Raw genomic sequence first — 143102 nt, forward strand, 5'->3', positions numbered from 1 at the left:
GCTTAGGGTGGGTGACTTCATCCTAAACCAGCCCCAGCTCCTGCCTCAACAGGATTAGGTCAGAATTTTGTCTGCACGTTGCAGGCACAACTAGCCAGGGAGAGGCTCTGCCGAGGCACACCTGTCCTTCCACTCAGTAGGTTGTAAGTACATCTTCCTGGAGGAGGAAGTGTTGCTTAAAGTGTCAGCTGCTGGCTGCTGGAATCAGAACCATCCGGGGTGCTTCTGGAAAATGGAGAGTCTCAGGCTGACCCCAAACCTGCTGGAGCAGAGGTCTGTGGGCAGAATCCCTGAATCTCTACCTTAAACACCCCCCAAGGAATTCTAAGGTAGACAGCTAGGAAACACCCCAAAATACATGGATCTAAGAACTCCATACCTTCTGCTTTTTTATTTTGTGACTTTTTGATGTGAAATAACTTCAAACTTTAGAGAAGTAATTCAGGAACAGTACAAAGAGCTACCTTATATCCTTTATTCAGCAACTACTCACATTCTGCTACATTTCCACTCTCTCTCTCTCTGTGTATGTATACATATGTGTCTATATATAATTATTTTCTGAACAACGTGAAAGGAAGGTGCAGAGACAATATTCCCTTTTATCCCTACGTATTTCAGCATTTTTATCCTAAGAACAAAGATATTATCTTACATAACAACAGTATAATTTTCAAATTCTGGACATTTAAATTATCTATTCTACAGTTTATGTACCAACTTCTTCAATTGTCCGACGATGTCCTTTACAGCCATTCTCCCTGACCCAGGTTCCAGCCTAGCTACACGTGGCGTTGAGACCCCTCGTCCCTGTACCCTGGAACTTTCCCCAGACTCTCTCCACTCTCCTCACGGGGACCCCCGCCTTTGGGTCTGTCTGCTGTCTGTCCTCTCGCGTGCAGGGCCCCTGCACCTCTGCGGGCAGATGGACGCACAGAAGAGGACAGCCGGGGGACGACGAGGCCCTGCCCCTCGGGACATCCGGCAGTGGCGGTCACGGCTGCGCTCCCCGGTCGCTTAGCCGGGCTCCAGGTGGCCGAGGGTGGGGACTCGCGGAGCACGCGGACCCGAGCGCCCGGGAGACAGCGGGGGCAGCCGCGCGGCTCAGCTCACTTACACCACGTACCTCCACGGGAGTGGGGCTCCCCCAAGGGAGCCGGCCAATTTCCTTCTCATGAATAATTCAGCCTCCCAGCCTCCAGCTCACGATTTGGAGGAAAGGCCAATTTCAGCGCAGCTTGAAACAGCTGACGTTGCTCACCGCGCCTCCCCCACCCCCTCCCGCCCCGCACCCCTGCTCTGCATCCCGGCCCAGCCTGCGACGCTCTCCCTCTTTTCACTTTGCCCTCCCACCCCTGCCATTACTGTTTTTCTCATCTTCCTACATCAAGACCAAAGCATTTGGATTCGCTTCTTAAAAATGCTTTCCCTGAACTTTGAGTGGGGCTTACAGATGGGGAGGGTCCGCGGACTTGGAGCCAGGATCAAGTTCCAGCTGCTAGTTACCGTGCCTGACGTTTCCTCCACACTGGAGTGCAAGCACGACCTGGCAAAGTATCAGATAATGCAGCACCCCTCAGGAAGCCTCTAAAGGGGGGGGGGGGGCACCTCGCAGGGGATCACATATGCCTGTAGGCAGAGTTCTAGGAAGCCAAGGAAACTCAGGCTTCAGCCACAACCTGGGAAGGGTTAGCACAGTTGTGTTTCTGGAAAGTTCTGCAAAGTAAGATTATTTGTATTTTTTTCTTGAAAAAGGCCACTGGAATTTTATAAGCTACCACCCTATGAAACTGTGTGTATGCAATAGATAGATATAGATAGGTACGGGGATGCATAGATATGGTATATAAGGAGTATACTCCAATGAGTTATTTTAAGGAGAATCAAAATTTAAATTAAAACTATTTACATTTAGGTTTATTTTTAAACTGAGGGGTAAGGAACTATTGAGCTGATGGAAACATGACTATTAAAAAATTGCCTTGGGGGGCACCTGGGTGGCTCAGTCTTTAACCGTCTGCCTTAGGCTCGGGTCGTGATCCCGGGGTCCTGGGATCGAGCCCCATATCTGGCACCTCTTTGGGAGCCGGCTTCTTCCTCTCCCACTTCCCCTGCTTGTGTTCCCTCTCTCGCTGGCTGTCTCTCTCTCTCTCTGTGTCAAATAAATAAATAAAATCTTAAAAAAAAAATAAAAATAAAAACTTGCCTTGGAAAAGAAAAAAACAAAAAAACAAAAAAAAATTAAAAAAACCTCACCCTGAATTTTTTGAGCGAAACTGCAGACCAAAAAAAAAAATTCCTAGACTTTTCTTTTTGTTTTGTTTTGTTTTGTTGCAACATTACTGGATTCTTCCTGGTTTTCTAATCCAAAAATCACTTCTCTGGCTTTCTCTTTACCAGAGAGTATAAACCCATACAGTCAATGTGGTACAGAAATCTGCAGCCTTTTGCTGAAGGAGAAGACAGAGCCTGGTGTCTGGCTGAAAAATAGTGTATACACAGAGAATGCCTCTTATCCTCTTTTGGAATGTTCCAATCATGGAATAAATGCTTTGAAGTCAACTGTTTTCCTACCTAAAATCATGTTCATTTTGTCCTTTTTTTCCGATATGGAGCCTCATTCTAGAAAATAAAGGCCATTTTTCATCTTGCTAGTTATTCCATTTCAAATATTCTCTTACTAAATAAATAATCAAGTGTTAATAAAGGTGTTTTCCAACATTTCTGTAAGAATTCAAAGAAAAACTTTGTTAATCACCATATCTTTTCTCAGAAGAGTCCATGGGATGTAACAAGATATTCTCATTGCTCCCTTGTCTACACAGAGCTTGTGTCTGCTAGGCCAGGTAGTGAAACCAACGAGGTGGTAGGAACCCAGGCAAGAAAAGACTCTAAGAGGTTACACAGAAAGGACTCCCCATCCTGGGGAACACTTAGAGCCATGCTGTGTGTCTCCAGAATCTCAAAGCTTGACATAACCCCAAGCCATATAGGGCCTTTCCAGACTAGAACTGAATCGGTTATTCCTGTACAAACACACACTCTTGGCGTTCCAGGGCCAATGATCTGTGAGGTGACAAGAAGACATTCGGGTGACTTCTGAGAAAGTTATCACTTACTCTGCTTCTACAGAAAGGGCTAAAACCTGAGGTACCAAAGGCAGCTATCATTGAGCCAAGCACAATGCTAAGTGCTCCTTATACATTCTGCCACTTCACCCCCAAAAATAAAATCCTGGAGGATTATTATTTAAAAAAAGCATTTTTAACAGAACAGAACAAGTGTTGGTGAGGACATGGAGAGACTGGAACACTTATGCACTTCTGATAGGAATGTAAAATGGTGCGGTCGCTGTGGAAAACAGTATCAAGATTTCTCAAAAAATTAAAAATAGAATTACCATATGACCTAAGAATTCCACTCCTGGGTGCACACCCAAATGAACTGAAAGCAGGGCTTAAACAGATATTTGTACCCTCGTGTTCACTGCAGCATGATTCACTCTAACCAAAAGGTGGAAACAACCTAAGTGTCCACTGATGGCAGAATGGACAAGCAAAACACGTACGGACATGGCATATTGTTAGGCCTTGAACGGAAGGAAATTCTGACACAGGCTACAAACATGGATGAACCTTGAGGGCACTATACTAAGCGAAACAAGTCAGTCACAAAAACACAAATACTGTACAATTCCACTCGTAGGAGGTACCCAGAGCGGTCAAATCCACAGAGACAGAAAGTAGAACAGTAGTTTCCAGGGCCTGGGAGGGGAGGAGGAATGGCGAGTCGTTGTTTAATGGGGAGAAGGTGTCAGTTTTGCAAGATGAAAAGAGTTCTGGAGATGGATGGTGGTGATATGAATGGATTTGTCAGCACTCTTGAAAATAATTAGTATGGTAAATTTTATGTATATTTCCCACAATAACAATGAAATCCCACAGGTGAAGTGCTCTAATCTTGCTGATATAACAACTGAAGCACAGAGACCAACTGCAAGGAAGAGGCAGAACCAGGGTGCTCTGTGGGCAGATAGACTGCAAGGTCTGGGACTTAGACACCAGCATCCACCACTGGCCATTGCCTGCTGACCATTGACCACCGGCCATCTACTCCCTGCCATCTACCAGAGACCATCTACTGGTGGGGGGAAAAAAGCCAGAAAACCAGAAGTAAAAATAGTAAAAACATCCACCCTTGCTCTGGGCATCCAGGGATCCCAAGTGGCTAAAAGAGTTGGCATGGCTTTCCCCCTGTAGCTAATTACAATCAGAGACTAACCCTCCATCCCAAACCAGTTGTAAAGTGGCCACAAATTAGTAGCTGTCTTGCTCTATAACATGAAATGGAATTTGAACCCAGAACTTACAAGACCAGAGGAAATTCTAAGGATTCCCTGATTTCCCAGACTTCAGTGCCATCCCTGTGCCAACAGACAGCTGCCATCCCCGTCACTGCCAACGTGGCCCTTCCACCCAGCGCATCTGTGCCAGGCCCCTCGAGAGTCACGAAAGGTGTCACGGGAGCAAACAACCAAAGGAGACAGAATGGTCCCAAAGCAACAGAAACATGATCTTTTCATCCCGGGTGAAACAGAGTCAACCCCAGGCTATCTGCAACTTGGTCATTTTCATAAGGTCACTGGGCACTTGATGACTTCTATTTACCTGGACTGAGCGACAGTCCACACACACCTTGGCGGTGTCAGGGGCTGAGATCCCTGAGCCACCCGCACCCTCACAACAGCCGTGCTTCTGTCTCTCCACGTTCTGGATACGAGCTCCACCGCTCTCGCTTCTGAAGGAGGAAGGGGCTGGGGAGCCACATGTCTGTCAAGATGACCCCCTACTCAGGGTCACAGCACAAAGACAGCTAGTTTAAACCGTGGTCTTTAAAATCAAATGAAAGAGAGAAGCAGTCAAGCAGTGAACGCCGAAAAGTAAACATTACGAAACCTTCAAAACCAGAAGCCCAGAGGCGCGTTTTCTTTGGGGATAGGCCCGCTATTTGTTCTTCTTTTCAAGGGTGTAATGTTTATTTAACTGGAAAAGACAGCTTGACTTAATTGAGTGTGTGTGTGTGTGTGTGTGTGTGTGTGTGCGCGCGCACACATGGGAGGGAGGAAGAAAGAGGAGCTTCCATAGCTAGGCAGATTTCTCTGCTCTCTGTGGCAGAAACAGGCCACACTCGAAGGTCAATGACTGAACATGGGCCTGATCTGGGTTTCAAGAAAAAAGAAGGAAGGGTAGATATAACCATTGTTAAGTGCCTACTCTGACTGGGCAGATCTCGACCAAACATTTAGGCTTTAAACACTTCATGCAACAACCCACAGTAAGTAGCACATTTTATTGTAGCCCAGTGCACACACACACGCACACACACACATTTACACACATATATTTCATAAGAACAATGCTTGCCCTCACTACATGGGAGGAACTCTGATGTTCTCTATCCCATCTTTTATGTTGAATTTTTAATGGCGGTCGAACATACCATAACAAAGCGCACAATCTCAAACATAGAGCTTGACGGATTTTGGGGGGCTCCTAATTTTTTTTTTTTACAAATAGGTTTATAGAGATACAACTTACATACCACAAAATTCACCCAATTCAGGTGTATGGCTTGACAGTTCTTAGTCTATCTCCAGAGTTGTACAGACATAGCCATCATCTAGTTTTGGCACTTTTAGCATTTTCATCAGCCCAGAGAAAAATCAATATCTATTCTATTTTGTTTATTTATTTTTTTAACGCTAGTCACAGCCCATCAAATTTATTTCACCGGAGGGTCACAACGGCAGATGAAAAAACACGGGTCAGAGGTTTTACTAAAATCTCTCACTTACTCGTCACAAGAGTCCTGAAAGACAGGCTCGGCTCTGCCCACGCAGCTGGAGGAGCAAGAGGCAAAGTGTCACAGTGACCCCAAGCTTATAGCCCTCAGAAGCGATCGAGGCTGGTCAGGAGAGCAAGCCAGCCCCACACAGAACCCCCCATTGTGGGGAGATGCCGAGCTTGGTGACTCATTGCACAAAACACATCACAATCAGAACTGTTGCCAGACAAACTGAATTCGAACCTCATTAATGCAGAACTCAGCATTGACATTCATAACCTGGGTGGAGCCGGGGTGACATGTACCCTAGCGGGATTGAGCAGATGAGTTTGAGAAGCAAGCTAATAATGTAAGAAAACCTTCAGGGATATTGCTGCCTCAGACTCTTTCGACATGGAGTGTGTTTCAGAGGCTGCAAACCATAAAAACTGTGTATCTTTTTTTATAGCATTAAACTGTTATCAGTAAAACTGAGAGCAATTTCCATCAGACATACATCAAAAAAATTCTACAGAATAATTGTTATACAGAATGTTGCGATTAAAAGCAGATGAAAGTTTCCGTCTTCTCTCTTAGCCCAACTCCTCAACCAGGGGGAGGAGGTGGGGGGGGTATGTAGATGTCTGTGTGTTTGTATGCATGCGTGTGTATGCACATTTGCGTGTATGTGGAGTGTTTGTGAATATGTGTGTGCTTGTGTGTGTGAATATGTGTGTGTTGGGGGAAGGGAGGGCTCAGTTCTCACCTCCACCCTAAATGATCTAGAGGCCGTGGATGGGAAGCAACAGGCAGACATTCCAGCCCAACGTGCCACGAATTATGTGGCTCCAGATGCCACATATGCGCTTGATGGCTGCAGGACGGGCTCAGTCAAACACTGAAGGAAAAGAAAACCCAGGGGGCCCGGGTTCTGGGTCTCGGACAAACTGAGTCATCCTGAGGTGACTGGATCCTTGAGGGATTGAGGCTGAGGGCTGGGGGGGCAAAAGCAGGATTCAGGGACTGGAGAAGGTGCTGGCAAGCCTTCCGCTGTACACACCAGTGCAGTCGAATAAGCATAGCTTATTTACCGACCGGCTGGTGTGATGGGTAGTGAGAGAGTGAAGGTCACTGGGGAAGGAAAGCATATAAAAATTTCACCTTCCTGTCTAGCCCCAGCCTCTTTCTAGACACCTGTAAGTGACTAAACCAGGCTCCCCCCTTCAAGATCCCAGTTTCCTGTTCCATGAGTACAGTTTATTCATCCATTCAACAAGCATTTCTTGAGCACCTTGTAAGTGCCACCAATTGGGATAGAGAGCACGGAGCTGTTTCATTTTTCCCTAGAAATTCTGCTGGTCTGAAGTCGAGGACGGTGTCTAAGATATTCAAGTATAAACATCACCAATGTGGATACTGGGGAAGAACCTTGTTCAGTCAATGCCAAAAAGCTATGCATGGAGCCTGCAAACCCTACCCCAACCTGAACACATCGGCACCTTGAGCTTGGATAAGCTCGCCTGTGCTCCACCTCCCCACAGAACGCAGGGTCCCCAGAGAACACAGGGCCCCCACAGAATGCAGGGTCCCCACAGCACGCAGCATCCCCAGAGAACGCAGGGCCCCCACAGAACGCAGGGTCCCCACAGCACGCAGGGTCCCCACAGCACACAGGGTCCCCACAGAACGCAGGGTCCCCAGAGAAGACCAGAAGCGTGATGAGAGCAAAGCCGTGGCGGCAGCCTCTGACCGGAGCGGGGCTGAGCGACTCACCAGCGTTCAGTTTGGCTTTATCACACACTTGTGCTAGGATGGGCTTGACATCTGTTTCATGACCTGCTCCGTAGCAAGAGAGTTCCTGCTGCAAAATGCAGGGCAGGGTTAAAGAGCACAGCCTGATCCCATAAAACAGAACAGAGCTGGCCTTGGTAGGTTTGGGCCTCCCCTCCCCTGGAACACGGGACACTGACACTGACAAGCAGTACAGGGCAGGGGCGGGGGGACCCCGAGTCCTCAGTCCCCTCAGATCCAGGTGCCTGCGCTGCCAGATCTCCCTGGGATATGGGTTCCTTTGAACTTTTCAAAGGTATGGAAGAAAGCCTGGCTTTTTATGAGCTCTGCCGCAGGCGGAGGAAATGGCTGTGCGCAGAGATGGAAGCCAATTAGAGGCGAAGGTCCGCAAGCTGCTCTCCGGCAGAACTTGCTGCAGCCCGTCTCCGGGCCCCGCGGCCAGGGCTCCAGTGTCCTGCTCCTGAGGGCTGAGGGGTACATGGGGGGGCTCCTGGACGTAGGCAGGGGGCCATTCCAAACTGCCTTCCTCTGGACTGAGTCCACCTTTGACCCCTCGCACGCTGAATTCTGGAAGACAGTGGCTTGGCCCGGATCCTCCATTCATTAGGTGTTGTGAGAAATGCCTGAGTAAGGCCAATGTCAATTCTGCCGGTGGGAGGAAATGGCAGTTCTTTTTTTCTCATCTTCCCTGGTGCCCCTAGGGCCACAGAGCTCTCCCGCAGAGATATTCTGCCTCAGATGAATGCCTTACGGGCCACATCCCACAAAGTGGCTGACCCCACCTGGGACTAAGGGGTTTGCAGGGACACAGGACTTTCAGGGTTAAGTCATTCTCCCCACAGGGCTTTTACCCCTCCACTAGGAGACCCAGAGTTTCAAATGCAAACAAAGGGGAGACGCATGGAGACCAGCCTTCTAGTTGCAGAACACGCCCCAGCCTCATCTGAGATTCAGAAGACAGGATGCATGGAGACTTCCACATGGGCCCCAAATCAAACCACCTGGGTCAACCCAGATCTGAAGGGCTCCCCAAGCCAAGCTGAGCCTGGACGCTTAGAAGCCTGACCTCCTCTGACCCAGCTGGGGCTGTGCCCCTCACTGCTACCACCACCACCACCAGGCCCCCAGTCCCTAGAGCAGCCCTGCTCACACCTACCCAGGCACCCAAGTGTGGGGAGGATGGATGCCCCCCACGGTGATGTTCACAGGGCACTGCCAGTTCTGTGCATTGGGCCATAAAGAAAGATCTTCTGGGGCTTTATTTTTGCTGACATCCCATCTCCTTGGCAGGGTGGATGGAGTAAGGGTGGGTATGCTGAGAGGCTTGTTGTTCATTTTGCTTTCCAAGTGACTGAGACCCAACGAGGTTTGTAGAATGCACCTAAAAAGTGAAGGGAAGTAGGACAGGGTGTATTTACACTGGCCTCCTTCAGAACCCTCTGCTCGTTCATCCCCTCCCCCCTCGACTCTGGCCCTGGGGGGTCGAGCAGGAGGCTCCGGCACCATGGCCCCAGGCACAGGGAGTGAAGAGCTACGGCAGAAGGTGGAGCTGAAGGCAGAGATCGAGGAGGCGGTGGGGCAAGGAGGAAGAAAAGATCCTGCGAATGGGCGGGGGAGGGCTTCAGAATTGCCTCAGCGTTCACCAAGTGACGATACCTAACATCCCCCTAAATGCCTCCATGGCTAAGATCTCTGTTAGCCACACGGTGACTCTTCCAGCAGCCCCACAAGGTCAGGTTGGGTTCTCCATGTCTACACGGCAAGAAACCGTGACTAAGGGAGGTTAAGCCGCTTGCACAAGGTAACATAGCTAAGAAACCTCATCACCGGTGTGCCCGACTGCAAAGCTCTAAGCAGCTATAATATACAGCTTTCTATCGCGCACGTTCCTATTTGCAGAAGTGCACAGCGCACCTCCACGCCAAGGACGGTTTCTATCTTCCCAACGCCAAGATCCACGGGTCCTGTTCTTAGGACTCAGGAGAAGCCCTTGCGGGCCACAAAGCCCCGCCTGGGGCTCGGAAACGGCCGCGGAGCTCCCCCTGCTGGCCCCTCCGAGAGCACACACGGGACGTTGGGATGGCAACGGGAGCCCAGCAAGGACGCTTCACAAAGAAACGAGACCGCGGCGGCCATGCTGGAGGCCGCTTGGAGTCTGTCCTTCCGGAGCCCAGGGGGGAGGGGGGGGAGCAATGCACAACGGCCGTCCCCGAGGAGGAAGGAGAGAGTTGTCCCTAAAATGCAAATGATCTTTCAGCTCGAGAAATCTCGAAGGCGGGTAGCTTGTAGTCACATGGCCTGAATTCAAAATACAAAGAAAACACAAAAAAAGGAAGCTGATGCTTGACTAAAAGTAAAAACAATACGAAAAGCCATACAGAGACATACAGCAAATGTTAACGTGCTTGAGCCCTTCCTGCATGCCGAGCACTGTTCTAAGAGCTTCACGGGTATGATCTCATTTACTCTTAACAGCCGTATTGAGATAATATTATTTTCATTAATTAATTTGTTAACCAATTTTTATTATTTTGTTCATTTTTATTAATTAATTATTTTTATCAGCTGTGGAAAATGGGGCACAGAGATGTAAAGTCATTTGTACGAGGTCACACAGCCAGAAAGCAGCAGAGCCAGGGTAGATACATAAAGCAAAAGACAGAGCACATGCTTAAGGAACAAAGAACTCTGCCCTCCTGTGTGTGTGCAATAATAGTATTTCCAGGTACTCCTCTGTCTAGTGCTCCTTCTTCTTATATCCCTGGTAACTAGCAAACAAACAAACAACAAAGCATTTGTGAGTCCCAACGTTAAGGTGGTTCACGTCTGGCCACAGGAAAGAGGGAGCCCCACACTCTTCCCTCCTGGAGGCGGACATTCTGCCCCTGCACCGTGAAAACATTCCCGTACTCCCTGAGCTGAGCAGCCGGCAGAGACAAAGAGGGCAAGCTGGGGAAGCCGAGGCTCGGCCAACTGCCTTACAGTAAATTACTTCTCGTGGTTTGTTAGAGGAATTTGGCATTCCAGGGGAGAGAAGCAAGCAAACTGGCCGAGGTGCAGAGAGACATGAGTCTTAGTCCTCAGTTCTTAGGAGACGCTTACAGGTCATACTTCCCACTCTGCTTTCCGCTACTAGATGACGGAGATGATGAGATGACATTGTGCCTACTCGCTTAACAGGAGAAGGGAGCGAGTTGGGGGTGGGGGGGTGACGTTGATTACAGCTCACCTTGTGCGACTCTTGGTTCTCTCATTACATATAAAGCCTGCTGGAGCACAGAACTGAAGAGACTAAAGAGAAATAACGGGGCACCTGGTGTCAATGGCTGGGTGTTCTTGCTTTACAAAGGGGCGCTAGAGACACCCGGAGCGGCAGAGCTCCACCCGAGCTAGAGGGAGGAGTTGATGGACTGGTGTGGAAGGGGGAGGATGGCCACGGGGAATAAGTTCAGACCTTAAAACTGAAAACATCCTGGGGATCTTGGCAGGGTTTTAGCAACTCCATCTGCCTTTAGATGAAGGACTTACAGCTGACCTTCCGACAGTGTCCCCCAGCCTTGTGCAAGGACAGAGCTAAGCTTTTGGCAGCACGCTGGAGCACAGATGTGCCAGGGACGTTCTGTTAACAAAGCACAAAGGGTAGGAGGAAGGAACAAACCATTCTTGTTCAGAGAGAGCTCCATTGTGTTTATCCAACAGGACAGAAGACTCCCTCCTCACCACTACTGTCAAAGGCAGATCCCTCCCAAGACCAGAATCGGAGTTCCACCCCTGGAGCAGGGATCCTGAGGTTTCACGTCAGGGAGCAAAGCCGGCGGCAGCTCCAGCAAAAACCCAAGTGCTCCGATCTCGCAGCTAGGCGGAGGGCAGGCCAATATCCCACCCACTCAAGAATCACTTCTTTCCACTTGTCTGAGCAGAGTGGGAAGGAGGGCCTCTGGAAACCAGCTGGAAGGGAGTTGGCTGGGGCTCCACTGTCACTGATTTATGAAGGCCTTTCAGGGCCAGAATGACACCATCCACCCTCAACCTACCTCCTGCTAATTTGTATTCTCAGAGCTTTAAATCACGGTGACAGCCCTGCAGGCACTTTGACCAGTCGAGGGCTTCCGGGGCCCTGCGGGCTGGCACGCTGTTCCCTGCCCCCATAGCGGGCCTTGCACTGCTCGCTACACCCCAACCTGCTCCAAACCACACTCCCAGCTCCTGCTGCTCTCCAGCTCTCTGCTCACTCGGATAATCAGCAGAGCAGTGACTTTCTTTTCACTGAGAAGCTCCTTCAACTGAAAAAAATTACCAAAGTTAAAAAAAAAAAAAGTATTGACATTATGACTCATCCTGACCTGGTATTATCGCTAAGCTTCAAAGCAAACACCTGCTACCATCAACAAAATAAATGCTGAGTTACTAAGGTACCTAAGTTCGTTTTCTAAACAGATTTCACCACACCACTGAAATCTTGCTAGGTTAAAGGAGTTTTCCAATTGCCCAAAGCATCTGAGTGCTCATAATTTCCACCCCACTTTTAGAGGCTAGACCAAACCTTTGAAGTCTACTGCCTCTTGAAAAAAAAATTAATAATAATAATAATAATAAAAACCACAGCACGCTACAAAGCCTTATTATTGTTGAGGGCACCACACTAGCTTGCTCTACCATATGGTAGCCAAGGTCAAAGGCACAAGAAACAAAGCAGGTAGAAGCAGAAAGTAGGCAGGAAATGAAAACCAGGCTAGCTAGAAACTGGAGAAAGGCTTTGGGAGGCAATATGACAAGGAAAAGAGAAGGTCGAGGATGATTTTGTCTCTGAGATCGGCGCTGCATTCTACCGCTGAAGGTAAGGTAAGCCATTCATTCAGTGGTCAGACAGCCAGTAAGCATTTATTATGCTCCCACTCCATGCCTGTCATTGTGTTGGAATTGGAAGTCATCTCTGAGTTTATCCAGGCTCTTCCAGAGAAAGAAATCCACCCTTATAAAGCTGAATCACGCAGATTGCCTCTGTGCCCTTTCCTGGACAGCTTCTTAGGGACAGACGGACTCTGTTTCTGGCACGTGGCAGCCCGGGATAGACTGCCATCTGCTGAGTCACCTCAAGGGCAAAACTCAGGAGCCTGTGATCTTGGCTGGCTCACCCTCCTACTTGCTCTTCGTCCCGTGGGCTTTCACATCACTGTTCTCCCCCATACTCCAAACAGGAAGTGAGGGTTGTGATTTACTTCAAAGGATGGGGGTGGGGGAGGGTGCCTAAGACTGCCAGAAAGTGAAGGTGTAAAACACATTGTGCGAGGAGCAGTGTTATAAATATTGCGGCGCTTGGTTGCCCCCAGCGGAGTTCGACTTTGAGTTTTGTTCTAATATGATCAAAGCAGTAGTAGGGGGAGGGCACATGGCAAAAAAAAAAAAAAAAAAAGGAGGGGTCTGATTAGGAGTATTTGAATGTGTATTCTAGCTGGGGTAAAACACATGGGAATCATTGACAAGCCCAAAGTTCTAGCAAGTCTGTGAACTAGTGGAATTAGTGAGACACATCATACCAAGAATAATGAAATGACCAGCTGCAGGTGACATGGGAACTTCCGACAAAGCAGAGGTCTGAGTGAGCAGGAGCAGGCTTGGCCTTCTCACTGCGGGGACTGTGCCAACTTTGGGGAGGAAAAGCAATGGGAAAAATCACCACAGTCCGTAGACCCTGTGAGCCAAGACATGAAGGAGCAGGACTAACAGGTTTCTGAGGACAATAGGACTAACCCCGTAGACAGGAAAGTTCACTTAAGAGAGAGATGGCAGATCAGGTCAGATAAAGTTATCAATAATATAGGTATATTAGAGATCCATGAGGCGAAATCAAGATACTGGAATAACTATTTTACAAAGATTAATCTGATATCAAAATATAGAAAGGATAGGAGCATAGAAAGAAGAAAGGCAGAGAAAGGTTCTAGGAAGCCCCTAATGTCACCCGGACCCAAAGTTCTGAGGATCTGGAGACAGGAAGGAGCTGGTAATGCAAGAGACACTTGACATCAGAGGAGGCAAGATTCAGTGTCTGGGTGACTGTAGAAGACAGGAGGAGAAGTAAACATGATGTGGAGATTTGGAGCCTCTGTATTTCCAACTGACATCATAGGAGTTTCCATCAAAGCTCCCCTAGCTGCCACTATTGTTGGCACCCAAATTCTGCCTTCAAATCAGAGCCCGATCTTACAAGTGGACTGAACTCTGAGGCAGAGTTTGGGGGCCACTGGGTGTCTCTGGTGGCTGTTCTCATTGGAATAATTGTCAAGTGTTCTAACGGATCCAAAAAATAAATAGGACTTAAAGTAGACATTGATTTCTCTCTCCTGTTAGAGTTCGCACGTGTGAGAGCCCAAAACTTATATGGCAGCCTCATGTGTCTAAGACAAGGAAGGTTCTTCCCTTCCAGTCACTCTATTATCCTTATAGTGTTGTCCTTGCTGGTGTTCTCCCAGCTGGCTTGCTCCACTTCCTCCATGGTCTACGCAACAGGTTGGACGAAGGGGTAGAAGGAAATCATACTCCTTTCCCTTTAAGGATATGACCTAGAAGTTGCACAGCCCTTTAGCCAGAACTTAGAGTGTCCACACCCAGGCACAAATGAAATCTAAATGAAAATGAAATGAAAATCTAAAAGAAATGGAGTCTTGATCCTGGAGAACTCAGGTGAAAATCCTATTAATGTAAAAGAAAAAATGAATGGATATTGGGAAATTTGCCCGCAGTTACTCTTATGGAAGTATTTCACCTAAAGCAATAAATCACACCTTGTTTGAGCAGTGTGGAAAGAATGGCCCAAGAAAACGATGGTACCATTAACAGAAACAAGAGGAATGAGGAGAAAAACCAGCAAGGGAAGTAAGATGATTAATTCATTTTGGGAAGTTTAATGAACACCCCAAGAAGCATTGGCTTGGGGCCACCGAGAGACCTGGCACTGTAGCTCGGGGAGAGGACAGGGTTAGAAACCTAGGTGACAGCCAGGAATGCCTTCCAAAGAGACTGAGAGGATGTGCCTTATTCGGGACTATTCAGTGGGCTTCAGTCACAGTACTGGATGTTCCTAGACAGCCTTCAAAAAGAAACTCTAGTCCTACTCTCCACTCAGATTCCTTGTTCCAAATGGCACTGCGCTTAACCTTGGGAAGAAAAAGTGTTCCTTTTTTTCTATTGAGTCTGTATTTGAACGCTTGATGGACGACTCCTCCTTATTAAACAAGCCAGGACCTTCTTGATGCCAGTGCCTCTTAGCCTGTGTGTGCACATTGGTGGGAGAGAGGGAGCAAAGACAAGAAGGGAAGTGTTGAGAATTTCCAAGACACCTACTGTAAACACAACCCGCCTTTTTTTCTAGTCGTCATTAGCATTTTTAAGCATCCTGAATTTTTCATCCTCTGTTGTTTAGCCATCCATTTTTAAAGTGTTTGCATCAATAAGCAGGATCAGGGGTCAAGTGGACTGGGTGCCAGCACCTTCCTGGTGGCAGAGAAGGATCTCTGGTCAGCGGGCATGAAGGTGGCTCTGGAATATAAAGTGGGTCCCCTCTTCCAAGCTACTTGGCAAAATTCTAACTAAACTGGGGAGCCAGCAGTCCAACCATCTAGAAGATAGATGTAAATGTCAAGGGCTGAAGGAATGTGCACAACACGTGGCAAAAGAGAGAGAAAGAGTGAGAGAGACAATTCCAACCGACAAATCTGTGGTCTCTCAAAATCACAACTGCAAGATCACCATTTTGTCTGATGACATTCTGAGCATCAAAAGCTCAAGTTTTACATTGATTTATATTATATTTCTGTCCTGGAGCAAGATCAAGCATGTCATATAGGGTGTTTAGATTCATCTGGGGTGCAGGGCAAGCCAATAGTAAAATGAAGTCAAGGCAGTGCTTAAATGGTTTGGGTTTCTTGCCAGCCAGCTAGGGATAGGCAGCAGATAAGCAAGGCAATGCCCATTTTTAATAGCTTTGTGAACTAATGAGGCAAAAAGACTAAAGAGGCACCTGATGTCTTTGCCTCCAGCACAGAAGGAAACTAATATTTACTGAGTGCGTATTACATGTTAGACACTTTACATATGCTGTCTCATTTATCATCCCAACAATCCGAAGAGGTGGATTTTGTTATTCCTACCCCACAGGCCGGACACCCAAAGCTCTGAGAGGTTAAGTAACTTGCCCAAGGGCACACAGCTAATAAGTTGTATGGCCAGGATATGAGCCCAAGTCAGTCTTTATTTATAGATAGTACATAAAAGGGAGCAAATTAATCATAAAGGGAATACACCAGATTTCTTTTATTAGAAAGTGTTGCGTAAAATCTTAAAAGTAAGGTGCTTCTACAAAATGCAATGTCAATAGATTAGAGAGATTAAAAGATCAATATTTAAACTAAATGCAAATGGACTACGTAAGAATACAAATTGTATGTGGTACCACATTCGCTTATTAAAAGAAACATGAAGGCTTCCAGAATAACTTAAGATTAGAAGTCTGAAAATATCAAAGGTCAGTGAAATTTTAAAGCACCTGGAACCCTCATCCACTGCTTGGTTGGAGTATAATTGGGGATTTTTTTGGAAACCGTTTAATATCATCTACTAAAGCGAAGCGTACGCCTGTGCTCAGACCCACAACTTCGCTCCTAGGTAAATACCCACGACAGAATACGTGCGTGTGCCCTCCAAATACCCGAGCATTTCTAGCACGTGTATTTGCTATAGCCAACAACTGGAAATAACCCAAATGTCTGTTCATAACAGATGGATATTTCCTGGTTTTAAGGCCTTCCATGGGTCCCTGTTGTCTTACTGATCCAATCTCATTCGCCATTCCTATTAATTTAAAAGCTCACAGTTCCAAACAGGCAAGGAAACCTCACTGCACTGGGTCCCCACCGGGTGAGATAGGAAACCGTATGAACATGTTGGTGTTTCCGGACCCAAGGGCGGCCTGGGTCAGAGAATGAGGGAATGAGGACAAGACTTGGGAGACAGAATTAATTACCCTGGGAAGGTTTGTGTGTGTTTACGTTTCAAAGGGTAATAAAAGCTGGATCCATTCATTCTGTTCCAAACGGCTCTAACAATCCAGACCGCCACTGCTGCGATTTAAAGAAGAAAGAAGTCAATTCACAAAAGGGCTCGTAAACATGTAAGAATGTACAAGCTCGCCAACACTCAAAAAAAGAAAGAAAAATGCAACCAAACCCACTACCATGTTTTATCAATTTAGCAAAGAGCCTTTAAATTTTTTAATATCAAGTGTTGGAAAGGTAGAGGTAAGTTTTCTCACAAGCTGGGGACAGAAGGTACTTTGAGAATAAGTTATTAAATGTCTTAACTCACACACACCCTTTGTCCCCTTTTAGAATTATCTAAAGGAAGAAACAGTGGGTGTGTGATAATCACAACCCTAAGGGCCTCATCACAGGGTGATTTTTGATAGAAATGCCTAATAGTCCAATAGTAGAAAGTTGGTTAAATACATTATGGTATATCCACCCATTTTGAAAGGCTGTAGGAAAATATTTAATGACACGAAAACTGTTCACATTATTAAATGAAGAACAAACTATAAATGTTATAAGTATAACATTTAGCAAATGTTATACAACTTATAGCAAAGTATAAGAGTATATATGTATATACACATTTATAGAAAAACACTTGAAGTCTGTCTACCAAATCGATGATAATATGAAATATTTAAATTTCCTTTCTTCTGCTTATCTTTATATTCTAAGTTTTCTAAAATGAATTCTCATTACTGCTAGATTAAGAAAAACAATAAACATTATTATATTTAGTCATCTAAAGGAGTCAGCTGGGAACTAAATGCAGCCTAGCGGTTCCCGGGCAGGACCACTGTCTCACCTACAGCTGCCCCCACCCACTGCCCCAGGGCCAAGAGCCAACCCTTCCTCCTCCTGCCCACTGGGCTTCTCAAGTCCTGAAACCCAAGGGTGGAAGGCGGCAAGAAGGGAAAGAGCTTCCAATTCTCCTGGGGGCTGGGGGGCGTGATCCCACCAATATCTGCTGATCCCCCAATGCTCTCTATACATACTGGTCGGGTTTCACAGTATTAGCAGGTCAGTTCACTATGGGTTTCACAGTTGTAAGTAAGCTGGCATCCACCTTACCACAATACATGACATTGTTTCTACAAGAGTACATTCCAGGTTCCAAACAACTGACTTATTAGCAACTTTAGGCTCCTAACATACCTGAAAATAATTTACTGCTTTCAGTGACCCGGCATTGTTCAATCACAGCCAGAAATGAGGATGCCTCCAAGAACAGCTGCTCTGAAAGATCTTGTGGCCAATGGCTGCTTCTTGCTATGGCCCTCAGCAGGACCCTGTGATAGAAACCCAGAGCCTATAAAGAAGATCCATGGCTGCATTACAACCGAGTCAATGAGTGTTCACTGACCCTTCAGCCCTCTGAGACTAGCAGACATACCGGCCCACTTACTCTGCCCTAACTACCTCCTTGTCAGAGACACTCATGCAACAATGAAACCACGTGACCCCATTGGGGCTGTTGTCTCAGGAGGCTCTGTGCATCGACTAGCAAAGCCATCCTAAAGTCAGCGCCATAACTAGGAGCAGAGGGAACCTAGTTTGAGCTAAACTATGATATCGACTGCCACTTATTCTTGCAGAGTTGCAGTATTTACCTCCAATTACTGCATCTCTGAAACCACACTTCCACCTCTCGCAAGTGGCTCTTGCACGACCACTCACCCACATAAAAACAAAGAAGTTTTTCTTTTCTCCCCAAAGGAGGTAAATATGGAAATGAGGTGGACAGTAGTGTGAAAGTGAAAAGGATAGGCGACAAGAGGTCTGTGCAATGGTCTCTGCCCACTGCAAGTGTTTGGCATGACCTTGTAAAGCGGTCACTTAGATTTTATTTTTCCCAGGAACTGTCAGTTGACTGGTCAGTTCTTAGGATCTTAATTTCCTTAATTGCCTGATCATGAATAAGCCTATACTCACCTATTATCATACTAAGAAAACTCCATTTTCTCAATAGAGGGAATGGAAGGGAGTTATTATTTAGCGCCTGAAGAAGGAATTCCTGAAGCCTCCTTTAAGTGTTAACATGTCTCCTACACCTGGTTTAGAATGGCTTTTTGAGATGACAGCCCAGGTTAAATCAGGGCCCTCAAACAGTCCTCTAGACTAGGGGACCAGCAAACTATGATCCAAGGGCCTTTTTATAAATAAAGTTTTATTGAAACACAAACACCCTCACTTGTTATCTATTGTCTATGGTTGTTTTTGTGCTACAAAGACAGAGTTGAGTAGTTGCAATAGAGGCCATGTGGCCTGCAAAGTCTAAAATAGTTACTATCTGGCCCTTTGCAGAAAAAGTTTGCCCACCCCTGGTCTAGATAGTAGAGAGCAGATGGAGCCCATCCCGTTGCCCAGACATAGCCCCCAGTAGATACATGAATACCCACATCATGAAAGCAGTCCATTGCTTTTCAAAGAGAGGGGCAGAAAGATTGGGGGGTAGGGAGTTTAGGGGAGAAACTAGGGAGAGAGAGGTAAAGACAATTTAAGACCTACAAAAAAGAGAAGACATCTCAAAAATATATAAATTCATAAGAATATACAATTAAATGTACAAAATTTTGATCCCGATGTAAAGCTTTAGCCAGTGTCTAAGTCAGAGTACATCTGTTATAGCCAGCAGGCAAAATAAAAATTATAATAAGAATATAAACCACCTTGGATTTCTAGAGTGACTTTCTTCTAGCAAGTTCAAAGCACTTCCTTTTCATCTTTCATCTGGCTTCATAACATTTGTGAGAATTGCTGTTAGCCTCACTTAACAGATGAGGAAATAGATTAAGCTGGAACAAAACTGGATTTAAGGTCTCTTAACTTCAGATGACCATGTAACTTCTTGTCCAATAAGCCTTTTTGTGAGTGAGTGGGGGTGTGATTAATAATTACATTCAGACAACAGGTGTGAACCAAAACTGTCCTAGACACGCATTAATTCTCACTTTATTTATTTTTTAATTTTTATTTATTTATTTTTGTGAGAGAGAGGGAGAGTGTGCACAGGTACACAAGCAGGGGGTAGGGGCAGAGGGAGAAGCTGACTCCCTGCTGAGCAGGGAGGCCTATATGGGGCTCAGTCCCAGGACCCTGGGATCATGACCCAAGCTGAAGGCAAATCCTTAACCAACTGAGCCACCCAGCCACCCTACTTCTCACTTTAAGAACTGTATTCTAGAGAGAAACTGGTTTCTCTTGGTCAGTCACATTACTGAAAACAAAGATAAAGAGAGAAATGTTTCTCTTGGTTTCAGCTCAGGCTGTGATCTCAGGGTTATGAGATCGAGTCCCGCGTCAAGCTCCACACTCAGCACAGAATCTACTTGAGATCCTCCCTCCTGCTCCCTCCACCCCCCACCCCACTTGTGCTCTCTCGCTATAAGATAAATAAATAAATCTTTAAAAATAATAATAATAAAACAAAGAGGTATAGCTAATAAGCCAAGAGCAGAGATAAAGAGAACTCTAAGAAGTACTGAATTAATTCAAAAGAAGGCAAAAAAAAAAAAAAAGGAAAGAAGAAATAAAGGATAGATGGAACAAATAGGTAAAAATTCAAGACAATAAGTTGAATACGACTGCATCAGGAATTACATTAAAGAAGTGGTCTAAACACTCCAATTAAAAGGCAAAGACTGTCAGGTAGATTTTTTTAACAAAGCAAGTCATAATCTATACTGTCTACCAAAAAAAAAACCACTTTAAATATAAAGGTATAAATAGGTTAAATATAAAAGTAAAATCCTGGGGAAATACATGGTATATAGACAGCACAAATTTTAAAAGCTCGAGAGGTCCTGTCTAGAGCAGATGGAATAGACTTCAGGACAAAGAATATTATCAGGAATAAATATGAATGTTAGAGGGGAGGGGGAGGAAGAATTGGAAAAAGATGGTCAAAAGAAACAAAATTCCAGTTATAAGACACATAAGCCTTAGGGATATAATGTACACCATGGTAACCATAGTTAACCCTGCTCTATGATATAAAGGAAAGTTGTTAAGAGAGTATATCCTGAAAGTACTGGTACCTGAAAGTATCACAAGGAGACAGTTTTTTCCTTTCTTGTTATTGTATCTATATGAGATGATGAATGTTAACTAAACCTGTCATAGTAATCATTTTATAATATATGTACATTAAACAATCATGCTGTATGCCTTAAATGTATACAGTGATGTATGTCAATTATTTCTCAGTAAAACTGGAAAAAAAAAAGAAGATAAATGTTACATTATTTTAAGTAGGTCAGTTCTTCAAGAAGATATAACAAGGCCAAATATGTGTGCCTCTAATAACAGAGCTTCAAAACACAGAAAGCAAAAGCTGATAGAAAGGAAAAATAAACAAATGCAAAATTATAGTGGGAGATTCCAACATTTTTCTCTTAGTAATTGATAGAACAAGGCGATAGAAAATCAGCAAAGATATAGATTTCAACACTGTCAAACAGCTTGCCCTAATTGACACAGAACGCTCTACCTAAAAATAGCAGAACACACATTCTTTTCAAGGGCACATGGGACACTGACCAAGATAGACAACATTCTGGCCTATAAAACAAATCTCAATAAATTTAAAAGGATTGAATTCATACAAAGCATATTTTTCTGACCGCAATAGAATCAAACTAAAAATCAACAGAGAAAAAAAATTGATAATAGTCAATGTTGTCTAGAGTGTAGAAAAATAGCATTCTCATACATTGCTAACAGGAGTAGAAATTAGCATAACCCTTCTGAACATTAATTTGGCTCCATGTTCCAAGAACCCACAGTGTGCATCCTTTTAATCCACCTGTTCTATTTTTAGGAATTATGCTAAGGAAATAACCATAGATGTGGATAAAGACCTAACTACTAGAAGGTCCAACACAGTAGTACTGTTAACAGCAAAAAAATGTGTGTAGAGGAGGGACGAGATATCTTAAATGTCCAAGAATAGTAGATTAAATAAATTTTGATTTTGATGTAGGCATATCGTAGACTATGCAGTAATTTAAAATATTTTTATAGAAAAATACTAGCATGGGAAAATGTCCACCATAAAATATTAAAAAGAGAAAAAAGTAAGTAGAGGGGCACCTGAGTGGCTCAGTCAGTTAAGCATCTACCTTGGCTCGGGTCCTGATCTCAGGGTACTGGGACTGAGCCCCAGGGCTCCCCGCTCAGCAGGGAGTCTGCCTTCCCTCTCCCACTCGTGCATGTGCATGCTTGCATGCATTCTGTCTCTCTCTTCTCTCAAATAAATAAAAATCTTAAAATTTTTTTCAAATAAAAAAAGAAAAATGTAAGTAATTATGAAACAATACATAATATCCCAATTGTGTGTGTGTGTGTGTGTGTGTGTGTTTCTGTATGTAAAAAACTAAAGGACGTGCATCATAATGTTAACCTCGGTTATCTCTGATCACAGAATAATTGACAATTATAACTTTCTTCTTTGTGCTTTTTTTTTTTTAAGATTTTATTTATTTATTTGACAGAGAGAAAGACAGCCAGCGAGAGAGGGAACACAAGCAGGGGGAGTGGGAGAGGAAGAAGCAGGCTCTCAGCGTAGGAGCCTGATGTGGGGCTCGATCCTGGAACGCCGGGATCACGCCCTGAGCTGAAGGCAGACGCTTAACGACTGCACCACCCAGGCGCCCCCTGCGCTTCTTTCTAAAATCCAAATTCTCTGGAACTAATATGTATTGCTTTCAGAATCAGGAAAATGAGTTTTATATAAGAAACATTTTCTATTACACCAGTTTGCAATACACAACTTGTTTAAACTGAAGTCTACTGCTACATTACGCGGAAATGCAGAGGTTTTGTTTCTTTTTTGTTTGACTTAAACAAGTAATTGTCCCAAAATCTGCTAATAATAATATCTGGGGTAGAAGTGGGTAGGACGTTAGAGAGGGGAAAAAGAGAAGAGAGGTGCCAACAGTGCAAAGTGGGGGGGTGGGAGAGGTGTTTGAATGCCAGTTAAAGCCACTGAGCAAAGACACACACACACACACACACACACACACACACACGCATGGGGGGGATGGGGGATGGGGGAGGCAGGAGACAGAGAGATGGAGACAAAGAGACAGAGAGAGAAGCAGAGAGAACAAAAAGAGCACTTTGGTGAGCAGGTCTGAGTAAGCCCTTCCTCTTATGTGTTCATACCTCCCTCCAGCAGAATTACCTTGTGGCATTGTGGGACTAGCCGGGCCCTGCCTCAGACATTCACCACACTTAACACCATCAGCAAAGTCTCTCCTTTCAGTTAAAGAAGTACGTTCTAGGGGCGCCTGGGTGGCACAGCGGTTAATCGTCTGCCTTCGGCTCAGGGCGTGATCCTGGCATTACGGGATCAAGTCCCACATCAGGCTCTTCCGCTATGAGCCTGCTTCTTCTTCTCCCACTCCCCCTGCTTGTGTTCCCTCTCTCGCTGGCTGTCTCTCTCTGTCGAATAAATAAATAAAATCTTTAAAAAAAAAAAAAGTACTTTCTAGATGGAGGATTCTCTTTGTCCCTTTTAAAAATGGGAAGCACGCTTGGACCAGTGAGTTGATGAGCCCTCTGTACTTCAATGCAAATTAATTACATCAACATATTTGGGTGTTCTGTAGAAAAGCACTAAATTATGAAAAAAAAGGGGGGATATCAGGATTCCTGGGCCTGAGAGAATCTATAGGAAGCTTACAATTCCCCTAGAAGTAGTTAACTTATGAGAAAGCTAGCTTAGAGGTATGAGGATTAGCCGATTTATGAGAAAAGGGGCAAACGGGAGAGACATGGCCAGGAGGATGGAGACTCTGACAGGGCTGTGGTAGCTTGCAAATATTTCCACAAAATCTTTGAGACTCCTCCTTTCAAAAGGTGGGGCTTAATCACCCACCTCTTGGGTGTGGGCAGGATGTAGTTACTTGTTTCCAAAGAATAGAATCAGGCAAAAGTGGCGGTGCAGGATTTCAGAGAGCAGGTGTCCTTCCTGCCCCCTCCCCTCTGTCTTTCTCTTTCCCTCTTCCTCATACTGCACCTGCTCACTCACTCTGTCCGCTTGCTCTGACAACACCAGCTGCCATGTCCTAAGGACGCTCAAGCAGTCCTCCGAGAGGCCCATGTGGCGAGTCAACAGCCATGTGGATGAGACTTTTTGGAAGCAGTTCTCCCACCCAGTCGAGCCTTCAGATGACTGCAGCCCTGGCCAACAAGCAGACCTTGTGGGAGAACGTGAGCCAGAACCACCCCATAGGCCAGATTCCCAACCCTTGGAAACTATGTGAGATCATATTTGTTGTTTCAAACTGCTACATTCTGGGGTAAATTTTTGCACAGCTGGATAACTAAATACGAGTGAAGGAAGAGAAAAAACATGAAGACTGCGTAGGGACAGATCTATATGCTTTTAGCTTAATTTCAGACTCACTTCCTCCCGCAATCTCCCACACACACACACCCTGCAACATCTTTGCCTGTGCTTAGGGCAGAGGCTGAAGGGAAAAAGAAATACAGTGATCTGATACGGGGAGGCTTGGGGAATGTGTCTCATAATACAACCGCTAGCCCCACCTGTTGGAAATATGAGCCAGGGTCCTAACAGTTAAAGCTGGGGGAGGGGTCTTTTATTTATTCAACAAATGTGTCCTGAGCACATGGTACCTGGCATTGTGCTATCTACTGGAGACACAGGAAGGAGGAATATAGACACAGGGCCTGCCTTCGTGGTATTTACAGAATAGCATGTGAAAATTCCAGTCTCCTCCCGTGTCTAGTCCCAAATGTACAATGACCCAAAGATGAGATAATGTTACAGATTTCAGGACAGAAGTCTCAACTGCCAGTGCTGCTTAGTTCAAATAGCAGTAGAAAGGCAAGCATGTTTTATTTTCTAGGTCAGAAGTCAATCACAGTGTCTTTTTGGAGACAGAGACACTTCTAAGGACTTAGTAGGAGAAAACTCACAGAAAAACCCAGCATCCAGCCTGCTGGTTACCTCTCTTCCCACCACAGCATCCAAAGCACACACAGCCCCACCCATTCATCTCCTGGATCTGAGACATTCTCCCCAGCCCTGCTCAGGTCTACACACCTATCATTGTGTATTTCAGTTCAAGGTGCTAGTAAGGAGTAAAGATGAAGCTGAACCTGAATGCTGGTGGGGAATCCAGCCAGCACATGACTGCCCACCCCAGCACAGGAAGCCAAGGCTGTTCCTTCTGCTGTCAGTCCCAGATGCAGCGTCAAGACAAGGCTTCAGTCTTAGCCAACAAATCCTGAGCAGCCCCTCAAAATGACCACTTGGGTTCTCACTTTCTCTTACTGGATCTGACCTCCCTGGTTCCAAATTCTGGCTCCATCACCCTGTTTCCTTCACTCCCTCTCTCCAACTTCTTCCCTGTTTCTTCTTCACAATTCGCCCCTCCCTACCGGCCCCCCCTCTTTTGCACCTTGGCTTCCCAGCACTGCATGTGTGAACTGTGCTGGTGCCTGGGTTTGCAGCGTCTCTAGTTATGGTGGTTGGTAATTCCCCACCAGGGAGCCACATGCCCCAGAGGAAGAAGGGCCACCAGGATTCCAGAGAAAATCTCAAGATATCCTGAGAGCCCAGGAGTTGAGCACACTGGAATGGAAGGTAGACTTACCTGTGAACACTGAACTCATCACCCGTGCCAGGACTTTTCACATCAGTGTCTGGTTTGAGCCCAGTTAGCATTGTTGTCAAGTTTACATACCGCAAACAACTGCCTCACTGATGCTTTGTAGGATAACAACAGAGGAGGAGAACATTCATTGTTGCTCCAATAGGAGAATTTCTCTTTATTTCTTAGTAGTGGCAGCCACTGAGAGATACAGGGAGGGAATTCTCTGATACATCTGTTACTTCCCCAAAATCTTCAGCATTCTGGAGACAGTCATCCCACTTATGCGCAACCAGAGGATATCATCTAACGTGCTAGAAGTAACTGCAGTAGTCATGTAGGGACTTCTGCTATTACCCCTTATGCTACCACAGAGCTTCCCAAGGACAAGCTCCCTTGTTCTAACAGCCACGTCACCTTCACAAATACTACAGTCTGTATCCCTCTACCCTTGTTCTTCAAGCTTCAAAAACTGCGTTAGGACCAGCTTCTATAGCCAGTGCATTTAGCTCATCAAAATGATTCGTGAAGCCCATTGATTCCTGATAGTTCAGATTTTATGAAGGGGAGTCAGCAGATAATTGTGCTAGGGTAGTGCAGGGTAAGAGCCAAACTCCTAAGTAAATTGGAAATTGGTGAGAATGTAGGGCTCCCTAAGCCCCATTTGTGAATAGGCAGAAACCAAGACCCAGCGCTTTGGGACAATGCTGTCCTCCTGTCCAAGCCCTGGGGCTTCCTTACAAGCAAGAGACTTCTCCACGGTGAAAATCCTGCCTGATCAACCTTACTCAGACAAGTCAAGAAGCAAGACCCAGGAAATGGGAGCAGAAACTAAATGCTTTTCTACACTAAAGAGCATTGTTAAAGTTTTAGTATATCCATTCCAAAACCAGAAAAAAATGTAGTGATTATTGATGCGGTAATGTTGATGTGGGCTTCGAGCTGATGGCCAAAAATTCTTGAGATGTCATTGGTGCAAAAAGGTGGTTTTATTAAAGTGCAGGGACGGGACCCATGGGCAGAAAAGGCTGCCCTGGGATTGTGAGGAGCAACTGATTATACGCTACGAAGTTGGGGGAGGTAAAGACCAGGGAAGTTTCCAAAAGGACTTTCATATGCTAAAGAAGACTCCCAGGATCCTGGAGGCCTAGCTATTGTCAAGCTAAAATTGTTTTCCCCTCTAGCGAAGCATTAACAGTAAGACAGTTGGGAGTTTTCCTGGAGGAATGTTACACTCTCCCTGCCTCAAGTATCTGTCAATGGGCTGCAAGTTGCAAGGAAATTTAATTTTATCTATGTTTCCTTCTGCCTTTGTTCCCCCACATAAATTATCAGTTCTGTGCCCAGCATTACTGGGTGCTGGGTCTGCCAAAACAGCACCTGGGGGTTCTGCCCTTAAGAAACTGGCTGTCTGCTCTTGATAAACAATCCAGGACTACAAAAACCTACAGGAGCCCTCAGAAGGGTGATGGCGACCACCTGCTCTGTACACCCGATGACTCTGAAGGATGAGTAGGAGTTTGCCAGGAACCAGAAAGGGGGAAAACCATGGAGAGGTCAACAGGTGTAGCGTGTTTAGGGGATTTTGGAGTGGGATGACCAGAATATAATGGAATATAATAAGGTTGGAAAGGAAAGGGCCAGATTATGAAAGCTTTTATGTGCCCTACTCAGAAGTTTATGGTTTACCCTTTTTCAATAGTCTGGCATTTATTCTGACCATGAAATAAAAATCTTAACTGGAGCCTTGGTTCTAAGCTTCATCAGATCTCTTGAGGATGAAAAGTGTCTTTCTTGTTTCTTTTCTTTCCCCTTCCTTTTTTTTAACCTTTAGTGAATGCTTGAACCACCATAATTTCTTGTTCTCTTTTATCCTGACATGAAGTTGCTTAACAATGGAATAATTCAGATCTTTATTTCTCAATATTGCCCTTTCGAAGGTTTTTAGGTTTCTAAAAATCTGAATACTTTGGTTATTGTTATTCAGAGAAAGCCTGAGGGCACTCCAAGCACAGCCGAGAGGTCAGCTTCCGGAGGACAAAAGAGGCTTGTTAGATCTAATCATGGGCTCCCCACCAAGAGCCCTGGGAGCAAGATAAAAATGCAGAGTCAGAAACGGAGCTGAATTCTATGTTCACAAGAGGAGTGAGCTCTCACAGGATATACACAAAGTTTCCACAAACTATCTCCCACAATGCTGAGTATAGACCCACTCAATAAATAATGCAATGCTTAATCATCTCCCTCTCCCTCTTTCTACTTGTTCTAGATGGCTTTAAATACCAGCAATACCAGAAGACTCCAAATTTTATTTCCCTGACTCTGAGCGCTCTGGACTCATACATCTACTTGCCTACTCAACATCTCCACTCTCACTTAACAAATCTTGATCCCTCAGGAGGCAGACTGTATTTTCTGGAGATGGGAACCACAATATCCCCCATCCCATATGCACTTTTACAACGTGATGCTGACACATCCCATTGAAGGCTGAGGCCCATATCCCCTCCCCTTGAAACTAGACTGATCTTTGTGACTCCCTCAAGCAACAGAGAACAGCAGAAATGAGGGTATGAGACTTCCTAGGCTAGGGCATAAAACTGTCACGCACTTCACCTTGCTTTTGGAAGACTCACTCTTAGAGCCCAGCCACCATGCTGTGAGGAAGCCCCCAGCCACATGGAGCAGTGAAGTGTGGGAGTTCTGGGCAACAGTCCCAGCCGAGGGCCCGGCCAATAGGTAGCATCAACAGCTGCATGGGATTGACGAACCTCAGATAGTTCCAACCAGCAGCTGGGTGCCCCAACTGATACCACCTGCACCTACCAAGCCCCCACTGAGCTCTGTCCATGTTGCAGATTTGTAAGAATTAATGATGGTTGAGGTTTCAAGCCCTAGGCTTGGGGTGGTTTGTTACTAGGCAATAGATACAGTTATTGCAACACCCCCAAACCTACTTCTCCTGCCATCTTCCCTTTCTTAGATAGTAGAACCACTATCTACCCCATTGCTCAGGCCAAAAACCCAGATTTATTTCTCATTTATTTCTCACATTTTCTCATCAGTAGACCCAGGTGATTCTGCTTTCAAAATATATCCAGAACCCATCCACTTCCCATTACTTCACTGTCCCCCATCCAAGTCTCCATCATCTCTCGGGGTTGTTGCAACAACTCCCCAGCTAGTCCCCCTGCTTCCAGGCCTTGCCCCTCCATGGCCTAGTCTCCACACAGCCTTTAGCAGGCTCAGAGCCTCCTGTGACTAATTCACTCAGAATAAAAGCCAATCTCCTCTCGATGGCCTACCCTTACCCTTTGCTGACTCATTAAAGCATGGTTCCCCCAGTCCCTCCTGCTGCTGTCCCCAAATGTCCAGCACACTCCCACCTCAGGTCTTTACCCTTGCTTATATCTCCTCCTGGAGGGCTCTCCCCCCATATCCGTAGGTTTGCACCTTCCCTCCCTCTTCAGATCTCTGCTCAAACACCTCCTTATCAAAGAAACCCATGATCACTCTACAAGAAAATGGCACTGCCACCTCCCCTGCCCCTCCCCAGCACACTGGACCACCATCTATTCTTCCATGGTACATACCACTCCTGACATATGACATATTTATTTGTTCACGTTCTGTCTCCTCCCACAAGCAAGTCTGCTTCCTGAGGGCAGGAACTTTGTTTTGTTTACTGCTGCATTCCCAGGAACCGCAGCAGAACCTGGATGAATCAGATGAAAGAGTGAAATCAGATGAATGAATGAATCAGATGAATGAAGTTGGGGACTATACGTGAGGTTCAGTGGGGTCGGGTCCGGAGCCGACGACTAAGAAAGAATTCTTGAGACATCTTTGGTGCAAAATGGTGGTTTATTAAAGCACGGGGACAGGACCCGTGGGCAGAAAGAGCTGCTGCTGCGGGGTTGTGAGGAATGGCCTATTTTATACCCTCAAATGGGGAGGGGGCTAGGGATAGCGTAAGTCTCTAAGGAATTTTGGAAGCAAGGTCTCCAGGACCTTGAGGGGGCTAGCTGCTGTTGGGAAAGGGTCCTTTATTACTGTCTAATAAAACCTGAGTCATGAGACCCTTCAGATGTATATTGGTGGGCCATATGCTTGGGGGATGATTGCCAATACGTATCTTGGGGGGTAGAGATAAAGGAAATTTCCAAAGGAATTTTTATACGTTAAAGTAGACTTACAGGATCTTGGTGGAGGGGAGGGGGTCAGGCCAGGACTGCCTTTTGCCCTTAGCAAAGTATTAACATCGAGGCAGCTGAGTTCCTAGAGGAATGTCACCATGCCTGTTTCAAGGACTCGTCAATGGGCTGAAGGTAGTAAGGACTGTTTCTTTGTCCTTTAGGGCCGCCAGGAGTGCCTGAGGAATGTCACACACATCCCATTGGGGGGGGGGGGGCACACAAAACTTCTGCTTTGTCCTCAGCTTGCCTTCCGTTCCCTCATCAGGATGAATGAATGAATGATTTTGAAACTAGCACCAAAAGACACTATCAACACAGAGGCGAATGAATCAGAAGAGCCCCACCTTTGTTTCTGCTATTTGTTTCCCTTCGCATAGATTAAAAAAAAAAAAAAGCACAACAACACAACACAATTTGACTTCGTTAAAGGAAAATCGAACAAGCTAACAACAAGGCAAATACCAAGGGATCTTTCTCACTGCTGGACACACTCCGCTATTTAGAAAATACCCTGCATCTTCTGCCTCTAGGCTTCCTGACATTCTCTGAAGTGTCGGATCTAAACAGTAAACATCGAAATGAACTATTTCACTGAACTTTTATAAATACAGCCTTTGTCGAAGTTGCCTTCATATTAAAGTCACCTTGGCTTTCTGCTGCTCTAGAAACCACTTCCTTTGTTATGTGCAGACAATGTGTGATTTTATCTGTGTTAAGAAAGAAAAGCCACAGCTTGCAATGAGACCTTATTGCAGGTCATTACTATTTTGGCGAATAGAAAACTTCTTAAATTACATGAGCAAATCACACACCTTATATAAAAATTAGAAAACATAAATAAAAAAGAAAAGAAAAATAATTCAAAATCCTACCACCCAGCGATCCTAATTATTACCATTTTGATAACCTCCTTTTACCATATACATATTTTTATACATATACCTACTTATACTTTTCTTATTAAAATGGAACCATATCAAAACTGCTGGAAGTCTGCTTGACATCTACTTTTTTCCTTAACATACAAGGAGATTTCACAGACAAGTAGAGCCTTCACAAGTTCTTAAAGGGGGCTTTCACTTTTCCCGTACGAAACTTAGTATGTTTCAGGAAAACACACCAAGACAGGGGATTAGGGCATCTGTTTCCTGGTCCCCAGTCAGCAGAACATTAGATGATAGGACATCTGGTAAGACACTATAATTGCCAGAACCTCAGTTCCCTTTTTTGTTCAAAGGGGACAAATGGCTACTACAGGTAGGCACAAATTATCTCTGTGGCTTCTCCCTTTGGGTGCTAAAATGTTAAGAAAGAAGTGGCAGAGTATTTCAAGGTGTGACATCTCCCTGCCACCCCTGGCTTACTAGAGACATTCTAGAAACTGCTGAAGCCTTGGGAACTGCTGAGATTCCTGCTACATTTGTTAAAAAGCTGGGTGATTTACATGCTGATTGGGCGTTCTTGCAGAAAATGCATTCATTCGCTCACTCATTCATTCATTCTCTCACTCAGCAAATACACATCAAATAGCCATCCTGTGCCAAGTGCTGGGGAGAACACGGTTAGAGAGATGCCTGATACCCACCCTCAAGGAACTCAGTATAGTGGTAGCAGATAGGCAAAAAATGAGAAATTATAACACAGCCTGGTGATGGCTGTAGAATATGTGATGGGCCTCTGGCAAGTCATGGCGGGGCTGCCAGCTTTGACTGGGGAGTCCCCAGAAAGCTCCATGAAAGAAGTGACACTCTGAATCTTAAAGAAAGAACAGGCCATCAGAGCACACTGATGAGGGAGGAAGGTGGGAGAAGAGGAAAGAACTTTGAGGAAGAGAAAACCACGCATGCAGAAACCCACAGCATGTCTAGAAATTACCAGTCATTCTGAAGCCCCAGAGGAAGGAGTGTGGAGTGTGTCCAGCGGCAGATGCGACACACAGTGGGACAGTGAGCCTGAGAGAGGGACACCGGCTTTAAAGTCACGAAAACTCACTGGGGCCTTAGACCCACAACATCTCATCTCTGAGATATTCCTTAACTCCAAAACACCAAGAATAAAACTCACTCCTTATGGGGTTCTTCTAAAGATTGGAAAGAATATGAAAAGCGCCTGCCACACAAAAGACCCTCAATATGTTGATGTTCTTGTCATTGTTACTAACAGTAAGTTGGGGTCAGATTATGACATGCTAATGAGTTTTTGATCCCACAGGCAATAGGGGTCATGGGAAGATTTTTAAACAGGAAGTTACATAATTAGATTTGCGTTTGACAGAGATCTCTGCAGACCAGTGGTACTTGACCTGGGAACCCCTGAAACTCTATTTAGGATAGTCTGTGTAATTGTATATGTGGGCTTCCCTGGAGGGAGGGTCCTGGGTCCTTTTTAGAGCTTTAGGGTCTGTGGCCCCGTAAAGGTCAAGAACCATTGCCAAATGGAAGAACGTTGGTGAGGTAAGCAGGCAGGGGAATGAAAATACTCAAGGTGACCAATGGAGAAGACCACATGGTAAGTAAAGACTGAGGCCTCCCGCCAACATTGGTGTGAGTGCACCATCTTGGAAGTGGGTCTCTCGGCCCCAGCCAAGTTCTTGACTCTATCCTCAAGTCAAACCTGGGGTGCCTGGCTGGCTCAGTGGGTTAAGTGTCTGCCTTTAGCTCAGTTCATGATCCCAGGGTCCTGGGATCAAGCCCCGCATCAGGCTCCCTGCTCAGTGGGGAGTCTGCTTCTCTCTCCCTCTGCCCCTCCCCCTGCTTGTGTTCTCTCTCCCTCTCTCTCTCGCAAATAAATAAATAAAATTTAAAAAAAAAAAGAAAGAAAGAAACCCCAAACCAGAAGCACCCAGTTAAATTGCTGCAGATTCTTGGCCCACAGAAACCGTGTATAATAAATGTTCATTGTTTTAAGACACTGAGTTTTAGGGTAATTTGTAACAGAGCAAGAATTTACCGATCCCTCTAATGTATTCCAACTCTGTTCCTGGGTATCACTGCCTTTGGCTCATTTGAAAATCAAGTTTTCATGACATTTCCACACACGGGCCCAGGCAAATGATCTTCAGGGCCTGGCTCTTAGCCACCACCCCACACCAGCACTTTGCTACATCGTAATATAACATTCGCACAGTGCGCTACAATTAACCAAATGCGCTTACCCACCTGATCACACTTCATCCTCACAGGAACCTTGGGGTAGGGGGACTCTTACTTTTGCATGTATCCATTGTGTAGTTAAAGAAACTGAGGCTCAGAGGCACTGAAGTGATTTGTCTAATGTCACACAAGTTGTAAGTGGTAGCTGGGACCCTTCGCGCATTTGATCGCTGAGCCCATCATAACAAAGCAGTGCAACCTGAATGCCTTCCAACCGTAGGCAGTTGCTCTCCCGCGGCCCTGGAGGCTGTAAGTGCAAAAGCGAGGCGTCGGCACAACTGGTTCCTTCCGGAGGCTCTGAGAGAGTATCTGAGCCATGCGCCGTGCCCAAGCTTCCGCTGAGGCTGGCAATCTTGCACGTTCCTGGGCTGAGAGCTGCATCGCTGCCACCACTGCCTCCATCCTCACATGGCCTTCTCTGCCCCCAGGTCCCTCTCCTCTTCGTATAAGGACACCAGTCATATTGGATGAAGAGCCCACTCTACTGGCCTGATCTTAACGCCCCCTTAATTACATCTACAAAGACCATCTTTTCAAATAAGGTCACCTTCACAGGTACCAACATATCTTCTGGGGGGGGGGGTACAATTAGCCCACACCACTGTCATAAGTTACATTCTTGCCTAGTAGACAATCCAGAGAGAACCATCGGACTGGGCCTAAGAACTAGCAATTTGGGGGATTGTCCTTGCCTCTGCAATCTGGCTTTGCTAGAGCCCAGCATCCTGGAGAGTACATCAAAGTACCCACAAGGGGGCACCACTTGACCAGGAAAGTAACAAAAACACCTGCGGTCTTAAATTCCTTACTGAATTTGTTTCTTCACTTTATTTCTTCAATTGATATCTTCAAACTGGATAGCCCAGAGAGATTCAAGGATTTCCTGATTTTCCAACAATGATTTCTGAGCAACTTTAAAATTCATTGTTCCCATTGTGGAGCCCTGGAGCCAGAGCTGCTGGGACTGGTAGATTCTTGGGGAAGAGAGAATTCATTCCTTGGAGTCCTTACCACAAGGAGCTAAATTATGGGGAGGAAAAGAAAGCAAGCAAACAGATTGTGCTTTAAGAAGGAAATCAACCATCTCAACAGAGGACTGAGGGCAAGTCCTTGAGTCAAGATCCTCCTTAAGAAAGGTAAGAGAAGGCAGGAGAGATGGTGAGACCCAGGGAAGAGGAGGGGGCATTGCAAAGCCACCCTTCCCCACCAGCTTTTGGAGGCCGCTCTTGCTTGCTGAATGTTGACTTCCCCGAGACAGAAAGCTCTGGCTGACTGGAGGAATGACGGATGACCCCTGCATGGGAAGGAAGGGGCTCACAAAAAATATAGAGAGCTGAAAATGTAGCCCATAGTATATCTCTTACCCATCCCTGTTTCTGAGGGGGTTGGGTGTCAGAGAAAGATCTGTGAGCACATGTCTTCACTACTCAGATGTAAAAGATCCTGCCATTCCCCACGTCTAATGTTCCACTCAGGCTCTGCTTCTCTCATTGCATTTTCCACAAGTAGCTGGAGCCTGGGTCCTTCAGCAATACAACCCCCTGCAGTCCACAGCAGGCCTTCTCCGAAGGTGGGGACCTGCTGCATTAGAAACACCTGTGGTGCTTGTTAAACAACATGGATTCCTGGACTTCAGCCCAGACTCATGAATCAGACCCTCTAGAGATGGGATCCAGAAATCTGTGTTTCTCACAGGTCCCCAGGTGTTTGCACGTGCTCTGCAGTGTAAGAATCTGCAGGAGACATCTGAAACTAATGATGGGCTATATGTGGGCTAATTGAATTAGAAAAATAAAAAATAAAAGAATCTGCAAGAGTCTGCTCTTCGTTTCTGAGAAGACACCAGGCTCTATACCAACGCGAGGCATAATCGTTATACGTTTATGATTTTTGGGGGGCATTTGGATGATGAAAAGTGTTAAGGGTTGAATTGTGTTTCCCTCTCAAAATTCATACATTGAACTCCTAAACCCCCAGGATCTCAGAAAATGACTTCATTTGGAAACAGGGTTGTTGCAGGTGTCATTAGTTAAGAAGTCATTAACCAATATGACTGGGGTCCTTACGAAAAGGGGACATTTGAACACAGGCTTACACACGGGGAGAACGCCCTCTTGAGATGAAGGCAGAGGTCACGATGATGCTTGTAGGAAGGGCAGAGATGGCCAGCAAGCCAGCAAACTGGCAACCCGGCTTCCAGCAGAAGCCAGGAGGAGGCTTGGCACAGATGATCCTTCACAGCCCTCGGAAAGGAACCACGCCTGCTGATCCCTCCGTGGTGGGCTTCTAGCCTGCGGGACCGGGAGGCCACGCACTGTCGTTGTCTAAGCCCCGCAGCCTGGTATTTGTTTCAGCAGCCCTGGCAAACGAACCAAGGTGGCTTCACTGCACACCTGCTGGCCGAGTCTACACCACTTCAGGGGAAGGGTGGGATGTTCTGAAACCACTCAGACCTAAAAGTCTGGCTGCTGTAGAGTCACAGCGAGCACTCAGGAAGCCCAGGAAGCCTCCTCTTAGGTCTCATCAGTCTTCCAGTAAGAGGCACAGTCCACATGGCTGATGGACGGAAATGGTATTGACTACTCTTCGGGCCCAGAGAAAGAGCTGGTGGCTAACACAAACCTAGGACATTCAAATGCGGAGAAGGATGGGCTGTCAGATGTCTGCAGACGGAGGAAAGGGTGGCTGTTCTTTGCAGTGGGAACATCCCCACCCAATCTCATAGGACATAGTATATTTTCTCACGTGACGCCAGTAATCCTCTACAAAGGTTCTTAAAAGTCAGCCCAGAGGAGGGTGCCGGGGTGGCTCAGTCGGTTAAGGTCTGACTCTTGGTTTCCACTCAGGTCATGATCTCAGGGTCCTGGGGTCAGGCCTGTGTCGGGCTCCACAGTTAGCTCGGAGTGTGCTTGAGGATTCTCTCTCTGCTCCTCCTGCTGCTGGTGCTGTCTCGAAGAAAGAAAAAGAGAGAAAGAGAGAAAGAGAGAAAGAAAGAAAGAAAGGGAGAAAGGAAGAAAGGAAGGAGAAAGGAAGGAAGAAAAAAGAAAAGAAAAGAAAAGAAAAGAAAAGAAAAGAAAAAGAAAGAAAAAAAAGAAAGAAAAGAAAGAAAAGTCAGCCCAGAGGGAATTTCAAAGACCTTGAAAAAAGTTTTGGGGTGATATAAAGTTTCTATATCATGATTGTGTTGTTACATGACTATGTAAAGTTTGTCAAAAATAATTTGTATGGAATTACACACTTAAAATTGTTGAAATTTATTGTATATAAATTATACCTCAATAAAGTTGATTACAGTAAAAAAATCAGCCCATAACAGAAAATTCTGACTAAATGTATTTGGTGATTGGGAGGAAAATCCAAAAACAAAAACCAAAACCCACTCATTTTGCAAACAATCTTTTTAACAAGAAACCAGACTGAAAATAGGCCATTTGATTTAAAACACGGTTTAGAAAAATAGAAAAATTTAAAAAAGATAATTCTATGGTACTTTTACCAGAAAGTGGCAAGAAAACACATGTATTCTCGTATGTTCAGTCCGATGGTTAAGCTGATCTCCAAAATATGATTAAAAGAAAAGAGGAACCAGAAAATCCTCTTTACTAAAATGCAGAACAAAAATTCAAAGGACTCATAAAAAATCCCTGAGTATAAATGTTGTTAAATGCAGAAATAAGCAGAGAAGCATTCCCATTAGAACTAAGAAGATGTGTTGGTAACTTTCAAATTAAAAGATGAAGGTGAGGAATTACCATGTCACTGAACTAAGAAACGTATCTACCACTCTTGCCTCCGCACTGCATGCTGTTCCGTGGAACATTTCCAGCATATTCTTGTTGGACAAACAGAAGTCTGCTTGCCTTTAGAAATAGATTCAAAGAGTTAAGTTCAGGATTGGAGAATTGGATGTGACCTTCAGGGTTTTGCTGTAGCTTAGTATGCTTAATTTATAGAGGCATGCAGGGAATTTTCGCTCCCAGAAACAGCTGCCCACTCCAGTCTCCAGACTTCCTTAGCGTCATAGTGCAGTAAAGAACCCTGGCTTGGAGCCATCCTTGACTGTGAAAGGAGGCTGAGGAAGGCCACCTTGTCAGGTGAGAGTCAAGGGAAGTTACAGAAAGCACCCAGAACAGGGCATGACCCCAAGGGCACTATTGTCCTTAGGTTCCCTTACATTGAACGGTATGATGCGTTGTGAAGTCACACTTCCGTCTCAGAGGTTTTCATACTGCATTTTTTTTTCCTGTTACACATTATAGATGAAAAGGAAAGGTGTCTCGTTCAGTGTGGTTTTAGAGAAAAATCCCAGCATGGATACACACTTGCACTGAGAACTGGGGCAAACTATGTAATACACCTAGACCTTTGTTTCCTCATCTATAAGATGGGATAATACCTACCTCATGAGTCTGGGGTAAGGAATAGCTTGTACATATTACATGTAAAGCACTTAGCACTATACCTAGAATTTATTAAGTACTCAATAAATTATACTAGTATTAGATAATACTTTTAAATGGTTTTATTACAGCCTTTGACAATTACATGGTGGAATTCAGAAATCAGCTTTTAGGGGCGCCTGGGTGGCACAGCTGCCTTCGGCTCAGGGCATGATCCCGGCGTTATGGGATCGAGCCCCACATCAGGCTCCTCTGCTATGAGCCTGCTTCTTCCTCTCCCACTCCCCCTGCTTGTGTTCCCTCTCTCGCTGGCTGTCTCTCTCTGTGTTAAATAAATAAATAAAATCTTTAAAAAAAAAAAAAAAGAAATTAGCTTTTAAATTTCAAAAATCAACGAGTATAAAATTAAGTTCATTACACTAAATTAAATCCATATTAAATAGAGAGCTGCTGAGTTTTATTTCCATCACTTGCTCGTTCAACAACTATTTAATTATTGAGGGTGGATATGCCAAATACTATGTTAGACATGAGGATAGAGCAGAGAGTAAGACAGATAGAACCCCTTCTCTTACAGAACTTACCATCTAGTAGGGGAGCAGATACCATACTAATAAATCATGTATGTGTTAGGTGTTGGTAAATGCTCTGAGGGGGCACCCAAGGTAGGGAGTGTACAAAATGCTGGGGAGGGAGGGGAGGAGAGGGATCACTATTTTGTATCTGAAAGGTATGAAACATAAGCAGAGAACATAAAGACCGTGAGGGCACAGACCATGTAGACATCTGGGACAAGAGCAATCCGGCAGAGGAAAGAGCACACACAAAGGTCCTGAGGCCAACATTGTCTTGATGTGTTCAAAACATGAGAAGGCCTATGTGATCAGAGCCAAGAGAATGGGGGGCGGGGGGGGTGTGGAATGAGGGAAGTCAGAGGGGAGGCAGACCACAGAAGATCTTTCAAGCCAGGGTGAGTAAATGAGATGCAGGGTTTGGAGCAGAGGGGCACGATGGAACTTATATTCCCCTCCCCTCCTCTGTCCACCCACATACCTGCCCTCAACACTGGTTGCTTTATAGGGGTATTGTTCTTTTGGGGTTTGTTTTTGTGTACTTACATTTAATAGGGTCACTCTGGCAGCTGTGTTGAGAAGAGACTGCCAGGAGACAAGGACAGAAGCAGGAAGGCCTGTTAGGGGCATAATACAGAGAGAGGTAAGACAGGCTTAGACCAAAAGGGAGCAGCACAGGGGTGAAGTGGCTATGTTCTGGATGTTTCAAAGGTGGAGGACTTACTGATGGACCAAATGTCAGCCTGAGTGGCAGCGAGGAGTCGAGGAGGACTCCAAGATTTTCTCCTGCACAAACCACCACTCACTGAGATAGGGAGTGCAGAAGGCACAGGTTTAGTTGAGGAATTTGGATGTTTGCTTTTTATTCTTAGTATGAAGAAGCCTAATAGGTGTTCAAATGAAGATATGAAATAAACAACTGTATGTAGAAGTGGAGGCAAGAGAGAGCTGTAGGAAGCATTATCTTTAGGGGGTATTTAAAGCCTCACGACTGGATGAAATCCACTGAGGAGGAAGTGAATGTGGATAAAGAGATCCACAGACTGAGCTCTGGGGCTGGTGACAGGAGGAGGAGGAGGAAGGACTCCCTGAGCTGGGGAGATGGAAGGGGGAGGCTGAAAGGTAGCTAGAGTCCTCTGGGCACAGTAAGGAGAGGAGGGAGCTGAGCACAGAGAGAGCACCGGAGATTCCCAAAAGTTTCCCTTCAAGTCCTCACCTGCTGGTCAGTGCAGGAATGTGCGGAAAGTACCCAAGGCTGGGTAAAGAATCCCCTTTAATTTTTACATCAACCCCCAGCACACACACAAGATCCAGAAGAATCCCTAATCCTTATACATTATATATACAATTAAACAAAGAAAACTTCTCAATGTCTGGCATCCAATCAAAAATTACCTTGCATGTAAAATAGGAAAATACCACTCACAACAGGAGAAAAGCCTATCTATGGAAACTGCCTCAGAAATTCCTCAGATGGGGGCGCCTGGGTGGCTCAGTCCTTAAGTGTCTGCCTCAGGCTCAGGGCGTGATCCCGGAGTCCTGGGATCGAGCCCCACATCAGGCTCCTCCTCTTCTTCTTCCTCTTCCACTCCCGCTGCTTGTGTTCCCTCTCTCACTGGCTGTCTCTCTCTGTGTCAAATAAATAAAATCTTAAAAATAAATAAATAATAAATAATAAATAAATAAATAAATAAATAAATAAAAGAAATTTCTCAGATGATAAAATTAGTAGAAAATAACATTAAAACCCTTATTACCATATATTCTAAATGTTCAGGAAGCTAAAGGAGAGAATGAGAATAAGTACCAAACATGATATATGTATATGCAAATTGAACTTCTAGAAATGAAATTAAATGTCTGAAAGGGAAAATATAATGGATGGGATTAAGAGATTAAATATTGCAAAAAAGATTAGTGAATTTAAAGATATGACAATAGAAATTATCTAAAATGACACACGGGAAGAAAAAAAGATTGGCAAAAATGAACAGAGCATCAGTTAGGCAAATTCAAGTGGCCTGATATTTCTGTGATGTAGTCACCAGAGGAAAGGAGAGGGAGGGGCAGAAAATATATTTGAAGAAATAATGGCTAAAAAACAATCCAAATCTGATAAAAGCAATAAATTCACAGACCAAAGAAGTTTAATGGAACATGAGGACAAGAACCATGAAGAAAACCATACCAAGGCACATCACAATACATCATAACTGAAATCCGTAGAGCAGTAATAAAGATAAAATATTTTTATTTTTATTTTTTTTAAAGATTTTATTTATTTATTTGACAGAGAGATCCATGAGGAGGATCTATGACAGAGGAGATCGCTCTCTCCCCAGCGAGAGAGGGAACACAGCAGGGGGAGTGGGAGAGGAAGAAGCAGGCTCATAGCGGAGGAGCCTGATGTGGGACTTGATCCCAGAACGCCGGGATCACGCCCTGAGCCAAAGACAGACGCTTAACGACTGAGCCACCCAGGCGCCCCAGATAAAATATTTTTAAAAGGGAGATGTTAAAAGAAAAAAACACTGTACAAAGGAATGAAGAATGGCCATAGACTTCTCATCAGGAACAATATAAACCAGAAAACATTGTATTAGAAGAAAAAAAAACTGCTCAGTTAGAAATCTAAACAAGAAAAATACCATTCAAAAACAGAAATGAAATAAGGACTTTTTTTAGATATATGAAAGCAGAAAGAACTCATCCCCAGCAGACCTGCTCTTCAAGATCTGCTAAGGGAATTACTTCCGGCAAAAAGGAAATGATAGCACATGGAATTTGAATCTACATAAGGGACAGAGGCATCCTAGACATGGTAAGTATGTGGGTAAATATAAAACACTTGTTTAAATCTATTTAAAAGAGAATTTTCTGGAAAATATGGTGTATATATATATGTATATATATGTATGTATATGTATGTATATATACAGGGGAATATTATTCATCCTAGAAAAGGAAGGAAATCCTGACATAGGCTACAACACAGATGAACCCTAAGAACATTATGCTAAGGGAAATCAGCCAGTCACAAAAGAACAGATACTGTATGAGTCCATTCATATTGAGGTGCCTAGAGTATCAAAATCATAGGGAGAGAAAATAGGATGGTGGTTGCAAGAGCTGGGAGGAGGGGGGAACAGGGATTTGGTGTTTAATGGAGACAGTTTCAGGGTGCGAGATGAGTTCTGGACATGGATGGTCAGAAAACAAAGCGAATGTGCTTAATGCCACTGAACGCACACATAAGATGGTTGAGATGGTAAATTTCATGTTATGCATATTTTACCACAATTTTATAAAGAGAAGTGGCTGCTTAAAACAAAAATAACAAGGGTGTGGGGTGAACAACAAATGTAGAAGTAGGACTTCCACAGCACAGTTAATGGGGAGGATGCAGGTAAAGCGTTGTGAGGTTCTTACACTCTACATAAAATGGCACAGCACATACCGGTGGACCACGTGAGAAGTAAAAACCTATACCATAAACCCTAAAACCACCACTAAAATAACCTTACAGGATGTTATTCCTAATTAGCAACAAAGAAGATAGAATGAAATTACAGAAAATGTCTCTATGCACTGAAAAGGCCCAAGCAGAGACATCCCAGTAGCAGTAAGCAGAGGTATACACCTACACCAAAAACTATCATGTGTAAACTTCAGATATGCACAACTATGTCAATTACACCCCAAGGAAGCTGTTTGAAATCGAAGCAGAATAAGCTTCCTGGACAGGTATAAGTTCTGTGGTAGTCATCACATCTTTCCAAATACATCCTCTTCTCTTTTCCTCCTGGGACATCACAGTATTGCACTCCCTGTTCTCTTTGAAATCAGGTGTGGGCACATCACTTGCTTTGGCCCACAAAATACAAACGGAAGTGATTCTACCCACTCCTGATGGGATCATCCTGAGCTAATGCACCATTGATGCTGGCTTCCTCTCCTGCCCAAGTGATGGTGGGAGTGTGTGTTTCCATGGGACTTGGGTCAGCCTGGTCTACGAGTGCTCACATGGAGCCAGCAGGAGCAGGGCAGGTGGTCTGAGTGAGAAATGAACTTCACTGTGTCAGTCACAGACATGTTGGGAGATCTTTGTCACTGCAGCTAATTTAGCCCATCCTGACCAAATATTCCCTAACAACAGATGTGTCCGACTACAGAGGTGGTAGTTTTGGATGGCCCCGGAAAGCAAATGGGTCTAGTGGCCTCTGAAGTCTCTTCCCACCTGAAGAGTTATATGTCACAGGGGTCACAGGTCTGGGTGTTTAACTTTCAAGCCTTTACCTACCTGGGCAGAACTTGGTTCCTTCTCAAGGTAACGCCCAGATATTTCTGAGTCCTCAAGGACCCAGACACAAGTTGGCTCATGTTCTTCAACTTTAGCCACCAAGTAAAGTCACCATGCCTCACAGACTGTGACCAGTGCTCTCCACCAAGTCTAGCTCTGCCAAGGATGCCATAGCTTTCATTCCCAATGCCACTGCTTTCTGGAACACCAAGGTCGTGCTGGATTCTCATTCCTAGGCCTTTTTAAGGCTCCCCACCCCAAGGGGACTGGATCACTCTGTTCTGGGTCCAACCCTATGCCTAGGAGTCTAAAAGGCCCCTCAGTCATTGTCCAACTGTGCCCATTGGTCCCTACAGTGTTCCACTGTCCCACCCCATGTGGTTCTCTGCCAGTCCTGGGGAACAGGAATCCTTGTGAGGCTGGCAGCCCCCTGAGGTTCCTAATTGGTCATTAAATGTGAAACACTGCCAGAGAGCAAGAAGGAAAGTACCAGGTACCATGGGGCGCCTGGGTGGCTCAGTCGTTAAGCGTCTGCCTTCGGCTCAGGTCATAATCCCAGCGTTCTGGGATCTCTAGGATTGAGTCCCGCATCAAGCCCCGCATCAGGCTCCCTGCTCAGTGCTTCTCCCTCTCCCACTCCCCTTGTTTGTGTTCCCTCTCTTGCTTCCTGTCAAATAAATAAATAAATCTTAAAAAAAAAAAAAAAAAAAAAAAAAAAAAAAGGAAAGTACCAGCTACTTGCAGGACCCATCAACCTAAGGAGGAGTGGGTTGGAAGAAATCCTTCTCCCCTCATTTCCTGTAGACAAATCTCCAATGCGCGTAGGCTTTTGGAAACCTACTTTTACTCTATCACAAACCTCCCCTAAAGAGAAAGGAGAAAATAACTGGAGAAAACACTAATTTTGCAATAAGCTTTCCTTTCACACCATCAACAGCACCTCAGAATCAAAGCGGTCTCTGAGAGTTTCCAGGATAAATTAATTTTCTCTCAAAGATCCAGTGACTAGGATGTGAGGACTATTTCACACTATTATTAAAAAAAACTTAGCTCCTTCAAATCTCAGCTCAAGTATTTCCTTTTCCAGTTGTGATATCTGGCTTTTTATTTGCAAACTAAATGGTTTCTTTGGGTAGTTTTTCCAAAACAAAGAGTTTTCCCCAAAGGTATATGTAAGTCTTCATGGTCTACAGAATAGAAAACTGTTCTCAGCTTTGAAATAGCAGCTTAATTTTTATTTCTATCACTCTGTCCAGGTTTCAGAGATCTTGAGGTCCAGTTTCAGTCAATAACCCAGCAATCACTGTAATTCCTTTCTTATCCACAGAAGTTTCTGGCAGGAAGAAAACAGAGCTAAAGAATGGGATCCCTGTCTTTCTTCTGAGATAATTTCAATCAGATTAGCCTGCTATACTCAGTAGTGTAAATTAAAACATGCAGAAAACCAAATAAGAAAGCAACAAAGTATCTCAGCTATTGAACAAGAAACATACACAAAATCATCCTAGGAAATTACAGTTATCACAATATTTCAGCATGGGGCCTTCTCTCTCTTCCTAATTTGCTATTAGGATCAGAAAGAATAAAATATAGAGCCAAATGGCTATTGGGGAAGAGGGGCAGGCCTCAGTCAAGTCTGATGCCAATTTATGTGGAGGATGGAGCCAAATGGACTAGGAAAAAATGTATTTACTAGCATTTCCCCACAGTCCAAGTTACTTAGGAACTTAGCCAAGGCATATTTTTAGTATCCTACTGTATCTTTTGAATAAAGTTGGGTCTTACGAGTCAGGATGTGGCCCTGATCATGCTCAGATGGAGCAAACTCCTAACCAAAATTCTCTTCCTAATAAATGTTTCTCTCTGCATTTCCAGCAGAAGGGGATTCTGAATTCAGTTTTGCGCCTTAAATCAAAATACCCAGTCAACCACTCCTAACCTTAGTTGAGGACCAAGAGATGCTTCCTGCCTGTAAGCTAGATTCCCCCACAGTGGGATGCAGAGGGGCCAATGTCTATGGTCTTCTGGGGACTCTCCCCCACCGGCGCACCTTAAGCTTCTGATAGTTTCCTCCAGACACCAGCTGAGCCCTACAGGCAGTGGCCTGGCAGGTTTGAGCGAAAGCTCAGTTTCACCGCGGGTAAGCCAGCTCCCTTGCCCACAGGGCTGATCTCAAGCTGGACACCTGGGTCTACTGCCACCTAGTTACACATTAACCACGTTCCCAGATTGATCATGAAGGTAGTCTCTGTGGAAGGAAGGCTTTTCCTGCCTGAGAGCTGCTAATGACGACAAAGTCTTTCCTGAGGAGCGCCGATCAGGCAGGACTGTCTTCCCACTGCAGGCACTTGGCCACCTCTATCCAAGAGCTAGACCCCGCCGTCCCCAACGCTCGGTCACCCCCAAGCCTACGGATCGCAGGCCCCTCCCCACCCCTGCGACCCGACCTTGGCCAGCCGCACCCCTCCGTCCGCGCCCCGCCCTCCCCGAGCCGCGAGTCCAGCCCCCGCCCCCTGCCCGGCGCCACCAGCCCCCCGGCCTGGCCTCCCCGCGCCTAGCGCCCGCCGCGGGCTGCGTGCGCACGCGCGACCACGACGGGGGCCGGGCCTCGCGCCCCCTTTCCTCCTCCTCCTCCTCCTGGTCCTTGTCCGGGCCCGGCGCGGGGCGGGTGGGGGGCGGGAGGCGGAGGCCGTGCGCCTGCGCGGAGCCGGGAGTCCGGCAGGGCCGCAGCCGCGGTGTGGCCGGCGGTTGCCGTGGGGATCGCGGGCCCCTCCTTCCTCCGGTCCCCTGCCCCACGCCGTTCCCACCGAGACGCGGAGGACGACCCCACCCTCCGTCCCGCCGGCCCGGCCCGAGCTGCAGCCGGTGACCGGGCGAGAGGCGGTGCCGCTCCCAAGATGTCGCAGACGGCCATGTCCGAAACCTACGGTACGAGGCCGGCCGGGCGAGGCGGGCGGGGGCGCGCGGGGCGGCGGCGGGGGCCGGATGGCGGGGGCGCGGGGGCGCGGGCCCGCCTGTGTGTAGCATTTACGTGACCTGCTTTTTCAAGTTTCCTCTTGCTTTTTCTCCGCGCTCGCATCCGTAGGCTTTTCCCTTTCTTAGTCCAGTTTCAGTAGCTCAGGGTTTGGGAAGCCAGTTCAAGACTTTGCTCTCCGATGTCGTCCCCAGCGAGGGATGTGAAGGACTTAGGGCGACGCCTGCATTTCAGTGTGTTCCTCGAACATTCCAGCTTGACCTTTCCTGGTTTGGAATTCCTTTCTTTGCCCTGGCGTTACAATGAGAAGTAATCGATAGACTAATCCATATCTTCCTTCGGAGACCTCTCGCCTTATTTATTTCTCTGTTTCTCAGTCTCTCGGGCTTTTAGTCCTTTCTGGGTTGCATTACGGCTATTTATAAATGTGCCTTTTAAAACCACAAACACCCTGGAAACAGAGCCCTATCTGTTTAATCCTTGCTTCCCCTAAAACAGCTACCCCTGGAGGGGCCTCCACAAATAATTTTTGAGTAATGGAAAGCCTTCCCATATACTGTGTTTTTGTTTTGTTTTGTTTTAGCCCTGCTTGGTAAAAATAAATAATATCCTACACGTCTCCTTTGCATCAGGCTTGAGGAGATGTTTACCAGTCTCTGATCACTTGTTCAGATGTGTGCATTCTCAGATTAAGACTTTGGGAGTTTTACAATCCCAGGGAGAGGTTCAAGTTCAAAAGTATGTACCTGAACTCAGATCACTTGTGCTGGCATGCTTGCTGCTTGTTCAACAAATAATTATGGAATGGATGATGGAGCCAGCAACGTGCTAGGAGGCGCTGTCCACACTGCAGGCAACACAACAGGCGTGGTTCTGGTCTCATGGAGCATGCAGTCAGTGGGGGATACAGAGTTAATGCCATCATGACACTAACGAACGAGTAGTTAAAACTCCAGGCAGGAGTTCTAAAGGATTGTGCTCTAGGAAAGGATGTTAGAAGGAAACCTGACCCAGACTGGGGAGCCCAGGAGGTAGTAACCAGTCAGCATGGCAGAACAGCAGATGTCCAGGTCCAGACAGCCACAGAGAGAAATGGAGCTTCGATAAGGGGAGGCTAAACAGTGGGCCAAAGGTGAGGGTGAGGTGCAGAGGGCCTTCGGAAGGTTTCCACCTTTCTCCTAAGAGGGGTGAGGTCACAGTGCCTTTGCTTCACTTTCAGCCCCTCCTGTGACTTGTGCTTGCCTTGTTCTTGGTGCCACATGGGGCATTATATCTATTCCTAGAAGGCTTAGGAAATCCTCCAGAAGTCGATGGCATTTTACGTGTTGTCAGAGCTGCAAATGGTCCAGTGCATCCATGTGGTCTGGTTCTCCCTATAGAGAACCACAGTCAGAGATTTTGTAAAGAAAATACATTTCTCTAGCAATTTTTGGCTGTGCTTTTGCTTTTCTTTATTTTCAAGTGCTCCTTACCCGACACTTTTTTTCTTTAACCCAGATAAGGAGCTTTAGGGAGGGGTGGAAAGTCTAAATAAGAAAACCAAATGGGGATTATGAATTAGTAAGAAAGGACTGGAAGAGTGTGGGAGGTAAAGCTTTTTCATTTGTCTTATATGAAATAACTTCACCTTAAACACAGTTAATTGAACTTTTGAGCATCACAGATTAACTGATTAAATGATGATCAAAAGACTTTAACCAACAGGATTCTTATGTCATGATACCTCCCAAATACATTTTTACTTTTTTACTTGCAATTTCATCTTTTCCTCTAATAGAGGTAATTAGAGGAAACTAATGGAGTAGAAAATTAGTTTTAGAAACAGCAAATGTGGCAGTTGAGATTGTGAACCTAAAATAAGAATCAGCCAAAAGTCCTAAGCTGTCACCTTCATTTATCATTGACATATTTGCACAGCATTGTTCCCCCGAAAGTAAACCAATCATTTGCCTCTTAGGTAGATAGCTGGCAAAGAAATGTGTGCCTAACCTTTAAACTCCTTTGTGCTCTACGGTCATTTTCTCTTCCAGAAAAGAAGGCTCTGTTTAGCTCGACAGGGATAGGATGAAAAATAAAGAACCAGTGTTTACAAAGTACCATTAATGAACTGTATCTACCTGTTTTTTAGCATATTAAGACAATATTTCACCTTCCATAGACTGAGTAGTATTCAACTTTTTGCTGCCCTGAAACTATATAACCACATACTCTATATAATATTGAATACTGTATATAATATTGTAATACAAAATTGAAATCTTAGGTTTCAGATTGAAACCCTGGATCTGAATAGTTCTAAACTGAAACAGTGTTTCCCAAATTATTGTTAGATTCACAGCATTCTTAAAGCCTTGGCCAGTTAGTATGGCTTAGAACTTCCTGAGGAACTCCAGCCATCTAAGACTTGGGAAGTCAGAAATTGGCCCTAAGTAATTCCTGACACCAAGACTTGTGAGCTAGAACGAACAAGTTGGATAGGTAGTACCAAGCAATGATGGTCAGAAAGGAACTACAAAATGTAAGTGGTGCCAAAAATGCTAGGGGAAAAAAAGTAAGGACTAAAGCAGTCTACCACTGAGGAAAAATCTAAGATAAATCTCTGCACTTTGGAGTTTATACTTTCTACAGTGAACACAATTTGTGAAACAGGAACACAAATGGTGAGTCTTGTGCTGATTTTTATTACAATATAGTCTTAATATTTTTATTTTGAAAACAGTATTATAGTATTTACCACATAATTTGGAGAATTATCAAGAGATTTTCTTTTAAAAATATATCATTATTGACTGTTGTGGGTTGAATTGTATCCCCCAAAAGATATGTTCAGGTCCTAACCCCAGGTACTTGTGAATATGACCTTATTTGGAAATAGGTGTAATGTAATCAGGTTAAGATGAGGGCCTGTTGGGTTAGGGTAGGCCCTAATCCAATGACTGGTATTCTTGTAAGATGAGAGAAATTTGGGCATAGACACATGCAGAGAGAATGTGATACAAAGACGCAGGCTGTGATTGGAGGAATACATCTACAAGCCAAGGATAACCAAGGATGGCTGGCTACCACCGGAAGCTAGAAGAGGCAAGGAAGTTTCCTTTCCTAGAGCCTTCTGGGAAAGCATGGCCCTCCTGACACCTGGTTTCGGACTTCCAGCCTCTAGAACTGTTAGACAATAAATTTCTCTAGATTTAAGCCATCCAGTCTGTGGTATTTGTTATGGCAGCCCTAGGAAACTAATACATAGGCTTTCGTAGTTAGAATAGAACTCATGGAGAAATTGGGGCTTAATAGTTGAGGAGGATATTTTAGGCAAAGGAAATAATATCTCTAAAGTTATGTGGTACCAATAAAGTATAAAATAACTTACTGTTAGAGAAATCACCAAGATAGCCATTACATTAATTTCATAAACGACAGGGCGTGTAAACAAGGTCAACAAAGGAAGCATATAGGGGCGCCTGGGTGGCACAGCGGTTAAGCGTCTGCCTTCGGCTCAGGGCGTGATCCCGGCGTTCTGGGATCGAGCCCCACATCAGGCTCCTCCGCTATGAGCCTGCTTCTTCCTCTCCCACTCCCCCTGCTTGTGCTCCCTCTCTCGCTGGCTGCCTCTCTCTCTGTCAAATAAATAAATAAATAAAATCTTGAAAACAAAAAACAAAGGAAGCATATAACATCAGGATACAGGACATTTCTCTAAATTGAATGCACTTATTATGTTTAATGTTCGTATTTTTCTTTTTCTCATTTGCTGCAAATGGGTGAGTTTGGGGAACACTACACCAGTGGGTTTCTAACTGGTGTGCCCCTGAGTCCTCTGGTGTGTGGAGACGTAGGTTCTGATGGAGTAGATGTGAGGCGGATGGAGGTTCCACACCTGATCAGCTCCCAGGCAGGTGCTGTTGGTCCAGGGCCCGATTACCAAGACCCTATGCTATATGATGGCTCCAATATCATAGACCTTTGAAAATACTGTTCTTTAGAAAAGCAAAACTTAATGGTAATTTTCACAGTCACTTGAACTATATAGCATATCAGTTCTTGCCTGTGAATGTCTTGCTCCTAAATCTTTATTTCCAGTCATATCATTCACTCAGGCTTAAAAGCTTAGATTCAGCTCCCTACCTAACCATTCCATTTGGATGGTCTGTGCAATCCGAACACAATGTGTCCCAAACCCAACTAATTACCCACACCTGCTCCCCAACCTTCTGTTTGTCCCACGTACCCATTTACCCAAGAGAAAGTGAAAACCCATTTTTAATTCTTCATCATCCTATCTCCTGAGTCCAGTCAGTTTCTGTCTTTTAAACTGATCCCTTAACATAGTTCAGGTTACCGTTTACCCTAGAAGAGGCAAGGGAAGGTGAAGTTGGGGCCAGGTGAGTGGATTATAAGGCAAGAAGCCCCATCGTCCCGAGGTTCTTCGCTACAGGGACTTGAGCAGCCGAGCTGGTTGTTGGCCCCTTGCGGCCTGGCAGCCGTGGAGCTGCCGTGAAGCAGCGTCTGTGGCTCGCGTGCAGGAACAGACGCGAGCTCCTCGGGCAGGGATGAGCTCGGTGGTTTCTGGCAGTGGTATGTCGGAAGGGCTCTACGCAAAATTTATTTGGGGACCCAGACTACTGGTAACATGCCACAGCTTCGTAGGGATACCATAGTGACGTAAGTAAATGGTATTTCCAAAGCTGTTTGTGCTCCTTGAGAAATGACTCTGTGTAAGCATAAATGTGAACTTTATTTCTGACAATAATCGTGGTAATATCTCTTCTGTTAAGGACCGTGTCACCCACATTTTTTGAAAAGTATCTTGCACTTTGGGCCCTTTGTATGGAATTAGCCATGGTAGGATTCTTTTGCAAGGTTCAGTACTATAGTCGTCACTTTATCATATGTAACCAGGCCACTGGTTGATGTTCTTTGCTCTGAATATTTCTTTGGAATGAGAAGAAAGCTGATGTTTCTTGAATTTCTTCTCAAGACTGTTGGAATGGATTTTTTCCCCATTCCTGAGAATACCGTTAGGATACATGCCAGTCGAAATAGTTTGAGGGAAAACCTATGAATCCTGTGTTCCGAAGTGCTTGTCTCTGCCACTGCTTCCTCTATCAGTATGATCTTGATAATGGACTAAGTTCTGTAAGTTTGAAGAATACTTTTTTGCTTCTTTGTAGCTGTGAATATAATTTAAAAGCTAAAATGACATGCAAGATATTGCTACTTAAAGGATGGACAAAGCAGGGTAAATGTAAAGAATGGCGTACTATAGCACCGTAATACATAAATCAAACACTGTATAACTGCAAGTGCTCTTCCTCTGTAACCCTCCTGTAAGCTTTCCAAACCAAAATAAGTTTATGGTGAGAGATTTGACCAATAGCAATACATCCCTAGCATAATGATGGCTGTGATGCCTGGAGAAAGAATGCTTTGTGGCTCTGCCATAGCCAAGGGCACCCCTACACTACTCAAAAGGGCAAACTCTTGTATGACAATACTTAGTGATGTCAGTTTTTTGATTCTTTCTATTTCTCTTATGTGCTGTGTCTTTGGCATTTAAGTCTTAAAAGCAGCTAACAATATTTAGATATGGGGGCAGGATACACTATTCATAACGTGCTAATAAATTATGAATGATGTATTTTGGAGGGAGGTTTGTAATTTTTCAAATATGAATTTTTAATCATGTGGGAAAAATTGGGAACTTTAAAGCAAAGCATCTCTTTCTCCTGTGTTATAATTTAAAATATTGTTATATGTAGTGTGCTCCCTTAGTTACAGTACTGTTTCTCTTGTTCATTTGCATACACCTGTTATTACAGGAGCCCTCATCGAATAAACACTACGTCTTTGCACTGCCTTTGGGGACTTTGCATATCTTTTTTTTTTTTTTTAAGATTTATTTTTAACTAATCTCTACACTCAGTGTTGGGCCTTGAACCCACAATCCCAAGATCAAGAGTCGCATGCTCTACTGACTGAGCCAGTCAGGCACCCCAGGGACTTTGCGTATCTGTTTTATAATTTGATCAAATCTCAGTTGTGACAAAGAAAAGTTTTCTTTCAAGATGAGACCATAAGTTCTTTGAAAGCAGGGGGCTGCTGAGGTGACTTTCTGTCCCTGGTGCTGTGAACGGCTCCTAGACACAGCCGTCAGGGACTGCTGAAAGCACCTTTGATGTGATTCCATTTGAGAGGTAGCGTTTTTCCTCTCAGGTACAGAATATGAAACAAAAGCCAGGTTAACAGAAAAACTGACTTTAAGACATAGTTTTCTTTTATGGTAGAAGTCAAACAAATTTTACATTGTGTGTAATATAAATGCAACTCTTAATTAAAACCTCTTTCACAGGGGCGCCTGGGTGGCTCAGTCGGTTGAGCATCTGCCTTCAGTTCAGGTCATGGTCTCAGGGTCCTGGGATCAAGCTCCACATCGGGCTCCCTGCCCAGCAGGGAGTCTGCTTCTTCCTCTCCCTCTGCCCCTCCCCCGGCTCATTCTCCCTCTCTCTCTCTCTCTCTCTCTCTCTCTCAAATAAATAAAATCTTAAAAAAAGAACAGCCCTCTTCCACCTACCACATTTGCTTGAACTAAAGAGGTCACACAGTGCATCCTTTAAGAAATAGATGCCCTTCTGAGACTTGGAATCTGGAAGCAGTTCCAGTGCACGGGAGCAGAGAGCTATGGCGGTACTTCCCCGGCTTTCTGGAGCGGCAGGGCTGGAAAGCTGCCGTCCTGTTGAATGAACCTAAGGAGAGAACATGTTGATCAGGTGGAAGCTGGTCAACGGTGGAGGTGGATGTGGACGAGCTCTGGAGGCTTTGGTGTATCCATCAAGCACCTTGGGGGGAGACTGGCCCTCTGCTCAGGAGCCAGGGGGCTCTTAGGGGCACAGAACCCTACTGTGGTGGCAGATGTAGCAGATGATCTGAATCTGTGGTCACTAAACATTCAAATGCCTGGCATTTGGTGGTTACCAAGTAAATAGTGGTTGAATGAACTCCCCTCGTCTAAATCCCTGCTTACTTAAAACCTTCTGATTATAAATTGATTCTATATGAGCAAAAAATGAAAGACTTTAAAATTATGCTTAACAAAATTTCTGTTTAATAAATAATCAGTGATTAGCTCTTTGGTCATTTTATTGGGCAGAATGCTTCCTACTGCAAGTGATGGAAAACCCAACTCAAAATGCTGTCGGTAATATGAAAAACGTTTTGTTTTGTTTTCAAGTAACTATAGATGAGGAGGTTTCAGGATTGGCTGATTCCAGAGCCTGGCTGTGTTGGCAAGGACCTAAGTGCTTCCCATGTCTCCCCCCTGGCCAGCCCTGTGAGCCTCATCCCCCTCGGTTGTAAAATGACGACTCTTTGTAATCTGGTGTGCTTTCTTGTTACATCCATGGACAAAAGGAGTTCCTTCCTGCACTTACGGAGTAAAAGTCCTTCCTCTCCATCTGGTGGGGCCACGTTGGGTCAAGTCCCTGCCCCCAGACCAATTATGTGGCCAGGGTAGCACTTCGCACTGTGTAGCTTCAGCTGGTATTTATTTCTACTCTAGTCCCTGGCTCCGAATGACCATAATTGGCTTAAAATAACCAAAGCCTGTCTCCAGTTTTGGGGTCACGTTCACCTGTTACTTTGGGTCCTTGGGGGAGTAGCTGTTAGGCAGATAACATCTACTACAACAGCCTCTACCACAGTCTCCAAAAAATGTAAGCTACAGTTTACTTTGAGCTGTTTGTTCCAGGTAATGATCTTCCTGAAAATGGCGGACTCAAATGTTCCTTCCCGCCCGTCCTCCGCCAGTGAGGAAGTAGTCAGAGAAAGCAGCCCAGTGGTAGAGAGAGCATGGGCCTCCGTCCACACTGGCTATACGCACACACGTTAGAGTCCCTTGTCTTCTTAGAAAAATTGACGTTTCTCTTGTCATTTTGCAAATACGGTACACTTGCACTTGTTCTTAGTTCTCATTGTCTTTGTGAATGCACTAAAAATACTTGGTGTTTTGAACACTAACGTTCCTCTGCAGAGTCACTGTGACCATGATAATACTTTGGGGGCAAACAGAAGTTGGCTATTTGGTGCCCATAGCTGTTTTTCCACTTTTCATATATTAGCACCTTGAGTAATTTTGTCATAAATATGTAGATAATGTAGGATACTATACCTTTATAAGAATGAAGTCCATATTTTGGATTATGTTTTTATATTCAGTTCTGTAGAGACATTTGTTAAGTCGAGACATTGGTAAAACTTTTGGTAAAATCGATATTAAAGTGTTTTTTGTTATTATGTAAACAAGTTCCTTTAAATGTTTACAACTATAAAAGCATTGTGAGTTAGAGTATTTTCTCTGGTATGTATTATATAATAATAAAGTTAATTTTCCCTATTACTTTTTCCCAAGAACAGTGTTATTTCTAGCTATTGCGTGACTAAACAAGCCTTCTGAGTATATACTGGTTGAAGATTCTTCTGGTATTAACCTGTTGTTCTGTTTCCATGGTTAACTGAGGGGTAGGAAGTAGCAGGGACCAAAGCTTGTACCTCCCAAACTAATGTGGAAGACCTTTAACATTTGTAAGCGATGCTTTCACAGATCTGCATAATCTCTCTATGTAATTTCTCAATCTATATAATTGCAATCTATGTAATTGTGAATCTATGTAATTCTCTGTGTAATTTCTCAGTCTATGTAATTGCAAGTACTGTTGTAGTATTTAAGGCTTTCTTCAAAGTAACTATTCAGAAAGACAGTATTTTGTGTATGTATCCTCAAATAAAAAATTAACTGTTCAACTTTTCTCTTCTGATTACACTAGTTGGAGTGTTCTCTGAAACATTTCACAAACCACCTATCCTTCTTAATATAATTTTATCCTCATGTATCAAAAGCCAATGGAACTTCTACTCTTTTTTTTAAAGATTTTATTTATTTATTTGACAGAGACAGCCAGCGAGAGAGGGAACACAGCAGGGGGAGTGGGAGAGGAAGAAGCAGGCTCACAACGGAGGAGCCTGATGTGGGACTCGATCCCGGTACGCCGGGATCACGCCCTGAGCCGAAGGCAGACGCTTTAACGACTGCGCTACCCAGGCGCCCCGGAACGTCTACTCTTTAAAGTATCCAAACTTGTTTCCTGCTTAAGGGTAATTGTTCTTATTAGGTTTCTTTGTTTCTGTGTACTGCTCTGGCCACTGACTTCCTTTTCTGGACAGTTTTCTACTTTGGAAGAATTGCTTCTTTTTTTTATATGTCATTATATCCTGTAGACAACAACTAGGAACTTGCAGTTTCGATGCTGGGTGGCTGAGCGAGCTCACTCACCTGCGGACTTGCGTCCACACACCCGGCCCGCAGCAGGTTTGATCCTGATGAGCTCCTCAGCAGAAGCACAGATTCTGCCACAGACCTAGAGCAGCCCTCGGAGTCTGTGCTGCACGTGTGAGATCTGTGAAGTCACAGTTCCTCTCTGCTGGCGTTTAAGTCAGGCTCAGACCCGCAGAGTGCCAGAGTTAGGCTTTGTCATCTTTCCCAGCTCCCTTTCCTGATTTTACGTGCCCTCCACAGGTCTGCGTGTTCTGCGGCTGCCCAAGCTTCCTCCCTCTCCTAAACAACACTTCACCAGGCTTTTGCAGCTGAACTCCTCTGACCAGTGCACCAGAACATTTTTTTCTTTGAAGTGCATGCCATCTTCTGTTCTGTGCTCTGCTAGCTCCTTCTCTTTGCTGTTACTTGATGACCTTGGGGTTATTGCGTATTCTACAAGGTCACCTGGCGTCTCCCGCTCCTCGCTGCTCCTGGGGGCCTGCCGTATCCCTGCAGAAGGGTCGGTCAGCTGCTTAGTGTCCGGTTCCTAACTTCGTCTCTAGGCACCTTCTCTTCTGCCCCCACTCGAGTTACTCACTTCCCTGGCTGCTCACATGTCCCATTCTGCTCACTCCCACCCAGTCTTCACTGGAGCTCCAGCCTCATGGACACCCCCACCCCTTCTGTCAGGTGAGGAGCTGTTCCCTCCCCAGAGAGGACACCATCGACCTCTCCTTCGCCTCTTCCTTCTTCGTCCTTCAGCTGTACGTGCTTTGCAGATCCCCAGCCCTGGCTTCCCAACCTGCCTTGCCTGCTGCTGTAGAGACAGAGCTCTCTTTAGGTCAGGTTCACTATGGATTTGTGGTCTGCTTCCAAGGGCACTCAGTAGTACTGAGCGATCCTCTCTCTTATCCTGGCCATCTTGCCCTTTCTTTCCACCTGCTATTTTAAACGTTCACTAATCTGTTCAAGCCCGTTTTCTCTTGTCTGGTAGGTGACAGGGAAGGAGAACAGTCTTGCTGAGGAAACCACATCTCCAACCTGTGAAGTCACTTTCCTCCATGCTCATCCTCGAGCCTTCTCTTGTACTCTCAGAGGCAAGGAGGTCTCTCTTCGTGCCTGAGGCTAATCCCTGCCTTCCACTTTGGCTCTCATCCCTTGAGTTTTCAGACTTGCACCACCAGCCATCCTTTGTTTGGCTCCTGGTAACTTCCAGTTTGTGTGTCTTGCACTCTGCAGTGCCCCTGAACACCCCATCTCTTCTTCCCATCACAGCCAAGTTTCTCGTAAGGGTTGTCAGTACTTTTCATCTGCAACACCCTGCTGCTTAAATCTTAGCCGACTGATTTTGCCACGACCTTCGGCGAGGCTGAATTCATGTGCGGTCCTGGGGCTCAGACCCAGTGGACACTTGGCACCTCTGTCTTATTCAGCCTCTCCCTTAGGAGGACTGCTTCCCAAATCTCCACCATGTTGGCTCACAGGTATTTTAAGTTTCATCTCTCTGGATCTGTATGCGTTACTTTGCCATAAATGGATTCCTCCTCAGAACCTTCAGTATTATCTCCCTTGTTGGTGTCACACACCAGCTGGTTCCCTAAGCCAGAAACCACAGAATCCTCTCAGAGGACTCCACCGTCCCAGCATGACAAATTTCTTCTGCCAGGAAGTGAAACGTGGACCGAATCCTGTGGTCAAGGCCACCCACCTTTGCCTCCTTTCTGACCTTCGGAAATCTTAAAAGCCAAACCATTGTTCATGGGAGAAACTAGGAAGGCAGAGGCCATCTTGTCTACTCACTATGACTTAATTTTCTGGAAGATTCAAGGTCATGATTGGCAATCAATTGCTGAACAAGTGTGCTGTGCTGTTAGAGTCACTTTTCTGGCGCGTTTCCTGGTCAGTGGTTGCCTTTGCTGTCAGCACTTGACTGCCATCGTGCCTGTAGCTCACAGTCCTGCGGGGTATATGCTTCTGATCGCCTGTGGTCTGTGAAGTTAGTTTCCTTGAAATGAATGTAAAGACAAGTCGGTAAGTTCCAAATGAACGAGCTTTCTCCCGTAGCCTTGGTCCTTTGGCTCTGTGTTAGCTGTTTCAGCCGGCTCGGAGGTCGTTTGTTCCTGATCTGTATTTTGTCTGAGTTCCTGAATGGCTGACTTTTTTTTTTTCCTCTTTGCTTTCATTTATTGTACCTTGTTTAAGAAATCTTTCCTTTCCCCTTCAGATGATGAATGAATTTCCCTGTCTTTCAAAATTGTGCCTTTTACATTTGCATTAATTTACCTGAAAACAATATTTGTGGATGTTTTCAGGTAGGGGTCCGATTTCACATTTATTCCCCACATGGATACCCAGATGTCCAGGTATCATTTATCAAATTGTCTATTTTCTTCTCCCAGGCATTTGTGATACCTGCTCAGTCATAAATACAGAGGCTTATTTCTGGATTTCTACTCCATGGTCAGTATATCCATCTTTGTCTGAATGGTTGACTTTTAAATGGACACCCATTTCTATTTATTTTATACCTTTTCTATTATCTCATTTAAATTTCTCTTGGAAAATTAAAAGCCCATTAGTAGCACATATTCATTTTAGATTTTCTATTTTGGGATATGGTCTTTCCCCCACCTTCAGGTATCATTTATGCTGAGGAAACCCTCATCAGGTAAATATCATTATCACAGATTGGATTCAAAAAACCTCCTTGTGATTTTGAGCCTTAAAATTAACACCCATTGTAATAAAACCACATCAAATCTGAGTTAAGTAGACATAATTATTTAACTAGTTCATATTAGGTTATCTTCTTATATAACCTAACTGGGCAGTTTTCCTTCCTTAATTATTCTGTAATATGGCTATTTACCTGCTCCTGTTAAATCCTTTTGTAGCTGTGAAGCACCGTACATTTGACGTATAGAACATATACTCTGTATTTGATGTGTATGTCATTCAACTTCAAGCAAGGAAAGAGAAAAAGAAAGTAAAGCCCCACAGATTATAAAAACAAAATAAATCAGTAAAATCAATGCAAATTCTACTGTACCCACAGAGACGGGGGCATGAGGCCAGCAAACCTCAGCTACTCCCTCCCTGAGGAGAGAACATCGGGCTATACTCCTGACCCCTGGGTTGAAGGTGAGGGCATGGGGCCCCCTGTCTCCTGGTGCTCAGCTACAGGGAGGTGTGTGAATTCCGGATCCCCTCGGAAACAGGAGGGCCATCAACGGAAACTCCTCATACAGTTGGAGTCTTCTCACCTACACGGAATAATTCATTACCCCTTGCGGTGCTTGGTTCTATCTGTGTTAGCCAAACACAGATCTCTCCACACCAAAAATAGCACACTGGACAGCTTGGCTCCTTACCTGCCCCCTTCCTTCTGCCCATTTCCTGCCTGAAGCACATCCTTTGGTAATTCTTCCAGTTCAGGATTGTGCATAGTAAACTTACATTGTTTGATACTATCACCTAGTCTTCTATTTTTTATAAAGCTCTTTATTTTGAGATAGTTATAGATTCACTTACAGTTTTAAGAAGAAATACAGAGCTCTCATCTACCCTCTCCCTGTTTTCCCCAGTGATAACATCATGCAAAACTCCCCTAAGACACCACCACCAGGATATCGCCGTTGCCACAGCTGCAGAGACGTCATTTCTGTCACCACCACGATCTCCTATTGCCCTTTTATAGGCACACACTTCCTTCCTGCCCCCACCCCCTCTGTAGGCCCTGGCAACTAGTAATCCGTTCTTTATTTCTATAATCTTGTCGTTTCAACAGTGTTTTTAAGTGGGATCCTGCATCGCATAATCTTTCGGGGCTGTTTCTCTGGAGAGTCGTCCAGGTTACTGCATATACCAACAGTTCATTGCTTCTTCCTGCTCAGGAGGGTCCCTTGGTGTGAGTGTACCAGAGTTCGTTCACCTGTTGAAGAGCATCTGGGTTGTTTCCAGTTTGGGGCTATTGTGAATAAAGCTACTATAAACGTTGGTGGTACAGGGTTTGTGTGAACATAAATCTTAATTTTTCTGGGATAAATGCCTAGGAGTGCAATTGCTGAGTCAGATGGTAGTTGCATGTTTAGTGTTTTAAGAAACTGAACGAATTTCCAAAAGCGTAGTTCCACCAGCAGTGTGTGGGTGATAGGATTTCTGAGCGTCCTTGCCATCCTTTGGTGTCGTCACTGGTCTTTATTTGAGCCATTCTGGTAGTTGTATAGTGATACCTCATTATGGTTTAATTTGCATTTCCCTGATTAATTGGGTAATAATGTTCAACATATTTTCACACGCTTACTTGCCATTTGCCTATCTTTTTCAGCCAATGTCTCTCCACGTGATGACCATTTTCCAGTTGGATTGTTTGAGTTTATACTGTGGAGTTTTGAGGGTTTTTTTGAATGTGTAAAATCTAGATACTAGTCCTTTGTTGGATATGTATTTTTTCAGTCTTCCACTCTGTAGCTTATCTTTTCATTCTCCTAACAAAATTTTCCTTTTTTTTCAAGATTTATTTATTTATTTGAGAGAGAGGGTATGTGCGTGAGTGCACAAGCAGGAGGTGCAGAGGGAGAGGGAGAGAGAATCTCAAACAGACAGCACCAGGCGCAGAGCCTGATGTGGGGCTTGATCTCATGACCCCAAGATCACGACCTGAGCCAAAATCAGGAGTCAGATGCCCAACCAACTGTGCCACCCAGGTGCCCCCAAAATTTTCTACAAAGCAGAAGTTTTCAATTTTGATGAAGTCCAATTTATCAGTTTTTCTTTCTCTGGCTTATTTTTTGGAGTCAAGCCTAAGAACTCTGCTTTTCCATAGATCCTCAAGAGTTTCCCCTAATTTTCCCCAGAATTTTATAGTATGATGTTTTACCTTTAAGTCTGTGATCTAAATTGAGTTAATTTTGCGTAAGGTATGAGACTTAAGTGTCATTTTTTCCCTTTATGGATGTCCAGTTGCTTTAGCACCATTTGTTGAGAAGGCTAATAACTTTCTGGCATTGAATTGTTTTTGCAGTTTTATTCTTTTAAAAGATTGTATTTATTTATTTGAGAGAGTGAGGGAGAGAGGTCACAAACAGAGGGGAAGGATAGAGGTAGAGGAAGAAGCGGACTCCCTGCTGAACAGGGCGCCCAACACGGGGATCAATCCCAGGACGCTGAGATCGTGATCTGAGCCGAAGGCAGACGCTTCACCGACTGAGCCACCCAGGTGCCTGTTTTTGCAGTTTTAAAATCTGTTGGATGACTAGTGTAGGTCTACTCCTGGATTCTCTGTTCTCTTCCATTGATCTGTGTCTCCAAGTGTCGGTATCATATAGACATGATTACCGTAGCTATGAAGTCTTCAAATCAGGTAAAGTGATTCCTTAGCTGTTCTAGTTCTTTTGTCTTTCCGTATAAACTTTAGAATAAGCTTGTCTATACTCAAAAAGCTTTGCCAGAATTATAATAGAAACTTTATAAACATGTGTCAACTTGGGGAGAATTGACATCTTTACTGTGTCCAGTCTTCTAATCCAGGAACACAGTATATCTCTCCCTTTATTGAGATCCCCCCCCATCAGCATTGTGTACTTATTAGCGTAGAAGTCCTTTGTATGTTTTGTTAGACTGACACCTAAGTAAATTGTTTTAAGGATTTTATTTATTTATTTGAGAGAGAGAGAGTGTGTGCACCAGCAGGGGAAGGGACAAAGGGAGAGGGAGAAGTAGGCTCCCAGCTGAGCAGTCAGCCCCACACAGGACTCGATCCCAGGATCCCAGGACTGTGACCCAAGCCGAAGGCAGAGGCTTCACTGACTGAACCACCTAGGTGCCCCCCAAGTATATTTTTTGAGTGATTGTGAGTGGCATTATATTTTTAATTTTGATGCCCACATGTTTATTGTTAGTATTAGGAATACAGTTGATTTTTATATTTTGTAATCTTGACCTTGATGAATTGATTATGGGTTGTAGATTTTTTGGTTTGTTTTGTTTTTTGAGATTCCTTGAATTTTATTTGTACACAATCATATCACCCACCGGTATGAGCAGTTTTATTTCTTCCTTTTCAATCTGTGTGCCTTTGTTTCCCTTTCATGTCTCATTGCACTGGCTGGAACTTCCTGTGTGGTATTGAAAAATAGTGGTGAGAGCCCACATCCTTACTGTGTCCCTGATCTTAGAGGGAAAGTAGTCTTTCATCGTTAAGTATAAGGTTAGCTGTAGATTTTTTAAATGCTCTATATCAAGTTGAAGTTCCTCTCTGTTTTTTTTTTTTTTGAGAGTTTTATCACAAGCACGTTGACTCTTGTGAAATGCTTTTTCTGCAGCAATTGATGTGATCATCTGACTTTTCTTTTTTAGCCTATTAATACTGACATTGATTTTGCAATATTGAACTAGCCTTTCATCCCTGAAATAAAGCCAACTTGGTCATAGTGTATAATTGTATTTATAAATATAAACATTTAGTGAATTGTATTTGCTAGTATTTTATTAAGTACTCAGGAGAGATATTGTTCTGTAGTTGTTTGTTTCAATACTGTCTTCTGGTTTTTGGTGTCTGTGTAATAGTAAATATATGTAAATAAAATTTTAAATATTTTTATGTTATGTAACATGCAATTATGTAACAATATGTATTAATATATACTTATATTAATATATTACTTTTATGTAGTATATGAAACAACATATCTTTAATATGTTAAATATATAACATTAAAATATTTAAATTAAAAAGTCAGGTAATAATAAATATCAGTTTCCTAAAATGACTTGGGAAGGGTTCCCTCTTCTATTTTCTCAAAGAGGTTGTATAGAATTGTGTTCTTTTTAAAATATTTGATATAATTCTCTAGTGATACCATCTTGGCCTGTATATTTCTTTTTTGTGAGTTTTAAAATTATAAATTCAATTTCATTAATCACTATAGGGTTATTTAAATTTTGTCTATTTTGTGTTGGGTGAATTGTGGTACTTTGTGTTTTCAGAGAATTGGTCCATCTCATCTAAGTTGTTGAAATAATGTGTGTGGAGTTTTTCATGTTATTCCTTTTTTATCTTTTTGATGTCTGCAGGGTCTGTAGTGATATGTGCTGTTTACTTCCTGAAATCAACTCTTTGTGTCTTCTCTGCTTTTCTTTGTCAGTCTTAGTTACATAAATGGATTGAAGGTGGCCCTGTATATTGGCCCCTGTGTTGTTTTCTTCTTCACAGCAAGCTGAGACATTAGTTCAAAGTCTGCCAGCACTAAACTAAAATTCTTACACACTCCATTGCTTAAAATACAGCCCAAATAAGCATATTTTTAGCCATTTAGAGACTTCCTGCTTTGCGTACCCTGTGAAATGACACTCACCATCTGCTAACCTTTGATAAACAAACTCAGGGGCTATAAAAAACATCAGGCTGCTGGCTGCCCACCAGGCTGGTGAGTGACATCATGTGGGCACATAAATCCCCTCTGCAGACCCTTCTCCCCCGGAAGTGCCCGTGCTCTGTCCCCCTTCTGGGTACCGTGTCTGGAAGCTCTCCTGCCCTGAAGGATGTCCCCTCCAGTGCAGCCTGTCAAAGTGCTGCCCAAAGAAAGGGGCTTGTGCCATCTCACGGTCACGTCTTTTTCCTGGATTGGCCCCTAATTCCTTGAACTCATCACAGTTTTGCTAGAAGTTTATCAACGTTATTGATCTCTTCAAGGAGCCAGCTTTTGTTTCATGGATTTTCTCTTTTGTTCTTCTATTTTCAGTTTCATTGATTTCTGCTCTTTATTATTTCCATCTTTCTGCTTGCTTTAAGTTTATTGTACTCTTCTTTTTCTAGGTTCTTGAGGTAGGAATGTAGATAATTGATTGAGACGTTCTTTTTTCCTAATGTATGCATTTAGTGCTCAGAATTTTCCTCTCAGCCATGCTTTAGTTGTATCCCACAAATTTTGATAGGTTGTATTTTCTTTTCCATTCAGCCCAATATATTTGTTTGATTTCCCATGAGACTTCTTTAAATCATAGATTATTTAGGGGGGCCTGGGTGGCTCAGTCAGTTCAGCATCTGCCTTTGGCTCAGGTCAAGATTCTAGAGTGCTGGGATCGAGCCCCACATCATTGGGCTCCAGGCCCACATCATTGGGCTCCCTGCTCAGCGGGGAGTCTGCTTCTCCCTCTCCCTCTACCCCCCTCCCAGCTCATGCTCGCTCCTCTCCCTCTCTCTCAAATAAAATCTTAAAAAAAAAAAAAAAAGTCCTAGATTATTTGGAAGTATGTTGGTTAGTATTCAGGTATTTGGAGATTTTCCTGTTGTCTTCATGTTACTGATTTCTAGTTGGATTACATTGTGGTTGGAGAACACATTCTATGTGATTTCAGTTCTTTTAAACTTGCTGGGGTTGGTTTTATGACCCAGGATATAGTCTAACTTAATAATATGTCTCATGGGTCCTTGAAAAGAACGTGTTCTGCTCTTGTTGGGTGGAGTATTCTGTAAATGTCAGCCAGAGCGCGTTGGTTTACTGTGTTTTTGTTCTTCTCTGTGCTTGCTGACTTTTTGTCTGGCTCTCTCAGGTGTAGAGAGAGGGGTATTGAGGTCTCCAACCGTAGTTGTGGATTTGTCTCTTTCTCCTGTGAGTTCTGTCAGTTTTTGCTTGACAGATACTTCATAGCTCTATATTTGGTGCATACACATTTAGGATTCCTGTGTCATTCTTTGTTTTGATATATAATTGACATAACGTTATATTAGTTTCAGGTGTGGATTCCTATGTCTTACGGGTAGATTTATTCCTTTATCATCATGTAATAACCCTTTTGGTCTGAGGCATTTTTGCTTGCTATGAAGTCTGTTTTATCTGATGATGATAATCATAATGCTTTCCTTTGCCGAATGTTTGCATGATACAGCTTCTTCCATCCTTTCACTCTCAGCCTGCCTGTATCATAATCGAAGTGAGTTTGTTGTTGACAGCATGTAGTCGTGTCATGTTTTTTTCATCTAATCTTCCAGTTTTTGTCTAATTGGTATATTTACACAGTTTCCATTTATTGTAATTATCGGTATATTAGGACTTATTTTTGCCAGTTTTTATTCTGTTGTTTTTCATTTCTCTCTTTTTCCAGTGTTCCTGTGGTTTACGTGAACATTTTTAGGAATTCTGTTCAATTTATATATAATATTTTTGAGTACATCTCTTTGTATAGGTTTTTTAAGGGTTGCTCTGCGTGTTTCATTATATATACATATCACAGTCTACTGGTGTCATCATTTTCTCCATTTGAGGAGCATATAAAAACCTTACCTTCTTTTACATCTCTTTACTGTGTCCCACCTTTGATATAATTGTCTTAAATGTTTCCTCTACTCATATTTAGAATCACGTAAGACAGTGTTATCCTTTTTTGCTTTAACAGCCAGATATAATTTAGAAAGCTCAATAGGAGAAAAAGAAGAGCCTATTGTATTTATCCTTCTTTTAAAGTTTTTATTTCAGTAAGCTTTGCACCCCACATGGGGCTCAAACTCATGACCCCGAGATCAAGAGTTGCCCGCTTTTCTGACAGAGCCAGTCAGGCGCCCCTTGTTTATACATGTTTTTGTTTGCCAAGTTCTTCCTTCCTGATGTTCCAAGGCTCCTTTTATCATTTACTTTCTGTTTAGAGAACTTCTTTACTTCTTTTAACCATGCCTTTAGGATCGGTCTGTTGCTGACAAAGTCTGTAGAGTCTCCCCCCACCCCTCCCAGCCCCAAAGAATGTCTTGATTCTCCCTTCATTCCAGAAGGTCATTTTCACTAGATACAAGATTCTGGATAGAGAGTTCTCTGTCAGCCCTTCAAAAATGTGCCACTTCCTTCTGGCCCCTGTGGTTTTTGATGAAAAATCTGCTGTCATGTGGATTATTTTTTTCTCTGTAGGCAAGCTGTCATTTTCTCTGGCTGCTTGCAAGATTTTTTCTTTGTCTTTAGTGTTCAGGAGTTTAGTTATGATGTATATTGGCATGGATTTATTTGGGTTCATCCTCAGCTTTTTGAATCTGGATTTATGTCTCTTGACAAATTTAGAAAGTTTTCAGCCATTGTTTCTTTGAATACTTTTGCAACCTTTTTCTCTTTTTCCTCTTCTTTCCTGATTCCAGTGACGCAAATATCAGCTTTTTTTTTTTTTTTTATAGAATCAAAGGTCCATGAGGCTCTACTCATATATTTTCAGTCTGTTTTCTCTTTGTTGTTTAGATTGGATGTTTTCTGACCTCGGGTTCACTGAGTGTTCCCCTGTCCCTTCCATTTTGCTGTTGAGCTCATCCCCTGAGCTCTATATTTGTTATTGTATTTTTCAACTGTAAAATTACATTTGGTTCTTTATACCTTTTATTTCTTTGATATGACTTTCTCTTTGCTAAAGATTTGTTTTTCATTTGTTTCAAGCATGTTTGTGTTGTTGAAATATTTTTATATTTAAAAATCTTTTAAAAGATTTTTTAAGTTGCTTTGTAATTTTTGTCGTGCATTTCTGACACTTCTGTTGTCTTGGCATTGGAATCTATAGGTTATCTTTTCTCTTTCAGTTTGAGGCCTTCCTGGTTCTCAGTATGATGAGTGATTTCACTTGAAACCTGGACATTTTTATATTATGTTATGAGACTTCAGATCTTTATTTAAATCTTTCATTTAACTGGTTTCCACTCTTGGGCACAGCCTTGTTGCCGCCAGGTGGCGGTAGAGTGCGTATTCCATGCTTGGCTTCCACTGACATCTAGGTGGAGGGAGTGCTCCTTGTTACTGCTCGGTGGGGCTGAGTGCTCCAGTGTCCTGCGTCTCCCACATCACCACCAACCACCGTGGTCTCTGCTGACACCAGGGTGAGGGCTGGGGGCGGCTCATAACCAGCTAGCAGGGATGAGCATCTCAGCTCCATGCTTGGTCTTCTCTGACACCACCCTGCTGTAATGAGGTTCTGCGGCCTCACTGGGGGACATCTAGGCCCCCCACTCAGTCTTTGCTGGCATGGGTGGGGGTGGGGTCACAGATTTTCCTGTGCTGTCTGGCTGCAGTAGAGCCATTGATGTGTAGAAGTTTTCTCACTTGCTAGGCTGCCCTTACCTGGGTCTATGGCTAGACAGAGCAGCTTTCTGTTGGTGCTTTTTAAAATCTGCACCCATTGCCATTTCCAGATTGCCAGCTTGTTCAGCTCCAAGTCTGGCGTATGTTCTTCTGTTTCACGGTGATAATGATGTGTTTAACTGTGGACTTACTCTTATTTATCCTTCTCATGGTTCATAGTTATTTTTGATCTGACAGTCCCTTTAATTTTAATTCTGTTGAAATTCTTAGTCGTGGTTTCTTTGAATATTGGCTCTATACCACATTCTCTATTTTTCCATTCCCAAACACCTGTTAGACCTATACTGGACCTTTTCCTTCAGTCCTCCATGTTTCTTAAACCCACACAGTTTCCTCTCCTCTCAACTCTTTGTTCTGCCTTCTGGTAATTTTCTTCAGTCTCTATTCCTGTTCATAAATTTTCTCCTCATTTTTATTGATTCCTCTTTAACCCATCCATTCACTCTTTAATTTTAAAAACTACAATTTTTATTTCTGGACACATTCTAGAAATCTACCTATTCTTTCATATTATTCTTATAAATTCAGTTCCTTTTTTATGGTATTCGTCATCTTGAATGTCTACTCAAGATAACGAATGTTGACCCATGAACAACACAGGCTTGAACTGCACAGGTCCACTTCTACATGAATTTTTTTTTTTCAGTACAGTAATGTAAATGTATTTTCTCTTCATTATTTTTTTAAAGAATTTATTTATTTATTTGACAGAGAGAGAGGCAGCAAGAGAGGGAACACATGCAAGGGGAGTGGGAGAGGAAGAAGCAGGCCTCCTGATGAGCAGGCAACCCGATGCGGGGCTGGATCCCAGGACCCTGGGATCATGACCTGAGCCAGAGGCAGATGCTTAACGCCTGAGCCACCCAGGCGCCCCTTCATTATTATTTTCTTAGTAGCATTTTCTTTTTTCTAGCTTGCTTTATTGTGAGAATACAGTATATAATACATGTAGCATAGAAAATATGTGTTAATCTATTATTTATGTTATCATAAATAAAATCCAGTCAACAGTGGACTATTAGTAGTGAAGTATTTGGGAAATTGAAAGTCATATGTGGGTGTTTCAACTGCACAGCATGGGATGGGGGAGAGGAGTAGTGTTAGTGCCCCAACCCCTGTGTTGCTCAAGGATCAACTGTACTTTATTAGATTCTTTTTTTTTAATCAAATTCTTGTGTAATCTAGATGTCTGCAGATGGCAGACTCACTTGTGATGGATTGGTTCCTTGAATGTTTTGTGACTTTAGATTGTGAGCTCATTTTCAAGGAGCTATAAATGTGAGAATCCTGTTTCTTGGATTGAGGAGGTGTCCTTCCAAAGTAATTCTTCCAGGAATCCTAATCATGTCACTTTCATTTTTATTGTTGCTCATTTCTTGATTTGGAGGTTTATTGTCCACATGTTTATTTAAATTTGAATTTCAAACCCACCTGTCATACCAGTCCATGATTAATCTTCAAAGGGAAATGTTTTTCCCATTCATTTAGAGGCCAGGCAGAGTGAAAGAAGGCTCCTCATCTCCTTGAGCTAGTGAATAGATTTTTTTCCTCCAGTCTAACTCAAATTTAGCTCTCTACTCCCTCCTTCACATGGGCACAAGCTCTTATGCTCTGTCCCACACACGTCTTAAACTCAATACTGACACATCTGGACCCCTACTGCTTTTTTCTGTTTCTTCTCTTTCCCAAGCATCTAGAATTTTCCTTCCTTTCCTAAAAGCTCAGCTATGCTTTTTTTTTTTTTTAGAAAACATGGTATGTTTTATCCAGAATTTCTAGGAGTTTGGCCAAAAGGGTTTTCAAACAAAAAGGTTTTCTACTAAAGTATGAATACTTACCTGTTTGAGCTACAAGATGTAGAGTTTGAAGTTTGTTGAAGGGGCGCCTGGGTGGCTCAGTCGATTAAGCGTCTGACTCTTGGTTTTGGCTCAGGTATGATCCTCAGGGTCATAAGATTGAGCCCCACGTCGGGCTCCACACTCAGTGCGGAATATGCTTGAGATTCTGTCTCTCCCTCTCCCTCTCCCTCTGCCCCTGCCCCTTCTCGTGAGCTCGCTGTCTCTCAAATAAATATATAAATATTTTTTAGAAAGAAAGAAAATCGCAAGGAAGAAAAAATACATTTACAGTACTGTACTGTAAAAAAATCCACATGTAAGTGGAACCATGTAGTCATTCAGGGGTCAACTATACGATGTATTGGGCTTTATATTTTAAATAGAAGAAGATATTGAACAAGACAGAAATTCGAGTGTTTTCATTTTCACCTGGCAATCTTAACCTTTGATTTCTTAGGTTATGAAGACTCTTCAATGAATATGATTAGATTTAGCATGTTTTATTTTGTGTGAGTGTGTAGTGAAATTATATAAGATTTGCCATTTTCCCCCTTTTTAAGTCTACAGTTCATTTGCATTAAGTACATTCACATTGTTGACAACCACTGCCACAGGCTGTCTCCAGAACTTTTCCATCTTTCCACACTGATACTCATGTCCATTAAACATCCCTCATTCCCCTCCTCCCCAGCCACTGGCAGCCAGGGTTCTACTTTCTGTCTCTGAGTCGGACTACTGTAGGCACATTACACAGATGGAATCTACAGCGTTCCTGCTTTTGTGCCTGGATTGTTTCCCTTCGCGTAATGTGTTTGAGGGTCATCCGTGTTGTAACGTGTGGCGGGATTTCCTCATTTTCAAGGCTGAGTAATATTCCAGTGTATGTTTACACCATATTTTGTTTATCCATTTATCTATAAATGGGTTGCTTTTTTTGGGCTGCTGTGAACACGAATGTGGCATGCTTTAAAAACATGCAGTGAGAAGCATAAAACTTGTTATTTTTAAATGGTGACAAATTTATCCTGTACATTCATTGCCTGTAACCATGAGAAAATCGTGAGAGGCTAAATAGGCTCCATCTTTGAGTGATGATGGATATAGTTCTGAAGAAACAGGGCTAGGTTAAGTGTCCGCAAAGAAATAGGCTGTTTGGACTTACCTGGGGGAGAGAAGGAGCCAGGGCTGGGAGAGCTTGGTCTGGGTTTGGAAAAGGTGTGTGGAGGTAACGCCAGAGGTGGAGGTGCAAACCAGGGAACCAGCGATACAGAACAGGGCCTTCAGGGCCTCCGAAAATGAGTCCAGCAGCAGGGGGTTCACCATGGTGGCTTCTTTTTTTTTTTTTTTTTTTTTTTTTTTTAAGATTTTATTTATTTATTTGACAGAGAGACAGCCAGTGAGAGAGGGAACACAGCAGGGGAGTGTGAGAGGAAGAAGCAGGCTCCTAGCAGAGGAGCCTGATGTGGGGCTCGATCTCGGAACGCCGGGATCACGCCCTGAGCCGAAGGCAGACGCTTAACGACTGCGCCACCCAGGCGCCCCCACCATGGTGGCTTCTGATCAAGGTGGGAGGGGCGGGGGAAGGAGTGGGTCCTCTGCAGCTCCTTGTCTCAGCAGAACTAAAGTTCTTTGGTAACAGAAAAAGCAAAATTGGTCATTAAGGCAGCGTGGGGCTACTGATGCTACATCATGCTAATTTAATTAACAGATTCTACTGTAAAGTCTTCCTTTCCATTTTATGGAAAATAATATTCCAAATTAAATATATTACTCTGTGTAAAGAAGAAATGAAGAATTCTTTCTACACTGAATGAGAGAAATTTCCCACTTCAAATACTAACTGAGACTTGGCTTAAGTGTCCTTCCCACAAGTTCTGTTCCCTTCTATAAGGGAATAGAAGCAAGACCACAAAAATCTGCAAGGGTGGGGGAAACAGACCTGTTTTTAAAAAGACGAAGGGAGTGGACTTCTCAAAGCCTAGACGTTTCCCAGGGTTTTTCTTTTGTACAGAAAACACTTGAAATTTCTGGACTATTCTGGTCATTGCTTATGCATATTTCTTTGAATAGTGACTAGCAAAGGGGCAAATTTTATACATTACAAGAATAGTCTTCAGACTTCCAACATCAAAAGAAATTGTCCCAAGAGCAGTGTTTGGAAAACCAGTGAATTGGCATGTAAGCCAAATATCAAAAAGGTAAAAAGGTAAGTTGACATGTTTTTCGTTGTTTTCACAGAATAGTTGCCTCTTTTTTCTGTTATATTAACAAGTAAAATTTTATTAACTTTTTTTGATCATAGTCTAAGAATAAATTTGTAGCACATATTATAAAGTTACTTTTCATGGCCTCTTTTTGTTTTGCAGATTTTTTGTTTAAGTTCTTGGTTATTGGAAATGCAGGAACTGGCAAGTCTTGCTTGCTTCATCAGTTTATAGAAAAAAAATGTAAGTGACATCACATGGTCAGTGTTTCATGCGTGTCTTCCCCTGAGAGTGCTCTCTTGCTCAGACTTGTTTATGGTAAAACTTCTGAATATTATTTCAGGAAAAAAGTTATAGTTTAAAAGTATGTTAAAATAACACTAAAAGTTTATGTTATATTAAACTTCTAGCAGTATGACTGAGTTTTTATTGTTATTTCAGTTTTATGGTGCTTCATTGTTAAATATGTTATCGTACCCTACATTTTCCAAATACTCCAGTACATTCCAGGTACTGAAATACAACATGGTGAGGCAGAAGGCTGCAGAAGACTTTCCTGTCCTGACAGGGAGCCGCCCAGGAAGCCCAAGTGGTACATTGTAGATAAAACAGTCCTGTTGAGTCCTCGGTGGCCTTGTACTGTAGTGAAGGCAGTTATTGTCATCAGTTCTGTTTTGCGGGTTCAAGAAGCAGGTTTAGAGCAGTTGGGTGTGTGCCCTGGGGATGGTCCCCTAGAGTTGGTTAGACTCAAGTCCAGGTCTTGTGACCACAGACCCATCTTTTTGCCATTGACGTGCACCGTTTTGGGAAGGGGAGTTGAATGTTTTATTCCAAAGTGTTGTAAAAGACTTGTAAGTTTGAAAGACCCTTAAAATAAACAGTGCTTTTATAATCATGGAAAGAATTGTGGAGGATGACCTGTTCCATGGCCGTCAGGTGGAGGCACAAACACAGAATCACTGTCATTTATTGCACTGAATCCTAAGCATGTGCGCCTAAGTGCTGGTGGGTGAGACGGGGAAACTGACAGCAGAGGGAGTCCTTGGCAAGGAGCTCTGAAGAATAAAACTGTAGAAATGTATTCTCCTACTTCCGTTGTCATCACCCAGGAGCTTGTTGAGACCTCTGTCTAGAGACAGAGAGCCAGCGTGGGTTAGTCACAGAGCCAGTCCTCACGGAATGTAACAAGTATTCACTCACCGGGGGTGGGGGGCCCAGGTCTCTTCACAAGTTGCCAAGACTGCATTGTAGCATCTCCAGAAAAAAATGCCCCGAGGGTGTTGGGCCCAGAACCTACTGTTTATCTTTGTGGCCTCTCTCTGTGGCAAGCTCTCCCTTGACAGTCCTCCCCTAACTCCTCACCACAGAGACGAGTATGTGTGTTGTGTTAGTCTGCATGGCCTACAGCATGATGGGAAAGCCTTCACTGTATTTGTCTCGTGGCCATGCTGTCATCGGGACACCCTTGGACTTCAGCTCACCCCTTGAAGCTTTTACTTTGACGCTTCTTGGCAGCTTGAATTCTAGAATGTCCACTCTAGTTCCACATCATCTGAGACAGGCTGGTGTGGTCAGTATTCACCTGTCATCCACCCCAACCCCCACCCCTGGCCCCAGGAAACCACACACCATCAAGTGGCATTCGTGATTTCTAGCACACTTAGACTCTGCTACAGTTATCAAGTGTCAGTCAGTCATGGGTTGTGTGGCCATAATATTAGGTGACAGCTTGGCGCTTCGTCACCACAGAAGTGTTTTTTTCACAGACAGTTCATTCCAGGTGGGTTTAGCGAGCTACTTATTTTGCCTGCCTCCCAATACAGGTAGTATTGACTTCTCCAACAAATTCATTCCGAAGTACTGCCACATAATCCTCAGATTCATGGAAACTCAGCAGCTAGAATATGCTCAGAATTTTTGTTTGGTTTTGTTTTATTTTGTTGCTCTTTTCCTCTTTTTCCCTCAATCTTTGGTGTCCATTACGTTTCTTTTGGAGGCTACAGTGCTTTTCCTTCCCTTTTATTTCTTTGGAGTATTTATCCATTCAAATAGTGGAAACAGTCACCACCTCATTACTCACTGAGTAGCAGATCTGTCACGGGGCTCTGAGCCCTTCAGGCCAGCACCCAGGTGTTTCATGCAGTCCGCATGGGTGGTGCCCTCACCGCGGACAGGTAGATAGGCCTCCCAAGCCTAGCCTTTATAATGAATGGTTTGCTTTAGGGGTTTTGTGGAAGAGCCCTATCGTCTCTTTCAGAATAGGAGCCGTGTGTGTATTCTGTTTAAAACAGTTAAGTGTTTCGTATCAACTGACTGTTGAGAAATGAAAGGCTACAGTAAATTACATTTCCATTGATTTTAACCCTTGATTTTGCTTGTTTAAATCTGTCAGTCTCTGTCTTTAATGTTCTAAAATTAAATATCTTGTTCTTTTTCTTTTTCAGTCAAAGATGACTCAAATCATACAATAGGAGTGGAATTTGGCTCAAAGATAATAAACGTTGGTGGTAAATATGTAAAGTTACAGATATGGGATACAGCAGGCCAAGAACGATTCAGGTAGCTTTCTCTCTAATTTAATAAAAATAATTGAAAATTGGATTTGAACTAACCAATTATAGTCTCTTCATATATAAAGTCTCCTCCTCCTCTGCACAGATTTCAGAAACTTCACCTCTGGAAGCTTTAAGACAAGCTGAAAGTCACGTTTCCTTCATGCAGCATTCATTTCCTAAGAATGCATTAGACTCTTGAGTGAATGCGCTCCAGCGTGGCGCTAATTTCTTCTTTGGGACTAGTGAGTACATGAGGAGGACGTGGCATTGCGTGTTCCACAGTATCTTTTAGATTACAGTTAAGGCAAAGCAATAGCACAGCAGTTTTTCTTTCTCACTTTTAAAGGAGAATTTTAAAAACCTCTTCTGGCATTTTTGTTTTGTTTTACACTAATTAGAGCATGTTCTGATGGTTGATACATATTCCACCAAATATTCTCTCCCGCGCATTTTTATTACACCACAGTCATAGTTGGTGTTTGGAATGATGACCCTAGATCACTGCAGACGAGGTGACATGTTTAATATTCTGTAACCACTAAAGCAAGAAAGTGGATTAATATTTTAGTTGTGGTTTTGAACAGATACACAAAGTCAAGATAGAACAGATATGCACAGTTTTAAATTTTAGTTAAAACTCTCACTTGTAGCATTAAAGTCAGGTGTGTATTATATTTGAAATGTTCAATAATTGTTTGCTTCACAAAATTTTAATCACAATCATTCTTCTGGAACCACTGATTAAACATTGTGGATTAAATCCAGACTATGTTTCTTCCCCCCAAACCCTCACTAAAATGTCTCTAGAACAACTGAAATGGCATTAACTCACAGAGAGTACATAATGGTGATGAAGAGATTTCAAAAAAAAAAAAAAAGTGTTAGCGATAAGGAGTGGATGGGGACTGACTGAAAGCCGAGGGAGCTGTGTCTTAAGTGCCTATAATGGGGGAAGGCCAGCGAGCTGGAGGCCAGTTCTTCCTGCTGAATCCCGGCAAAGGGACTGGAAGGTCAGGATGTGGAAGCATCGGGTTCTGCCGAAGTGTTTATATATGCATGTGCATGCACTCACGTGAGGAGTTCAGCCTCTGAGTTGAAACAGGGTCAGGACACAAAGTTGTAAGGGCAGCAGAGGGCAGGGATGAGGGAAGGACTGAAAAGAGGGAAAACAGTGCAAGTCTGCGGCCCCTAGCCCCCTCCCCTGCCTTTTCCCTGGTTGCTGACAGCCAGGTGTATATGTGCTCTCAGGCAGGAAAACAGTTTTTCTCTACAGAAAATGAATAGCCCCAAAAGAAAGGCCTAAATATACTAACGTGTTGCCCTCCCCAATAAAACACTCCAATCTCTGTAATTTTCTACCAAAGAAATGGGATTCCAGATGTATTGGGCCCACGTCACACCAAATACAAATGAATGGAGGGAACAATCCCAACTAGTGAATATCATGTGAAATTTCAGAGGACAAGGATGAAGTGAAGATACAAAAAGATCCGAAGAAGAAAAACCAGTCACATCGAAGAACTAGCAAGAGGAATTTCATTCTACCGTTCAGCAGCAACTTTCAGAAGCTAGAAGATAGTGAAGACTTGCCCTCCTAACTCAGCGTGGAAATTTCTTTCCAACCTAAATACTAAACTTAGCCAAACTATCAATCAAGTGTGAGAATAAAGTCCGAAGGCCTTTAGATATTCAAGAATAGGGGAAACAGAGATTATCTTTTCACGGATTCTTTCTTAGAAATTTCAGGAGGATATACTTCATCAATACAAGGAAGTAAACCCTGAAAGAGGAAGGTGAAGTCCAGCCAACAGGGGACCCAGCCAGGGAGATGAGCCAGGACAGGTGTCACAGGGCGGCCATCAGGCGAGGGTGCTGCCCGACAGGAGAAGGAGGGGATGCCGGGAAGGGGCTGGAGGCGTATGAGTGAGCTAGATTCTTATCAAAGCAGGGAAGCAGTAAGCCCTGAAATTTGTAAGTCAAATAGTTTCATAAGCATTTTATAGAAATACGGAAGCAAATACCAGAAAAACAAAGCTAAGATCCATGAAAGTAGAGGCATTTGTATTTTTTGTTGTTGCTGCTTCTCCAGAGCCCAGGGTAGAATCTTGCACACAAATATTCAACATGTATTCTGCTAAGGACTTCATTTAGGGAAAAAAAACAAATCCCAAGGCCTTGGGAATGGGGCTCCCAGGGAAGAGTGAGGCAGGAGACTACAGACTTTAACCTTGGACCTGTTAGCAGTATTTACTTTTCACACTAGGTGCCTGTATTACTCTGGTTTAAATTACTTTTGAGAAAATACCTCAAAAAAGTATTTTTCTAAGCATTTAACTTGAATTGAATACTTGAACAATTTGTTAGACACCATACATCAAGATACAGTGTTTTGTTTTGTTTTTAAGATTTTATTTATTCATTTGACAGAGATAGAGACAGCCAGCGAGAGAGGGAAGACAAGCAGGGGGAGTGGGAGAGGAAGAAGCAGGCTCCCAGCGGAGGAGCCCGATGTGGGGCTCGATCCCAGAACGTGAGAATCACGCCCTGAGCCAAAGGCAGATGCTTAACGACTGAGCCACCCAGGCGCCCCAAGATACAGTGTTTTAAAATGAATGACTCAGCAGTAGATGTAATTTAGTGTCTCTTGAGAACTCTTACATACCTCTTTCTCTAGAAACCTGCTAGTTTCTAGAAACTAAAATAGAAAAAGAGTTGCCTCTTCATGTACGTGGAAAAGAGGCCTCCCACCGTTTGGAGAGGCTACCCCAGGAAGAACTAATGATCCGGTCCTTCTCACATGGCGCCTGTCTGCCATTTCTTAAAGCATGTGCCCGTCTGCAGACCAGTCTAAAGGTAGAAAGGGGAAACTTCGGGCTACCTAGCTGCCTTTGGAGTTTAGGGGCTAAAAATACATTTAAAAATAGCTGCCCTTTTCAAAGTATCAAAGTCATAATGAGTCCTTTTGTTTATTTTTGATAAGGTCCCCACTTCTCTTTTTGCCTGAAGGGAGGCAGTATTCTGTAGTTTCTATTTTCTGACATTAAAGGGTGGGGGGCAAGGTTTTCCATACCAGTTCTCCAATTCTCCAACACCAACTCTGTGGCCAACAATTCAACTCCGTTCTGATTCTCTGGAGCTAGCGTCAGACCCCAGAGGCTAAGGGCGCCATCCCACAGACCTGCTCCCACTGTGGGCAGGTTCATACCCCAGTCACAGGTTCCCGTGACCCATGTCCCAGGGTCAATAATCTGTTAGAGTGACTCACAGAACTTAGAAAAGCACTGTATTTATTGTCGCCAGTTTATTATAAAGGATACAATGCAGGAACAGCCAGATGGCAGAGATGTACTGGGCATTGGGTATAGGAATTGAGTGCTGAGCTCCCATGCCCTCTGTGGGTGCACTACCCTCCCAGCACTTCCAAGTGCTCATGAACTCAGGAGCTCTCTGAACTCCATCATTTAGGGCTTCTTATGGAGGGTTCAGTAGGTAAACAGGACTGATTAAACCATTGCCCCTTGGAGACTGACCTCAATCTCTAGCCCCTGAGCACAGGGAGCCTTGTAGATCTTGGTGAGGAATTTGCTTGCTCAGAAAAATGGACTGAGGGACACAAGTGGCAGTGGGGCATGCAAGGTAGTGGGGACACCAGCCATAGGTGACTGCATAGGTGACTCCAGGCAGAGACTTGGTGATTTGGATTATGATGGTACCGGTGAAGTGCGTGGCGGGACATGCACGGTACAGGATACGTTCGGTCAGTCAGACGGAACCTGACCGGTGGGTCCAGTAGGGACATAGGCAAAAAGAGGAGGCGAGGATAAACGCGGAGCTTTCTGGCTGTATAAACAGAGGGGTGGTGGTGCCCTCCCCCACCCCAAACCAGGATGGACCTGCAGGCTGGGAACCAAGGTGTTCTACCTTGCAAATGTGAAGTGTGACATGTCCAGTAGGCAGTCATATGGAGATGTTGGGGCGACAGCTGGATCTTACAGAGGTAGTCTGAGCTGAAAGTGACCTTGGAGTCAAGGTGTGAGTAGAAGAGAACCCAGGTCTGAGCCCCAGCACTGAGGAACTCCGCTACAAACAGGGCAGGCTCAGAAGAATGACCCAGAGCTGGAGGAGGAGAGCTGGCCGGTGAGAGAGGACGAGGTGGTGGCTGCAGAGGTGGAGCGAGGCAAGGTGGAGGGATGAGGGCCAAGAAATGCCGCTGGACTCAGAGCTGTGGAGTAGGGGACACAGATACTGGAGACGAGGTGAAGAGAGGGAAACGGCTGGCAAAGACGACTCTCTGGAGGAATCTGGGTGCAGAGAAGAGATCTGAAAGGATCGTGCTACATATCTTCTTATTTTTTAAGATGGGAGGTACCAGAGCACATTTTATGTTGCTAATGGGGGAAAATCTAAGAAAGAGGGAGAAACTGATAATACACGGGAGAAAGTGTTACTGAAACTAACCCGCAGGACCGTGAGAATGGCGAAGACGTTGGGAGGCGCTCGGTGGAGATAGATAAGATAGGTAAAACCATGTTTCCTGGTTAGTAAGTGAGGAGGGCCAAAAGGTAAGTGCCAGGGGGTGGCTGTGGGTTCCTGGTTGGAAGATGAGCATATTTGCATCCGAGGACTTTCCTTTTCCCTGGGAAAGAGTAGGGGGCAGCTCTACAGGGGCGTGGGGAAGGCCTGGAACCCCCAGAGGAGGCCGAGTAGGATTACTGAGCGCTTAGTGCCCGTCTAGCTCTCTTAAGCGCTTTGCCTTTTCTTTGTGAAGTTCAAAGATAATCTTAAGTTCTGTGGGAGAGCTTCATCTACCTGTTAGAAAATGTATTTGTCTCAGCCCAGCGTCCCCACCTCCCCAGCATTTCTGTGACATGATTTCAGACAGAAGAGCCCCTCATACGTACGTTCAGACGTCTGAATCATTTCTCTCTTAGTAACGTCTGTCCCCATGGTGAGGCTTACCAAGAAAAATGGGTGACGGTGCTCAGGAGTAAAGGATCTTGACTGGCTAGAAGTAAAGCAGTATAATTTTTCCAGGTCTGTGACGAGAAGCTATTACAGAGGTGCTGCGGGAGCTCTCCTCGTCTATGACATCACCAGGTAATGGGAACTCCCCCGCGAGGAGGCAGCTTGGGGCTCTGCTCCCCAGTCTGGTCTTCCCAGGGCGCACCTATGTAGTGTGTGTTTTGTGTGTCAGGGCAGGCAGTGTGGCTGGGAATCTGGAATCCCCTCAGCCCTTTCATTTGGGGTCTTAGAGGTGTTTGAGCCAACCCCTACCACTACTTAACCGGTAAGGAAATCTGTCCATGAGGTTTTAGATACAGAAAGCATCCCTAGTGTTTCATTGTGTTTTTTAGCATAATACTTTGACACATTCCTCAAGGGTCACAGAGTGAAAGTTTACATATGGTAAATTGATGTAATTGACATTGATGAAAGTCGAGGGCACAGGCTGTGAGTGCACTGTCCTGTGTGTAGCTATCACCCACATATCACGAATTAAATTAAAGGTTTGCCCCATCTCAGGTACTCAGCAGCCACACATGGCCGGTGGTTTCTGTATTTGTATGGGTTATAGAACATTCTTGTCCTTGCAAAGTCCTATCGGTGCTGATCTCAGTGTTTGCTGGCACCACCTTAAAAATGTCATCTCTACCCTGTCATTTGGTGGCTCTCCGGGTAGGAACTTGCACAGCTGAGAGGGTGTCACTCTGTTGCTGTGACACACACCCAGTCTGCATGTTCAGGATGAGGCACACTGGCGAGGAAGTGGGCAGCTCCTGGCCCAGCCCGACTGCACTTGCTCAGGTGGTGAAAGGCTCAGCTTTGCTCCTAGTGCAAAGTCATCAGGCTGTCTAAGTGTGCCGGCAGAACAGACGTATCCCCAAGTGTATCAGAGCAGAAACGGCAGATCTGAGTTGGTCCTGGAGTTAGACAGACCTGGCCAAGCCCTGCCTCTGCCTCTGGCTGCTTGTGTGACTTTGGGCAACTTAATTAAACTCCCTGGGTTCAGGTTTCTCATGAAAAAGGGAGATAGAGCCTATGTCACAGAGTCCTTATAGAGAATATGAGAAAGTCCCACCATATAGCACAGACATGGTAAATGGCAGCAGTTAGCTGGTAGATCTTGCTTACCCATTTTGCACATAATTGAGCTAGGAGTTAAGAGCTCAGTAAGTATTTGTGAAGTGAACAAAGGAACGTCTGTATCCTTTTGCACCTTGGTTGGGCAAAAACAAACAGCAAAATATCTGATTTGCGGTTTCATTTTTTTGGAAACAAAACAATCAAACCCTGTGGTATGGTGTGTGATTGGGCATTCAAGCTACCTGCATCACCTGAAAGGTTGTCGACATTACCCTGACGTGTGCAAAAGCAGCGTGTGAGTAGTGTGAATGACTGGAAAGAGTTGCTAGTTTTATAAAATACATGTGCTATTTTCACAATCTTATATTACGCAGCCGAGAAACCTACAATGCGCTTACTAATTGGTTAACAGATGCCAGAATGCTAGCGAGTCAGAACATTGTGATCATCCTCTGCGGGAACAAGAAGGACCTGGATGCCGATCGCGAAGTTACTTTCTTAGAAGCTTCCAGATTTGCTCAAGAAAATGGCAAGTGACCTTTTACCTACTACTGCTTTTCACATGGGCAAATTTGGGGGTAATAACATTGCTTTGGATATATATCTATTGGAATTTTAAGATTAAATGGTATTTAAGAAATGCGAAATTTCCTAGAGTTTTTAGTAAAGTTAGGCTTACTTAGCATATTTTCACTGTATTGCATTCTGCCTACAAAAGTTATTATGATAAAAGCAAATGTGCTAATATTCTGTAATGACTTTTTGGTCTAAGGACAGGCCTTGGTCTAAAGCAAAGGTTGGAATAATTTTTAAAGGCCCTAATTGCATGATGTTCTGTCCTTTTTCCTAATGTAATTTGGAGCTAAGTTGGTAAAACATTAGCTCTAAATAGAAGGGGAAAGCAGTGGAAGAAATACTGGGCTTTTTGGTTTTATTTTACTTCATTGAATTTAAGTCATTTGGTTATATGCCTTTGAAAATTCTCTGAATTTCCATATAGAAAACCAGAGAATGACACATAAAACTAATGGTTGCTTATAGATGAAGAATTCAGGCTTTTTAAAGGACTTTAATTGTTAGAACCAGTCCAGAACTAAAATATCCTAGTATCAACTTTCAGTTGGACTCTAGGACTACCAAATTACATTCTTACAAAGTGACTGGTTTTATGCTAAGAAAATAAGCACGTGAGAAGAACATAAGGTATCATGAGTTTGTAAAAGAAGCCATTTAGAGATACAGAAGCAAAGAGAACCAGGCTTTCCACTGGGTTAATAACCGCTCTGGTGGATAAGAAAAGTATGAATCCATAGAGGACCTCTTCACCGTCAGAATGACAAGCTGAAGTGTAGTTCCCGCAAAGGAGAACCTTGTCAGTGGTATCTGTGGTGACATGAGGAGTATTTGGAGAACATTCGTCTCGTGTCGACATCCGGGCCGCTTCGGGCAGCCTGCCTCCTCACCAGGCCCCGGTGCTGGCGCGGCATCTTTAGCAGACGAGCTCCAGCACGAGGTACCCGTCGCTGCTGAGAAAGGCTTAGAATTCTTCCAACGTTTAAAAAACTATATTGACGTGTATTGATTCTGTATTTGCAGAAATATGTGGTTTTCAAGTAACAAGTTCCATTTTGCCTGCTATTCGAAGAGAATACTCAGCAGGCTGTCGGTACCTCAGTTGTGATGCCTTCTAAACATAGCTTCGCATTTTGTTTGCTGTCACTTTTAGAGCTGATGTTTTTGGAAACAAGTGCACTAACGGGGGAGAATGTGGAAGAGGCCTTTGTACAGTGTGCGAGAAAAATACTTAACAAAATTGAATCAGGTAAAAGGCTTTCCGTTAATAAACTTTTCTTCAGCATATTTTACTGTCTAGCTCAATAGTACCACTTTTTAATTTTCCGAGAGTGAGTTAGTCAAAGAGCATTCTCCCTACACCTGCTAACCTCAAATTGCCACTTACGGTTTTGAAGGTCTTGTCCACGTGGCTGAGGCGAAGGCCCAGCCCTTCTTCGTAGTGGCTTCCTTGCACCACTGGTGTAGGATGGGCCATCAGGGTTTCAGCGAGTGTTTCCTTCTAGAACCATGGCCTTTTGTGGATCCACTGCTTAGAGGAGGAAGAGTGGATCTTTGTCCACTCTCTGTGAACAGCTTGCTAGCCCTGCTGGGCCAGTGGTCCCATGGCATGACGGGGACTGCCGTGTGAGATTAAGGAAGTTATAGATACATGCGTGACGTCGATACTTGCACCTTGCACATCGTGGAGAATTTATTTCTGAAGCTAACTGGCTGTGCCTCGGTGGTAACCTGTCTCACGTTTGCATTTGTTGCTTCGGTAAAAATAAATTTAAAATAACCCTAATTTAGGCAGCTGACAAAATACTATGTAACTGTCATTTACTAAAGTTGAGTTTTATTTAAATATTACCAAAATTATATGTGGACATTCACTTTTTAATTGATTCACTCAAATATCTGAATGTCTATTCTTTGTCAGGTGCTGGGATACAAAAATGATTTAATCATAACCCTTGCCTTCAAGAAACTCTTTCATGGGAGCCATCAAAAAATAATTATCATACAGTGTGGTGGATATAATAATTGAGGGGTGCATAGGATCCTGGGTTTGCACAGAGAAGGGGAACCTACCCAACCAGGTCCTGGAGGTAGTGTCAGGGGGGGTTCCAAGAGGAGGTGACAGCCAGGCTCAGCCTTTCAGAATGTGAGGAAGAGTGAATGGGTTAAGGGAGTGGGGAGAAGGGTAGTCCAGCAGAGGGGACAGCATGCTTTGAAAGTACCGGGAAAGTAAAAATCGCTAGAACAGAGAGACTGCGGTGGGGATGGCAGGGTGAGAAGCTTGGAGAGAGGCAGCAGCCAGGCTAGTGATTCTCCTCAAGGATCTGGAACTTGGTGTTGTGGGTTACTGAGTCTCAGCCCTGGCTGAACACTGGAGTCACCTGGGATGCTTGGAAATTCAGATCCCAGGCCCCACCTCTTGAGATGCTGATTAATTGGGCTGAAGTGTGGTCTAGGCATCAGCCTTTCTAAAAGCCCTTGTTAAGTGGTTGATTCTAGTGTTCATCCAAGATTGAGAACCACTGCTGTAGAGGACGGAAGCTATTCGAGGATAGTAAGCAGTGAGCGATATGGTCAGGTTGGGACTTGAGGTAAATCAGGTATGTAGGTGGCCATGTTGAGGACAGATTGAGAGAACAGGACTGGAGACCAGGATGGCAATTAAGGCATTTTTGAGTAGTCCAAGTAAAAGATGACTGATTAAATCTTTAAGGAGGATGTGGAAGTAGAGACGAAGAGATTCATCTCTATGAATCTAAGAAATACTTTGGTAGTAGTATCATATGACTCATATGCGAAATAGTAGGGCAGGGCGGTTGATTTGGGGGCAGGGAGTGGTGAGGAGGTGGGGTCAGGAAGGCACGAGGAGCCAAGGGTAACTAGATATCACATTTGGGTAACTCACTAAAGAGATGTCATTAAACCAGAGGATAAGCGGGTTCAAGGGAATGTAGATGATTCTGTTCTGGATGTGTTCCCTTTGCAGTACCACTGGCACAAGCCCGTGGGATTATCTCATAAGCTCTGGGGAGAAGCCTGGGCTGCAGGTATACATTTGGAAGCCATCGGTACATAGAGTAGTTGAAACTATGAAAGGAATGTGATCATCTGAGAGAGCAGTTGAGAGTGAGAAAGCAGTGATCAAAAGCAGAATTTGGAGACTGATAGATGGTGAAGAGGAACCTAGAAAAGAGAAAGAAGGAAATGGTCAGAGATGGATGGAAAGAACCAGGGGAAAGTGGATATCATTTCAGCCAAAATGATAAAGGAGTCAAAGACTTATTCGCTATCAAATGCAATAGAGCACAGTCTCCTAAGCTAAAAAATACCCTCTGGCGCGGGTGTAGGAAGTCATTGGGCATCTTTATCAAGAACAGCTCCAGTAGTAGTATGAAAATAGAAGACAGCAGTTGAGGAACAAAGAGGAGGTGAGAAAGAGTGAGTGTTGACTTCTCTCTTGAAAAGGAAAGTACTGGTATAGTAGGTACAGAGGGTTAACTTAAAGAGGGTTTGGTGATGGAAGAAATGTTAGCTTGTGTGAGCGCTGAGAGAGGAGACAAGGCAGAAGGGAAAGGAGAGGAGGGTGGAGAGGAGATGACAGAGAGAGTACGCTGCTGGGTGAGATGCAGGGAGAGAAGCAAACTCTCTGCTGCGGGTGGAGCCTGATGCGGGGCTCGATCTCACCACCCTGAGATCATGACCTGGGCTGAAATCAAGAGTAGGGCACTTAACCAAATGAGCCACCCGGGCGTCCCTCCTCCTCTTTTTTTTTTACACTAAAGTTCGCATACTGTAAATGCTGCACCTTGCTTTTCGTACTGACTGGACCTATGGATCATAACAAATCAGCATATAGAGACTCCGTCTATAGGTATGCTAATGCACATAATACATGTTGTCTGTCTTGCCATAATTCACCCAGTCTACTTTGGACATTTGGAGTATTGCCAACATTTTGCTGTCACAAGTAATACTGTGGTAAATAACCTTTTACATATCATTTCCCATGTGTGGAGTGTATGTATAGGATAAGTTCCCAGAAGTGGAATTGCTAGGTGACAGAACATAAGCATTTGGAATTTAGGTAGAGGCTGTCAAATTCTCCTAGCACGGTTGTAGCAATTTATAATCCCACTATAATGAATGAAGGTGCTTATTTCACTGACGCCATGCCCACGGGGTGTGTTATCATACTTGGGTTCTTACCAGTCTGGTAAGTAGGAAATGGTCTCTTTGTAGCTTAATTTTAAATTAATTTATCTTTGTATACATAATATATTCATATGATTCCAAATTCAAAAAATAAAAAGCGGATACAGTGAAAGTCTCCCTCCATTACAACCCCTCTCCTGTCCCCAAGCCCTAAAACTCCTTCTTGAAGTCAACTAGTATTCTTACTTTTTAAAAAGATTTTATTTATTTGCTTGATAGAGAGAGAGAGAGAACAGAGCAGGAGGGAGGGGCAGAGAGAGAGGCAGGCTCCCCACTGAGCAGGGAGCCCGCCATGAGGCTCAATCCTAGGACCTTGGGATTATGACCTGAGCCAAAGGCAGACATTTAACTGACTGAGCCACCCAGGCGCCCCTATTCTGACTTCTTTATGTCTCTTTCCAAAGATGTTTTTATGCTCATAGAAGAAAACGTATGTATATATTTTTTCCTTATTATTCAAAACAACTGTTTATACACAGTGTTCTGCACTTTGCTTTTTTCACTTAATATATTTTTGAGATCACAGAAACATAAAAGCTTTTTTAAAAGAAGACTTGCTTGGTCCTCAGGTGAACTGGACCCAGAAAGAATGGGCTCTGGTATTCAGTATGGGGATGCTGCCTTGAGACAGCTGCGGTCACCACGTCGTGCACAGGCCCCAAGCGCTCAGGAATGTGGTTGTTAGAAGCAGCACAAGAGTATACAGGTAGGTGCTCTCATCGCAGTGTCGTTGCTGGCCCTCTTACCTTACATTCTGTGCACTACTCGGGAGTTCTACACCTGCTTAACTGTAAAGCTTGTCATTGCTTTTTGCAGCTACGTTATGAAACCCAGAGGTGATTGTATAATTAAAAGTTAGATACTTTCAACAACAGTGGAATACACATTCTGAGCTATAAAGCACAGCTTAACAAATTTAAAAGAATAGAAATCATACAGTGTCTTCTCTTAAACTATGATGGAATTAAACTGGTAATCAGTAACAGGATAACTGGAAAACCCAAAATCTGTGGAGGTTAAACAACACACTTCTAAGTAACTCATGGATCAAAGAAGAAATTGCAAGAGGAATTTAAAAACATTTTGAACTAAATGAAATTCAAAACACAACTTACCAAATATGGGGGGATGCCGTGTAAGCCACACTTAGAGGGAAATTTATAGCATTGAATGCATACTTAGAAAAGAAGAAAGATCTAAAATCAGTCATCTAAGTGTCCACCATAGGAAACTAGGAAAAGAATAGCAAATTAAATCCAAAGTAAGCAGAAGAAATAAGAAGAATTACAGCAGAAATTAATGAAATTAAAACCAGAGAGTCGGTAGAGAAAAATCAACAAAATCAACAAATTCAAAGCTGATTCTTTGAAAAGATCAATAAAATCAATAAGCCTGTAACCAGGCTAATTAAGAAAAGGGGGGACATAAATTACTAATATCAGAAATGAAAGAGGGGACATCACTACAGATCCTATGGACATTAAAAGGATAATAAAGGAACACTATGAATAATTCTATGCCCACAAATTTGGGCATAGATGAAACAGACCAATTCCTTAAAGGACATGATTTGCCAAAATTCAAGAAAAAATAGACAATTTGAATAGGTCTACATCTATTAAAGAAATTGAACCAATAATTAATAATCTTCCAAAACAAAGTACCCAGCCCGGATGGGTTCTCTGGTGAATTCTACCAGACATTTAAGGAAGAAATGATGCCATTTCTGCAATCTTTTTCATAAAAGAGAGCAGCAGAGGGAATACTTCCTGCCTTATTCTGCGGGGCCAAAATTACCCTAATTTCCAAAACCAGACAAAGACATTAAAAGAAAATTACAAACCAATATCCTTCATGAATATAGATGCAAAAATCCTCAGTAAAATATTAGCAAATCAAATCAGCCATGTACAAAAAGTATACTTCTTAAGTGGGATTTATCCCAGGGATGCAAGGCTGGTTCAACATTCCAAAATCAGTTAACGTAATCCATCACGTCAGTGGGCTAAAGAAGAAAAATCATATGATCCTATCAAGAGAAAAATCATTTGACAAAATCTAACACCCATTCAATTCATGGTGAAAATTCTCAGTCAACTAGAAATAAAGAGGAATTTCCTCAGCTTGGTAAAGAATATCTACAGAAAACTACCACTAACATCGTCAAACTTGAAGCTTTCCCGCTATTAAAATAGCAAGGCGAGGATATCCCCTCTCACTCCTTTTCGACATCATACTGGGGGGTCTAGCTAATGTAGGAAGATTAGAAAAGGAAGTAAAAGGTACACAGGGAAGGAAGAAATTAACCGTCTTTGTTCACAGATGACATGGTCATCTATAATGTAGAAAGTCTAAAAGAATCCACAGACTCCTCCCTAAGCAATTATGCAGCAAGGTTATATGGCAGGGTGCAGGGTTATTATACAGAGTCGGCCACGGTTCTGTAAACCACCGATGAACAAATGCAGGTTGAGATTGAAAACAATGCTGCTGACATCAGCATTCAAAAAAAAGAAAACACTTAGGTATAATTCTGACAAAATGTGTCCAAGACCTCTATGAGGAAGACCAGACTGATCTAGAGTTTATATGCAGTGGCGAAAGACCCAGAATAGCCAGCCCAGGATTGAAGGAGAAGAACAAAGTTGGAGGACTGTGGCTACTGGGCTTCAGGACACTCTCCAGCTACAGTGGTCAAGACAGTTTGGTATTGATGAAAGAACAAACAGATCAGTGGAACAGAGGAGAGAGCCCAGAAGTACACCTGCATAGATAGTCAACTGAACACCTGGCCATCCACATGCAAAAAAAAAAAAAAAGTGACATATACCTTACACCCTTCACAAAAATTAACTCGAAATGGATCATAGACCCAAATGTAAAACATAAAACTATAAAACTCCTACAAGATAACATAAAAAAAACCTAGAGGACCTTGAGTATGACAATGACTTTTTAGATACAACACCAAAGGCACGATCCATGAAAGACATAATTGATAAGCTGGACTCCATTACAAAACTTCTGCTCAAGGAAAGACAACAAGAGGTAGAAAAGACAAGCCACAGACTGGGAGAAAATATTTCTTAAAGGCATCTAATAAAGGATTGTTATCCAGATAGACAAAGAACCACTTAACAATAAGAAAACAACCCAATTTAAAAATGGGCCAAAGACTGTAACAGACACCTCACCAAAGCAGCATACTGTAGATGGCAGTAAGGATATGAAAAGATACTACGCAGCATATTTTGTCAGGGAAATGCAAATTAAAACAACGAGATACCACTACAACATACTTATTATGGCCACAGTACAGACACAACACCGAACGCTAGCAAGAATATGGAGCAGTTGAACTGTCATCCGTTGCTGCTGGGAATGCAGAATGGTACGGCTACTTTGGAAGACAGCGTGGCAGCTCTTAGAAAGTAAACATACTCTGTAAATATGATCCAGCAGTCTCACTCCCTTGGTATTTACCCAAAGGAGGTGAAAACACAAAAATCTGGGGTGCCTGGCTAGCACAACTGGTAGAAGACGTGACTCTTACTCTCAGGGTCATGCGTTCAAGCCCCACGTTGAGCATGGAACCTACCTAAAAAGAGAAAAGAAAATAAGAAAACACAAAAATCTGGACATGGATGTTTATAGCAGCTTTATTCATAATTACCAAAACTTGGAAACAATTAAGATGGCCTTCAGCAAATGGATAACTAAGCCGTGTACTTCCAGGCCATGAACTATTACTCAGTGCTAAAAAAGAAATGAGCTGTCAAGCCATGAGAAAGCGGAGAGGAGCTTTCAGTGCGTATTACTAAGTGAATGATGCCAGTCTGAAGAAAAGGCTACACACTGATTCCAACACTGTGACATTCTGGAAAAGGCCAAACTGTGACAAAAGTAACAGCATCAGTGGTTGTCAGGGGTTGGGGATGGGAGGGATGAATAGGCAGAGCATGGACAATATTTGGGGCAGCGAAAATCCTCTGTATAAATACCATAGCAATGGATACAGGTCATTAGATACGTGTCCAAACCCGTACAATGTACAGCATCCGGAGTGAACCGCAGTGTAAGTAGTGGACTTCGGGTGATGACGATGGTGTGTCAGCGTAGCTTCATCAGTCGTAACAGATGGACCTCTCTGGTCCGGGATGTCGGTAATGGGGGAAGCTCTGCATGTGTGAGGGCAGGGGGGCGTGTGGGAAATCGATGGACTTTTCCCTCACTGGTGCTGTGAACCTAAAACTGCTCAAAATAAATAAAATCTTAATAAGGAAAAAGTCCTAAAGCAACCACTAAAATAACATGCCAGAGAGTGTTGGCTAATAAGCCAACATAGGAATTTAAAGGGAATAAACGCATAATCAAGAAGAAGGGAGAAGGAGGAAAGGAGTAAAGAAGAGATCAAATAGGAAATGGTGGATTAAACTCTACCAATTAAGAACGATGTTCTGCTTGAAAGAGTTTAAACTTTGTAAGAAATCCTTAGGCTCTTGGGCAGAAAGAAAGGAAGAGGGTAGGTAATGGGAGTAATTGGGATAGAGATTTTTCTGCCTTTGTATCCATAAGGAGACTTTTGGGTAAATTGAAGTCTAAATGTGTCTGTTGCTAGAATAGAAGGCTTATTTATAGAATCTGCAAATGGAGATTTTAGCTTTCTAAAGCGTCCTTTTTTCCCATTTACCACAGTGGGCTTTTTTATGTACCTACCACATTATCTAACAGGTGTGGGTAAGTTTAAGTCAAGTTGGAAGATACGTTCACTAAATCCCTATGGGACTTTGTACGTTTACAGTTATGCGTATTTCTGAATTGTTCTTAATATTTTTTAGGTGTTCATACAGTGGTGTGTTGGACACAATTGTCGGACCTTGAAGAAGTTTTTTACCACCATCTTTTTCTACTTGATACAGAAGTAGATAATTGTGCGAAGAAAAATAACGTGGGGCGTTGTGCAAGCTCATAGATGTGGCACAGCGAGTCATACGGTAGTAAATCTCATTAAATGGACAGTGCCATTAGGTGTATATGTGTATGTAAGCATTTTCTGTTCCACATTTCCCTTTCACTTTCGGTCTCAGTCCTGTGTGCTGTATATATACTCTTGCTCACTGCGTCTCCACAGCATGGTATCTGATGTAGGATAGGATAGAATGTCGCTCTAAATGCAGTCTAAAATTTTATTTTTTTTTAATCATATGAACTGAAACCTGTTAGTGGTGAGGTGTGCTTCGATCGTCGTGTCGGGTATTTTGCACACTTGGTTATATCTAAGACGCTGGCATTGCTGGCCAGCGCCGCGCCTCCTTCCGTCTGCCACAGTCCACGAAGTGGACTTGTAAGTGTTGATGTAATCCACCCGTGAGACGCTACATCAGTAGTTACTCACGTATGGAAATCAAATGAAAAATGGAGTTTTTCCATGAACTTGACACTGTCCAGCACTCTGTTGGTTTTAAAGTATCTTCTCCAGACCGATTCAGGAAGCGTAGCCTGAGTACCTGCTGTGTTTCAGGCACTGATCAGCGCTAAGGATGCTGGTACCTTCACCCAAACTTACTAGGAAGCAGATTCTGCTTCCAGCTGTTCGTAAATGTGGCAGACGGTGTAATTTGGGGCTGCTCACCTGTTTCTGGTTTGCTGCTCTATCTGGTCTCCCTGCTGGAAAACGTTGTGTGTTACGTGCTTGTCCTGGGATTTAGTGTATGATGTCACTGCCTCTTTTTTAAATCCTTTATTGTTTTGTGTTCATTTTAAGGAAACCCACTAAATCAAGTTAATATTAAAGGAATACCACTCATTGAGAAATTTCTGTATAGCTTTCGCTGAATACTTAAATGCCTTACTACAGTTATCAAATTGACATGTTTTTAATTCACCTAAGGTATATTGAAGTATAGTATATATTGTATTACAAAGACGTGTTCTAATATTTTAAAATGTCAGTGCAAAAAACATACAGTAGAACTTTTCTTTAAAGCTGAAATACAGTATTATTTAAGGCAAAAAGGTTAAAAAGCATTCTTCACCTTCTATATGTTCTTTCACTGTGACTTTTAGCTGCAGACTGATTGGTCGATGTCATTGCCTTTCAGTTAGGAGCCGCCCACTGCTTTGTTGTTTGATTTAATCAACAGAGCACAGTGGCACCACAGACTCTGGAAAATGACCTGGATGAAAAGATCAGTATGTATCTGTCTTAGGTATTTTAATTTTGCTTTTTTAATGCCATGGATATTTTAGTTTGAAAAGTCAGAATATGAAGCAAATTCTCAGACTGAACTACTTCTTAGACCTCTCTGGAAGAACATTCGATTCAGTGTCTCATCTATGATCGTTTTGCAGGCTGCTCACTTTTGAACAGCTTTTTGCATGGGACAGGAGCATGTCTGTTCTACCACATCGGTTTATTCAAAAGCAAGAATTTTTAAAATAAGATGTTAAATTGGTTTATAAATGAGCCTATTCATTAAACCACAGGTACTGCATATAATTCCATATCCTTTGACCAATAAAAGTTGCTGGAGAACCAAACCATGGTGGTTCTTAATAAAGGCCTTCGGGAGAAATGAAGAAGGAAGATAATTTAGTGTTGGTCAGTCGAGTATTTTCCAACACCCTCAACCAGTTCTCTGATTCGGCAGAGATCCTAGCGGGGCGGCTGATTCCATTCCTGTATCATCCCCCTGGAGATAGCATCGGATCCCACAGGTGCCAGGCGTAGTCTGCCCTGTCCTTCAGCACACATGCACACTTCAGGCGCCAGTAGCAAGCAGGTTACCTGTGCTTCTGACCAGCCAGCTAGAAATCTGAGGTTCCCGAGACCCCTTGCTGGGGTTTGATGCATTTGCTGGAATGGCTCACAGAACTGAGAAAAACCATTTACCTGCTAGAAATGCTGATTTATTGCAAAGGATACAGATGAACAGCCAGATGAAAAGATATACAAGTCCCGGGCTGGAAGGGCCCTGAGCACGGGAGCTCCTGTCCCCCTGGAGTTTGGGGTGCACCGTCCTCCTAGCACTAGGATGTGTTCTCGTTCACCAGCCTGGAAACTCAGCAAATCGTGTTCAAGAGCTCAGTCTCCAGCCCTCCCCCCACCCTTCCCAAGTTGCGGTAGTGGAGCTGAAAGTTCCAGCCCCGCTAATGATTTGGTCTTTCTGGTGACCAGTCCGGTCCTGGGACTCATGGGGCCCCCACCCTGAGTCACCTCATTAGCATAAACCCCAGTGTGCTCAGAGGGAGGGGATGCTTTGTGACGAACAGAACACACCCCATCACAGGAAATTTCAAGGGTTTTAGGAGCTCTGTGCCAAGAATCGGGGACAAAAACCAAATATATGTTATTATTCATAATCTAGTAAATGTTATATATACATTTCCCACAACTTACCAGGTTTTCAGGACACTCTTAATTCACATTTCTAGAAAAGTATTTTTTCAGTCTTCCTAGAAAAATATTCTAAACTCCATTTAGACTTGAAACTATTCTTTTACAAGTCCAGCATTTAATGAAAATAAGAACGTCGCGGTTTGGGGATCTAATGGTTTTATTAAAAACCTGTTTTTTGTGACTTTTTTTTTTTTTTAAAGATTTTATTTATTTATTTATTTGACAGAGATAGAGACAGCCAGCGAGAGAGGGAACACAAGCAGGGGGAGTGGGAGAGGAAGAAGCAGGCTCCTAGCGGAGGAGCCTGATGTGGGGCTCGATCCCATAACGCAGGGATCACGCCCTGAGCCGAAGGCAGGCGCTTAACCGCTGTGCCACCCAGGCGCCCCAAAAAAACCTGTTTTTTGTGACTTATGAAATTTTATGGAACGTGGATTCCTAGCACGTCAGTATTATTCGGATGATGATGAATCTGACGTTAAAATTAGAAACTTGGGGTGCCTGGATGGCTTAGCAGGCCATGACCCCGGGGTCCTGGGATCAAGTCCCACATCAGGCTCCCTGCTCAGCGTGCTCTCTCTCTGTCAAATAAATCAAATCTTTTAAAAAATAAAAAATAAAATTAGAAATTTAAGTCATTAGCAATTCATACTGCAACAAGTAGATGGTTCTTCATTTTCTGTCAGATTTATCTTTTTTTTTTTTTTGAGTGGAGATTTAGAGGGACTTTAAAACCCCTGTGAATTTTTAATCATTTTTTTATGTGCCAGTTGTAAAGTGAGTCTCTTTCCTAATCATCCTGCCTGTTCACGTACACAGAATTGGAGTTTGTCCCAGTTGTTGCTTGGTTACGTCCCAATTGTATTAAATTCTTCAAGGAGTTGTTTTTAGACTTCTGGAGGGATTTCTTGGAGAACACCCGGCAGAGTCAGGAAGACCCGCGGCTGAGGAAGTGTCAGCCAGCACCCCCCCAGATTAGAAAATACTGCTTACTGTGAGAAGACAAGAGTGCGAACAGGGAATCTGTGCGTCCGTCTGCTCCACCGTTGCCCGGTTCTTCAGTGCTGTCGCATTAGGAAACATCAAGGCATCTGTCATAGCACCCCAAGCTAGTTCGGTATGCATCTCTGAAAAGAACTTGTTTTTAATTTTGTATGGTCACCATACCATTGAGAACTTCTTAAAAGATACTGATACAAAGCCAGGATGGTTATGTTTTCTCTTACCTTGCAATTATATGAAGTTTTCTGGCATGTATTGAAAAAGCAAAATGCACGTCTTTCATACGGTATTTTCAGAGCACGTGGCTAATTGTACCAGCAGTGCTGTCCCCGGCCCCGGGGACCCTGCACCTGCAGCAGGAACAACACCAGGCTGCCTGCACAGCATCAAGTAAAATGCTCATTTCTGTATTTTGGTGGGGCCCTCAAATCATTTGACATCGAATTGTTTTGTAATATGAGTAATTCAGAGTAAGTCTCCCACATTATTCCCTTTTCCAGAAAATTCACTATTAGTTTCCATGGCCGTATAGGTACATCACATACCCCACTGTATATATTATGCCGATTTCCGGGGAGAATGGTGCTCTTATATGCCACTCCTGTTTCTCTGAATGCCCCCTGCTTTCCCATTGCTTCTGTACCTTTGCATGGACTGTGTGTGTTCCTCACTTGCAATGCACCCCACCAGCTCTCCGAGTCTGTCAGGCTGCGGCCCTGCTGTCCTGTAGGGTGCGCTGTAGAACTTCTGTGCTGGGAGCCTCTCTAAGCCCCTTCCCGCTCCTGGCCGTGTGCAGACACACACTGCTCTTGTCATTCTCTGTCCTAACCCCGCTTTTGATATGGATCATGTTTATATGTTATTCTTGTTTGTCTTCTCTCCTGGGCTAAGACCTCACGAGGACAGGGCTGCCTTTTGTGCGTCCCATGCCCGGCACATAGGAGTGCTTGTGGAAAGGACAGATAATGAATCAGTTCTGTCCCCACGGCTTTCTAAAGTACTTGGATATCCAGTCTATCCACTGCAAGATCCCTTTTTGCAAAATCCCCGAAAGGTAGTCATACGATCCTTCTAAATCCCTTTCTGTCTGGGAGAGAGGTTCGTAACTCCTAGAGCCCCTTTTCAGATGACATCACCAGGATGGTGAAGGAGAAGAGCTCAGCCTCTCCCCCCACAACGATCAACTTGGACGACATTAGACAGCAATCCACAAAATCAGCTCCAGGAGAGCTGAGGAGTCCGCTTGAGAACTGCAACACAGTGGGACAAAAAAACTGAGAAGAACCACACAAAAGGAAGAAAAAACAAATTTGTTTTGCCTGTGTTCTCACATCCTTTTAGGCCGGCACTGCTCACCACTGTTAGAACTCCCCAGCTAGGAAGAGTTCTGACCGGGGAAGGGAGAGTGGAGGGAACGACCAGTCTCCCTAGCTTTTTGGGGCACCACACAAAGGATCCACTTCAGTTTTACCCCACCCAGAGGCCGGCAACGCTGAGACCTATGGAGGTGGCTAAGAACAAGGAAGAGGGTCAAGGGCTATCAGTAGCAGCCACTCTGCAAGAGCAACCATGGCTGCCAGTGACCTGCTCTGCGGAGGACCCCAGCAGCTTTCACCCCTGCAGAAATGAACAGCCAGCACACCCACGTGGACCCCTGCAGATTTCATTCTCTTTTTTTGCCCCAGTGCCAGATGCCTGAGTCCCTCTCTGCTCCCTCCCAGAGCCCAGGATCTGCAGCTACACGAGTGCAAGATGCCAGCCTGGAGTCCTCCACCCCACCTCCAGTGCCACGTGTACACTTGCCCCTAGCCCCTCCAGCTGTGCACTCAAAGGCCACCAGCCTGACTAACACTGGTCAATCCTGCAGCTAGAGAAGTGCACACCAACAGCCAGGGTCCCCCGGCCGCTTGCTTCTGGGCCTGCAGTTGGCCCAAACCCTTGTTGCTGACTTTGCCCCCAGCCTCTGCCACTACACAGACACCTGCAGCTGGCCTCCACAGCCAAGTATGGCACACCACTAGCCTGGCCACCACTGCTGCCTGCCCTGGTCCCTAGCTACTGGACCTGAAGGCATCACTGAGGATCCCAACAGCCCTTGAAGCCACTGAGGAATCCCCCGCCACAGTGCTTGGATCATACAGTTGATGCTGTGGACCTCAGTGGCGTGAACTAATGCAGCATCAGACCTGGAGCTGCCACACCCCCTGCACTTAGCACCCCGCACTACGAGTCTTGGGGAGAGAGCACACTCCAGCACCCCCATTCACAGGTGACGGTCTTTCCTAACTGAAGCTAGTCTTTCTTCAAATGCACATACACCTACACGAGGTGACAGGGATCACAAAGAATTGGGGAACACAGCACCACCAAAGGAACACTGTAAACTTCCAGTAGCCGACCCCCAAAGGAATGGAGATACATGAATTGCCTGATGAAGAATCCAAAACAGATGTTCTGAAAGATGCCCAGGGAACTACAAGAAAACACAGTTTAAAATTATCAGAAAAACGCAAGAACAAATGAGTTCAACAAAGAGAAAACATAAAGAACCAAACAAATTTTGGAGCTGAAGAATGCAATTAATAAACCGCAGAATTCAGTAGAGAGCTTCAACAGCAGACCGGACTCAACAGAAGGAAGAATCCATGAGCTTGAAGGCTGATAGTGTGAAATTACCCAGTCAGAGAAGGAAAGAAAAATGAAAAGGAATGAAGAAAGCCTATGGAACTTACAGGACACCATTAAGAAACAATCTGCCCATGGCTTTGGAGTCTCTGAAGGAGAAGGGAGAAGGGGGAGAACGCCTTATTTTAAAGAAGTAATGGCGAGGGTGCCTGGGTGGCTCAGTCGGTTAAGTGGCTGCTTTTGGCTCAGGTAGTGATCTTGGGGTCCTGGGATCGAGTTCCAAGTCAGGCTCCCTCCTCAGCCGAAAGTCTGCTTCTCCCTCTGCCCCTCCCCCCTCAAGTTTGCACTCTCTGTGTCTCTCTCTCTCAAAAAAAGTCTTAAGAAAAAATTTTTTTTTTTAAAGTAGTGGCTGAGAACTTCCCATACCAGGTGAGACACTTGGACATCCAAGTTTTTGAAGCTGATGAGTCACACCAAAATTTCAGTCCAAAACTCTTTCTCCAAGACACATTATAATAAGTGTCTGAAATTGTATGTCCTCGTGCAGCCTACTAGCTTTCCAAAATTTGGGTAACAAACAGAGTTATCCAGTTATTTTACATTCTGGGGGTAAGAGCTTTCACGTTTAGGCAGCGGGTTTTTTTGTTTGGATTTGTATTTCTTGGGAATTCTGTCTGCACTCTTGGTTGGCCTCGTGGCACCTTGCAGTACAGCCTGGGGGCAAGCAGGTGCTCAAGGTGTGCGCTCCTTCTTCGTGACCTGCTGCTGTTAAGAATGGAGCTTTGGGCTCGAGGGCTGTGAGAAGCAGTTGAGAATTACTGATAAGCCTCTGCTTTTAGACCTAGGCATGCTCAGCTGTCTATTATATGATGGGTCATAAATGCTTGGGGGTGAAACGTGTCAAATCTCTCCATTTTGTTAATTACATACTGTTACAGTTGACAAGTCCCCATGTTGGAGAAGCCAGAGCTGTAATTAGATCTTGAAAACTTGGACCCTGCTGCCTTTACAAAGGGGAAGAGGAGTTGCAAATAGTTTTCCTATTCTAAGATTAAATGATTTCACCTGAAACTTGAACTTTGTATCTATTTAAGTTGTTTATACAGGTTTTTACCTGATTTTCAGGCTTTTACCCTGAGCTATGAAAACTATACTTTTGCATTTGGAGAAATCCAGTGCTGAGTGCTCCTTTGGTAGTTCACTGTGTCTCTGATCAAAGTACAGCACAGGGTATACATTCCAAGACCCCAGTGGGTGCCTGAAACTGCAGACAGTACTGAGTGCTACATATACTGTTTTCTCTTACATATACAGAGCTACGATGAAGTTTAATTTGTAGATTAGGCACAGTAGGAGAATATCCAAATTGCCAGCATTACCACCCTTGTGCTTTGGGGCTCTTATTAAGTAAAATAGGGGTTACCCCCGAACACAAGCACCGCAATACCACAACAGCCAACCTGATAACCAGGTTGGCTGGGTGACTCATGGTGGGTAGCAGGCACGACATGGATATGCTGGACAAGAGGATGATTCGCCTCTTGGATGGGACAGAGTGGACTGGCACAAGATTTCATGGTGCAGCTTAGAAGAGCACACAATTTAAAATTTAAGAATTATTTCTGAAATTTTACATTTAATAATTATGGACCAGAGTTAACCACAGGTGACTGAAACCAGAGACAGCTGTCAGCTGAGTGGGGAGGTGGGGGTGCAACCACTGATTCCTTAAAATACAGTTTATTAGTGAAATTACTAAAAACTTTTCATTTAACAAGCATTTTTAATACTGTCAATTAAAATGTCTATAATAAAACCTTCAAAGGGCTTTGCATTTTTTACAGCTTAAAAGTATTCTCACGTTTAACATCTGATTCATCTTTCAGAACAGCCCTTTGCAGTGGGATAGAGCAGATATTAGCCCCATCTCACACGTGAGGGCCCAAAATACAGGGGGTAGGAGCTGGCTACCCCTAGGAAGTGAACAGGAGGCCCTGGGTGCTGGCTGGGGACCCCACTGCATGGCAGACAAGGCACTGGGATTTCTATGGGCTGAAATCCTTCCTTCTCTCAAAATTTACTGTGAAAATTTCAAACACACATGTATTGGAGTTTTTAAAACTATAAACAGTTCTTATTTTAACTAGTGAGAGTAGTTTTTATTTTAAAAATAATCTTTAGTGCTAAATTACTAGAGATGGGGAATATGTTGATTTTGTCACTGTAAAACCATGTTTTGATTTCTAAAAAAGCCTTGCAAGTTTGAGAACTTGCTTTTTGTCCCTGCCTTCAGTAGGTTGAAAATACTACCAGTTAAAAGTGCGTGACTGAAAATGTGTGCTAGCTGGTTTTCAGAATGCTTTGCCACCATCTTCTTGTCGTTGGCTTTTAAACCCGCCCAGAACTGAAGTTGTTTGTGTTAAATAGTAAGGGAAAGGTGAGAACGTGCCTGTGAGGCTCGTGCTGATGGCTGTCAGCCCCTCATGGGGAGCTTGTCCTTCACCGTACACCCTGAGGTTTGCATCCCTCACGGCCATGGTGCATGTTACTTACAGTGGCCGCATTCCTGTTGACCCAGGCTAGTCCTGGCCTGTGCTGCTTCTCACCTCGATTTATTTAACTTCGTTCTTGAGCAAGAGTAAAAGAAAAATTGCTTTATTTACTCAGGAATTTTTTTAACTTACTCTCAAACTATCAGATTATTCTACTATGGCCTTCTTCTCTCCTATTTATTTCCACTAATTTTGGCTTTATGCCAATAAAATGCTAGACTGTTGCTTCAGACTTTTAACAAATGTAGTTACATTTCAGGCCCCACGTAGTGGCCTTAACTTTAGGCCAAGTCTGGTGTGTGTTCCTAGGGTTGACACCATGTTTTCCCTGCGCGTCAGGTCTGTTCTTTCACTGGATGGTGCCATACAGCAGGGTACCCCCCTGGGGGGAAAGTAGAAGTCTAGTTCAATGGATGTCGTAGAAAGTATAGAAGGCAACTAGGAGGGGTGAGTGTCGGGAATCATCCACAAGTGAGCATGGGACAAAGGACCCTGGAGCTAAGCCAGGGTGCGGTGCCCTGCCTGAGAAGGAGGTGGCCATTCGAGGGGGCTCTGGGCAGGAAGCAAGCATTTGGTTCTGATTTCCCAACATTCTTCTCAATAACCAGAAAGCAGCATAGAGACAAAGGAACTCCCCAGTTCTGAAATCCTAAAGCCATAAGAACGTGAAAAGAGACACTGATGTCATCATCACAGGTGTTAGTCAACACCTGGGCCATAAAAACAATAAAAGATAAATTAATGGTAAAGTCAGTGTTCTCAAGTAGTCACTCTTACCTGGATCAGACTATCTTTCATGGTCAACAAAACCAGTGTTCTGCATTTAAATTGAAACCATACACACGGCAAGATTCCTGCCACAGGCAACCCCATGAATATGTGAGCAGCTGGCAATGGTGAGCAGAGAGCAATCATGCTTCCACTTGGGTTTTGTCTGTGCTTCAAGACGGTTCTGCACTCAGCGTCCTTCATCCCTGCCCTGTAAGTCTAGCTCATGGTTAGAGGCAGACAGCGTGGTTGGGCCACAGTCTGCCCACTAGACCACACTGCTGTGGACTCTCTTGGTCAGGACACCTGCACACATGGGTATATCAGGAAACGCTTAGGAGTGGAACTGCCAAGTCAAAGATGTGTTCCTTTTTAAAATTCATAAAGCCCAATTGCCCTCCAGTGCCCTTGTGCCAATTGACTCCCCCTAATAGAGCAAGGGGTCCAAACTTGTATTCGCACTTAAAAAAAAAAAAAAACCATAAGGTTTATATTTTATCTTTATTAACCTAGAAAAGGTTAGTCTTTTTTAGTGAAAATTCAGGATTTGTATGTTCCTATTCAAAACTCTCAGTGTATACTTCCTAACAGTAGCCAGAGACCGCTGTTAGTGGAGCAGAAGTGTACCTTCTCCATGACCACTGCGGCGCTGTGGAAAAGCTAAAATTTAATAAGGACAGTCTTCAGGGGGAGGACATATATTTGAAGAGGGATATTTAGTTTGTGTTTTCTCGAGGATTGTTTTTTAAATAACATTCTTATGTTTCAAAAATCAAAGCAGTATGAAAGATAACACACTGGCTCCCCCTACCCCCCGGCCCCTCACACTCCACTCCTTCCCTCGCCTCTATAGGTAACCACTGGTACTTCGTGTGTCCCTCCAGTTTCTTGACGTAGAGAGATACTTTTTATTACTCCTCCCTTTCTTAAACAAAAGGTAACGTATTACATACTGTCGTTTTTCCATCTATACTCTATCTTGGAGCTCTTTGCCTATCTCAGTACTCTGAGAACTTTCTTCACGCTAAAGGCTACATAGCGTTCTGTTGTGTGCATAGACTATGTTACCTTTTTTTTTCACTGTTTAAAATTTGAGTGTCGTTGACACACAGTGTTATGTTAGTTTCAGGTGTACAACATAATGATTCAGTGAGCTTACACATTATGCTGTGTTCACAAGTGCAGCCACCCCCCGTCCTGACACACTGCCGTTGCAATATCACTGACTATATTCCTTACGCTGTGCCCTTTATTCCCACGACTTGTTCGTTCCACAACTGGAAGTCTGTATCTCCTGCTCCCCTTCACCCATCTTATCCAAACCCCTCTGACATGGTTTAGCAATCTTTTTTTTTTTTTCAATGTTCAGTTAGCCACTGTATCATTAGTATTTGATGTAGTGCTCAGCGATTCATTAGTTACGTATAACACCCAGTGCTCATTACAACACGTGCCCTCCCTACTATGCATCACCCTGTTACTCCCTCCCCCCACGCTCCTCCCCTCCAAGACCCTCGGTTCATTTCCCGGGGTCCATAGTCTCTCATGGTTCATCTCCCTCTCTGATTTCTCCCCCTGACCACGTTTTCTTTAACCAGCTCCTTACTGATAAATAATTGGGTCACATCCAATTCTCTGGTTCATTTGAGGCAAATCCGAAATATTTAATTAATGACAGCATTGTTAATTTTTCAGTCTTCACCTACATTCTCCTTCTCTCATGTATCAGAAAAAGTAATAGCATTCCTTCTAGTTTAACCCCTTTCCTATATATAGGCAAGAATCATTTAGAAAATTTGATGGAAGGGGAGAAAATCCAGCAAGAAATGTGCAAGAAATTTTTGATGAAAACTACTGAAATAAATATAAGAAGACCAACTTAAATGGAGACACACTGTATTTGGGGATAGAAAGACTCAGTATTATTAAGATATGAGTCCTCCAAAATTAGCAAATTCAATGCATTTAATAAAACTCCCAAATGGAATTTTAATAGAATTTGTAAGTTCATTCCAATGTTCATATATATACATATACATATATTTATTTATTTTATACGTATATAAATTATATTTGAGAAAAGAAAATTGCCAAGAAAGCAAAGAACAAGATGGGCATAGAGAGACTTGCAAATACTAAAGTACACTGCAAAATTAAATTAAAATAGTGCTATGAGCTCAGATATAGACAAACTGATCCATAGAAGACTGGCATCTAAAAACCTCATGAATCTATGGCAATTCATGAAAACATACAATGTGACATCTTACATCACTGGGGGCTCCTCACTGGATAGTGTTAAGTCTATTTACTACTCATTTTTTTAAAAAATAATATTTATTTATTTATTTATTTATTTGACAGCAAGAGAGACAGCAAGAGCGGCAGAGAGAGAAGCAGGCTTCTGCTGAGCAACGAGCCTGATGTGAGACTCGATCTCAGGGTCCTGAGATCGTTACCCGAGCCGAAGGCAGACATTTAACTGACTGAGCCACCCAGGCGTCCCTATTTACTACTCATTTTTAATTGGGAGGAAGAAAAATTCAATTTCTACTTCATATTCACCAAAAAATTAATTCCAGTTGGATTAAAAAACTGAAAGCAAAAGGCAAGGTTTTGTGTGATTTTTTTTAAGGCACTGGGAGAATATACAGAATTTTTTCAATGATCAAAGGGTGAATCTTCCTAAAAGTGACACAAAATCCCCCATCTGTAGAGAAGAGGTTTAAGGTTTGACTCTGCAGATTAATATTTCCTATAAGACAAAGGAAAGCATGAAGTTCAGCAATGGGCTATGACAGCACATTTGCCACACATTTAGCAGAAGATTGATGCCAGATGTATAGAGATCCTAACAAGCTAGACGGACCGGGATGCACTTAAAAAAAAAAAAAAAAGGTAGTGCGTTTTTCTAATTTTCCAAAGTATTTTTAAAAGATTGGCAAAGTACACAAACGGGATATTCATCAAAGAAATAGGTGATTAACAGACACGAAAAAGATACTAACCTCTATTATCAAGTAAAACGCAAATTAAGATAACCGCATTTTATTCCTGATATTGGTAATGTGTGACTTTTCTTTTGGTCGGTCTTGCTACAGGTTTATCAATTTTGTTCTTTTTGAAGAACAAGCTATTCGTTTCCTTTTTGTTTTCAAATTCATCGATTTCTCCCCTTTCTCTCAGTCTACTAGATGTGGGTTTATCTTGCTCGCCCTTTTCCAGTTTCTTAAGATGGAAGCTTAGGTTATCGATCTGAGAACTTCTTTCCTAATATTAGCACTCAAAGCTATAAATTTCCTTCTAAGCACTGTTAGCTGTGCCCACAAATTTTAACATCTTGTAATTTCATTTTTCTTCCTTTTAAAATATTTTCATTGCTCTTGAGACTTCCTTGGGGTATTATGTATGAGTTTATTGTTTGATTTCCAACTGATGTGAGATTTTCCTCTTATATTTCTGTTTCTGTTGAATTTCCAATTTAATTCCATTATAGTCAGAAATATACTTTGTATAATTTCAATTATTTTGCATTCGTTAATGTTTCTTTTATAAACAGGATATGGTCTATCTTGATGAATTCCATGTGCACTTGACAAATATGTTTTTCAGTTGTTGGGTGAAGTGTTGTGTAAATGCCAGTTATTTAATTAATGATATCGTTTAGCTCTTCCCTATCTTCACTGATTTTCTGTCTACTAGTTCTGTTACTGATAGTGTTGACGTCTCCAGCTGTAGTTGTAAATTTGTCTAATTTTCCTTTCAATCGTCAGATTTTCCTGCATATATTTTGCCCAGGTGTGATCTTCTTTATAATTTCAGCCTTTTTCTGAAAGATCAACTTAGTCTGCGCACCCTAGCCACTCTGTTTCCTGTCATAGTCCTGCTTTCCCTGGGCATACAGAGAATCCTTGCTCTTCTTGTATGTTGTAATTTTGTAGGGATGATCCTTGCCACACTTCTAGAAGTTCACCAGGCTTTAGGAACACTCACCATGTTCATGACAGCACTATTAGGACAGAAGCTCATATTTTCTGAAGCCCTGTTGTTAGGTTCTAAGGGAAAACTCGCTTCTCTGGGTCTCCTCTATTCTCAATACTATAGCTCTACTTCACTTGTGACACCAGATGTGTGGGTTTTCCACACATCACGCAATTCTGTGACAGCAGCAGGTGTCCTGCAATTTAACTCAATTCTGACAGTATCTGCCTGGAGATAGCATGAGACCCCACAGGTTAAGGATTCAGTCCCACAAGACTGCCTTCCTTCCCCACTTCAGATGGCAGTCACAAGTCCAGATTCTTACCTGTGCTTCTGTCTGACCAGCTATAAATTGGAGGTTCCATGACCCTCCTTGGGTCTATTAAATTCCTAGAGTGTCAATATCACTATTCATCACAGAAATACAACTCAAAACCACAATGAGATATTATCTTACACCTGTCGGGATGGCTAGCATCAAAAAAGACAAGAAATAACAAGTGTTGGTGAGGATGTGAAGAAAAAGGAACTCTCATACGCCGTAGGTGGAAATGTAAATTGGTGCAACCACTGTGAAAAACAATGTGGAGGTTCCTAAAAAATTTAAAAATAGAACTACCATATGATCCAGTAATTCCAGTTCTGGGCATTTACACAAAAGACATGAAAACACTAATTCAAAAATATATATGCACCTTTATGTTTATTGCAGCATTATTTACAATAACCAAGATGTGGAAGCAGCAACCCAAGTTTCCATCGATAGATGAACAGATAAAGAAGATGTGGTGTATACACACAACGGAATACTATTCAGCCATTAAAAAGATAAGATCCTGCCATTGGACCCAGAGGGCATTATACTAAGTGAAGTAAATCAGAGAAAGACAAATACCATATTGTTTCACTTATATGTGGAATATAACACCCAACGAAACCAACAAAAAGCAGAACAGTCCCATAAATACAGAGAACAGACTGGTGGTTGTCAGAGGAGAAGGGGTGGGAGGGTGCACAACCTGGGGGAACGGGAGTGGGAGGACACAGCCTTCCAGTTATGGGATGAAGAAGTCACAGGAAAGAAAGGTACAACATAGGGAATATAGTCAGTGATAATGTAGTGGTGTTGTATGGTGAGAGCTGGGAGCAACGCTTGTGAGCACAGCCTAATGGACAGACTTGTCGAATCACTACGTTGTACACCCGAAACTAATGTAATGTGTCCCAACTGTACTTCAATTTAGAAAAAAGACTTCCAGGGAAGATGGCAGCGTAGGGGGAGTCTAGGCCCACCTCATCCCATGGATACAACTAGATAACACTCACATCACTGTAAATAACCCAGAAAAACAATCTGAAGTCTGGCAGAAGAAACTCCACAACGAAGGTAGAGAAGCAGCCAGTCAAAGAGGGTCAGAAGTGCAGAGACTCAGGAACTGTTTGTGGGAGGGAGGGACACCACAGTCACGGAGAGAGGAGAGAGACAGACCCTCACACCAAGGAGCCCACACAGGGAAGACGAATCCCCATAACATTTGGCTTTGAAAACCAAAGGGGCCAAATTTCATGAGTTCTTACAAAAAGCAAGACTTAAAACATGGAATTTTTAAAAAACCAGCAGGCTCAGCTCTGGGAGAACATGTGGGTGAGGGGAAACTGAGTCCCCACCCTTAAAAAGACAGCACAACAAAGAGCCCATGTAGAGACTGCAAGCAGCAGCTTGAAAACCGCCTGGGGCATATGGGAGGGAGAGTTATTTACTCATCTCAGAGAGCACGTTCCTGTCAGGAGGGACAGAAATCACTGGGGAACTCCTCCAGGAACAAAGGACCTGGCAGGCACCATTTCCCTCCCCCACCCCCTCCTCAGTGTAAACACACAGCCACCTGTGGGACTCACTAACTTGCTAGCACTGCTGTCCCCAAACCCCATACCGCCCCCCCACACACACCCTGTACTTCTCCTAATCCACCCCTCTGGATAGCCCGCCTCAATCCAGGCACAGCAGGGAGGCGAAGCTTGCTAGCATCACATCTCTACCCCAACACCTCCATGCTGAATGTTGGTGGATCTGCCCTCTCCAGCATGCTCCTGACCAGAGCCCATTAGGCAAGCAGCCCCCACATTGGCCAGCACCACTCCGCAATGACTTCTGCCCCAGAGAGAGGGAAAGATAATCACACAAACTAGTCAGACAGAGGCCCCAGCAGTGGGCTGGAAGCAGACAACTGGTCTGCCTTCAAGCCCCCCCCGCCAACCAAAGCTTCCCAGGGGACAACACAGGGAAAGTGCCCCACAGTTCGGTGCAACTACGTGTCTGGCAAACGCCTGGTCTGACTCAACTCAAGCCCAAGGTGGCCCCAGACTGGCCCATGAACACCACAGGGACCAAACACTGAGCACAACAGACAAAGAGAGCCATTGCAGATGACTGGACTGAGGAAAAAGTGGCTCAGCCACAACAGCGGGACACACCACACACACAGAAGACACCCCTGAAGCAGCAGTTCTGGGGAACAGGGGACTCTGCGCCGCAGGACACTACAGGACCGCTTCATAAGGACGTTACTTTCAAGTGCAGGAGATGAAGCAGTCTTCCCTGACACACAGCAACAGATGCAGAGAGTTAGATAAAATGAGGAGACAGAAGACTATGTCCCAAATGAAAAAACAGGACAAAATCATAGCAAGAGACTTAAGCAAAATGGAGATAATATGCCTGATAAAGAATTCAAAGTAATTAGGGGCGCCTGGGTGGCTCAGTCGTTAAGTGTCTGCCTTCAGCTCAGGTCATGATCCTGGGGTCCTGAGATTGAGCCCCGTGCCGGGCTACCTGCTTAGCGGGAAGCCTGCTTCTCCCTCTCCCTCTGCTTGTGTTCCCTCTCTCACTGTGTCTGTCTCTCTGTCAAATAAATAAAATCTTTTTAAAAAAAGAATTTAAAGTAATGATCATAAAGATACTCACTGGACTTGAGAAAAGAGTGGAGGACCTCAGTGCAACCCTTAACAGTGAGATAAAAAAGAACCAATCAGAGATGAAGAACACAATAAATGAAATTAAAAATACACTAGATGGAATACATAGTTTACTAGGTGGCAGAAGAATGAATCAGTGACCTGGAGGACAGAGCAATGGAAAGTGGTAAAGCTGAGCAACTGAGAGAGAAAAAATTATGCAGAATGAGAATAGACTTAGGGACTCCATCAAGCATAATGACATTCACATTACAGGGATTCCAGGAGAAGAGAAAGAAAAGGGGGCAGAAAATTTATTTGAAGAAATAATAGCTGAAAACTTCCCAAATCTGGGGAAGGAAAGAGAACCCTAGATCCAGGGGGCACAGAGACCCTCCAACAGAACCAGCCCAAAGAGGTCCACGCCAAGACAGAGATTACGATGGCGAAAAGAAGTGATAAATAGAGAATTTAAAAGCAGTAAGAGAGGGGCGCCTGGGTGGCTCAGTCAGTTAAGTGTCCAACTCTTGATTTTGGTTCGGGTCATGATCTCAGGGTCGTGGGACTGAGCCCCAAGTTGGGATCCACACGCACCACGCAGTCTGTTTGAGATTCTCTCCTTCCCCTTCTACCCCTCTCCCACTCTTTCTCTCTCCCTCCCTCTAAAATAAGTAAGTAAATAAAATCTTTTAAAGCAGCAAGAGAGGACAGTTATATACAAGGCAAACCCCATAAGGGTGTCAGCTGATTTTTTCAGCAGAAACTCTGCAGGCCAGAAAAGAGTGGCATGATATATTCAAAGTGCTAAAAGGAAAAAATGTGCAGCCAAGAATACTCTATCCGCAAGGCTATCGTTCAGAATAGAAGGAGAGAGAAAGAGTTTCCCAAACAAAATTTAAGGGAATTCATGACCACCAAACCAGCCCTACAAGAAATGTTAAAGGAGACTCTTTGAGTGGAAGGGAAAAACCATAACAAGAGTAAGGAAAGTAGGCAGCAGAAAAGTAAAAATAAGTATATCTGTAAAAATCAGTCAAGGGACTCACAAAATAAAAGGATATAAAGTATGACACCATATACCTAAAATATGCAGATGACAGGAGTAAAGAATGGGTTTAAACTTAGGCAATCATCCATTCAGCATAGACTGCTCTGTGCGGAAAACGTTATGTGCAAAGCCAAAGCTAACCACAAAACAGAAACCAGTAACAGATACGCAAAAAATCCAGAGAATGGAATCTAAGTGCCATTAAAGAAAGCCAGCTAATCATGAGAGAAGAGAGCACGAGAAGAAAGGAACACTGGTGGTCACCAGAGGGGAGGTGGGTGGGGGATGGGTGAAATAGGTGAAGGGGATTAAGACTATGCTTGTCTTGATGAGTACTGAGTGACAGGATAGTATCGAATTGTCGAATCACCGCACTATACAGCTGAAACTAATAACACTGTTAACTGTACTGGAATTAAAATTTTAAAAAACCTTAAAAAAGAAAGAACTGTAGATAGAGTTCCAGGCACTGTCTAGACATGGAAGACAGAGGGAGCGGGGGAGCAGGGAAAGGAGGGCGCGTGCCCTCTCAGAGCTGGGCCCGGTGTTCACGAACAGGAGCTCCATTCTACAGTGGAGGCTGTGTCCGGGCAATTCACTTTCCCCTCTGAGCTCACTTCCCTCTTGTTAAATGAGGAGCTGGGTTGTATGACCTCTACGCCCTAACGTTCTGATTCTAGCACCGTAAGAATGAAGTTCACTTCAAAGTCAGCAAAAGAGCTGTAGCAACGTACATGCTTTTCACACATCAGGGTGCAAACACGATGTCATCCAAAGGAAAATAAAGATGACATGTTTTAAAGAAATGTTTTAAATAGTAAAATAAGCTGCTTGAGCGGCTCCCAGAAATCAGGAAGGCGGTTTACTTCCTGGGGCACTGCTTTATCAGCAGAGGCTATAACTCGGGAAGCGCCAGACGAAGAGACGCTGAGGGCGAGGTCTGGGGGAGTGCCCACGCTCTCCGGGCCGCCACTTCCCGCATTTCCTTCTGTTCACCGTCCCAGAAGCACTCCAAACCCTGCCCTTGTGAGTTCCTGCGGAGCTTCATTACACAGGCACGACCGAATACGTCATTGGTCCCTGATCTCCAGCACCCTCCCCTCCCCAGAGGTCAGGGTGGGTTCTGGAAGTTTCTCCAAGCGCAGCAGTCCCTCCAGCCCCCATCCTTGGGCGTTTCCCAAAGTCGCTTCACCACAAATCCAGGTGTGGTTGACAGGGGTTTGCGAGAATAACAAGGCACACCTTTCACCTTTAAGGCTCTGGAACTGTTTCAGGACCTGAGGACAGAAGACCAACTATTATCATTGTTGCTCTTTCTCTGCCCCCCATGTTCCAAGTCTCCTCTTGGGTCTGAAGTGCATCCTTTGGCTCTTCCTTTATTTATTTATTTATTTATTTATTTATTTATTTTTAAGATTTTATTTATTTATTTGACAGAGATAGAGACAGCCAGCAAGAGAGGGAACACAAGCAGGGGGAGTGGGAGAGGAAGAAGCAGGCTCATAGCGGAGGAGCCTGACGTGGGGCTCGATCCCACAACGTCGGGATCACGCCCTGAGCCGAAGGCAGACGCTTAACCGCTGTGCCACCCAGGCGCCCCTGGCTCTTCCTTTAAAGCAGGTCTGCCAGCTACCAATTCTCTTAGCTCTCCTTCATGGGAGAATGTCTTTATTTTTACCTTCATTCCTGAGAGAGATTGCACTGGATCTAGAACTCCGAGTTGACCGTTGTTCTCAGCACTTTAGGAAATGGGTCACTTTTTCTGGCCTCCACAGCTTCTGATGAGGAAATGGACTGTCATTTGAATTATCCCCTCTAGGCAATGTTTGATTTTCTCTGGCTGCTTTCAGGATGTCTTAGCTTTCAACAGTCTATGATGTGTCTGGGCTTGGATTTCTTTGGGTTGAGCCTGTTTCCCGTTCACTCGGCTTCCTTGGGAGGCTGTCGGCCATCATTTCTGCACGTTTCTCCAGCACTATGCTTCCTCTTCTCATTCCGTGACTCCGAGGATGACCCTGGGGCTTTTATTCTTTTCTCTGTTGTTCAGATTAGATGATTTGTATTGATCTAGACCTTTCTCTTGTCATCTTCATCCTGCTACTAAGTCTATTCAGTGAGGTTTTAAAATTTTCCATTGGGTATTTTTCAATTCCAGTATTTTCATTTGGTTCTTCTAGTATCTATGTCTTTACTGATAATTTCTATATTTTTTATTTTTTTAAAAAAGATTTTATTTACTTGAGAGAAAGAGAGTGAGAGAGGGAGAGTGAGAATGCGCATGAGCCAGGGGAGGGACAAAGCAGCAGACTCCCCGCTGAGCAGGGAGCCCGATGCAGGGCTCAATTCCAGGACCCTGAGATCATGACCTGCGCCAAAGACAGACGCTTAACCACCTGAGCCACCTAGGTGCCCGATAATTTCTACTTTAAATGCTTACTTCAAGTGTTTGTGCTTAGTCATTGGAATATTTTAATCATGGCTTCCTGAAAGTCTTTGATGGTATATATTATCTTTTTTTTTTCTATTAGAGTTATTTTCATGGCTTTTCATATGCTGGGTAATTTGGGATCATATCCTGTGCATTTTGAATGTTACATGAGGAGATGCAAGCAAATCCGATGGAGAATGTTGGTATCTTTGTTTTAGCAAGTAAGTTAGATTCAGGCCACAGGTTCTGTGAGCTTTGATTCTAACATCAGTGCAGCTTTCAAAGCCTTTACAATGCTGTTTGGATCTGTCACCATCTCGTGATCGGTGTGAGACCTGGGGAGGGATCTACCTATCAGCAGAGTCTCAAATATGTTTGGTATGCTAATTAGGGTCAGTTTCACAGGTGAGCAGTGTGAACCAGGTGAGCAGGTCAGGGGTGAGCCAGAGCTCATAAACAACTTCCTGGAGTCCCTACTCTCTCTCTCCAGTACGTACTTCCTGGGCCCTCCAGCCCAACCTTCCAGCCCACTCCAGTCACTGCACCCCAGCCCCACCCCCTTGGTGCCAAGCTCTACCAAATGGAAAGGAAATTCCCTCCGACTCTCGGCTCCTGCAGCCAAGGGATCAGCTGGGCCTCCAGCATGAAAAATGAAGGAGGACAGCAAAGAAAGGGCATCGCCCCCACTCTCTCTGAGCCCTAGCACTTCTGTTTTTGTCCTGAAAGCCTGGCTTCCCTGGGATCTCGGCACCGCTGTGCTCACTGCTGCAGGTGGGGCAGTGTTGCATTCTGGCTGGCAGACACCAGAGGAAGACAAAAATGGTAAACTCACCACTTCCGTTGTACTTCGATTTCTGGTGTTCTCCCCAGCCTGCTTGGTGCTATTTACTTCTTCGAGTCTTCCAGTGGCTGTGCCTTCTGTCCAGGTATTATTGCTGTGTTCAGTGAGAACAAAAGGAAGGTGTTTGTTAACTCCACTTGGAACACAAACCTTCCGCACGATATTAAAAGCTACAGAACATGTAGGGTATTATTACGGACTCGTGCGCCCCCCAAAAAACATACATGTAACTCCATCGGTAAGTGTTTAAAGAAAAGGTCTGCAAATATACATACCCAGCTTAACACTGGTCTCCTCTATGAAGGGGTGCAGAACTTTGGTGAGGGGGTGGTCCTGAAAGAACCTTCACTTTTTACTCTATCCTTTTTAAAATTATTTTAATTATGCACTCTTGCTTTTGTAATTTTCAAAATAGGGAGGTGTGAGGGTAAAAACTAGGAAAAATTTATAGTTCCAAACAGTGTATGTACAGAAAGAATTGTTCCTGGGTATAACAGATCCTGTTAAACATTTGTCTGATGAAAAATTCATTTAGGAGTCAATCACGATCATACATTTTCTTCAACCATTGATGTACTAATCAGAATTATTTCCCACAAAACAGAAATTTTTATTCACATTTTCCCAAGTAATTGCAATATTAAATATAAGCTAAAAGCAATACATAGTTCTTAGAAAATATAACCCAAAATTCTCATTGCCTGAGCTTTGTGATTGTAGGTGCCCAGACTTTGTTCCTCCAGAATGTTAAAGTGAAGTCCATCCTCAAAATAAACATACAATGACGTAGGGAGACTATGCTTAAATACAGCTTTGCTAATTATAAAAGAAATCCAAAAACAGGCTTCTAACGTCTTCATGCAAGTGTCCTGACTTTCAAAATGGAAATAAGTATTAAAGAAGCAACTTATTTCCATCTCACACTAGTAGGCTTGAAGCGAGCAAATCTGGGCCAATAATCTAGGCATAGCTCCTTGCATAGAATTTGGTATTAAGCATATACTTACACTGAGTAACTCCCTATTCATTCTGTTGTACAAAAATCCATTTCAAATGCAAACATTTTGAAATGATCAGGTCACATTTTTAGGGTCCCTTTTTAAATATTACATAACTTATCCCCAGACTATAGTAAGGACCTTATGAATCAGGCATTAGCATTTTAATATCAAACCAAATACAGAATCAAGATAAACATTAGTACCATTTTTAATCTAGTCCAGGGTAAAACTATCCACGAAACTATTTTTTTACTGAAGCAGTCAACAAGGAAAGTTGCTTTGACTTCTAACATACGCTTTGCCTCTCTCCCTCTTTGCCAATAATACTTTTGAACATTTTAAATACCAAATACTATAACATTCCATTTTTAAATTTTATGCTCAGGACAGCATTTCAAGTTAAAGGGAGGAGGGGAATCCCTACAGATTTTTTTTAACCCAGCCAATAGCACAGACTTCTGTTTTAGAGGGTGATTTCTAACAACTCACAGCCGCCTTTCATGCATTTTAGCTGAGTCGGAGTGACCTCGCATACACACCTTTCAAGGTATTAGCAATTTTTATTTAATGAAACAATGACAAAGCAATTACATATGAAGTGCCATAAATATGTGACTACATCGTGAGCAAGTAAGATAACCTACACCCTATTATATGTTTAGTAAACTTTAAAAAATGTATATGTGTGTTTAGAAATGTTATAGCAGTGGAGGAATGCATCTATATACATATATATAAAACCAGAAGTACCAAGTATTTTGATACGTCCTAAATAAGAGCAGCCTTTTAGGTTTTAAAAGAAAGAAAAAGAATAGATTCCTATTTACTTCTCATTCGCCTTGGTCCAGCAGAGTGCTAGGTGCTATTCAATATTCTATCACTGCTTTTAATAAAAGTAACACAGAAAACATGTTTATGGCAAACTGTTTTAATTTTAAAACCAAATTTAAAAGAGAGAGTCTGGTGTAGCAATTATTTTCTTCTAAGTGCCACTGGATTCTCAGTTTCAAACTTTTCAACATGCAAGGTAATTTTAAACTCTCTTCCTGTCTTCCATCTTGTCGCACGAATTAGCAGCATGGTTACAAATTCATTTGTTTCTAGAGTGAGAAGGAGCAAGACCATCAAATTGTCACCACTTAAAACATGTCGTGGGCTCAAAGGGTAATTTTCGCCCCTGAAAAGAAAAGACACCCTAACCAACTAATGACTTGGGCATGGGAAGGGCACTCACAATTAATTCAGACTGATTTATTCATTGTTCATGCACATTAAAAGTACTTTAAAAAGCGTGTTCATTTGTCCTCTACTTAAAAAGGGGGGGATTGGTCAATATTGCTTTCTAGGTTTTATCTCTATCTGGAGTTTTCAGTAGTAAGCACATTAAAGACGAGTCTGTTCTCTAGAGGAGAGAGTCTGGCTTGGTCAAAGCCTGGAGGAAGTTGGGTTTCTGAGGCAGCCGTCAGTCTGGGGCCTGAGCTCCTCCCGAGGCTAGCTTCCCTACTAAGATTGTCGGGTGCAACAGGACCGCCTGAGCTTCATGGCTAAAACCAAACATGCAAGAAGTGGTTAGAAAGGAAAAGTTTTTACAATCAGCTACGCCATCACAATGTCACATTAATTTGATCTTTAGGTACCTGCAGTGTTTAAGGACTTTGATAATAATTACAGCAACATTCACCAGAATTATTAGCAACATTGTCTGGACCAACATACAGAACTTCCTGTTAAATATACATCTCAAGGATTAGGAGAGCCCTCTATGTAAAAGAATTCACTTCGAAACAATGCAAATATTTAAAAAGTATTTTTTTTTAAAGTTCATGATTCGTAAGTGAGTCTTCAAAGCTCAATACAGTTGTAAGATGACACTGTGTAAAGACTTTATGTGGAATAAAACATATTTGTGTTCTAAAAATTGACCATAGGGGCGCCTGGCTGGCTCAGTCAGTAGAGCCTGCGACTCTTGCTCAGGGTCATGAGTTCAAGCCCCATGTTGGGTATGGAGCCTACTTAAAAAAAAAAAAAATTAAAAATTGACCATAATACTTCAAAGATACACAGTAAAAATATCAAGGAAATGTTCAAGCTCACATCTAACGGCAAATTTTATTCGCCCGTCTCCAGGTGCCAACCTGGCCTAGGCAAAGACCTTTTTTCTCTCTTACAGAGAGTTTAGCATTCCCCCTTCCTGTAGATTCCTCCATCTGCTGGATGGAAACCGGTGTTTCTTAAAACCATTTTTCTACCCCAAGAGCAAGTGTCCCAGGGAAAGGGCACTTCGCTTACACACTCACATCTGTGCCTGGACACACACTACTGTTCTCCCACTGTTGAGTTCTCCGTAACACCTACCGGCTAGGAATCCGGGAGTACCGTGTTTCAGCTGAAGTCTGAGTACTATACAGCATCAAGGCTTTGCTATGAATGAGTCTGCAGAGGGGAAAGTGTAGGAAGGAGGGCTGGGCCACATCTCTAATTGGAATCTTAATATTTGTCCCTGGCCCCAGTGAGCAAGACAATCTCAACATAATTAAATGAAATTTCACACTGTAAGTTCTAAATGTCATTGCCAACTATTATAGAAGAGGCAAAAGTCCACAGCGCGTATGTGCCAAAAGGCCACACTGCAGCAAGAAACTGATTCCCCGTATGTGCTTAAAAAAAAAAAAAAAAAAAAGTTGCAATAATAATAAAGTGTCAAAAGAAACTTCGGCACTAAAGACACGGCACTGGCACTTCATTCATTGGAATGCATTTGATCTATTAACCTATGAAATAATAAGTGCCTCGATGACAATTTAAAGAAAAAAGAGGACCCCCACCCAACGCAGAGAATTCTTAAATATCACAGTCTATGTGACGTGGTGCTGAAACTGAAACACAAGTAAGTTTAATTGTTCAGGAACTACCGAGGTTGTGGTTTCACTACACAAGGCGTCAATATTAGTGTTGAAACTCAGTTGACAAGCTATTCTTTTGCAAAGAAAACTCCACATAAGGAAAATGGGTCTTAAGCTGCAAGTTGGAATGATCTTACTGGCTATGGAATCTGTGAAGTTATTAGAACAGGATGAACATAGGCTCCAGCTAAACTGACAAAAATACTGAGCGTTAAGCATCTGTAGCCATTTAAAGGCATTCGGTGTCAGTGTCTGAAAAGATTAAGATGCTTTAAAACAAAACCCTTATAAGAATATCAAATATTTAGGGAATTAGCTTCATAAATAACCAAATGTCTATGGCTTCAACTGTCGCCCTACCGCTGAGGTATGTGACCAGGATCCATCGAAATAGAGCGGTCTTTAGGAAATTCCCTACGAGAAACCTTGCGTAATCCGTCGGTTTCTTAAACCTGTGTCTGTTTTCTTTCAGTGGTTTTTCTTTTGTTCCGTTTCTTCTTTCTTTCGTCTATGCTTTTTCGAAGAGGCTGTCCCAGCAACCGTTTCTGCCTTTAAGCCCGTGCTGAGTAGCATCTCATATACTCTGTCATCCATGGGTTCTCAGAGGGGGAAGGCTTGATCCTTCTGTTTTTCTCCACCTCTACGGAGTGAGCGCGCTGCCTCTGAGCGATCAGTTTCCTTTTTTCCACCTGTCTTCTGTTCTTGGCTCGTAATGCTGATTCATGAATCTAAGTTATTCAAAAATAAAGAATTATTATTTCCGAGGTAAATAATAACTTACGTGGCTTTTGTAATAATTTTCAAGAATATCCGCAATGAAGCTCCGTGCAGAGCACGTGAAGCAGGGCAGAGGCAAGCCTGGCCCCGTCGTGCTCAGTCCTGAGTAAGACAGTGCCTCTAGAACAGCCCTTCCTTCCACTGTCAGCGACCAGAAACATCCACTGCACTGAATCGTAGATAGAAATGGTAAGCAACCAGTTTGCAACGTGCCTCTAGAAATTTCCTCTGGAAAATTACTGAAAAAGCTTAGCATTAAGCCTGGATAAGTATTCCATTAAAGGACTTTAAATGTTTTAAAGCAATATACCAAAAAAAAAAAAAAATCTCAAGGGATTTTGACCACTTAAATGTTTCATACTACAGATAAACTCTGTTAAGCTTAATCCCACAGACTCGCCAGAATCCTTTGTTAAACCACAGCTTCATTGTGTCAAATATCACTCCAAAAACACCATCTGCCAGGGCTCGTTCAGAAGTCTATTCAGTAAAAATCTGATGATGGTATTTCATCAGCATTCAAACCGTTTGTACTTTCTGCTTCTTTTCATTCATTCTTTGCTTTAGGCTGTAGTAGCCGTGTGAACAACATACACAACTGCTCTGGGGCTCCACACACGAAGACCTCGTCAGAAACGTTCTCAGGACCAAGGAAGACGACAACTCAGGCTCCAAGAAACAAGGGGCACCCGGTATGGATGAGCAGGGGAAAACATAACCATCCAAATTTAACGCCAAGAGCAAAGGGAGGCTACAGAAGATGCCAAGAGCTATAGGAGAAGTCGTCCAACAAAAGAAAACAAAGGAGTCAAGGAACACCAGTTATCAAAGCCAAAGGAACTGGAAACCTCTCAAACGGCCCGACGCAAATCTAGATGGGCTGCCGCCAGCCCTGGTCATGCTCCTTCTCTTCTGACCTACTGGCCTCCTGGAACCTGAAAACCCTGATCCCAGCCACTTCTTCGCCCGGCTCCGAACTGGTTAAACCTTCCAGATACCAGCCAACTCCCAGCAAAACCCCTCGATCTCTGGGAAGCTAACACCCAGACTCCTGTTTGCCAATCAGATGCCCGGGTCTGGGCCTCCCTTGCCGCCCCTGGCATCCCCGAGACCTACCATGACCCCAGAGCATCGCAGTGAACACAGGACACGTTCACAGGAACACAGCCCAACGGCCATCCCCCAGGAAGGCAGCGAACCCGGCACGCGGGAACTCACCTCATGCACCGGGGCGGAAGCGCAGACGTTGTGCGTTTTCTGGCTCCCCGTCGCTGTCTGCCTCTCTCCCCACCCGTAAAGGGCAAACGGATGCTTGTTCTCTTTTATCTTACTTGATGATCTTTGAGGACTTTTGACTGTTTTCCTAGTTCCTCTCGCAAATAAGGCACTTGGTTGCTGTCGAGGTTCAGTACTGCTAGGCACCTTGTCAGTCTCTTTTGTTCGGATCTGTTGTTCAGGTTTTTCTTTTATCTCTTTCACTGGCAGTGCTTTAAAAAAAAAAAAAAGGGAGAGGAAACAAAAGGAGAATGCTTTAAAATCATTCCTTTAAATATGTGGGTTGTAAAATTCATAATGCTTAATTCAGTAACTTTTTCACTTATAGCTCAATTCACAATTTCCTGGAAAGTAGAAATACAGAAACAAGTTAGTATCATACTTTTCGGTCTATCCTGCTTTAAAATCAACAACAAATACACCAATATTGAACCAAGCGTATTCAAAAGCAACAACTGTTATGCACATTCTTTTTTAAAAAAGATTTACTTACTTATTTATTTTAGAGGGAGGAGGAGGGGCAGAGAGAGAGAGAATCCCAAGCAGGCTCCACGCTTGGCACAGAGCCCGACACAGGGCTCGATCTCACAACCCTGAGATTATGATGTGAGCTGAAATCAAGGCTCGGGCACTCAACCCACTGAGCCACCCAGATGCCCGTTATTCATATTCTGAGATTAAGCATCTCAATTAAATAGTAAAAGCTAGAAAGCACCACAGCCTAACAGCTTTCTCCACAACCCCAAGGTAGGTTCAATCGTCAATGTCTTGCTTCAGAGAAAGATCTGGATTTGTGGTAATCACTCAGCAGCTGCAAAAGATTAGTTTTTAAGTTACTCAACTGGAGTTCCAGGATTCCATTTCTTTCAGAGGCACCATGAATATGGAGAGCTCCCTATGGCTCTTACCTGCTCCTTGTAAGAGCGAGCTGGCAACCTCAATTTGAAAGGTCCTGGGTCACAATAGGGAATGGTTTCCATAGTTACTCACCCAGGCGCCCAGCTCCACTTTCCCAGGACGAAGAGCTAGAGAGGAGAGCTCCCCCAACACTTGCGATAGAAAAGACTGCATGAATCAGAACCCACAGTCTACATGGTCCTAAATTCTGGCAGCAGAGCTGGAGAAACTCTGAAGGAAAATGGGGCTGACCTACCTGAGGTCAACATCGGACATTAAGGATACACTCTAACACATACCCACTTCCCTAACATTTTATGATTTTCATTATTTTTTATAAACATTTTATCTTTTATAAAAGTTACACTGTTAGTTTAAACCCTTTGCGAGTTCGTGTTTTGTTTCAGCCTAAATTTATATTTTTTGTTTGTATTGACATAAAATTGGTATATAGGTGTACCACGTGATAATTTGATACTTGCATACACTACAGAGTGATCACCCGTGTAAGCCTCGTTACTGCCCATCACATGCGACTGAGCCCCTTCACGCTACCTGCCCTCCCCCATCTCCCTCCCCGCTCTGGTAACCACTGATCTGTTCTCTGTATCTATGAGTTTGTTTTTGTTTTGTTTGTTGATTTGTCTTGTTTTTTAGATTCTACATATAGGTGACATCATATGGTATTTGTCTTTCTTCATCTAACTTATTTCACTTAGTAGGAAACCCTTTAGAAACATCCATGTTGTTGCAAATGGAAGATTTCCTACTATTTGGGGGCTACTCTGAGTAATATTCCAGCGTGTGCGTGCGTGCGTGCGTGTGCGTGTGCGTGCGTGTGTGTGCGCGCCTTACGTTCTTTGTCCATTCATCCATCAGTGGCCACTTAGGTTGTTTCTCTGTCTTGGCTATTGTAACTCAGGCTGTGACAAACACAGGGGTTTCAAATTCGTGTTTTTGTATTCTTCAGATAAATACCCAGAAGTGGAATTGCTGGATCACATGGTTAGTTCTATTCTTACTTTTTTGTGAGGAATCTCCGTATTGTTTTCTGCAGTGGCTGTACCAACTTATATTCCTACCAAGTGTATGAGGGCTCCCTTTTCTCCACATCCTTGCAATACCTGTTATTTCTGATCTTTTTGGTAACAGCAGTTCTAACAGGTGTAAGGTAATATCTAATTGTGGTTTTGATTTGCATTTCCCTGATAATTACTGATGTTTAACATCTTTTCATACGCCTATTGGCCATCTGTGTATTTTCTTTGGAAAAATGTCTATTCAGATCTTCTGCCCATTTTTTAATTTGGGTTGTTTGGGGTTTTGTTGTTGTTGAGTTGTGGGAGTTCTGTATATATTTTGGATATTTAACCCCTTATGGGCTATGTCATTCGCAAATATCTTCTCCCATTCAATAGGTTGCCTTTTTGTTTTGTTGCTGGTTTCCCTCACTGTGCAGAAGGTTTTCAGCTTGTTTAGTCCCATTTGTTTATTCTTGCTTTTGTTTCCCTTGCCTTTGGAATCAGGTCCCAAAAACACATTGCTAAGACTGATGTCAAGGAGCTTACTGCCTGTGTTTTCTTCTAGGAATTTTATGGTTTCAGGCCTTTAATCTACTTGAGTTAATTTTTATGTCTGGTGTAAGCCTATGATTTAATTTCATTCTTTTGAATAAGAGCTCCTTATGCATCTGGGCTCCATTTCACTTACTCCAGCTGTTTAAGGATCTTTAAGGTCTGAAGGACACCCCTTGCTTTCGATGCTCCAGAATTTGTCTCTAGGTGCTGATTTTATAGACTGCTATTCCAAAACCTCATCACTTCTTTAGGACATACTCTTGCCCCTATTTTTAGCTGTGATTCTTTTTCTTGCTTCTGTCCATGTTCCCTTTAGAATGAGCCCCTGAAGAGGAAGTCCAGATCCTGTGGCAAGTGTAAGAAGCCTCCGTAGATCACTGTCATTTCTGTCCTCAGTGATGACCTTGACTCTACCAGACTGTTGCATTTATTACTACATATGTTAAGAAAGAGCTAATGCGCTGACCCTGGAGTTTAGTGCTCTGTACCACTGTGCCATATCTTTAATCACAGCACCTGAGCTGTTTGTGGATAAGGTGGGATGCCAATCTTCCATTTTACCATGAGAACCTAAATCCTATTCATTGCTCAAACATTTCTGAGTGATGTGGCCACACCTTGTTCTCTTCTCTTTGCTGGCTATAGGAAGAGGGGGAAAGGAGCCCATCAAGACCAAGACAAAGAAGGCTTGTGCAGTCACAATACTGAGAAAGAGAGGGAAAATAACCCAAATCATTCTCATTGATTCATTTCCCTTCCTTCTCTTCCTCTCCCACTCTGTATGTGTCTAACCCAGGTCTTCAGAGAAGCCCTACCCAGAGAAGGTAATAATGATTTTGTTTAAAGGATAAGCTAGCCAGGAAGAAAATAGAACAGAGAATCTCAGCAAGAGGGAATGTCATGTTCAAAGGCCCAAAGAGAAGAGGGAATATAAATAGTTCAAAATGACAGTACACAGAGAGTCTATGGATGAAGGCATGGAGCAGGGAGCAGGGGTGAAATAAAGACTTTCTATGCCAAACTCAGGAGTTTTATTTTATCCTGAAAATGATGAAGAATCACTAAAGGATTTTAAGCTGGAAAATGACATGGCCCTATTTACATTTTAGGAATAAGGCCTCTAACTACCAATGTGAAGGATGAGTTAGAGAGGTGAGGACAGAAAGGCCAGCTAGCCAACAATGGCAGTCTGGGGGTGGTGTGGGAAGTGGGGGGAGGAGGGTACCAACAGTCATGGTAGAGGCCGAGAGGCAAAGAAGGGCCAGAAGGGGGCCCACCGAGGCTGGCAGGTGCTCTGACGCCCTGGGCACTTGTGAACTACACGCTGGTCAGAACAGCAGGGAGGTGGTGCCAAAGCCTCTCCAGAGCGGACAGCCCAGCAACACTGGGTTCGACTGACAGGTGAACACGGGCACAACACAGCACTGGGGACAAACAGGAGGCGACAGCTCCCACAGGTGTTTGGAGTGGATGGTCACGCTATCCTCTGATAAAAGGCCCACCGAAGGGTAAGGAAAGGATACTCGCCAAGCAGGCAGCAGCTGGACACTTAATCGGGGGTCCAGGAAAGAAGGTGGTGGTGAGCAGGTGGGAGCTGAGGTTTGGATGTAGAACAGATCGCCCAAGGAGCAACGCAGTCAGAGAAGGGAAGAGTGGAGTCAGGCCCCTGGGCCCATTACTTAAGGAGCAGCCAGGCACAGGAAGGAGCGCCCAAAGGGGGAGAAAGAATTGCTAGAAAAGTAGAAAAACTAACCAGGTGAGCAATGAAGGGAAGAGCTTTGGTAAAGGAGATAGCAATTAACCATGTCAAATATGACCTGGCGGGGGGGTGGTCAGTAAGACGAGGAGGGAGGAGGAAGAGACTTGGCATTTGGCAACCAAGCTGTCCCACGGCTGACAGAGGGGAACGTGGGGTCGGGGAACCGACCCCGGCGGGCTACGGAGTGAACAGAGTAGAGACCTCAGTTCTGGTAACAGTGGACTACGGGCCCAACCCTCCCACCCACGGATAAACAGACTGCTGTTAAAAACCCAGCGTGTCCACAGGCACCCAACACAAAAAACTAAACTCTTCTCTGGAGACCTGAGGCCTCAAATTATCCCCGCAAAGAATTTTTCAAACATAATTATGAATGTACTAAAAATAATGAGCAGGCACGCAAGGAGAGAAGACAGTAAGGAAGGGCCAACAGGAGCAACAGGCTTGACATGAGGGAATTATCATGGACAGACTATAAAATAACGGCATTCACGCTCCACAGTACTTCCAGAAAAAGACAAACTCAAGGACATCTGCAGCAGCAGAAGACAAAGATGGAAAACACAGAAGAGACAGAACTTAGCACTATAATACTACTATTTATAAAACTCTTGAAGTAGTGCCTGGTATAGGATAAGTGCCTGTAAGTCTAGGGTTCGAAATCCCATTCAAAGGAATGAAGCTTAGAATAAAGACTTCAGACAAACCAAACCAGTGCTCACGACCGTTAGAGTGGAGGATTAGAGCACCGCCTTTCTCAGTACCTGACAGAACATCCCAACGAAAATAAACTCGGTCTTGTTTCAGGACTGTGCTATCCAATACAAAAGCCCAACCATATGTGGCTATTAAATATAAGCTTAAATTAATGAAAATAAAGGCAAACATTCAGTTCCTCAGATAGGCTAGTCAGAGTTTAAGTGCTGAGTAACAACGTCCTGTGGCCAGTGACTCCATGCTGATGATACAAAGACGGAGCACAGCCACTGTCACAGTAAGTTTTATTGAACAGTCTGATGTTTTAAAGTATTTGAACAACAGAATTAACACATTTTACCTAATGAATACATATACAACACCGCATCCAGTAACCACAGGACATAGAATTTGTAATGATACAAATGCGTGATGTTTATAAGAACTGACATATCTAAGGCTATAAACCAAATCATAATTTATAAAACTGAAATCATATAGAATGTATCCTCTAACTGTAGTGTAATTAAACTCGATAAAATAAAAATAAACAACTTTAAAATCTCTAGTTTTGAAATTTAAAAACATTTCTAGGGGCGCCTGGGTGGCACAGTCGTTGAGCGTCTGCCTTCGGCTCAGGGCGTGATCCTGGTGTTCTGGGATCGAGCCCCACATCAGGCTCCTCCGCTATGAGCCTGCTTCTTCCTCTCCCACTCCCCCTGCTTGTGTTCCCTCTCTCGCAGGCTGTCTCTATCTCTGTCGAATAAATAAATAAAATCTTAAAAAAAAAAAAAATTTCTAAATCATGCACAGATCAAAAACCAACCATATGGTTACACAAAAGTGGGAACGTACTCAATGTCACATTTACGAATGATTAAAATGGTAAACTGTGTTAGGTATATTTTACTACAATTTTTAACAATTAAAAAAAAAGTAGTGGTGATGGAAGGCGTGCCTTCCTTAACCCTGATCTAATTAGAAATGCTCCTAGGGGCGCCTGGGTGACTCAGTCGATTAAGCATCCTCCTCTTGATTTTGGCTCAGGTCATGATCTCAGGGTGGGGAGACAGAGCCCCACATCAGGCTCAGAGCTCAGTGCAGAGTCCGCCTGAGATTCTCTCTCTCCCTCTGCCCCTCCTGCACGTGCTTACGCTCTCTCGCTCTCACTCTCTCAATAAATACATAAATATCTTTAAAAAGATTTCTTCACCAAGCATAATATTTGTAAATTTCTGGTATTTGGGTTTTCACCTTTAAAAGATTTTATTTATTTAGAGAGTGTGAGCAGGGGGAGGAGTAGATGGAGAGAGAGAATCTCAAGCAGACTCTGTGTTGATCAAGGGGCCCGACATGGGGCTCGATCCCACCACCCTGGGATCATAACCTGAGCTTAAATCAAGATATAGATGCTTAAGTGACTGAACCACCCAGCTGCCCCTAGTCTTTTTTTTAAAAAGATAAATGTTTCCTTATGTTTGTACGATACATAAATTTAAGCTTTATTAATTTTTCATGTATTTTAAAAATCATAATAATTTTGCTTAAGTAAATAAAATACTATATAGCAAAACTTGGGCCTTTCCCCTGCAGGGAGTTAGGATTCATCATACTCAACTGATGGTGTGGCTAAAGCAGTATCAGGTGGAAATTTATACCCTTAAATCAATATATACAAAAAGAAAGGCAGGGGGGAAAAAAATCAATGATAAGCATCCATCTCTCTCTCTCTCAAATAAATAAAATCTTCAAAAAAAGAAAATTAGAATAAGGGGGAAAAGATCATGGATTAATAAAAACATATAATAAAGAAAATCCACATAGCCAAGAGTTAGTTTAGGAAAAAAACTGATAGAATTCACAAGTTTCTGGCAAGACTGATCAAGAAGAAAGAAAGAAGTAAAAAATAAACATAAGTAAAAATACAGCAAATGGAATTTAGGTTAAATATGCACCAATGACATGTGCATATAGTCCCTTTGTCCCAAAGCCCACTAGAGTGAAGGAAGAAAAGGCATAACCCACAGGACAAAAAGCAAAGGAGGCGATGACATCAGGTGCTGATAAAATTTTGGAAGCTGGAAAATAGATGAAGATGTAGAAGTGACCTCGCAGAATCGAGTAGGATGAATCCTAACTCCCTGCAGAGGAAAGCCCCACAGGACACAAACTGAACCCCAAAAGGAATTGGAAAATGAAGCAGAAGGTCCAGCGTTAATCAGTGCCCCAGCCCACATGCTCTTCTGACAACATAATATGAACGTGCCTATTGATAATTGGGCTGCTAGATGCTTCTTCCCCACGAACCTGGGCAGACTTTTGTAAGCAAGGAATGGAGTGAGAGAGGTGCTACATGGCTCCTGGTGATAAGTCATAAAGGGCAATCCAGCATCTGCCCACATGCGCTTGGAGGCCAGCCAGCATGTTATGCAGAAGGTCAGGCGCATGAAGATGTCACATGAGAGTGTCCTAGCAGACAGCCCCCAGCCCTGGCACATTCCAGCAGAGGCTGCAGACAGCACGGAGTGGAAACAAGGCACACCCCTGTGCCCAGGCCAAACTCCAACCCACAGAAACCATGAGCAATAATCAATGAGTATTGGAATCTTAAGCTACTAGTTTTCAGGGTAATTCTGTTATGTAGCTGTAGATGTTCTTGCATAGTCTTTCCTCTAGTCCCTAAGCCAGGTGATGGCCCCTCTCCCAGTCCAGAAGGCATACGGGTTACTCTCCAGAGAGAGAACCAGAAGGGGTATGGACTTGAAATACCAGGCACAGGAAAAGTAAGGGGTTACACCTTCCTGAAAATAGGTTTATGTGGTAAAGAACAAGACCCTGCTCCCTTTCTGAACTCTGTTCCCAGAATGCTGACAGCCAGGCTTGTACCCTTCCAGGCAGGAGATTGGAGACGTGCTGTCTGGGGAAGTGAACACAAGAAAAATGGGCATATACTATGCTTGAAGTCCCTCAGAGAAACAGCTCATCCTCACCCAATTAGTCAACAAGCACCCCCACACACAGAGCTCCTGAAAAGCTCTTCAAGCCTCACTCTTACATATGAGCAGATAGGCTAAGGCTAAGAGCAAAACGTGAATACATCCTCTAAAAAGAAAAAGACCAAAATATACAGAAAAGACTAGGAAATACAAGAGAGCTCTCAAACGATATTTATGGCTTTTTTTTTTTTTTTTGAGTTAAAAGAAATCCAAGAAGAACAGGTTGTTATTTTTTCATTTTTTATTTTTAAAAATAACACTTGGGACAAAAAAACATGTAATCTCTTCAAAACTTAAGACTAGGATGGTAGAATTAAAAATTTCAGTATAAAGTTTGGAAGATAAAATTGATGAGTTCTCCAAGAAAACAGAACCCAAAATTCTAGTACCAGAGAAGTTTTAAATAAAAATGTTAGAGATCTGATTCAGGAGTTACACCATCTGACTAAAAATAATCATAGAAAGAAAAAAACTGAATAGAGCACAGAAAATTACTTTAAATGGTACTAGAAAATAAAGAGGCCCGCCAAGTTGTCAGCCCGATGAATGATAAAAGACATACACATAGGGGCGCCTGGCTGGCTGAGATGGCAGAGCATGAGACTCTTGACCTCAGGGTCGTGAGTTCAAGACCCACATTGTACACGGTGTAGCACTTACCTTAAAAAAAAAAAAAAAAAAAGAGGTCACGTACGCAGGGTGTCAGAATGGCATGGTACTTCTAAAAAGCAAGACCAAAAACTAGGATTCAATATAATACTGCTTTAAAACACTGAAATTTCTAATCTAATCTAGAGTTCTCTACCTTGCAAAATATCAATCCAGCCTTTGGATAGAGTAAAGGCATTTTCAGTCATGCAAGCTCACAAAATTATTACTTCCCATGCAACATTTCTCAGGACTCACAGAGAATGTGTTACATCAAAAGGAAGGGATTAGCCACACAAAGGAACACCTGAGATTTATAAGACATGGGTCAGATGAAGAGATAAACAAAAGGGATACTCAAGCCAACGATGAAGAGAAGCCCCAGACTGACAGCGATGAAGAGAAGCCCCAGACTGACAGCGGCGTGAGATCTAGGCAGCATAAATAACAGGAGGATGAGGGTTCAAAAAAAATGTCTCCATGGGGGCGCCTGGGTGCCACAGCGGTTAGCCTTCGGCTCAGGGCGTGATCCCGGCGTTCTGGGATCGAGCCCCACGTCGGGCTCCTCCACTATGAGCCTGCTTCTTCCTCTCCCGCTCCCCCTGCTTGTGTTCCCTCTCTCACTGGCTGTCTCTATCTCTCTCAAATAAATAAATAAAATCTTAAAAAAAAAAAAAAAAAAAACAACAGATAAGTCTAGATCAGAAGAGGGTGGCCAAAGCTGAAAAGAGTTGGAAGATGCACCCTAGGAAGCAAGGCATATGAGAAACAGGTCAGGGTTATTTTGTTTTCATTTTAAGCATATTTTTAAAAATTACACATATGTATAACTTTGCTAAAAAATAAAATTAAATTTAAAAAGAAATGTGACTATGAAAAAAGGAGTTAGTCCAGACCACTCTTCAAGGCATGCTTCAAAGCATTCCACAGGAAACACTCCCACTGCCACCCCACCACACACAAAGAACATCCTGACGCTTTTTAGCACCCAGCTCTAAATAAGAATGAGAAGCAAGGATCATTAGATGTTTGAGAAAACTAACATGAAATACAGGTTTATAAACAAAAGAACCAAAAATGGGGAGAGAGTGGGGAACCAGACACTATGCTATAGAAATACAAGGAGAAAACAAAAAATTTCTAGTAATATCCCCAGCAAGATAATAGAAAATACTGTATGCATGAACCAAGAACAGAATACTATTTTTTAAAAAGGAATAAAAGGAGGAAGGGAGGGGGAGAGAGGAGAGAGAAAGAGGGGGGAAGAAGGCAAGTCCAGAAACAAAATTAATTAAATGTAAAAATAAATAGGATCCCACCAATTAAAAAAAAAATATGTAGAAGAGTTGGAAGATACAGTTGAGAATATCACCCAGAAAAATAGAAGAAAAAGACAGATGAAAATAGGGGGTGGGGTGTATATTAGAAAATGAAGGGATAAATTCACGAACTCTAACATCCAGCTAAGGAGTTTAGAAAGAAAGGAACAGAAATAGAAATGAAAAGACAACTCAAGAAAGCTTACCAAAATTACAAAGCAGGAGTTTCACTGTAAGGACTCACCAAGCACATTGGAGGAAAACAGATCTAGACCAAGGAAAAATCTCAGCACACAAAGGACAAAGAGAAGACCCTAAAAGCTTCCTAAGGGTGGGGACATGTTATCAAAATCAGGAAGACATGGGACTGTAACAGCAATACCACAAGTTACAACACAACAGACCAATGTCTCCAGATTTTTTAGAGACAATACTTTCAACCTAGAATTCCATTCTCAGCCACAAACTCACCGAATCATGAAGGCAGAATAAAGCTATCTTTCGACATGCAAGATCTTAGGAAATTAATCTCTCACATACCCTTTCCCAGGAAGCTACTAGAAGACAAGCTCCAACAGGAGGGGTAAACCACGAAGGAAAATGATGCGAGGGCCACACAAGGGCTCCTACCCAAGACAGAAACCAAGGAATCTGAGGGTGGAGGCCAAAGGCCCTCCCAACATGGAACCGGGCAGGCAGCCGGCTGCGAGAGCAGCAACCAGGTCAGATGGAAGTAGGTCAGGGGCCCTGGGAGGGATGTCTTGAGATGTTGAGAGAGTGATAGTGAACTTGATGTGTTGGTTGTATTGTGAGAGAAAAAGGAGTCATGGCAAACAATATAGGCCAGCTTTGAGCAACATTTTCCGGGCCCCACAGCGTAGATGCTAACTGTAATCTAACCAGCTCTGTGCTGACCACACTGCGGGCGGTATGCGGGGGGCCGTGTGTATGGGTTAGGAGACGGGTGAAGAGAATGAAAGCCGAACAGATGATGCTAAAAAAATGGGAGAGAAAATTAAGAAGTGTCAATCCTATTAATTACAAGTAGTAATTGTTTATTAATTGTTATTTACAAGTAATAATCTCCCTGTTACTTGGAGAAATAGAAATCAGCACCACAGGAAAAACCAGAGGAGTTGGAAGTGGACCCCTAAGAACAGGCAATTGGTCTGTGTGTGGCGGGGGAGCTGCTGTATTTTCATAATAAGCCATACAGAACTATATGATTCCACGTGTACATATGGCTTCAGTAAAAGCAAGAACCAAATGTTTATGTTTTACAGAAATTCAAGAGTGCCCATCATTCTAGTATATAAAACCATCTACTGAACAACAAGGATTTTGCAATCGGGAGCCCCGGACTCAGCAAACATCCTTCCTTCTGCCTGATGCCTAAACCAGAAATACTAACAGAGAAGAAATAACTGATCTTAGCCACTGGTAGGATTCAGTGTCTCTAAGGAAACCAAAATAATCTTGAACTCAGGCAAACACAGGCATCATCCATACTACAGTGCTATCTAAAAATTGCATTTCTATACCCACAGAAATAATTGAGACCTCCTTCACAAACAACGAAGCGGAAGGGCCGAAAAGAGAAAAGCACATTCAGTCTGATAAAGTACATCTCACAACTTAGCTGGTGGATCAGTGCCACAGGAATAAACCAGAAGGCACGTTCCCCTACCCCCGCCACCTTCTGTTACTCAAATTTCTACCAGTGATCACTGACGTCAGGACTCCAGCTTCTAGATACTCAGCAATCTCTGGGAATTGACAAGGGACATGAGGATGGAGAGGCCGCTCTGCCACAGATGTTGCCCTGAGAATAACTGATGAGGACAGAATGAAAGCTAAGTAGCCTGGCTCTTCCACTCAAAGATTACATCTCCTCTCCTCGGCCTCTTGCAGAGAGGCCAGGACTGAAAACTGAAAAGGGTTAATTACCACTTACAATGCCATGAACAAACAAAAAGAAAGTCACTAATCATTTATCCTGAGTTTCCATTTCTTCCTCTACAAAATTGAGATAAAAATTATGCTCCTACCATTAAGAATTATTTTGGACGTTAAACGAGAAAATACATATGCTCAGATCAGTGATTGGAGGCATACTAAGCTATCAGTACATTTCAGTTATTCTAATGGCCGGAGCCTCTTTAAAATCGAGCGACCCGGGACGGGGATGGAGAGTGAGAGGTGTCTGGCCAACGTTAGAAAGTAGAGGGAAGAACCATTCATTACTCCAGGCTGTATTCTGCCTGAGGCATTTAATTCGACCCTGAGCACCAGCGACCATCCACCGGGCCTCTCACGCTGAGACCCCAATTCTGCAACCATCTGGCCAGGAGAGAAGGTGTAGGGCCTTGGCTGAAACAAGACACACAGCACTCGTGAGCCATTTTCCAGGGGCTGCTCCAGCCCTACACCGCGGCAGCCTTGATGAGGATGCGCGCTTTGGCTGAGTGGATGGGCAAGAAACGGAGAGGACCTAGCACTTACAAGGAATATTCTCCCACCAACCAGGAGTTACGCAACAGCCTGCGTAAACAAATTCAAAATATTCTTTAGAGACAATGCAACGAGGTCAGGGAGTTAACACAGAAAACAGCAGCCCCATTCATAAGACTGAAAGTTTGGCTCCGTGATTCTTAACCTCTCGGGGTAGGTCCTCCTTGAGAATCCGATGAAAGCTGTGCTCCTCTACGAAAAAAAATGGGCGCTTAGATGTAAATAGATGGGATTTTAGAGCTCACTAAGGCAACCAAGGCCCTCGGGTGAAGACACGGAGTTCAGCGGCACTTGAACTGAATTCGCAACTGGCTCAAACCAGAGGCACCCTCTTACGGAAATAAAGGGTGGGAGGGCAAAGGCGTGGCTGACACCAGACTTTCTGTCAAGGAAGGTGGATTCTTCATTTACCAAGAAAAAAAAAGGACGGGCTTGCCCTGAGCGCTGCGAGACCCAGAGCGGGGCAGCTCGGACGCCAGGAGCAGGCCCCCCGCGGTCCCCCTCCCGGCCCGGTACCTGGCAGAGCTGCAGCCACCTCCTCCTCCACGCTCTCCGCGTCCCGGGCCTCCTCGGCCTCCGCCGCCTCCGCGTCCCGCTCCTCCGCCGGCCCGCGCGCCCGCCGTTCCGGTCCCTCCCCGCGCCGCCGCAGGCTCCGCCTGGACAGCGGGCGAGGCGGGTCACTGAGAGGGCGAGACCTCGCACGCCGGAGGTGCCGAGCGCGCGGGGATCGTCCCGGGACGCCGGCCGGGCCCCAGTCGTCCCAGAGCCAGGGCGCGTGCGCCTGCTCCAGCAGCCGGCGGCCCAGGCGGTAGTGCAGCAGCTCGCGGTAGCACGGCCCGTACTCGTCCCAGCGCGGCTCCCGGTAGCGCTTCATGTACTCACTCTTCACGCCGCTCCCCGGGGACATGGTGCCTCCCGCCGGCTTGAGTGCGCGCCGCTCCGTGCCGCCGCCGCCTACGGAACCGGTGACACGACACAGAGGCCCGCCCCGCCCCTCCCGCCGGCCCGCCCGGCCCGCCGCGACGTTTAAACCCGGAGCCCCGCCCGTACGGGGCGGGGCGCGGGCGGGGGCGGAGGTGAGGGGGCGGAGGGAGCGGGCGGGCGGCCCCGGGAAGGGGCGGGTCCCGGGAGGACCCGCCAGGTAGCGTCGCGTCCTGTGACCCTGTCCTGAGAACTCGGCAGGCTAGGGGGCGGGAGGTTCCAGGAGGCGGGCGGAGCCGCCAGGACCGCGGGGGACCGGGCCCCCCCTCAGGGGACGGCTCGGGAGGTGGGACGCCAGAGGCTTCGGGCTACGGTGACAGGGCCGCGGGCGGCCGGGGACAGGCGGGCGCTGGAGCGAGGCAAAGCAGGGGCGGGGGGCGGGGCTAGGGGTCCTCGGGGCGCCCTCCCACCTTACCTCCTTGGTGCGGCGTCCTGCTGGCCCCGCGTCTCCCGCCCCGTCCTCCGCGCGCTGGGCGCTGCAGCTCAGAGCGGCCTGCTCTCCCCCGCGCTTTCCTCCCGAGCAAGATGTCGCCGACGGCGGGGCGGCCCGCGTCCCTGCGGCAGCCGGCAGGCGAAGGCGCCGCCTCAGTCCCCGGGAGCAGACGCCTCCCCCGCGCGCTCCCGGTCCCGGCCCCCGCCCCGCTGCGTGAGGGCGGCTGCTTCAGTGCCAAGCGCGAGGCGCGGGGATGCAGCGCCTCTGCCAGCCCCGGGCTCCAAGGCCCACGGCCCCGGCCCTCCGGTCCGAGGCGCCCGCGCGCCCATGTCCCCAGTAGGCTCCGTCCCAGGCGCCTGCCACCGCGGGAGGCGTCAGTTAGGGGCTGGAGTTGCTGCCCTGTCCGGGGAATGGTGCGGGGCGGGGGGGCCCGGCCGGCGACCCTCTGCGCTCCCCTCCTGACGCACCTGCGCTGCTCGCGTTTCCCAGAAACGAGTCCACGCGGTGGCTCTTGGCTTTCCTCCTGTGTTCACAGCACCTGTTACTCTGGTTTTAACCTCTCTTTACGTTTTAGTACAATTCCTTTCTGGCCGATACCCCAGACATTTTGTAAACTTAATTAAGACTGCCAACCCACCCTCTCAGAGACCTTTGTACGAAAAACCTTCACAGATTTAGTTGCGTTGTGCGAAAGCAGACGAAGTTGCTTTAGTCGTTACAGTTTCAAGAGTGGCCTCAGGCAGATTCTTACCCTCTGTTGAAAGGGAGCCTTAATGCGTTCTTGACAAAAGGATTTGAAAGAAGCTTTGGAAAATGAAAACAATTAGCAGTTGAAAAGCAGGACTAGGCCATGAGTTGAGTTAGCCGGTCGTGGCTTCCGCACTAAGATTCCCCCGTTCACCTACCATGTTTTTTTCACCTGCTATCTTTGCTTCTGCCTTTGTGCTCTGCCCCAGCCCCTCAGCGTAGCTGAAAGAGCCAGAGGTAGATGCTGCCCAAGCGGGACAGGTCGGACTGTTAGCAGTCCAGGAGTCATTACCACTGGGCTGTTAATGGCACTTTTCTGGACGGACACTCCATGATCCCCGCTGTTGACGTTCCCACAGTGCCCTGACTTCTCCCCTCCCCAACTTTACCTTTTGTTCCTTGGGATACCCCCAGAAACTTTCTAATGCATTTCACTTTTGTTTAAGCTGTTCAGAGTTGGTTTCAGATGGTCGCAACCAGGAGAATTTTAACACAATAGTAACCTGGGAGGAATGACATGCAGTTCTATGAAACATGCAGAATACAATGTTTCAGTTGGCCTTGGCTGCATAATTAACCACCCCAAAACTTAGTGGTTTTAAAACAACAAAGATTTATTATTTCTCATAATTCTGTGGGGTCACCAGGCAGTTCCTGTGCTGGTTTCACTTGGCTGGTTTAGACTCACTTAGTTGCATTCATCCTGGAAGGCTCCTGAAGGCCTGGTTGTGGACCTGGCTGTGCACTGGCCCTGGCTTGGTCTCCTCACTGTGGCCTCATCCTCCAGGAGGCTAGACTGGCTTTTTCACCTGGACCTCTCTTGTGGGAGGACAATGACAGAAGGTGGAGGGCCCAGGAAGATTATATATGTATCTCTTCTGCTGTGTGGTAAGATTCAAACCACAAGGCCAGCCCAGATTCAGAGAGAGACGTAAAGTCCACCCCTGCGTGAGAGGAGCCGCAGCAAACTTACCTTGCAAACGGGCATGAGTTCTGGATGTAGAAATTTGTGATCATACTTTATAATCACACATCTACACACATACACGAAGTGTATAAGGTAATATACCATATTTTGTATGACTAAAAAATAGAATTAGGAACCATTTATTTGTTTTATTTTTACCTGTTTTGCACAATTAAGTGTATTACTTTCATTCTAATTTTTTTCAGTGTTATTATTCATTAGGGCTTATCCACTTGGAAGTGACAAAAACCAGTTCAACCAGCTTAAACAGAAAGGATATTGAGGGGTGCCTGGGTGGCTCAGTCGGTTAACCATCTGCCTTCAGCTGTGTCTGCCTTCAGCTCTAGTCATGATCCTGGGGTCCTGGGATCAAGAGCTCTGCATCACAGGGCTCCCTGCTCAGTACGGAGCCTGCTTTTCCCTCTGCCTCTGCCACTCCCCTTGCTTGTGCTGCCTATCTCTCCCCCCCCAATCAAAAAAATAAATCTTAAAAAAAAAAAAAGAAAGAAAGAAAGAAAAGAAAGAAAAGAAAAAAGAAAAGAAAAGAAAAGAAAAGAAAAGAAAAGATATTCAGTGACCCTGGCAGAGCTAAACCCAGGGACCCAGTCAATGTCATTGGGATTCTATTTCTTTCTGTCTTTGAGCTCTGCTTTCCTCCTGGGGCTGGCTTCTTTGTCTCCCACTGTAAATGGATTTCCTCCACATCGCTGAGGAAATACCCTTGTAGCCCCAAGCTTACGACGTCTTAGCAGAGGACCACCAGCAAGAGAGAACTTCTTGGTATTCCAGTTATAGATTCTTTAGTCGCATGCTTAGCTGTTGCTAGGTGTAGGAAGTGATATGATTGGCCAAGCCTGGGTTATAATGCCCATCCCTGTAGATGGCCATAGGGTGGCAGGCTGAGATTGACAGCCCCGTGAAAAGCACGTGGAATAAGGAGGGCGTGGCTCTTCCGGAGGAGGAGCAGTAGGCAGACAAAACAGCATGTGCCCATGTGTATGTTTGTCTTTGTGTCTAAGAACCGGATGAGAGCGTTCTAATTTGACAGCACTTGTGAGGGGGGAAACCTGGGAGGTCGTTGATCATGAGTAAGGTACAGATGTTAAGAAATTGAATACAATCATAAGCAGTATCTTTCAAATTGTATTTCTATATCAAGGGCGGTATACATTCCCTCTAAAGAATCCTCTGTTCATATGGCACTGAAAGCTGCCAGTGTAGATGGAAGTGCCTGTTTGTTCTGCAGGTAGGATTGGGACCAGTGAGCAGAGATTACAAGATATAACTGTGGCAAACGTTGTGGACTGGGAACTGGTTTCTTAAGCAAGAAGGAAAGTTTAGGAATGTCCTGAGAAGCAGAAGAAACAGGGAGGGTGGAAAATGAGCAGGCATCGAGGAGACCCCAGAGGCCAGGCTGCAGGGTCCTGGACAGACAGGAGAGGGAAGATCTGCCCGCTTGACTTTGGTAGAGGGGAGGCTTCTGTGAGAGGCAGCCCTGGGAGAGCCTCTCCAACAGGGTGACTGGAGCCCATAGAAAGGAATGCTGAACTCCTGAAGGTTATAGGAAAATAATAGCTGTTTGCTACATAAGCATACAGATTCCGTACTAGCCCTGCTAGTGACTGTCTGGCCAGCCGCGGAACAGCAGCCTCGCAAAGGGGGAGTCCTTCAGGCTGTTCTCCACCTTCAGCAGTGCAGGGCTAATTCTCTGAGCTCCCCGCTTCCAGAGCTCTTCTACCCAAAGCCTCTGGCGCTATCACTCCCTCAGCGTGCCACCCCCTCCTGGGTCAATAACCTTGTCCTGAGCCTGGGGAGGCTGTCTTCCAAAGGCTTCCTCCACCTCACTCTTCCTTTCTTCTGAGATGTTCTTTCCATGTCAAATGCTCTCCTCTCAACTCTCCTGATCCCTCCCCTCCGCCCCCTCTGCAAACACAAATGTACTCAGAAGTCCCCTGTGTGCTCTGCCCTTTTTATAACTCCACCTCCCCGTAGAGAAGCTACAAATGCTCGATAGTTCCCCAGCCTCTCTTGCAGATAGAGTGCAGTCGTGAGGCCCTGAACTCTGTTCCTCAGATAGTCAGATACCGCTGTTCCCAGGCTGGGCATCACGGTTTACTGTTGCAGAGAAGCAAGGACCAGGAGGCTCTCTCTTTGGCTGAAATGCCAAGTTCAGACCTGAGTTCCTGCAGCAGCAGTGGCCACAGTGAGAAATGCTGGCATCCAGAGTTCAAGGTGTCAAGGACTCCAGCCGCCTACCTAGCACTCCTGGGCAGTGGTGGTCTCTGTTGCTCTTCTTCCTTTCAGAGCTCCAAACCTGTTTTTTTTTTTTCAGCCCTTCCAGAGATTCTGGAAGCCACCCAGGCAAGTTTTAAATAGGTATCTTTTCTTCTAAAATTAGCAGAGTTGATTTGTCTGATGAACAATTAAGCACTTTGTTTAATACACTGGCTGGTCCTGACTCCTTCCTCCTCACCGCGAGGATTCCCAGTTTCCTTGGCAGCTTCCCGTTCCTCCTTCTCCCTGTTTAAACTAAGGATTCCCCATTCTTCCCTCGCCTCTCTCTTCCTGCTGTCTCTGCCCAAGGGATCCCATAGCAGTGAAGACGTCTCTCCCATGGCACCGACGCCCCCACGTCCTGCCCCTCTCTGCAAGGCCAGACCACCCTGCAGCTTATTGTCCACTCTCTCCCGTGCATAGCTCACTAACACTGCGTGCTCCGTGTTCATATCTACCATCTTGCTCCCTCCACAAAGCCCTTCTTCTGTATTCCCAATTCCTGCCAACGGCATTTCCATTCTCCCCCTCGCAGAGTCAAAATGTCAGAGTCATCTTTGCGACTGGGTACCCCACGTGCCATCACTGGCTGGTGTGATCCCGTCGATCACACAGTGGCTCCTGTGTCCATCCTCTCACCACCTTATCATCCCAGTTGGGGGCACACTCACAAGCACCAAGCCCCCTTCAGGGCCCTGCAGAGAGCCAAGACCTGAGCAAATAAGGGTCTACACCCGGGGGCAGGCCTAGCTGAGTTACTATACCCACAGGACGTCCCCCAGTCCTCAGCTGAAGGGGAAGCCAGGCCTGTGCCCTGGAAAGGAGCTGTCAGAGCTGCAGGCTAATCTAGACTCTGAGTAAGAGTACAGAAAAATAGCATAAAAAAAAATCACCAGGTAGAGCTCAGTACTGCTGAGCTGCCTTCTTTCCCTCCTTGTCCACAATGAACATAGCCAGGAGTTATCATACAAAAATACACACAGGTGGTTCCTTTCATATGAACAAGATCTAGACCAAGCATTTGTTTGACTGCATTATTCCTGGTAGTAGTAATAACCTATTTCTTGAGGCCATACCAGCCACAGGAAAAATGAAAATATGCAACAATTTAGCTTGAATTCCTTCCTACCAAAAAGCCTGAGGAAATACCCCCAACTAGTTCGCCTGGAGCCCTGTGAACAGGGAGAAGGTGGCTGTGCAGAGAACTCCAGCCACATACACTGTCTCTGTGCAGAAGTCAGCTTACTGAGACCCCTCCCTGTCAGGGGCTTGGGCAGTCCCGCAGAGAAAACCACCCTAAGCACCCTAAGTCCTTCACTTACTGAGTGTAGGCAAAGAGCGGTTCTGTGCTGACCACCCTGAGCTTGACCACTAATCTGAGCTCCTCTGAGAGGCTGCTCAGCCCTGGGCTGGCTCTCAGATGCGGACCCCTGTCTTTGTCCGTTCAGGCTGCTGTAATGAATTACCATAGGCCTGCTAGCTTACGAACAACAGAAATGTATTTCTCACAGTTTTGGAGGCTGGATGTCTGATCAAGGTGCCAGCATGGTTGGGTTCTGGTGAGAGTCCTCTTCCTCGTTCATGGATGGTGTCTTCTGTGTCTTCCCGTGGCAGGAAAGGGGGCAAGGGAGCTCTCTGGGCCCTCTTTTATAAGAGCACTCATCCCATTCAGGAGGGCTCTACCCTCATGACTGAATCACCCCCCAGAGGGCCCTTCTCCTAACACCAACTGATGGGGTGTGGGAGGGGTTGGTTTCAACATATAAATTTGGGGGGTGGAGGGACACGAACATTCAGACTGTAAAACCCCTGTGTCCTCCGCCCTTCTTTCCTCCGCAGCTGCTACCTTTCACCTCCTGTTCCCCTTCATTCCCTAACCGGTCATACAAGCTCTTCCTCCCTTTCCTTCTCCCTCCTCTCCCCACCTCCTTCTCTCTCTTTCCTTGCCTTCTAACATAGTGCTTCTGACTCGCTTCAGAACATCCCCTTTCCCTGATCTTCCTACTCTTGGTCCTATTTAACAAAGAAACAAAAATATCTCCAATTACCTTGACTACTAGATAATAAGCCATCACATCCAGAAACACAGTGTGATCACCATGGCAATCTGTCAGACCTTCAGTTCTGCGTGCGGTCTCCTCTGGCTGCGTCAGTAACGCCTGCTTTGAAAGAGTGCCCAGACTGCGATTCTTGCTGTCCGCTCCCTGGTGTTGAGGGCTGAGCCCCAGGTTGCCTATTTGTGTGTGTTTCTGAAGAAATTCTGGGCCCTCTCTGCACACATCCTGTCAGCCCACCCCCATGCAGATAGGGTTCCACATCTTTTTTCTGAGGCTTTGTAATTTTCATGGAAGGATGGACATTCTACTCTCCACTTAGGAAACAGCATAGACTATCTATGCCCCAGGTCTGTCTCCCAGAGAATAGAGCCCCCAACTCTATTAGGCTTGGGAACAAGAACGTATTTTTCATGGAGGATTGCCTAATGGATATGCACTCACTCCATTGCTCTAGGTGAGTCTTTTTTTTTTTTTTGTACCTAAATCTTTTCCTTGCGTTCTAGCCAGTCCATTAGAAAAATGTTCTTCAGGAGTATTGCTGGTGCCTACAGAATTGTTTTTTCTGAATTGCATTTGGTGTTAGAGTATTGCCTTCAAGGGGGGCCTCTACAGGAAACAGCCAGATACTCTCTATTAAATCCATGCAAGGTAGTTGCAATGATCTGTCCGCCCCTTCACCCATCATCCCTTTGTGAAATCCCATAGGAGTAATTTGTCTTAGTCCTCGACTGACAAATTGACTTGTGTTTTCACCTTTTGGACACTGAAAATTCCGTGGTTTTTCTTTGCTTCGACTGCTATATTAGAGCCAAATTTGTGGCCCACTCGTGCGTGCTAACCTACCACAACTTTGTTCTATGTTATATTCTTTTTCTTGCTCTGATTGCCAGTATTACTGATCTTATTCTATTGTAAGATGTGTATTTTGAATGCTTACTAAAATCCTTTCTTAATCCATTAATTCTTTATTGTTTGAAAATTATTCATTCTTCAGAATTGATGTAAAAGGTAAACTTTGAATTCAATGAGATTTACAGGAGTATGTAATATAAACTACACAGATCTCACATAGGAAGGCAAGACATGTGAAAGACCTTAATTGGAAATCAATATCTAAATATACTTACGTCCTTCTTAAATTGAGGGTGGGTATAGCAACCCACGAGTAGATGGATAAAAATAAAAATGAATAGCTTATGTTTCCATTCTTCGCATGCTAATCGCTATTGTTTCAAGGTATTTGGGGGAAGAGCAATGAGGCTAATACAGACTTTCCGTGTACACTGCCACCCCGCCACCCACATACCAGTCCTCCAGCAGTCGACGTCATAGTGCGGTTTGATTGGTGTAATCAGCATCCTTTCTCAAGGCAACATTTGGAATACTCAGCTTTGGATAATTGTTATCAGACAAAAGAAGTGATTTTGGAAATCTTTTCACAGTGGGCATCTTTGTTTGGAAGGAAGACAGGCTGGCAACGTCAGGGACCCCACCATCCTAGGCCTTGACATCCACCACTGAATTCCAGTGAAATTCAGTTTCCTGCAATCATGGAGAGCGTGCTGTGTGTCCAGCACTGTGCTCAGGGGAGGAAAGCTAAAACACCCAGGTCCAGCTGTGTGCGCAGCTGGGCTGAGGGCAGGCAAGTGAAGGCTTCAATTCAACTCTGAATTCTGAAAGACTCGGGTCTCAACCTCCAGGCTCACTAACATTCATTGGTTCCCAACTGGCAGCAGAGGGCGAGGCGGGGGTCACCTACTCTTCTGGGAATATGACAAAAGCTATAGACTCTTTCACCAGAAAAAAATAGATGTACACACAAGACATTTGCCTTCCTGTCATCCTCTCCCCGTGCTGGCTTATGGATCCCAGGAAAAGAACCCATATCTCCTGTTCATGAGACAAACTATATGATTAGATATCTAACAGAGCTGGCATCACTACTAATATCAGGCACTTTACTCACATTATCTCAATTAATTCTCAAAACAACTCTGTGAAATAGACATTTTTTAAAAAATAAATGATGAAACTGAAGACTAGCCCTAATGAGTATCTGGACCAAAATTACACAGCTAGTAAATAGCAGAGATAGAACTAGAACCCAAGGATGGCTGACCCCAGACTTATCACTCATGTTGCTAGAAAGGAGGATTAGGACAAAAGGAATTTGTGGAACACCTGGGTGGCTCAGTCGGTTGAGCATCTGCCTTCAGCTCAGGTCATGATCCCAGGGTCCTGGGATCCAAGCAATCAGTAGGTGGTAGCTCTTTTTATTGGAAAGCAGCCGCTCAGGGTGACCCCGTGCCTTGGAGGAGTCCAGGGCAGAAGAAGGTGCTCAGTGTAGAAGTCTGACCGAGGGGCGCCTGGTGCTGCCGTCGGGTAAGCATCCAACTCCTGGTTTCGGCTCAGGTGGTGATCTCAGGGTCAGGAGATTGAGGCTGGCATTGGGCTCCCCACTCAGCTCTGAGTCTGCTTGAGTTTCTCTCTCCCTCTCCCTCTGCACCTCCCGCTCGTGCTCACTCTCTCTCTCAAATAAATAAATAAATCTTAAAATACAATAGAAGTCTAACTGAGAGCCAGCTTCACCATCATGCAGGTCCCTTCACTGAGAGCTCAAATCAATCGTTGACACATGTTCTTTCCGCATTTGTAAGAGAGCCGTGTTGACCACTTTGGGGGGATTATACTGTCCCCAGCGGCTCAGGCCACCATAACAAAACACCGCAGACGAGGGGCTTAAATAACACACACTTACTTCTCACAGTCAGGAGGCTGTAAGCCCAGCATGATCATTTGCTGGTGAGAGCCCTCTTCCTGGCTTGGAGATGGCTGCCTTCTCACTGTGCCCTCGCATGGTGGAGAGAGCTCTGCATCTAACTATAAGGGCACCAGTCCTGTCATATCAGGGCCTCCCCCTTAGGACCGCATTTAGCCTTTATCACCTCCTCAGAGGCCCAACTTCAACTACAATCACATTGGGGTTAGGGCTTCAACATATGAATTGGGAGGGAACACAGTTCAGTTCATAGCATATAATTTGATGGTTCTGGAGATCCATTGTGATGTCAAAGTGCACTCAACTTTCAGAGTCAGTTAAACTTTATTGCCCAGAAAAGTGACTCAGGAGTGTCAGAGAGTTGCTCATCTTCTGAACCTGGAGAGGAGAAAGTGGGTCCATGAAAGGGAATTGAGTGACAGTGACAAATTAACTACAGGTTCAGAGGCTGCTGACATTGTCCCACATCTCATTATGTCTTCTTTTCAGAACCCTGGGAATTGGCAACCATGACAAAAATGGCCGGTCAGAAGCCAGGCTGAACCTTAGCACCGTGTGGCCAAGGGGTGATAACACCTCCATAACTTCAGTCAGCCTGCGCTGCTGGCATGTGGAAGCATGTCTGCCAGTAGATAAGACAGGGCTCAGACGTTGTCAGGTCAAATTTGTCAGCAATTAACACAGGGTTTTCCCAGCACCACAGTAGATGTTCAAAATGCATTTGCTTTTGATGATGCAGTTGACTCGCTTTTGTCGCAAATAGAAAACAAGATTTTTTAAAAAAATTGGTCTTCACGAACTTATCTGCAAGAAAACTTTTCAACATGCACAGTAAGGGTTTTAACCTTGCCCAAAAGGAGATCTGGCCTTTGCCCTCAGCTCCTGGTAGGTAATCTCCAAGCTCTTGGAATGTCCTCACTGACGAGTGTCTTTGTTTACTTGGGGGTCTCAGACCATAACAGAATGTCTAACAATGTGGTTAATGGTGGGGCCTTTCAGTCACACAGTATCAGCTCAACCTGCAAAAGATCTGGAGACTGAGGCCAGCTACATGGGCAGTTGACTATGGAGCCTCCATATAGACTCTAAGGCGTGGGTGAACTTTCTTGGTTGGCAATAGTCCACAAATAATGTCAACATCATTGTTGGGAGGAGTTAACACTGCCCGTGACTCCACGGGGAGGGGATAACCAGGAGCTCTGTGTTTGGAACCCTCCAGGACTTCCCCATGCTCCTCTCCACTTGGCTGATTTTAGTTTCTATCCTTCTGCTGTATAAATGTAACCATCAGCTTTCAGTGAGTTCTGTGAGTGCTTCTAAAGAATGATCAGTCCTAAGGGTAGGACCTGGGGAGTCCTAGACTTGTAGCTGGTGTCCGAAGTGAGGGTGGTCTTGTGAACTATGCACCCTAAATTCTCAGTACTAGAGATTAAACACAGGTACACAGTTATCAAAGGAATCTTGATTTAAAAGTATAGAAAGTAAAGAAAAAGTGTTTGAACCTTCTGATCATTGCTACAGAGTTAACTTAGAATCCCTGTTGGCAAGACAGGGTGGGAGTTGATATAGCAAATCTTCCATGGATCTCCTGAAATTCAGATGCTGCTTACATATTGGTTACTCCACAGCCCTCTAGTCTTAAAAACTGAGAACATGTTTATAAGGTCATCTGGTGAAGATAAGTAAGTTCCTCAAGATCATACCCTTATTGTCAGAACTGGGACCAGAATTTACTCTTTCATTTTACAATTCACATGGAAATAAATACATATTCTGGGAGAACTCACCTGACATAAACCCCAAAGATGATTCAGGAGAATACTGTTGTTCATGATTCGCCATAAAGATGTTTCAAATATATAATTTAGATATACAGGGTGTTAAAATAGCACAGAAGTACAGCACAAGGGGACTGCAGATCCTGAAATCAATAGCCAACACCATACTTCGTTCGTTGCCATGATGTTGAAATACACTATTTAATAATAATACCTCTCTCTGCAATGGAAGACTCATTGGAAACTTTCCTTTAGCTCTTTCCTTTTCCTGTACAGATCCTTTGTCTTCTTAGAATGGAAAGATGCATACATAATATAGTGGTTCTAGTGCGGGAGGACAATGGTGACTCGGTTCATTAAGCACTTATCGGAGGTCTGGGAGGCAGATTTCACCTCGAGATAGAGATGAACTTTCTTACAAATTAAAATGTACCAGCAACGTGATTGGCTGCCCTATTAGGTAGACCATGAAAGACCCTTGTTGGGGACTCAGGTGTTCTGTGGAGGACTGACTTAGATCAGTGGAGTCACCAGTTAGGAGCTAGGGCTCTGTGCTTGGACAAAGCTGGGCTGAAGACCCGGCTTCCCCACTTACTCCTAGCATGCCCCCAGGTAAGCCATCTGCCTCTGTGAGCCTCAGCTTCCAAACCCTGAAAGATGGGAATGGTGAGCAGCTATGGCATAGTCTCGTCTCAAGGATTAGGTGAGATGCACACGGAAGGTTTCACAAGGACTCCAGAAATGCTAGAAACTTCTTGCTATTTAATGCCTTAAAAAAAAAAAAAAAAAGAAGGAAATCTTTTATTAAAGAAAGCCTGACCGAGGAAGCTTAAACAAGTAACACAGATAGAAATAGAGTTCTTTTATTTTTTTTTAAGATTTTTATTTCTTCATTTGAGAGAGGGAGAGCGCACAGGTGGGGGGTGGGGTGGAGGGGTGAGGGAGAAGCAGGCTGCCTGCCCAGCAGGTAGCCCACGCAAGACTCAGCAGGGAGCCCGATGCTGGACTCGATCCCAGGACCCTGGGATCATGACCTGAGCCAAAAGCAGAAGCTTGACTGACTGAGCCACCCAGGCGCCCCCAAAGTAGAGTTCTTTTAGATGAAGCTAAGGCAACAATCCTCACCCTCCAGAAAAATAGGACTAACCGATAAGGTTTTTACTTCCTGTTCCTCTCATCTGGATAAGGGTAGTAGTCCCTGAGAATATTTCCTACCAGGTCAGATCGGCTTCTGCAGTAAACAGATTCCAAAGTCTCAGTCTCCAAAAACAATAGAAGTCTATTTCTCACTCACACAAAGAGGGGGCTGTCCTCCCAGCAGTGAGTCAGAAATCCTCCATCTCCCCATCTTGTGACACTGCCATCCCAACACAGAGCTTCCAGGTCATAAGGAGAAGGGGAGAGGGGAGTGAAGTTGGAAAAAAACACCCTCTGTGTGTTTCTCTTTTGCTCTCACACGGCCTCCACAGTCACAACTCTTCTGACACCACACACGTAGATTTTCCACATCAAGAAATTCTGCGACACCAGCTGGCGTCCTACAGTCCAGTTCCGACACCATCTACCTGCAGTTAGCATCAGATCCCATAGTTAAGAGCTCAGTCCCAACAAGACTGCCCCCACTTCAGAGGCTAATCACAGGTCATCGCTTGTCCCTAGATTACCTACAATTTCTGTCCCACCTGGCTGCAAATCAGAGGTTCCCATGACCCCTCTCCTTGGATTTGATCATTTGATGGGTAGAACAGCTCACAGAACTCAGGGCATCACTTTCTTAGGTTTACTTATTATTTCTTAGGTTTACTTACTTTACTTCTTATTAGAAAGAATATAATGAAAGATATCAATGAATAGCCAGATGAAGAGATACATAAGGTGATATCCAAAGGGTCCTGAGTGTGGGAGCTTCTGTCCCCATGGAGCTGGAGTATGCCTCTCTCCTTCCATACGATGTGTCCATATTTCTAGGATTTTTGTAGAGGCTTTTTCATGTAGGCAAGACTGATCATGAACTCAGTCTCCAGCCTTTCTCCCCTTCCTGGAGGATGGTGGGTAGGGCTGAAAGTTCCAAGCTTCTAATCACAGTTTGGTCCTTCTGGTAACCAGCCTCCATCCTGAAGCTATCCAGCAGCCCACTCAGAATCCCCTCATTAGAACAACAGACCCTCCTGTCACCCAGGAAATTCCAAGGATTCAAAGACCAAGGTGAAAGACCAATATTAGAACAAAAGATAGTCCCAGTGTTCTTATCACTTAGGAAAATACATGGATTTGAGGAGTTCTGTGACAGGACCCAGGGAGAGAGGCCAATATATACACATTCTGTTGTTTCACAGGGATGGGAGAGACATAGCAGCTCTTAACGTCCTGGCTGAGAAGTGACACGCATCCTTTCTAGATCCAGTCACATGAACTCAACTAAACTGCGAAGGAAAATGTGGGGGGGCCACATTGGTATTCGCTGAGCTCCGCATCTGCCGGGGTCTGCCATCTGGACCTGCAAACGCAGTCCCTCCACGCTGCTGGGACTGCCTGGGCCCTGGACACACTGGCATGCACCTGCACTAAAGGATTACCTGTGAGTCAGGGTTGTGTCGTCTCCCTGCCGGACCAGGACCAGACACATTCGCTCCGCAGATACGGCCGGAGCCTCTGATGTGTGCTACCCCCGCGATTTCTGTGCAAATCGCTCTCTTAAACCATACTGGATTTCAAAATACAGTGGACCCTTGACCCCCACACAGTTGAAACCCTAAGTAAAACTTTGACTACCCCCAAACTTCCCTCCTGATAGCCTCTGTTGACTGGTAACCTTACTGATAACATAAACAATTGATTAACACATATTTTGAATGCTATACGTACCATACACTGTATTCTGACAATAGAGTAAGCTGGGGAAAAGAAAATGTTATTAAGAAAACACATTCACAGTAGTGCACTGTATTCACTGAACAAATCTGCATGTAAGTGGACCCATGTGGTTCAAATCCATGTTGTTCAAGGGTCAACTGTATACCAAATCCCTTTTCACTCGAAAGCAAAAGCAGAAAGGAGAGAGCAGGAAGGAGGGGCAGTAGGAGGGGGGAAATTCTGTGAAAAATTTTGAATTATAGAGGGTTTTGTTTTGTTTTGTTTTAGTTTGTTTATTTTTTCTGGTAACCTCTACACCCAACGTGGGGCTTGAACTCACAACCCTGAGATCAAGAGTCACATGTTCCTCTGACTGAACCAGCCACACACCCCTGAATTATAGAGTTTTTAACAAGCTCCATGTTCTGGATGTTACTGCAACATATAAGGCAAATGAATACGCATCTGTTGCCGCTAAGCATGGGATTAGTTAGTGGACACTAGCCCGCTGTCAGGGTCCGGCCGCTTTACATGCGGCTACCCTCCGAGAACAGCAAGCCTCCCGCAGGCCTCATCTCAGCTGGACCCGGGCCTCAAAGCGTGTGGCAAAGATCTTCAATTCTGTAGGCTCTCCCTTTGAAAAGGTCTTGGAATCCGATAATTTTTTCCTTTTATGTTTAAGATTCTGAGAATGTGGAGGAAGACATTATTTCAACATTTCTGGCCTGTAAGAATCTCCTTCCCCAATAAATGTCGTTTCAGTAAATGGGGATCTGGGTCTATGAGGCTTTTGTAGGGGCTGGGCTCATGGAACTTTGAGGCAACTTTAGAAATCCTCTCTTGGCCAGACTGGCAGTGACAAGCATGGGTTTGCTCCACGGCAGAGCCTTGGTGCTTAACAAGCAGTCCTCTCTATTTTGGGGATAGTTCTAATCATTAATAAGTTATAAACTTTATTTATTATTGGAACTGTAATAATAAACAAATAATTATATAGTTATATAAATATATAAAATTCACATAATTATAATATAATGTATTTGTATTATATATTCTATAATTATATTATTGAATATATAAATATATAATACATAAAATATAAATAAAAAATAATAAATATATAATCATATATAAATACATTAATATATTAAAATAATATAAATTATATATTGTAAGTATGTAATATATAAATATATAATACTTATATATTTTTATGGAGAGTAATACATTTTAATTAGTGATAAACTATACTAAGCTTTCTTAGTTTACCTGTCCTTCTGATTCTAGTTTTATCTCCCCCAATCTGACAGCCCTCAGTTTAGGAGACAGTCTTGCCCTATCAGGAAGCCGCTCAGAAGTGGCCTGAGGGTCCCCTAATTAAGCCCTCTATCTTGGTGAAGAGGAAACTGAACCTCAGAGCCCAAGTCAGTTCCCCTGCTCCCTAAGCAACATCCCCCCCCCCCCCCCCCCCCCCCCCCCCCC

At 44.2% G+C, this 143102-nt stretch overlaps 2 protein-coding genes across 4 annotated transcripts; one reads left to right on the forward strand and one right to left on the reverse strand.

Annotated features, from left to right (window-relative positions):
• Nucleotides 1–44630: 44630 nt before the first annotated feature.
• Nucleotides 44631–89330, forward strand: RAB4A (RAB4A, member RAS oncogene family). 3 transcript variants are annotated; one of them, XR_005833156.1, is made up of 9 exons: nt 44631–44872; nt 69532–69612; nt 71814–71928; nt 76959–77021; nt 78383–78537; nt 79735–79830; nt 83363–83499; nt 87632–87787; nt 88895–89330. XR_005833156.1 is itself a non-coding variant. In XM_040624012.1 (8 exons), exons 1-7 carry the CDS (start codon nt 44842–44844, stop codon nt 83476–83478), a joined length of 657 nt encoding a protein of 218 aa, XP_040479946.1. In that variant the 5' UTR covers nt 44631–44841; the 3' UTR covers nt 83479–83499; nt 87632–89330. The 3 variants fall into 3 exon arrangements, 2 of the variants coding, with proteins under 2 accessions (XP_040479946.1, XP_008687746.1); XM_040624012.1 differs by having other exon boundaries at nt 87632–89330; XM_008689524.2 differs by lacking the exons at nt 44631–44872; nt 69532–69612 and having other exon boundaries at nt 78421–78537; nt 87632–89330.
• A 20979-nt stretch (nt 89331–110309) lies between these two features.
• On the reverse strand, nt 110310–127709 carry LOC103661968 (centriole, cilia and spindle associated protein). Its single transcript, XM_040624016.1, has 3 exons — nt 127268–127709; nt 114292–114560; nt 110310–113024 (listed from the first exon to the last, which is right to left on the reverse strand). Exons 1-3 carry the CDS (start codon nt 127656–127658, stop codon nt 112848–112850), a joined length of 837 nt encoding a protein of 278 aa, XP_040479950.1. The 5' UTR covers nt 127659–127709; the 3' UTR covers nt 110310–112847.
• Between the last annotated feature and the right edge of the window lie 15393 nt (nt 127710–143102).

The sequence above is a fragment of the Ursus maritimus genome, unplaced genomic scaffold, assembly GCF_017311325.1.
Source record: "Ursus maritimus isolate PB19 unplaced genomic scaffold, ASM1731132v1 scaffold_7, whole genome shotgun sequence".
Taxonomy (NCBI): Eukaryota; Metazoa; Chordata; class Mammalia; order Carnivora; family Ursidae; genus Ursus; species Ursus maritimus.

Bases quoted from the DNA above. Each gene is read 5' to 3' on its own strand.
- RAB4A (XM_040624012.1), top strand. From the start codon at position 44,842: ATGTCGCAGACGGCCATGTCCGAAACCTACG. The intron at 44,873-69,531 runs GTACGAGGCCGG...TTTGTTTTGCAG, and splicing joins GGCCATGTCCGAAACCTACG to ATTTTTTGTTTAAGTTCTTG. The intron at 69,613-71,813 runs GTAAGTGACATC...TTTCTTTTTCAG, and splicing joins TCAGTTTATAGAAAAAAAAT to TCAAAGATGACTCAAATCAT.
- LOC103661968 (XM_040624016.1), bottom strand. From the start codon at position 127,658: ATGTCCCCGGGGAGCGGCGTGAAGAGTGAGTACATGAAGCGCTACCGG. The intron at 114,561-127,267 runs GTACCGGGCCGG...TTTTTTTTAAAG, and splicing joins GGTGGCTGCAGCTCTGCCAG to CACTGCCAGTGAAAGAGATA. The intron at 113,025-114,291 runs GTGAGTTCCCGC...TGAATAACTTAG, and splicing joins CTTCCGCCCCGGTGCATGAG to ATTCATGAATCAGCATTACG.